At 40.1% G+C, this 122,370-nt stretch overlaps 11 protein-coding genes across 22 annotated transcripts in view; 7 read left to right on the top strand and 4 right to left on the bottom strand.

Annotated features, from left to right (window-relative positions):
* Nucleotides 1-6,456, top strand: part of RB195_017169 (uncharacterized protein) — a gene marked incomplete at both ends in the record, with an annotated part of 10,033 nt that extends 3,577 nt beyond the window's left edge. The window contains 10 exons of one of the 2 annotated variants that reach the window (XM_064184050.1): nucleotides 1,111-1,255; nucleotides 2,079-2,219; nucleotides 2,286-2,345; nucleotides 3,842-3,998; nucleotides 4,054-4,190; nucleotides 4,249-4,392; nucleotides 4,465-4,534; nucleotides 5,590-5,699; nucleotides 5,758-5,852; nucleotides 6,330-6,456. In XM_064184050.1, the coding sequence (XP_064039930.1) occupies nucleotides 1,111-1,255; nucleotides 2,079-2,219; nucleotides 2,286-2,345; nucleotides 3,842-3,998; nucleotides 4,054-4,190; nucleotides 4,249-4,392; nucleotides 4,465-4,534; nucleotides 5,590-5,699; nucleotides 5,758-5,852; nucleotides 6,330-6,456 (1,186 nt within the window). Of the gene's footprint in view, nucleotides 1-1,110; nucleotides 1,256-2,078; nucleotides 2,220-2,285; nucleotides 2,346-3,841; nucleotides 3,999-4,053; nucleotides 4,191-4,248; nucleotides 4,393-4,464; nucleotides 4,535-5,589; nucleotides 5,700-5,757; nucleotides 5,853-6,329 lie in introns of those variants that run through there. The other variant, XM_064184049.1, reaches the window with a different exon arrangement.
* Nucleotides 6,457-7,645: 1,189 nt separating this feature from the next.
* Nucleotides 7,646-9,842, bottom strand: RB195_017168 (uncharacterized protein; the record flags this gene model as incomplete). The annotated part of the gene is made up of 3 exons (XM_013440732.1): nucleotides 7,646-7,704; nucleotides 8,831-8,931; nucleotides 9,766-9,842. The coding sequence occupies 3 exons, from the start codon at nucleotides 9,840-9,842 to the stop codon at nucleotides 7,646-7,648; spliced, it is 237 nt and encodes a 78-aa protein (XP_013296186.1).
* A 21,536-nt stretch (nucleotides 9,843-31,378) lies between these two features.
* RB195_017166 (uncharacterized protein) lies at nucleotides 31,379-72,413 on the top strand (the record flags this gene model as incomplete). 4 transcript variants are annotated; one of them, XM_064184044.1, is made up of 16 exons in its annotated part: nucleotides 31,379-31,423; nucleotides 31,957-32,026; nucleotides 32,083-32,129; nucleotides 32,258-32,306; nucleotides 32,506-32,624; nucleotides 32,684-32,767; nucleotides 33,190-33,614; nucleotides 34,112-34,184; nucleotides 34,256-34,352; nucleotides 38,518-38,612; nucleotides 50,352-50,451; nucleotides 63,245-63,306; nucleotides 69,776-69,880; nucleotides 70,775-70,953; nucleotides 72,103-72,250; nucleotides 72,324-72,413. In XM_064184044.1, 16 exons carry the CDS (start codon nucleotides 31,379-31,381, stop codon nucleotides 72,411-72,413), a joined length of 1,788 nt encoding a protein of 595 aa, XP_064039925.1. The 4 variants fall into 4 exon arrangements, with proteins under 4 accessions (XP_064039925.1, XP_064039928.1, XP_064039926.1 ...); XM_064184047.1 differs by lacking the exons at nucleotides 63,245-63,306; nucleotides 69,776-69,880; nucleotides 70,775-70,953; nucleotides 72,103-72,250; nucleotides 72,324-72,413 and adding an exon at nucleotides 58,870-59,078; XM_064184046.1 differs by lacking the exons at nucleotides 31,379-31,423; nucleotides 31,957-32,026; nucleotides 32,083-32,129; ... (6 more) ...; nucleotides 38,518-38,612; nucleotides 50,352-50,451 and adding an exon at nucleotides 57,383-57,398.
* RB195_017167 (uncharacterized protein) lies at nucleotides 56,977-57,360 on the top strand (the record flags this gene model as incomplete). Its single annotated transcript, XM_064184048.1, has 1 exon — nucleotides 56,977-57,360. One exon carries the CDS (start codon nucleotides 56,977-56,979, stop codon nucleotides 57,358-57,360), a length of 384 nt encoding a protein of 127 aa, XP_064039929.1.
* A 5,984-nt stretch (nucleotides 72,414-78,397) lies between the features above and the next one.
* Nucleotides 78,398-82,822, bottom strand: RB195_017165 (uncharacterized protein; the record flags this gene model as incomplete). Its single annotated transcript, XM_064184043.1, has 4 exons — nucleotides 78,398-78,577; nucleotides 79,937-80,062; nucleotides 82,466-82,581; nucleotides 82,693-82,822. 4 exons carry the CDS (start codon nucleotides 82,820-82,822, stop codon nucleotides 78,398-78,400), a joined length of 552 nt encoding a protein of 183 aa, XP_064039924.1.
* On the top strand, nucleotides 78,431-86,719 carry RB195_017162 (uncharacterized protein; the record flags this gene model as incomplete). Of its 3 annotated transcripts, none has more annotated exons than XM_064184039.1 (6): nucleotides 78,431-78,446; nucleotides 84,997-85,061; nucleotides 85,121-85,228; nucleotides 85,948-86,126; nucleotides 86,418-86,565; nucleotides 86,624-86,719. In XM_064184039.1, 6 exons carry the CDS (start codon nucleotides 78,431-78,433, stop codon nucleotides 86,717-86,719), a joined length of 612 nt encoding a protein of 203 aa, XP_064039919.1. The 3 variants fall into 3 exon arrangements, with proteins under 3 accessions (XP_064039919.1, XP_064039920.1, XP_064039921.1); XM_064184038.1 differs by lacking the exon at nucleotides 78,431-78,446 and adding an exon at nucleotides 83,697-84,141; XM_064184040.1 differs by lacking the exons at nucleotides 78,431-78,446; nucleotides 84,997-85,061; nucleotides 85,121-85,228; ... (1 more) ...; nucleotides 86,418-86,565; nucleotides 86,624-86,719 and adding an exon at nucleotides 83,697-84,245.
* RB195_017164 (uncharacterized protein) lies at nucleotides 82,576-82,968 on the top strand (the record flags this gene model as incomplete). Its single annotated transcript, XM_064184042.1, has 1 exon — nucleotides 82,576-82,968. The coding sequence occupies one exon, from the start codon at nucleotides 82,576-82,578 to the stop codon at nucleotides 82,966-82,968; it is 393 nt and encodes a 130-aa protein (XP_064039923.1).
* Nucleotides 83,313-83,657, top strand: RB195_017163 (uncharacterized protein; the record flags this gene model as incomplete). The annotated part of the gene is made up of 1 exon (XM_064184041.1): nucleotides 83,313-83,657. The coding sequence occupies one exon, from the start codon at nucleotides 83,313-83,315 to the stop codon at nucleotides 83,655-83,657; it is 345 nt and encodes a 114-aa protein (XP_064039922.1).
* Nucleotides 86,720-87,777: 1,058 nt separating the features above from the next.
* On the bottom strand, nucleotides 87,778-99,529 carry RB195_017161 (uncharacterized protein; the record flags this gene model as incomplete). 4 transcript variants are annotated; one of them, XM_064184036.1, is made up of 19 exons in its annotated part: nucleotides 87,778-87,787; nucleotides 89,631-89,743; nucleotides 89,806-89,905; nucleotides 90,603-90,671; nucleotides 91,146-91,274; nucleotides 91,582-91,749; nucleotides 91,828-92,004; nucleotides 92,068-92,346; nucleotides 93,385-93,494; nucleotides 93,550-93,653; nucleotides 93,730-93,817; nucleotides 93,916-93,990; nucleotides 94,047-94,132; nucleotides 94,195-94,306; nucleotides 94,379-94,511; nucleotides 95,043-95,123; nucleotides 98,616-98,647; nucleotides 98,714-98,732; nucleotides 98,819-98,880. In XM_064184036.1, 19 exons carry the CDS (start codon nucleotides 98,878-98,880, stop codon nucleotides 87,778-87,780), a joined length of 1,947 nt encoding a protein of 648 aa, XP_064039916.1. The 4 variants fall into 4 exon arrangements, with proteins under 4 accessions (XP_064039916.1, XP_064039917.1, XP_064039918.1 ...); XM_064184035.1 differs by lacking the exon at nucleotides 87,778-87,787 and adding an exon at nucleotides 89,432-89,573; XM_064184034.1 differs by lacking the exons at nucleotides 87,778-87,787; nucleotides 98,616-98,647; nucleotides 98,714-98,732; nucleotides 98,819-98,880 and adding exons at nucleotides 97,273-97,348; nucleotides 99,325-99,529 and having other exon boundaries at nucleotides 89,621-89,743.
* A 901-nt stretch (nucleotides 99,530-100,430) lies between these two features.
* RB195_017160 (uncharacterized protein) lies at nucleotides 100,431-100,856 on the bottom strand (the record flags this gene model as incomplete). Its single annotated transcript, XM_064184033.1, has 1 exon — nucleotides 100,431-100,856. One exon carries the CDS (start codon nucleotides 100,854-100,856, stop codon nucleotides 100,431-100,433), a length of 426 nt encoding a protein of 141 aa, XP_064039914.1.
* A 2,886-nt stretch (nucleotides 100,857-103,742) lies between these two features.
* Nucleotides 103,743-117,252, top strand: RB195_017159 (uncharacterized protein; the record flags this gene model as incomplete). Of its 3 annotated transcripts, XM_064184030.1 has the most annotated exons (10): nucleotides 107,667-107,808; nucleotides 108,234-108,571; nucleotides 108,629-108,746; nucleotides 109,417-109,511; nucleotides 111,035-111,134; nucleotides 112,634-112,717; nucleotides 112,781-112,942; nucleotides 114,286-114,425; nucleotides 114,488-114,565; nucleotides 117,139-117,252. In XM_064184030.1, the coding sequence occupies 10 exons, from the start codon at nucleotides 107,667-107,669 to the stop codon at nucleotides 117,250-117,252; spliced, it is 1,371 nt and encodes a 456-aa protein (XP_064039912.1). The 3 variants fall into 3 exon arrangements, with proteins under 3 accessions (XP_064039911.1, XP_064039913.1, XP_064039912.1); XM_064184032.1 differs by lacking the exons at nucleotides 107,667-107,808; nucleotides 108,234-108,571; nucleotides 108,629-108,746 and adding exons at nucleotides 103,743-103,847; nucleotides 103,973-104,120; XM_064184031.1 differs by lacking the exons at nucleotides 107,667-107,808; nucleotides 108,234-108,571; nucleotides 108,629-108,746; ... (5 more) ...; nucleotides 114,488-114,565; nucleotides 117,139-117,252 and adding exons at nucleotides 103,743-103,847; nucleotides 103,973-104,120; nucleotides 104,184-104,218.
* Nucleotides 117,253-122,370: the final 5,118 nt, after the last annotated feature.

Here is a 122,370-nt window from a genome sequence, read left to right as displayed (position 1 = left end):
GTCCGTCTAAATGTTTTGCAGCGACAGGATTTCTATGCTTTCTGAACGTCGCAGTCGGAAAACGCTTCACTATTCACTGGCCAATCACAAATTCTTTAAAATAAAGCAGTTCAAGTTATTCGAATTTATTTGAATGTTATTATTATTATTATTTATTTATTTTTTATTATTAAGCCTTTCATCCCTCCGGAGTCGATAAATTGGTACCAGACTCGTCTGGGAGGAAAAAAAAACACTGACTTGACACATCAGCTAGCCACCGCAAGTCATTCTATAGGCCAGTTACACGTTCATAAAACCTCAAACGATTCTGAATTGAAGTGAATGTGGGGGCGCATCCCAAGCGGATTGATTAACGCCAGAAACTTTATCCTTTATCCTTTAATTATTTGTCCATTCGACAATATTCGAACTACCTCGAATTTCCAAATTTCGAAGCATTCCGAATATAATGAAAATTCTATAAATACCGCGACACTTCAAAAATTAGAAAAATGAATAAATAAATGAAAAATAAGAATAATGAATAAATAAATGAAATGAATAAAAATGAATGGAATATTTTCAGTAGCTTTTATATTGTCTTGTCTGAGTTTTTTTTTCCAAAAATTATTTTTCAGTGCGTAAATGAAGGATGATTATTACACGTATGATACTGTATTGTGTATGTTTGAAAAAAAAAATTTTTTTTTGAGAAAAAATGTGACTCTGAGGGAATCGTAGCTTGAAACTTGCTAGCAACTAGCAGCAGTAAAAAACAATTTGATGAAATGTAAAGTCATCAACGAAGATAATTTGGCTAAGAGTTAGTAAAGTTACGTAGGGAAATATATTTTACTACTTATTACATAAATTATCGGCATAAGTGTTATGTCAGTGAGAAAAAATTTACAATATTATAGAGCACTTCAGTTGAGTTTTGACGATGACAACGAGTTCCATTTACGTCGACAATGAATTTTCTTTTCTTTTTTGTTGCTTTCGATCTAGCTTTGTGCCTGGAGATAAATCCTCCATTTCTTTGACTTGCTCTTTTTTGTTTCTTTGTATTCATCGCAAATGTCCGCAAATGCACAACATCCTCCGATCGTAAACTCAGAGAACTTTTAGCATGCCGCTGAATGCGGATGAGCGTGCAGCAATCGAGCGAGTTCGAGCGGCAGCGGATGGTGTCGGACATCCGTACTGCGATCACGACTACAATATTCATCGTTGGATCACCGCCTATGGAGGAGATGAAGAGGAAGCGGCTAGGGTGAGAGTTGGCTAGGGTGATAATAGTAGGTGGTTGGAGGAGGCCAGTCTAATTCTTTCACTTTTTTTTTCTTAATTTTCGAGGCATCTAGGACTACCTCTGGGATTATTTCCCACACCAAGAGCGAATACGGTATCTATCCAGCATTTAGAGGCATCATCCTACGAATCTGAGATGGTACGGATTTCAGGTGGAGTATTTGTATACGGGATCGTAGATTATGGAGAGAAGGGTGATTCCGTCCATTTCTTCCTAATTGCCGCAGAGAACGTCTCGGACGATACGGCTTTGAGCGATCCGGCGCGCTATTCTCTACAACGATTGGAGCGCGCCAGCCTTGTGCATGCGCCGCATTTTCCAGAATCATCCCTTTTTTACGGCAATTAGGAAGAAGTGGACGGAATCACCCCCGTCTCCACAATTTACTATCCTATATAAGAATACTCCACCTGAAATCCGTACAACCTCAGATTCGCGGGTTGATGCTTATTAAAACCGTTTTAATCTTAATTTTAATTTCGTTCTTTTTTACTTCTCGATTTTATTTTAAATTTTTGTAAACTAATCCTCAGGATGATCCGAACTAGCCAAAGCTGCTTCAATGTGGCTAATCCAAGTATTTCTTTTTACGACAAATGCATTCAAATTCAAGTTTTACAACATGTTAGTGTCATATTCGTCCTCTTCATGTGAAATTACACCTCCCACGAAGACCTCATCGACCTCTCACCAGGGTTCCGTCTACCGTCTCTGGCCCCGACTACGTTAGCACTGAGTGAGAGATCAATATATCGATTTTCCGGCGGACGTTTCTACAATTCAGGTACTTAAACGACATTTGAATATACGTGAGATCATGTCAATAACGGAGCTGCCAAATTCGAACAGTGGTGAAATCGATGAAGAAGCTGAAAAATATGCTCCGCTTACAATTCTTGGACGCAATCGAATGGATGACAATAAGGTAAGAACATTAGAAATCAATAATGCGAAACGATTTGATTCTTCGGTTAAATGGAAACATTTGCAGGTTTTGTTGTTCGAACATAGCGGTAGGATTGATCTCAATGGCGTTGTCGATAATATTAGGGTAAGTCACATTTCTTATCTCCTTAGAATCGTAGGAAACACTTCCCGTAGTCGAGTCGAAATTACGTGAAACTCGGTGCAGTTGTGTAGGCGGCCTCACTCGAAGCGAAGCGGTGAAGCGACAGCTTGGAATCAATTGAAGATAAAAAGGAAATGAAAAAAGAAAAGAAAAAGGAAACCAATAAAATTCTTGCAGTTGGATAAATGCGCTCTAGTGGAAAAATGTACTTTCGTTGGATACACTGCTATCCAATAAAAATTTGTCCACGAAAAAACGCAGCGCGTGGCGGAACAACGTCTCCTCTCATTTTAATATTAGAAATGTCTGCTACGAACGGCTGGAAAACGCAGCGAAGTGCCATTGCACCGACTTTGCGTCAGGAAAACAACCAAATATTATTATTGGCTTTACTCGGGTAAGAACGACATGAAGCTTGGTGCGGTTGCGCAAGCGGTTGCGCTTGAAACAACGCGGTAACGTTAGCGTTTGGGATCTCTGGTGGGAACATCGGGAAACTGCAGCGATGAGTGGTGCTGTCGAAGATCCACCGCTGCGCTCTACCGCACTGCTTCGAGTGCAGCCGCTTACGCAGTTGCATCCAGCTTTTTGGGATTTTGACCCGACTATATCACCGTTAACTAACAATTGAAAGGAGAACGTTTCAAATATTCCCATGGAACCGTTGAGACTCTCTTTAGTAATGTAAAAAGCAACAATTTGCGTCAGGCAAGCTTTTCATGTAAGGACAAAAGCAGAGATGTAAAAAATAACGGTTCCTGTTTGACAGTCAATTGGCTAGCCGGCGGAAGCGACAAATTAATCATCGATGGACTATTTTGTTCACAGAGGAAATAGAGAGGGAGGGAATGAACCTCCGACCTATGAGGAATTCCTAGAAGTGCGCGATATAGTTCCCCGACCATTTGAACATGTCGGAGTCGAGGTATGTCTCAGGAAAAGCCATCAGTTGGTGATTGAGTGGACGTTAAAGGCGGCATACCACGAGACTGAGGATGTTGGGATTTCTCCAGGAACAGATCAGGATAGGGGTATAGATTACGAATATGAGTGTGATCACGCTCAATTCACTCTAGTCGTACCGAAGAACCGCATGGGAAACGGCTTTCCGTTGCGATTTTCCCTACGAGGCGCCGCACAACGCGCAGTCAGTGCTTCCACCACGCCTCGTTTGCCTGCTAGCGGACGACAATCAGTGAAGTTTCCCCAGCGGGCTATTCATGTAGGCTAGGTTAGATATTCTGTTGAGGGAACCTGTACGTGTACAAATGTGGTGTTTTAGGGTGCCTCGTAGGAAAATTCGTACAGACAGGACGTTTTCCATGGCTTTTTTCAGGACGACTACGGGGATTCGAGCGTGATCACTATCATATTCGTAATCTAGACCCCTAACATTATCTTTTCCTAGGAAAATACCAACACTTTCAATTGAAACCTTTAAATGAGTAGTATAGGCCTTGATTGTTGTCCTTTCACAGATCACGCGATTTCTTCGAATGAAATTTCGTACGATGGAACGTCTTCAGCAACGGGTTGAACAGGAAGAGCGACGATTAGACAAACAAAGCGGTGGTGTGCTGATAATGGATCTCGAAGGACTGAGTTTTAGTACAAACCTGCTATCGGTTTTAGCGGGTAGGCGATTTTTTTCCCCGATGACAACTTTCCCCAAAACAATCTCTTCTTTTAGGTCCATATCGTATACTTTGGGGCACATTATTCGAACAATATCCACAGCTTATTCAACAAATCATTATCGTTAATGCTCCAAAATTTGTGAATCTTCTCTATCAAACGTGTATTCCCTTTATACCACAAGACTATAAGGTAAAACGAAAAAAAAAAACAATTATCTCCTTGCTCAGCTCGTTCTGGACTTTTTCAGTCAAAAATCATTATTTGTTCCGGTATTCCTAAGGAGACATTATTGAAACATATCGATGAATGTTGCTTACCCGTTGAGCTCGGCGGCGGAGGATCATGCGAGATGACGTCATCTGGAGAGTTCGAGATTTATTCGCCTATTCAGGTGCTTCTCAAGCACATTTCATTTACGGTTGAAAAATCAGATGATTAGATTAAATTATAAATGAAAATTTAGCCACCGCTCGCTCCCTATCCAAAAGCTGCACCTCTTCAAATCCCTTTGGAACAGCTCACTATTCCAGCAGGTAGGTCCTACAAAGACTATGGACGTGTTCAATGAATAATATGGATGGACTCGCAGAGTTCCACCAGAACATGCAAAATGCGCTCATGTGTCCGGCAGTTCCGACGGGAATCAGCGAGTAATGGGACCTTTAACGGCATCAGCAACTGCATCTTCTTACTTACCGAGTTCACTCTATTCGTAACTTTCTGCTCCATCGTCCTCCGTTACGGCTCCAATGAACGGCTGCAAACTCATCGTTTAGCATAAGCCAATCCCCACCGATCGATATTCATCAAATAGGTACACACATAAGTGTGTTTTGCCAGCATCTGCTGGAACTTTTCGGACGATTTAATCCGTCTGAGAGGAGCGCTGGTGTTCTTTCTATACTTCTACTGTGGCGCCAGATTCTTCGAAGCATCGGTGCCGCGGACGCGACGTGTTAGCTGAGCGTATAGAAGAGTCAAAACGACATAAGACACGGTGCAGTTGCGCAAGCGGTTGCAATCGAAGCAACGCGGCGGGGCGTAGCGGTTACGATCGTGGTGGGACCGCTGCTGGCCCACCCTTCGCTGCACTTCGCGATGGTCCCACGTCGATTCCAACCGCTGTCTCCACCGTTTCGCTCCGAGCGCAGCCGCTTACGCAAGCAGCTACGCCGTGCTTTAACAGTGAACGGTGTTTTGACACGACTCCACGCGGAGACAACTGTGGAAGAATCTACCCAACTAAACAACAGTTCATGAGATTCCTCTACCTGTTCGTCATCTTGCGATTCAACCGAAATAGTATTCTCACAAGAGTCGTATTTTATTACAGGACAACAGTTTATATAGTCGAATTAAAACGACCTGAAGTTCGGTGCAGTTGCGTATACGGTGTGAATCGAAGCGGTTAGATCTGGGTGGGACTATAGCTCATTGCTATCACAACTAGCTTCACTCGAACCTCAGCGATAAGTGGTGTCAGTTAGAGTTCCCTCTCCATCCCAACCGCCACGTCCACCGCGTCGCTTACGCAAATACACAGAGCCTCAGGTCGTTTTGATTCGTCTCTGTAATCCACTTGATTAAGGTGCCTTCACTACACAACAGTACAAATGGAATGCCGGAAGTCGACTAGAATTCTATATGCAGCACGATCAAGAATTCACACTATTCTTTTTCCACGCCAATGATGATACGGTACAGTTTGGCAATTAGTGTGAGTTCAGTATGAGTACGGTGAAATGTCGGGATTTAGAAGGACACCACCACGTGGCGTGAAATCTACGCCGGTTGCGAGCGGCCAGCACTACCGCAGATCGATACATGGCAATGGACTGTGCCACATGATGGGTGCGTCAAAATATTCACATTGGCATTAAAGGCAGCATACCACGAATCTGGGGTAGTACGGATTTCAGGTGGAGTATACGTATACGGGGTCATAGATTATGGAAACCGGGGTGGTTTCGCTCATCTCTCCCTGAATCACTGCAAGCAGCCGCCTCCAGAATGCTGCTTTGCCTTCTATTGCAGCGCGCCACCCTTGCACGCGTAGCGTCCCTTACCTATCGGGGCAGTCCGAATTGATTTTCGACGAATCGCAGGGCGGAGGCGGCGCAAGGGATGGAGCTTTGCAATAGATGGCGTCGTACAAAACAGCATTCTGGAGGCGGCTGTTTCAAGTGATGCAGAGAGAGATGAGCGGAACTACCCCCGTCTCTATAATCTACGACCACGTATGCGGATACTCCACCTGAAATCCGCACCACCTCAGATTCGTGTTATGCTGCCTTTAAAGCAATATCTTCATCTAATCTAAACGTTTAGATACTACTACATCCGATACGGTAACGAAAAAGCGTGGTTATTTTCGGTGACCGTGCGACATCTGATTTACCAATTGAAGGAGTCGGAGAAGACTATTGTCATGCCAATTTCGACATTTGTTCATTAATATTAATTGTGAACTGAGTAGCGCGAAACGCTGTGAAATAAAAGGATAATAAAGATGGCTGAATCTATAGTTTGTTTTTTCCAAACAACCACAAAATGAGAGAATAGTGTGACAAAAGATGATGGAATGGAAAATCGAAATATCAAGAACACCAGAGCAGTTTGTGCAAAAACCAGCAAGGATGGAGCTTAGATTTGCCCATGTTCGACTGTCCTTGAATCTTGACATGTTGAATATGTAGGTTTTTATTGATTTGCTTTCTACTTTTATTGATTTGAGCTTAGATTGCTGACTTCGTATATTCTACTAAGAGGCAGCCATAAAGAATTCTCTACTATGTACATCTCAATTTGTACGACCGATTTCGGGGAACTCATACTTAAACTCCGTCTTTCTCTACACTAAAACATAGGTGCGATAAGGAGGAGCAGGACTCTCCTCAAGCGAAGGGGTCTAGCTCATGGGATGCAGCTCAAGTGATGAGGATCACTTTGCCAATCGTACGAAATCGTACCAGCTTCGAGTATCGCATCTATGCGCTAAAACCTCAAAAAACACAATCTACGCATTGTTAGAGTTAGAACTTACCATGTTTAGCGCTTAAATGAGAGCTCAAGTCCTGAGTCCTGAGTCTATAAAATCTGCAGGTGTAACTTCATAGTGTCGGCCTTCTTCTAATCGTTTTTAATTACAAGGTTTTGTCCCTAAAAAAGTTAAAAGTCCAAAGAAGTGAAAAAAAGAGTGAAGCAGTGCTTCAGTATTGTTGTGCACTGTACAATAGCCCTTAAGAAATATTTCGAACGAAATAAATGTTTGACGTCAAATACGAGGATTGTCATTCATTTGTAAGAAGATTTCCTATTCAAATCTTAATACTGTTCATGGTTTTTAGGTACAAAATGCTACTTCCGGTCTCCTACCCCTTACAAACTAATAACAATCACATTTCTGCTAGCTTCAAATCCACATCCAAATCCTTCCATATTCTACAAAACTTTTATTATCTCCAAAGGAACAAAAAAAAATTAAATCCGTGTATTTAGAACAGATCTTCCATGTAAAAACACGTATAAATATGTGAGTAGAGAAAAATATCAATGCGAAAAAGCGTAGAAATAATGTTACGGGAACTTATCACAGTGTACACGTACTGCTCGGACTGGTATAGTTTTAATGTCCATAGGAGCACTTAGCGGTCCTTCTTCGAGTCTTCCTCAGCTTTTGCACAAGGACAGCTTTGCGCACTTTCTGGAACAGAATGAGAATTAAGAAGTTTCACAAAAAGCAAAAAGATATGAGGAAAAAATTAAAAATTTTGATCTTCGTATCTGAAAAATCACATTTTGACATCATCAAGAAAGCAACGATGAAGGGGGAAATTGCAGTTGCGAAAGGGGAGCACTCAACCGCGCTCTTATTTCTGGACGCTCTAAGACTGATGCTTAGGTCTTAGGATCCCGACTGATTTAGTCAATTTACTCCCAGAAATAAGAACTCCTTTCCTCTTCCCCTTCACCAACTACACTTTACCTCGATGAAGCAGAAAAGACCCGCAATTTTGCTGTTTTATTATATTACAATATATTTGAAGAAGTACGTTCCGCTCACGTCATGAAACGCTTACAGCAAGCAGTAACCCGACAAAGAGAAATTGTAGAAAATAGAACAATTAAAGTAGTTGAAGGCAGCATTTCACGAAAATTTTGGGGATCTCTCATGGATATTATAAGATTCGGGGTATAAATTATGATCATGAGTGTGACAATGCTCAATATCTCCTAATCGTTCAAAGAAGAAAAAAAACTGGATTTTTCGGGACGAATAAGGGAGAGTTGAGGTAAAATGTAGCTTGGGGGGGGGGGGGGGGGGCTGGCGGGAGGGGTACTCAGTGGCACCCTTATTTAGCAAAGCAAATAATCAAATCAATCGGGGACCTAAGGCCTAAACATTAGTCTTAGAGGATCTATGACATGTAGGCCAAAATTACTATGAGAAAAAAGTTAAACCATCGAGAAATAAAGGGCCACTGAGTGCTCCTCGCCCCACCCAACTACATTTTTCTCGGAGAGTTGATCTCTTACTCGTAAACTACACCTTGAATAACAAGGGATCCAAAGATAGTCAATTTCGTGATGTGGTGGTTTTAAACAAACAGATGAGATAAAGCCGAGCCTGGGCTCCGTGGAAGAAGAAAAAAAACATCTTACTTTAACAACAATTACAAAACAACTATGATGTCACACTTGAACAAATCCAATTTGAATCATCACCTTCTTCTGTTGCATTGCCATAGAAAGGTAGTGAGAATTACAAAGCGATGACGATATACTGATATTTAACTTGGCACTTTAATGTCAACGGAAAAAGTGCAAACCTGATTCATTAGAATCTTGCTTAACTTGAGGTGGAGGCTTCGCCGGGCAAGTTGGGTATAGATATGGGTCTAGAAAAGTTACCCATCGTTCAGGTAGAAATCTGGAATTTCACCATCATCGAATATATGTAGTACAGAAGAAATTTAACCAACAACTAAACTGTTCTAATCACTAGTCTAAATTTTGAGGTACTGTAATGAAAATAAGCGCGAAAGTTCGACCTTCCTTGAAGGCGACGACGCCGAAACGTTAGACGTAATAAAGTTTGTTAAAAATCTTAGCTGTTGCATCAATCTGACTATCAACAAGTAACGAAAATAATAATTAAGATGTATGAAGGTAAAGGAATACCCACAAGAAGTAAACTATTCATGATTTCTGATCGTTTCCTCGCTGAGTATGCTTTAAGTGTTTATAATGCTATTAAAAAATGACCTTACAATGTTATCCTATCAGGGACAACTACACATATAAGGCTTTTTAAATCCGCGAAAATATCAGTATCTCTCCGTAAACTTAACTGCAGAAGCTAATGACAAATAAAAAACAAAGTTTATGATAAACTGTATAAGACTGATGCGCTGCTTCTATGTAGAAGGTTTGAATCCCAAATACAATAACTTTTGTGAAGAAAACGTTGGTTTGGTCCGAAAAAAACAGAAACTAAATTATGATTTAAATAATGACATCGTTAAAGCAAAAATAACCAATTAGAAGAAGAATAGACATACCGCAACACTAATCCAGATATATACCAACAGAATGTGAATATTACCCGTATAGAATATGCAGTACGCTAACCATACTCTTTTTGTACAGAAGTTCTATCAAAACTATTAATCTATCGTAAATGTACTAACAAATAAAACCAGGAAAAAATAAGGCATAACAACAAATTTAATTCGTTCCAACTGAAGCGAATATGAGCACTCACCTCAACACATAAGGTTGAATAAATTTCAAATAGATTGCTAAAAGAATAGGAAGGAATATACACGGAACACACACCATATCACTCAGGTAACGAAGAAAGTGATGATGCCCAATTCCCCCCGGTCCTCTGTTCTCAAGGCCGATGGTTGGGAGTGGAGCAGGAATTCGTAATGCTAGCGCGTTTTCTCACATCTACATCTTTCTCATAGTGTGTTCAGTCTTCGTGTTCTTGACAGAAAGTGCGAGAAGGAAAATAGAAGAGAGTGGGTGTACTAATTGGTAAGTACATGATAGTTGGATGAGAGAAATTGCGTGAAAAGATAGGGACGGGGTGTATGGATGTTTGTGTTTGCATTCGAATGTTTTTGTGGTTCATAAAAAATATCAAAACCTTGTATTTTTCCCATATTTATGAAGCTATTACATCATTTTCGAGAGAAAATGACATTTTTTTGTATGTTTGTATTATTTGTACGCTTGCATACACTATTTAAAGGCATCACCCCACAAATCTGAGGCGGTACGGATTTCAGGTGGAGTATTCGTATGTGGGATCGTAGATTATGGAGAGGGGGTGATTCCGTCCATTTCTTCTTAATTGCAATGAAAAACGGCCCAGAAGATGCGGGGCGTGCATAGGGCTGGCGCGCTCCAGTCGAACTCGTTGTAGAAAGTAGCATGCAGGAACGCTCGAAGCCGTATCGTGCGGGCCGTTTTTACGGCAATTAGGAAGAAATGGACGGAATCACGCTCCTCTCCATAATCAACGATCCTGTATAGGCGTATGACCCACCTGAAACCCGCACCATCCCAGATTCATGGGGTGATGCCTTTAAGTTCGGATGGATGTCTAAAATCCTAGGGAATCCGCTGGTCGAAACTACTGTGACCCCATGGATTTCGCTTAAGATTCGAACGAGAACACATGTGTCGTGGGGGTTTCCCGAACGGATGGGAAACATGAAAACAACCCGATTCTCCAATTTATCACACTCGCTTAAAGTCCTCGGATAAGAAGCCTGTACGACTTTTTCACACCGCGAATCACATTCAATATTACACTCGTTGGTGGTGGTGGTTTACCTCCCGGCCATCGTCCCATTCTGTCACCATTGCTCGAATCGAAGCAGCTGCTCCCCTATTTCTACTATTTACTTGCTTATTTCCTAGACGATAACTTGCGATGTTCTATCGATTTATTGATTTCTCAGATTCCTCCGGTAATCTTCATCATTTCTAATTTCATTTTTTTTATTTTTCTAGATCTTTATTTCACTGGCACGTCTTTCCCGTGCATGTACGTCTCCAAATCTGCCCAGCTTTAAATTGTTTTGGCTACTATTTCCATAGCATTTTGATGCCTTTTTTGTGTTTTCTTCGTTTTTTTTTTGTTTTTTTCTTCCGGTTCACTCGTTTCCAGTCCATCGCCTCGAAAGAAATAGGTTTTTTCTTGCTTTTTTTGCATTCCTTGTGATGCGTCACATAAGTAAATAAATAGATAAGCAAGTAAACAGGGGTATCTTAATGGCACACCTCCCCGGTACTCCTATTCTATTGATTATTCTGTGGGATCTCGATCAAATGGTGATCGTAGGAGATCATGAAAATAATCAATGAAACAGCGCAGTGGTCTGAGTCCCACCGGACTGCCCCTTCAGGTTTTCCTCAACTTTGTTCTACTTTCTTTTTTTTGTTCCCTTCCCTTTTCTTTCTTCCCCTCCACTGCCTTCTCTTTTTGACTCTGTTCATAGGTCCATACGTTCTTCTTTTTACTATCTTTTTTTATCTTTTTTATTTGTTCAGCTCCTTCCTTTCAATTTCTTCTTCATAGTTTTTTTCCTTTATGTACAGTGTGTTTGTTCCATTCCATTTATCTGTTTGTTCATTTATTTACTCATTCACCTTCGTGCCGATACATTTATTTATTTATTTATTTATTTATTTATTTATTTATTCACATACACCAATGGTGCACCAGAAAAGAAAGATAAAAAATGGAACACACTTTGTTTGAGTCAGAGAGTCTTACGAACAAAAAAACTTACAAACTTTACTAAAACCGGAACCCAATTTATTGTCAGAGAAGACTGGCGCTGTCTTTTTTTTGCGGCGGATTACAAGTCCAACATGCCAAACATGTAGTTCTCCTACTCCAGAAGGTGAAGAATCCTCTTGTGACATCTACCATCCCATCCAGAGTGCTTACGATTGATCCAATTATCGAAACATCACGGCTCGGACAGCCGAATTAGATCCAACGCACAAGGAGCACGTTTAAACTAGAGATGAATCTGATGGAGGAATAAGCAACTTTCACCAACTTTCGTGATCCTCAAACGACTGACCACCACAATCTAGACAAGCGGCAGTCAAGACCAAACCTGCCGAAAGATGCGGAACATAGGAAACATATACATGCATATTTACCAGTCTGAGCGTCCGGCTAAAACCGGACTCCAGACTTTCTGTGGTGTTAATTAAATAATATTAATATTAAAATTAATTACGAAAATTAATATTAGTGTAATTAGTTCTACGAAATTGGACTAGTGTATCTCCTACAATCTTTCTTCCTTTTTCATAGTATAACTAGGAGCGAAAGATTTCATAGTCTTCTTTCTAAACGCGTCAGTTCTACATTTGGAGAACAATCGAACTTCAGCTTCTAACACTCCTTATCAATATATTATAGACAAAATTTAAAAGTATCACGCAAATATGGGTTTTCCTCCTGTTTTCTATACACAGTTATCAAAGACTGATGTGTTGGCATAAAATGACATGAAAGACATCATCCTACTGATAAAGATAACGTTCTACGTCAGATCTCATAAACATCTTGCTACTATTTAAGCAGTCGTTTGCAACGAACGAAGAAGGAAATATCCGCATCCGGAGGAGTCATAAAGGTGAAAAGTAAAGCGCCCAGTGGCCACGGCTATGAAACGGCTGCAATCATCTATCTGAGTCATGCACACGAAGTCATTGCGCACAAATCCGACGCCGATGGACTCGTCGCAGTCCCTTCCACAGGTATCTGGCGCCGGCGCATCAATCTGACGCCGGTGGACCCGTCACAGGCAGGTGCTATGAGTATCTGGCCCCGGCGCGCCTATCCGACGCCGCGGGACCCGTCGCAACTCATTTTATAGCTATCTGACGCCGGATGGACCCGTCGCACCCCCTTTTTCGAATTTCGTGACAGACAAAAGCATATATATATATATATATATATATATATATATTTCCTGTGCATTTAGCGACAGGTGCGATCGAGGCGGGACATCGTTTGCTATCCTTTGACTGCAGAGATGAGAGTGTCCCAGCTCCGTCCACTTAAACGCGCCGTTTCGAGCGCAGCCGCTTACGCAACTTAGGTATTTGACCATCTCACTGTTTTTGCTCGACTCTATACTACTGCGCTGGATGTGGCGTCGCGGTTAGGATCGAGGTGGGACCTTCATCGCTACAGTGAATTGCATCACGAGTGAAGCTAACGACCATCCCAGCTTATTCCAACCGCAACACCTCACCGCGTCGCATCAAATCATCACGTTGGAAGTGGGCTCCGAAGTAGTTTCTAAGGGATCCACAGGCAGAGATTGTGGATAGCGATAGTTGGTTACATAGGTGCTGTAAGTTGGAACCGTGCTCTCATAAGGGAGGGGGTCTAGTCCATCTTGGACAGTCCAAGGTGAAGAGGATCGTCGACCAGGAAGCGAGAGGACCAATCTCTTGTCGAAATCATTTAAAGGCATCACCCCACGAATCTGAGGTGGTATGGATTTCAGGTGGAGTAATCTTATGCGGGATAGTAGATTATGAGGAGGGGGGTGATTCTGTCCATTTCCTCCCAAATTACCATAAAAAAGGCCCGGAAGATGCGTTGCGTACACAAGGCTGGCGCGCTCCAATCTAACTCGTTGTAGAAAATAGCGCGCCGGAGCGCTCGAAGCCGTATCTTCCGGGCCGTTTTTTACGGCAATTAGGAAGAATTGGATGAAATCACCTACTCTTCTTAATCTACGATTTCGTATACGAATACTTCACCTGAAATCCAGTACCACCTCAGATTCGTGGGATGATGGCTTTAAAGGTGGAATTGTTTTACCGAAGCAACCCAGCGATAAAAAAACAAAGCGAGAGGGGTGGTTCATGAAAAATAGACAAGCGAAACTAAATGCAGGCTGATATAAAGGGACAAAATTTTTTGACAAATAGTTGTAAACTAAAAGGTTATTCTAGAAGAACCAGTTTTAGTTGAAGAACCGCCTTCACGAACCTTTGCTTTTTTAGCTAATAGTTAAAAGTGTCTCTAAGTATTAGTTGCTGCATTTACTTTTAGTTTATGTACTTGTACGAGGTCTGACTAGCTAGTCCACGATCCAGATGAGAGTTAGTTTGTTTGTCTGTACATTCTTTTAGTTCAGTCATATCTACCTGCGAACTGCTACATCGGCGTGGATTCGTTACATTTCAGAGAAGAAAAAAAAAAAAAACGAAGCGCCGTCATACATTCCGTGTTGTTCTTCTTGGAATAACTCTGAATCATCCGCGATCGAAAAGTTCATTTTACGATGACATTGGCATGCCAACAGGAATTCGCTTGGCCGCCCAACGTACATTCTCATTGACGTACGACCATGTCGACGTTCCCTCATAACGTGAACGTGTGTGTGTGTGTGTGCTTGTGTGTGTATGTGGCCGCTTTACACTCTCACACATTGTTTTGTGGAATTTTCTGCTCATTTCCGTCATATGCTCACATTTTTAGCTCACTGAAGAATCTTTTCGCCTGCCTTTGTAGCAATTTCCAAGGAGGAAACTTTTTCAAATTAAAATTAAAAATTTAAAAAATTGAAAAATTTGAGAAAAATTAACTTTTTGAGAGTAATTTCTACACATTTCCATTTTCGCTTCCATTTCCATTACATTTCCATATTTTCCAGTATAGTTCTAGTATACTCTTCAAAGGATTCTTCAGAATTTAATTTTTTGAACGGCCGTAAATTTTTTTTCTAAGGTTGTTATTCTTTTCCCATGATAGTTTAAACTTTTTCTTTTTTATTTCTGAAAATAATTTTCTAAAAATTACTTTCTTAGAGACGATTTGAACATTTTTTGTATTCTCTTCATTGGATAGTTTTTCTAAAAACCTTTAGTGAATTAGTGGAAACAGTTTCCTAATAGCTTAGGAAAGTTTTGTGAGTTTTGTAAAACTATTTTGAGAATTAGTAGGAACTTCTTCCTAAAGGTCCGAGAACTGAAAGAAAACAAAATATATTTCAAATAGAAAGTAATTCTCAAACAGTAACAGAATAAAACTGCAAGGTTAATGGAAAATAAAACTAAGCTTGAATAATTCCAGTTATTTATCCATAGGGAAATTCTCTGTATTTCCTTCGTATACAGTTTCGGAGTTCAGGCGCCAATTCAAACGAATTCAATGAATTTTTGCAGCGTTAAACAAATATGTGTGGCCGATCAACGCTACTATCGTTGGTAATCCATGCATATTCAATGATTCCGAAAACCGTTGATTTAAGTCAGTGAAAAGTTCTGCATACTTTCTCGCAATTTTTGTTCTTTTTTCTGTTTTTGTGAAAATTTTCTCAGCTTGCTTTTCTGAAAGTAAGCAAAATGGTTCTTTTTTATTAGAATTTCAAACACGAAATATGAATGAAATGAAAATTTTTTTATATCTTTCAGAACTTTACATTTTTATCTGCATCCTATTCCTATTTCTATTACCCTTTTCTTCTGCTTAAACGTATAAAAGACGATATTCTTAGAATTTCAAGTACGAATTAAAAGTTGAAATAGAAATAGATAATGAAATATGATAAAAAAAATAGAATACTAGTAAGACTAAAAAAATGAAATAAAAAATGGAATAAAATAAAAGATAAAAATAAAAATACTTTCATTAAAAAATGGAGTAGAAATGGATAATGAAATGCGAATAAAATAAGAACATAAATACTAATAATAATAATAATAATAAAATGAATAGTATCGTGAATGAAATAGAAAAATCCATCCATCTTAAATTGTGGTGTTGAAGGGAGAAGTTTTTGGCTTTAAGAACTTTTTTCTTTTGTTTTTTTTTCTCCTTGAAGTTCTTATCTTTCGCGCAAAAAAAAGTGAGCTTTAAAACGTTTTTTTTTGTTTTATTTTCTCCTTGAAGTCCTTTTCTTTCGCGCAGAAAAAAGTGAGCCTTAAAAACTTTTTTTTGTTTTTTTTCTCTCATCGGAGTTCTTATCTTTCGCGCAAAAAAACTCAGCAACACACCAGCGGCGTTGAAAAATCAAAGCCGGGGCCGGGTCTAATCAGTCATTTATCACACGTGCCTCTCATCACACGAAAAACATATCTGTCATTCTGGATCATCATTGTGTGGTGTCCACTATTTTTTAGGTTTCGGCGTAAAATTCTATAGTTCTTCTCAATTACTATATATTCCACCGAAAATTTCTGGAAAAATGTTTTTTCCAGAAACTTTCGGTATCACAAGTGAAGGTGCATGGATGGTAAATAGGAGAAAAACAGAGCAATTATACGATTTATTTTCATTTCTGCCTTTTATGCTCCACACAGATGTTTTAACCTCAGAAAACACATATACACACAAATAGACATACACACACGTATATATACATACACACATACACGTGTATATACATACAGCTTGTAACTTATACATACACACATACACATATACACATCTACACATATACAAGCGCCACTCACACACAACAGCTGCATGTTTTTATTTGATTTGATTTGAGTTATTTTTATTTATTTTTTTCAGCGTTTTTTTTATTCCTCACAACTTCATCTGCGTAGTAGTCGCTCTCTCTTCAATTTCTATACGTTTGCGAGCGTTCAACCCACTTGACGATATCCATAATTTTATTTCTGCTCTTCGATATCACGGGTTATATCCTGAAAACCCAGGGAAGATGAAAACGAGGTTTTTAAAGCGAATATAGTGAAAGAATAGAAGAAAGTTCCCGAAAGAATTCAATAACATTCAGCGAAAATTTGCATGAATTTTCCAGAAAAAAATAATTAGACCAGCAATTTTTACCTACAGTTTATTGTTTACTATTTCTACCTTTTTACCTACTCTAAGCTATTGAATAAATGAATAAATTCAATAAACAAACTATGTAGAATAAATTACATTTACGTCTACACGTTTGCGCATATTCTTCGAGTGTATTTCCGGCGCAACGGTTTAAATTTCTTTACATTTTCACCGACTGAGCTCATCGCGTGAACGCCGGAGCGAAAAAACAGAACAAACCCTTCGTTTCTTCCTCTCTGTTATTGCTCCAGCTTCGTTGTTGGGCATCGTAGGAATGTTGCGGATCTGCAAAATTCCGGAGACGTAAAAGAGTCTGAGGTTATATTGACATCTGATAGACAATAATTTTCAAGTGAATTCCGGATATTTTTTTGTGCGAAAAATCTTACCATTAGAAATAGAAAAAATAGAATAGAAATAGAAATGATACCATAGCAATTTTCTCAAGCAAAATTTCCAAGGAGAGTAATGCTTTATTTTCTTAATTGTCATATAAAGGTGTAGATATTTCTGTCCTCCTTCTACTTTGAAAAATTAACTTTTTTTTGATTTTGTTTTAATTTTGAACATTCGAATATTAGATTTTGTATTTTTTAAACTAAATTCACTAATATCGTATATCCGTGCACAGTTTCAAAAAAAAATTCTGTTCATGCTGTTGAAACACTTTACAGTAATCAACATAAAATCTTGGGTTATCTACCGTCTATAGTTCGACTGTACAATAGGACAAATTTGAACTGAGCGGAATTTTGCGAGGGGAGCATAGAAAGCCTATCTGAAAAATAAAAAGAAAATTTTATGGAATGAAGGAGGATATATATTTAAAATTGAAAAGAAGTCCTGTTTATCTTAATTCTGAAAAATAAATTTGGTATATGTACAGTATCGTGCTTAATTTGTGGTAGAAATAACCGTAAACAAACAAAAAAAAACATAGTTTATTAATGGTAGGAATAATAATTATGGTCCCGGAACATTTTTGATAGAATTTGAATATGATCGTGGTTTTCTGGACTTTATGCGTTTTTTTTCTCCTTTTCTAAATGGGTTTCTTGTTTCTGGTGCTGCGTGAAATGATTTTTTTTTGAATTTCAAAGAACAAAAAAAAATTGCAGAAGGAACTCATAGTTAGCCTCACCCATCCTGAACCTTCGCGGTTTTTTAGTTGCAGAGGAGAGCAAGTAGGACACGTTAACTCGGACTTAAGGTACAAACCTTAGTTTTGGGAAATAAATCTAGTATACAGTATCGTACTTTATTTGTGGTAGAAATAAATACATAAAAACATAGTTTATTTGCGTAATTAATAATTATGGTAGAATTAGTAATTATGACACATTTTCACAACAATTTTGGTAAAATGTAAATGAACATAATATTTGGATATTTGAACTATTCGAAATTGAATTTATATTTATATATTTGAAATTTGAACTTATTTTATTTATATGATCGTGATTCTCTGGACGGTGGTATATGTGAGAGAAAAGCGAAACAGGGAAAGAAAAGAAAGGTGGGAGAAGTTTCCTCCCGAAGATGTCTCTTTTACCATCACACATTTCCTGATCCTCAAAACCTCGAGAACGGATTCTCGGGAACAGTAGGCGATATTTTCCCCTTAGCTGTCCTAAAGTCCATGTTTCTGCGAGCGTGGCGAGAGAGGCGCTCGCCCGCAATAACGGTCGTTCGTTAGGCACCCACCGTCTTCTCCTTTCTCATCTCCGCCACAGTCACCGACCGCATCACTCCTTTGAATTCGTCAACGAATTCGACGAATGTGACTCGTCTTTGCCTTTTTCGTCTTCGTTCATTGCTGTTTGAAGTTCTTCATTTTCAAAACGTATCTGAATAGAATCTAAGCGTTTTTTTCGTGGTTCTTTCTTTTAATTGCTTGTTGTTAAACTGGTTCCGGAATGTTACGAATCTCTTCTCAGTTGTATTTCTACGGGAAATGTCGGGAAAAAAGTCACTCTTTCCGTCCTTGAAAAATTAGCCGCAGATAGTGGAAGTAATTTAATTAAACGGAGATGTCTTCATCTCCAAGCTGCGGTATTCATTTTAAAATAAACGTAGATAATTAAACAGATAAATAAATCTACTAATAAAATGAATAAATAATATAAATAGACAGAAAAAATAATACCAAGTAAAATAAATATCCAGTTGATCCAGAAATATTCCTATTTATGGTGCAATATCGCGTAAGCGATGACGTACAACTTGAAGCGGTCCTCATTTGCTTCGGTTCTAGACCGGGCCGTGGGCGCATCGTCGTGGTCCAGTTAGTGGTTTAATTGAACTCCGAAACCAAAGTAGGTTTCCGCCACGCAGAAGCATACTGTAAGAGTGCGGGAAGGACAATGGAATGTAGCTCCGGGATCACCCGAGCTCTTTTTTTGACGAGCATTGCGTCAATAACAAAACTTGCAAAACTTCGGACTATCGTAAGATTTTGGGACCTTCCAAATGCTCGTTGCTGGGACCTATTCTCGATCCGTGACTAACTTTTGAATCATTCTTTTTTTTTGTAAAGGTGAATGAATTTTGATGTACGTGCTGGCAATGGTGGTACGTAGGTCCCACATGGATTTTAAATTCGGATTGTAAACAGTTTCTCGTTATGGATCAGCATATTTTGGAACTTTTTTTTTTAAATTCTAGACTTTTGACTTGTGAAAACCGAGAAATCTGTGCTATAAATCAATTTAAGAATCAGCAAAATTTACCAACGCTCCCTTCTTCAAACGATATGATTTGAAAGAAAACGCCAAATAAACTAAGACTCCCTTGACGACCAAAAAGACCAAGACTAGAACTTTCTTTAAGAGTGTGGGGGCGATGTATGAGTTAATAAAAGCAGTAAAAGTAAAAGTAAATAAGTAAAAGTTTTTTTGTGCTTCACTTTTTCTTAGTTTTTCTGTTAATTCAAATATAATTACTAAAAGCATTCATAGTCATCATAATTTTTATCTTTGGCAAAAAAAACTATTCGATGCAAGAATGTCAAGGCGCATTCCTTTTCCACGAATCTCCTTTCGGAAAAATGGACGAGTTTGCAGGATCGGCACGTATAAGATGGTCAGCATGAGTTGTGACCAGAAATCTAGGGATGCGCTCATGCGTCGGGCCGAAGAAAACTAAAAAAAAAACAAAAAAAAAGAAAAAAAGAAGAGAAAGAAAAGAAAAAAAAGAAAAAAGAAAACTGAAGATATTGGCTGGGCCTTCCAGAAAGATTGGGCTCCAGCCCACGCTGCAAAGATGACACGGAAGCGGTGTGAACACCAATCTTCTGGATTTGTGGACGAATGTTTTCAGCCGTCAAACTCGTCCAATCTCAATCCTTTGGATTTTGCTGTCTGATCGGTTCGAGGGCCTGCTCTTTCGAGTACTAGTACCACTGAATTCGCTGAAAAGACTCCTGGAGAAATGGGAAATGATCGCGCGTATCCGCAGAAATTTCCGGAAGAGATTGGATGTTTGTGCTGGAGCTAAAGGCAATAATTTTGAATTTGATGTACGAGATCTTATGTAGAATTTTGTGACTACTGTACAGAAAACAGTACTCCTTTTTTTTATTGATCGGTGCAAAGTTGTGGGTAGTGTTTTGCGTCACATTCCATGTGGGACCATCCCGAACAAGTGCATAGTTCTAAATGAGAAACACTTAGATACCTTGGATTCTTATTTCATTCCATTCCATACGTTTAATTAATCCTTTCAAATGCGCATTAGATCCTTTTTTTTCTAAATTGACAAAGTAATCAAATTTGCAGTTCCAGAAGTGCATAACCATGCTAAATAATTCGTAGAATCATGAGAAATAATTGAATCAGGGACATATGTAGATGTTTCTATGGAAGAATTTAGGAAAAAGGAGAATAAGATAAAATAAGATGATAAGTTTTATAAGATAGAAAGATAAGAGAGGATAGATAAAGATAGGAAGAAAGATCCCCGGACACCCGAAGACACCAGCGAATATTGAGCGTGTTTCGAGAAATGCGAACATTTTTCCAGAGAAAAAAACTGTCCAAGTGTACCAGTTGTTCAGGATTAGGCGCAAGTGCACAGCTATTTCTTTACGAACCGTAAATTCTAGACTAACTAATGAATAGGAATCCCTTCTCCAGTACTTTCATGGACTTTCCTCACTTTTTTCTTACTTTTTTCCCCCAACTTCTTATTTTCATTTGATGTATGCCAGGTTTAATGAGGCACTAGAGATAGATTACAGTGGAAGCACCATGATGTTTGTGATATTTCCCTCCTCTTCTGCTTAAAGCCCCCAGTAACCACCAAATTGACGATGTCGTCATCTTTCCATGGAAAAAATTGTAAAATAAGGTAGGTGTAGAATAAAAGTGTGAACGCTATCATTTTTCCCTATCTGCCCTAAAAAACGGCGTGGGAAACGGCCCTCTCGGTTGGATTTTTTCCAACGAGCCATCTAAGAACGTGCCACATATACGAACGTAGACATATGCGTATACGCGTATGCGAGAAAAGAACAAACAGTGGACTGTTGACGTTGTCTCTCGTTCCTCTCACTAGCGAACGCGGCGCGTATCCCTGTGTTCGCATACATAGCACGTTGTTAGGTGCTTCGTAGAAAAATTTGATCGATCAGGTCATTTCCTTAGCACTATGTTTTCATGCAGAGATTACACCATTGTCAATTTCGTGGTACGATGCTTTTATCCAACTCCTCGGACTCTTCCGCGCCTACGGATCCTTTTTTTGAACAACACTTTACATAATACTCTTGAATTTTTATTAAATCAAAAATTATCGATTGAGCTGTGCGATTTCTGTCGCACGAGAAATCGTGAGACGTTTCAGAGTCCTTTGTAGTGATGAAGAGGATTTTTTTTCTAAAGACTTTCCGAAATCTTCTAAATATCCTTGAGAGCACGGAAGGAGCTACAAAACCAAAGTTATCCGTCGGTCACGGACTGAAACGAATTGCTCCATGGACCGACATCGGGTGGGGCTTGGATTTTTTGTGCATAAAAATTCTCTCAATAGCCAACAAAAGATGTTTTTCCATAAAGAATTACGATTACAGAAGTGGGATTCCTATCAAGAAATTCTAGTATAATTGGCAAAAATGGGGAAAGTGAAGAAAAAACAAAAATATAGTAACGTTAAAAGATTATATGCAATAGTTGTTGCAAGAATTGAGTTTTTTGGCTGCAGTTCTAAAAAAAAATGTTGGGTATTCGGTTCATCTTTGCTTAGTTTCAGTCGAGATAAGTTGAAATCCATTCGTGTTGTTTCGTTGCTGTCTTTTCGTAGTGTTTGCAGTGTTTTTCCGGCTTTTTTTCTTCTTCCCCATCTCCATTACAAATGAACTCTTTCCGTCAGTATTTTTGAAGAGGTTTACATCTGTTGATTAATCAACAGGGCAGCTGTTTCTTAGTAACTTTACGACTCGTTCTCGTTAAAGAGTCGCTAAGAAATGTGAACATACATACAGCTCGGTTTCGTTCATTGATGTCAATAGAAAATTTGCTACTTCATCTTCAACTTAATATTGATATTCTTGATCAAATGTACAATCTTCTAATTCTACTGTAATTATTTGTTTATTTATTCTTTACATGTGGAACCCGTGTGTTCGAATCGAATGAAGTATGCAATGAACGAATAGCACAAATAACATCAGAATTTCCAAAAGGTCAGCGGATATGCCGTAAAATTTCACTGTACCTGTCATAACTCATTGTTTCCGTTGCCCCAATTTCCAATCACTATTTAGGTGACGACTTTAATTGAACTATACTTAAATTAGGTCGTATAATATGATACTATAACATTGGCTTGCCTATAAATGTGCTGTGGAATAACTGAGGTTCCATTCTGTTTCCAGGTCCGCACTGAATCCTTCGAATATTTTCTTTCATCGATTTCCATTGTTGTTGAGTTCGCTTATGCATTGTTTCTCATTCGCTACTTTCTCTTTCAAAATTCTCAAGTTCAGAATCTTAAAATCTTTAAAGGAAGGACATTAAAATTCTAATACAGCAAGCTGGGGGCAAAAAAATTGACAGAAATTAGTTGTATTCCGTTGTGTTGTAAATCATAAAAAGTAAAATATAAAAGTGGATTGTAAAAAAAAATAAAATCTTTACGCTAGTAGCTAAAAGCCAGAAAAATTTCTCCTTAATTTCGATGTTGTTGTTTGTTTCTGATTGAGTTTTAAAATGAGGCAAAGGACATTCGAATGAATTTTGAATTTCTACCAATTTTGATAGATAAAGGGATGAATTATAGTGATTTCTAAGAATAATATACTCTTTTCCGAAGAAATATCCGAGCGAATATCCTTCTTTCTATCGACTACATCCGAAATTTCCATTGTTTCCGCTCTCTTCATGCCCTACGTCAGAACTTTACACGTCCGACTAACCTCCGTCACTCGTTATGAACCAAGTGAGGTCACCCGTCTCAATTGTTCAATTGTCCTCTCCCGTCACCTCGGTTCCAGGACGGGTTTATCCATGCCGATCCTATTTGCTATTTGTAACTGCTCGCATTATATCTCGTTGCTGAGTTGATTCGCGCAACTATCCGCCGTGGTGGCGCTTTGTTGTCGAGACGGCGGCGACGACGACGACGACGGCGGCAACAATGATGCGGCGAGGCGAGCGAGCGAGCGAGCGGTGGAGGTGAAGAGAGGTGATGGGACGATATGGGTCGTCGCAGACGGCGGCGGGGAGTGAACGGTTCGCACCCACCCCGTTCCCACCCGCCATCCACCCGCCATAACCACCGTCTCTCGCCCCTTTCCACACTATCTCATGCTCATCTATTTATGACTCGTTGAAATGTCATCCACCGTTAGATTACATAGTTTCGTTGTTGTCGCCGTCGTCGTCGATTTGTCTACCCGATATATGATCCAAAACTACGGCTGAACTTACGCTCTCTCACTTCTGCCAACTGATCTACAAATTCCCAGCACCGATTGTTCCTAAACAAATCGAAAACGTTAGCTATAACCAAGAAATGTTTACTTAAATGTCTACAAAAGTCATTAAAACGAGGCCGTGCGCTTGCTTTCCGTTTCCTATAAAAGGAACGGTCTTCTGCACTTTGCCTCTCTCGTAAAACTCACAGAACTAGTCGCTGAGCCCTTCTTCTACACTGAAATATGGTGAAGAGTGCTATTTCAGCTCTACGTATCTCGGCTCCAGTAGCTCATCCTTCTCAATTCACATGTTACTCAGCTTATTGCTTTGTTTCTCTTAATAACAGCCTCATTCTTACTGTTTTGTATTCTGTTCGGCTACTAGCAGAATATTGCCCTCAGTAAACTTTTTGTACTTTTTAAAATAACCTACAAGTCACTTTCGGAGCCGATCTTACAAAGAAAAATTTGAAACATAAACTCAAAAAGTCATCCTTTTTGTTTTTGTTCCCTTTTCATTCGTTTTTACTCCTTACCCCTAAACACTTTTCACAATGACTGATACTTGAATTACTTTCTTTTATCTAACATATTTCGTGTTTCTGGTTAGATTTTCGACGAATCTTCTTCGAATTTTAAGGAAATCGCGCGGGGAACCCACAAAATTATCTCATTCATCCTTAACCCACGCGATTTTCCAGTTGGGTGGAGAACAAGTGCATTAACTCGGATTCAGGAGAGAACTGTAGGATAGATAGGACATTTTCTCACAAATTTTTCTTATTTGGTTTCTATTATTTTTCATAGTATTTTCAATGTTTTCCATTTCTCATCCGCTGTTTGACGAGCAAAAATCACCGATAGCGACGAAGGGGAATGCACTGGATCTCCAAACTAAACCTCAGGTTCTTGTCTGAACTACTACAGAAACATTTTTTTCTTAAAATGTTGATGATGTTCTTGTACGGCTACAAGCAGTCCACTGCAGTTGTTGAAAGGTCGTCCGTTACAAGAATACTGAACTAACCAAATCTGTGAAAATTATATAGAAGCATAAACGTATAAAGAGCGCTTAAAAGAGGTGTTTTGCTCTTTCAGAGTACTTTTTGTTATTTCTGTTCGGCTACTAGCGGTCACCACATCGTTTTGAGGGGAAAAACATTCTCAGAAGTGTTTCTTACGAGAAATCCACGTACGTATATGTTGCGCACATGTTTTTAGAAGGTAACAATCCGCGTCAATTTTGTGGATGACGTCATCTTCTCTCTTCTGCGTTAATTCTACCTGTTCTTACGACGTTTTCTTTCAACGCTGCACAGGTTTCTTTTTTTATCCTTTGCGATCGATAAGATCCGATAAAACATCCTTAATCCTTCGACCTTCATCAGGATGAATCGCTCAATTCATTTACTGTAATCACCTTGTATTTTTTTATGGCCTCCGCTAAAAAAAACTGATTATTGACCAGATTGATAAGACGTTTAGCGATGAGAGCGTAACTGTGTCAAAGCGCAGAAAAAATCCTCTGTTGACCGTAATTAGGGGCATTCGTTCTTACTGTTGAAATGATGGGAGATTTACTGTTGGGGAACAGTTGGGAGACGGTCATGTTACTCCAATAATACATTAATAACCATCATGTCCAAGTTCATCATTTATCTCGCTTATTCGAGAGTTTCTTGAAAAAAGCGATTTTTTTCCCATCAAAAAGGTTCAACAGATTTATACTAGCGGGAATTTTCATCTTGATTCAAAAATTTTCACTTAAAAGACGTTTGTAATTATTCAGGCAAAGAAATCCAGAAATTTAGATAAGAGTGACACTTGAGCTTTTTCTATGTTTGCGTTTTTTTTTTAGTTTTTTTGTTTTGTTTCTGGCATCCAGGAATTTGATAAACTGAAAATTTTCGTTTGAAACATCAGTCTCCAGTTGAGGAAAGCAGAGCGATCTAAGCGGGAAACGCTTGAGGCAGTGAAAATTTTGTTAAGAATATTGTTTAGAGCGTAATCCAATTAATTTTATATACATCCAATTGGTCGAGTTTTTCTTGCAAAAATACATTTTTCACATATTTCTTAGTAAGGAGCTGTGTGATAAACTATTATTCCTTCATTTTTCTTTTATTTCTTAGGTCCTACATGAATGTAGTAGGAAAAGATGTTTTTTTTTTTACCAAATTTTCGCTTGTTTTTTGGAAAAAAACTTTTTGGTGAAAAATCCCACACACCATTCTTTGACTTCGTTAGTGATCTGCCGAAATAATTCGGGTCCATGAGTAAATATATTACGGAGAGTGACCTCCTTCGCAGGGAACTCCTAAAAAAATTTCTAGCGTTAATCTAAGGAAATATGAAAGCTGATCTAAGGGATATCGTCCGTTAGGTCTGCTGAATGCTCTATTCCAAGAGGGGTTTTTTCCGAGGAACTTTGCCAGGACAACTCGTCCACAGCGCTTATCCTTTTATCTGCAAAGAATGTCCAGTAGATTTTCCCGTTCGTCGTTGGTGACCTCACGAAGCAATTAGGGCTAAGATTTTCAAAATTATGGAATCTATTTGGAAAAAAAACTCTAATAGACGTGTTCTGCTTTTATTTACGGCGGTTCAGGCATGCTTGAGTCTTTAGTGGTTATTTTAGCCTAAGCTCCGCCCACTTTATGAAATTAACCACTGTTACTCTATACTGTAGTTTCCATAAATTTCTCAAGCGAATTCCAGAGTACAGTTTTGTGTAAGAGGATCGATGTTATTATTAACTATTAAACCATGACACCATTATCGTAATTATAACGCTAGGGATTGGCATACTGTATACGTAGGTGTCAAACAAAGGTCCCACCGCGCACAAGTATACTGTAGGTCTGGAGGATATACATTGGAATGTTTCACCGAGATCACGGTTTTTCTTTTTGACACGGGCATTGTGGCGTAGGATAAATGACTATTAATGGTAAATATACCACCAACTATTGTAAAGGATTTTCTCGGCTTTTTTTCTCTCGAGAACTCAGCAAAATCGTTCCGGATCAATAGAAATATTTGTCGAAATTTTTGCCACTTGTCATATTTGTCTAGGCGATGAATCATCAGCACGCATTATTTACTCGTCGAATTTCTTCATGTCTCTTCATAGCTTTTATGTTGATTGTGGATTTTGGTGAGAGAATTCTCGAGAAGAATTTTCTCGTGAGATTTTTCCTTTTTTCTGCGGAATTTTTTCTCTTTCTGAAATGATTTACTGCTAACTAGCTGCAGTTATTTCCGTAGTTAGCTACCTTTCTCCACCTTACCCTTAGGTCTGCTAGGTTGCTGTTAGTCAGTCCCCGGCTTCCATTGTAAACATCCATAGTTCTTCCCTGTTACATCATTGTATCGGCATCATAAAAATGCATTTCATCACTCATATATTCTCGTCGGTCGTTCCTCTGATGAACGCGGCCAGCCGTTGGAATTCCTGTAATTCCTCCATCCATTTATCTACACCCACATAGGAGAATCTTCTAGATTTACACAAAAAAAATCGTTCAGAAGCTCCTCTCACGTGCATTTTCCTGTAATTTTATCCAATAGAACTGAAATCACAACATTCGAATTGTTCGAAATTCGACCCCCTCAATCGTGTTGAATTTCGTAAAATTCCAATCTAATAGTAATTAAAATAATGAATTCGAAAAAAGGAAAGTGACCAATTTAAATATAGCCTGTACAAAAAAAATCACTCTCTCGAAATCATTCGAAAATCGACTATTCGAAAAAAATTGAGGGTTCATTTTGGTGTTCAGCGATTTCTAGTTCCTGCTTCAACTCGTACCTTAATTTTTCCACATACAACATCCACATTTGTCCCGCAGGAGAAACTGGACATCTATCACAAGTCACTATGTGTAGGTAAACTACTGCTTCATATTTTATATTCTGGCGAGTTTTTTTTAGAATGAAAAATGGGATTTTTTTTGAAGATAACTGGACCTCACCTTCGGGACTTTTCTTTTCCCTCATGTCCTTTTCCCGTATTCATATCATATCTGGATGCATATTTTTATTTGGTTAGGTAGATGATTTTGTTTTCTAAAGAATTTTAGTTTATTAAAACTGCTCCGGAAGCTAAAGTCCTAAAATTCGTCCTTTGCGATTGAAGACGATCAGACTTTCCATGGTGTACTCGTAAATCTGCGAAATCCCAACAGAAAATGGAAGAATTGTGCCACAGAACGTGCACAGCCTGGAACAGTGGAGCAATATACGACTTTAGTTCAATAACTCTCCTCAATGTTCCAAGGAAAAGCCGCCGATCCGAAAATTTAACTAGCGCATTTGGAACGGGAAATCCTTAAACGATAACTAGGAAAGTGTTTCTTTTTGCCGACAACTCTCCTGCTAATAATTACCTATAATTATAAAATTATACATATACATATGGTGTAATTGTACTTATAATTATGAAATACCTGTAATTTCCCTTGTATTTGTATTTTTATTTTATTTCTAATGAATAAACTTCTGAAACTTCTGCTTTTTTTGCACAAGATGACCTCCTACTAGAACTGCTTGTAGAACCATTTGTTTATAATTTGAATTTCTGTAATTTGAACTATTTTTATTTCTTTTAAATAAATAACTTCTCAAAATACTATAGTTATTCATAATAATCCAAGAAACTCGAAATTTCGAAACGTTTAGTTCTTAGAGGTTAGGTTATTGAATAATTTCATTCATAAGGATTTTTATTTTTTTTAAAGACATTTTTTTCGCCGTCTACAGGCTGCGTTCAGGTGGGCGTGGCCTATTGATCCGAGAACATGACATTTTAAAAAGTGATGAATTCATGTTTGATTCACTGTTCCACGCTTTTGCTTCACGTTCTTTTTCTGCGAAGCTTCGCAAACAAAGAAGAATAAGCAGCACGTATCCTGTAGGTTCTTCCTTGTAGCCTGTGTCCGAGGATATAACACAGATTTTTCAGGATCTCTCAATTTTTATGCAGCTCCGAAACCTTTTTTTTTTGACGACTTCCCGGCTCCACAAAAATCAGAAGAGTGGCATGGGAGATTTCCATTGAGATTATTAATATATTACTTCAACAACAACTTCAGCATAATTACATTATTAAGATATTATTTTAACAATGAAAATTGATATAACCCTGACAGACCCATCCAGAATGTGAGGAGACCCTTTGCCATCCGCAAAAAAAATAGATCCTATTTCATAAACTGAGGTTAATAATTATTGATTAACAACTATTATTATTAATTATTAATTAATTATATAGTTGCATTTTAAAAAAATAGCTTAGCTTTTTCCTCTCAGCTACTTATACCTGTCGACAGAAATAAATGCAGTGCAACTCGTCCATATGTAAGGAAATCAGCACCTGAATTGACAACAACGATTTCCACTGTTTGAATTATTTTTATTTTTTCTAAATTAAATAACATCTCAAAATTCTGAAGTTATTCATAATAAGCCAAGAAATTTTGAAGTTTGAAACGTTATTTTTTCTCAAAAGTTGAATCATAAAATAGTTTTATTTATGAGAATTTTTATTTTTCTAAAGATATTTTTTCCGCCGTTTATAGGCTTATTGATGGGAAATGGCTTCTCGTAGTTTACTGTAGATTGTAAGGCACAGTGGAAGATTTTTTGCATGGAGACATTTTCTGCAGTCCCATATATGGTAACGGGTCCATGGACACGGGGAATAGGTTTGATCAGAAAGTGTAGGTGAGCTGTGTGCGAAGAGAAAGTATAAGAAGTTTGTTTCCAGAAGTTTAGTGCCTTCTCCAGTTTTTTTTTTCATCGATAACACCTGTCCACCTTTTAAGCGATGTTTTTATTGTTGACATCCGAGAATATAAGAAAATATCCGTGAATGTCGTCGTGAATCTATGTAACAGCTGTCAGCGCGTCCTTAACATTACGCACCCATTACGAAAATGGACGAGTTTTCGCACGTAGCGGTGAGCACGGGTGTTGGTTGCTAATAGGAGTACAACTGGAACACAAAAATTTTCTATCGTCCATTCCCTACGCGGATAATTCGTGGATATAATATGAGATTTGCGTCTGGAGGGCTAGGGAGGGAGGGAGGGAGGGCTGCTGTGTAGCTTCTGAGCAATTCCAGAAGAAATTTACTTTCTTCGGAGTTTTTATTTCCCTGCCGGTCCCTCATCGCTCAGAACACCTCGATGATCAGTGTTTCTCTTCGAGTCTCGGCTCATGATCGGATCCATACTATCCCCGACGTCGATCGGATGTCTTCCAGTGGGCGCAAAACATTAGCATTCCTCGTTTTCCGGACTAAAATTTGTAATCTCGACGAAATAGTGTGGAGTTGATGAGAGACGCAGAATGTGTGAAGGTATGGATAGTGTAAAAGCTGGCTGGCTCGCATCACCCATCCCACTCGGCAAGCCGACGGCCATGAGCTACCTCTCACCGCTGCCTCACTATCCTACACCAAGGTAATTTTGGCTTTTTATGGTTCTTATGGAGGTCTCGGAATCCCTGGCAAGAAAGCTGTCATGGAACCCCTGAAACCTCAAATTCTCGAATCATTTGCATGAGGTCCCATTATTCCAAAAAAAAAAACCTGTTAAACCAAACATTCATGAATAATTAGTGTGGCTAAATCGAAATAACTTTACCACACACACGTTTTATGGCTATCGATTAGTTCCCTCGATTGGGACAACGAGCTAAATTCTTTGCTCATTCTCTGCGTCCCACGCTCCCACGTCTCCTCCAACAATATCACGAAATGATCAGAGTGCATTCCAACTTGTGTTGATAGTGACATCGATTTATTGATTTTTAGTCGCCCTTACTACTTAGCTTAGGTTATGGCAACAACAAAAGAAAAATAATAATGCGAATAATAATTAGAAAACGAAAAGTGGAAGAAAGCTAAGAAAAATTCAGGATGCATTAGAAATTTGTCCTTGTTTTATCTACATGGGACCCACAATTCCTATTTTTTTATTTTATTTAGGAACAACCAGCGATTATCTATGATCGGACAAAAGCGAAATTATAACATTCACATTCAAATTTTTTTCGGTGTGAAGGGAAAGTTGCGAAAACTTTTACAGTACGCTACAGTAGCACATACTTACCTACACCACCATCCCTGGATCTAGGGATGATTAAGGAGGAATGTGATCAACTTTTCTTATATTCTCCTATCATTTCTCGATCGCCCGAGCATTTATTGATTAGTGAGTTTTACTGATTTTTTTTTCTCCCAAATTTAACATTCTAAGAACTGTGAATCCACAACTAACATCAAACAACGGCTGTAATCCATAGTAATATCCGAGCCATACGTCGGTTTTTTTAAATTTCTTTTTTACCCAGCACACTGCATCACCAGCCGTGTTCATTTTGTGGATATTGATTACTTAAGCGTCATCGTAGAGCTCATTTGTTAAACATCATTGCCGTCCGAGAAAACAGCTTTTCTGCTTTCACCGACTCTCAACGAATTTACTGATAACAAATGTGACTCGCATATCGATCGGTATTGATTGATCAGTTAACATCTCTTTGCAGACTTGGTCGTGCTCGATCATACGTGCACGTTCCGGCACCATTTCCTGGTGATTACGAACTATGGGACCCCCGCCCCCACCTCCTCCACCCCCTCCATGCTTACCCGTGAGTTTCAATTTTTTAAGGATTATTTTTCATTTTTAATATCGATTGGCTGACCTTATCCGGACTTGTTCATTTACCACGTTGAGAAGAAACACGAATTGTAGCACAGTGGACAGCGTCAATCTGAACTGTGCACCAACAATTTACGATCGATTTTATTGATTAACTAGCTAGTTGATTACAATGCCGTATACCTTCTTATCCGAAGTTTTGCGGATAAAGATGTGTGAACGTCTGCTAAAAGCATGGTCAGGATCAATATATAAGGCTATCGCCTTTTCAGCTTGTCTGGCTAAAAATCGACCCATCGATTAACGCCAAGATCCGTAACTTCTTTCTTCTATCCTTTTGCTAACAATTAGTAGTGATTCAAAAAATCACTTAAAAGAAAAGCTTACGAGATGCATTTTCTATCGAAGGAGATAAAAACAATAAAATGAACTGAACAAAATAAAATAAAATAAGACAAAATATTGAACTTGTTTATTTTGACTTGTATTGTACAAATATTGATTTTTTTATTTACTTTACAGGCAGCGATACTACCATCTGGCGGGTGGAAGACAACGCAGACACCACGACGTGACAACAATACCGTATCTGGTAAAAGTTTCCCCATTGAATCAATAGGAATTGATCGGGAATATCGATTATTTCAGCGGCGTCCAAGCAAGTCCGTCCAACAGTGGACTCTGCGGCACTACAGGTACATATAGAAACATGTTTGCGCATATGCTAAGAAAAATCGAGGATTCGATTTGATATCGATCGATTGCATCAGGAAACGGAGAAGTGTAAGAAGTAACCATTGATAAGGTAATATTTATTATTCAGCACGCTGCCGCTCGCCTGCGCAAGACCGGCTACCACGAACAGATACGAGGTTTGTGGGTCCCATTTTTGTAATGAAGGCCCCTTCTTAATCAATATTTGCGTTTACCAGTATGGTTAATTCATTACAAGGTTAAGAAAATTATCCAAATGATCATTGTCTAGATTATTAAATCCACTAACCCCTTAATGGATCGATATCAGCACGGCACGCTCTAAAAAATCGATATTGAGAACATCGATACCTACAGGTGACGTCTCGAATCTATCCGATGGACGAGTGGCAGGAGAGAATCAACGACTGCCTAACGGAAATCGGACGTACGGCTCGCAGTTCAATCAGCTGGGAAGCGATACGTCCAGAGAGCCGGTAATCAATAAATCGATGTTGATGACATTGAGAAATGGCTAGTGATTATGTTTATGTAGATACATGCTTCGCCCGCTTATTCCGTGCACGCTGATCCGGTCCGCGTCGTACGTGGATGTGCCAATCCGCGCATAAATATCCAAGTGAGCTTTGTTTAACTGGGATCACCTGACTGTCCCATAAATTTTGATCCAATCAATAATGTGTAGAAGTAATTTGCGGTGAAACTAGGTATTCTTAGCGATCTTGGGTGGTTTATGAGATGATCGCTGTGATCACGCATCTCATAACCTCTGTTTTGTAAATGCTAGAACCGAAATGAGCCAAAGAAATCCAAAAACTCATTGGCGAGAACTGGTCCCCGTGAACGGAATATCATACTCTGAGGTCCTCGTTCCTACGTTAATTGCATAAGTAGGATGAATGCGTCGAATACAAAGCATTTATTATTAGCGTTTCTTTTATCCATCTTCTTTTACGGTATAACATTATTGATTGGAGCGTTAATTATGGGACAATGGAAAAAACATTGTTGAAAGAAACATATAGTTTGTTAATTTTTCAGACAACTGCCACACCACAACCGCCCGCCGCCCATGACTTGACATCAAAAAATCCTTATCAAACAATCAACAAACCATTTTCTGAGTCCTATATAGAAAACAGATTTGAATCGTCCGATATAACTCGTACCAGAAGCCCTCTACCATTCACCAGCACTGCCCAAACACAGCCACACTACAGAAACGTCAGTCCCCCACAACCATACGCTCCACCACATTATGAAAATCAACCATATACTCCGTTTCGTAATGAAAATGATACTTACACGCTACGCACACGCAGTCCTCCACGCTCGCAACCGTTGTCGCAGTATAGCCCCTCCGACAACTACAACTACCGTACTTTTACTAAAGAGACATCTCGTAAGGAACAACACACTACAAGTCCACGAACAACTGAGCTCGAATGGACCACACCATATCATCCGTGAGTTTACACGATTATTTTCTGTTGTTTTCTTTTTTCCCCTAGCCAAAACTATTGTAAGGACTCGTAGGAACAAAATAAAACTGCCCTGAAGTTATGCGCACGAATAACAGCGCCGCATACTTTGTTAAAGCACCGCCCATTCGAAGAGATTATCTATGCAAGCAACGAACTCTGTTGTAATTCATATAATTGACTCATAATTAATTCTGCACTGAACTACTCGGTTAACTAGGTAAAGTTTTAGCGAATCTCAGGAGATTTAGATTCCACCTCCTAAATTCCCTTCATAATTACATTTGTTGCAATGGGACCCCATTTCTCAAGACTTTACTTTCACTTTCCTCCTCTCCTATTTTTTCCCGCTAAACAACATGTTTTCCCCTTATTTGTGCACTGAAAAACCATGCCGCAGTAAAGAAGGCTGGACAAGTTCAAGACTGCGGCATGTTTCCAACAGTTTTCCTTCATGTGACATCGACATTCTACTTTTGCAGACCGTCCGATCACTCACCGATTCTTGATCCACACGCTCGTATCCGTGACTATGCTACAAGCCATTACGTCGAAGTCAGTTCTTCTCCTTGTTGATACGCGGTCACAGCGATTTTCCAAACGATCAATTTATCGATTGTTTACAGGAAGAACCAGCAAGTCATGATTATACTCGTTCTGTACGACGAGAAACAAATACCCGTCCTGCTCCTCAGGATTTTGCCACATCGATTCGAGATCACGGTGAGAAGAAGTCATATTTTGAATCTGGATGTGCTTACATTCTGGGTTACTGTATAACGTCGTTTTGATCCACATTAGATAGTAAGTACCGCAAAAGAGGTCCCCAACAGAGGGAGAGACATGCAGGAAAGTGGAGGCCTCTGTTAAATGCACAAAAATGCAAAATTTCTACTTTTCGACTTCAAGGATTCTCATGGGACGTGAGCGTGAGCGACATACTTAAACTAACCCTCAATTTTAGGCGTAAATGGTCCTTTTACTAATCTAAGGCTCAGTATACAGTAATATTAATTGTAAGCGCTTGAGGTGAGACGAAATATGTCCCGTCCCTTTCCTATCATTGCACCGATTGATAGTTTGAAAAACTCCTGGCATTGCTATTTCCGACCTTCCATGTCCACAACCGCACATATTTATTTATTGAAAACACCGGCAGGTTTGTCATAAAACAAAAAAAAAGATGGAACAGAGCTCACTAGAATTTCGCCTGAATTTTACACAACAAGACTGACCCTTCAAAGTATAAGGGGTAGTGGGTTGGCAGGTCATTCTCCTGCTACAGAAGATGAAAAATCCTCACGCGAGATCCTTTTTCCAAATCCAGAACACTACGGTAGATTAACGGATACCAGGGTTTGCGTGACCATCTTAACCGCGAACGGAGGAGTCAATTAGGTACCCTGGGCGAACGGATTGGGAGACCTCAAAGGCAAGAGTTCACAACTTTTCTATCCGGCTAACCACCACTAGGAGAGAATAAGGGCCAATTGTAGGAGCGAATTTGAAAAAGAGCATCTCAAGGCAGAATTCCAGCTAGACAGTGTCATACTGAACCAACAGAAAAGAGAAACTAAAATTATGAGCTTAAAACACATATCGACCCAATGCTTATTGTGGTCGCTTGATGGAGTCTCAATGTCTCTGAAACAATAAAATTTTAGGCTTCGCTTATAAGTAGAATAGTAAGGACATTTAATTTGGATAGCCTGCTTCTGAATATCTTCGAGTTCGGACTAGAAATAACTTTAGCTGGAAGCAAATTAATCCAACGCACAATTCTGCAGAAAAAGGAGTTTAAGGCATCACTCCACGAATCTGGAGTGATACGGATTTCAGGTGGAAAACGGCCTGGAAGATACGGCGCGTGCACAAGGCTGGCGCGCTCCAGTCGAACTCTTTGTAGAAAATAGCGCCCCGGAACGCTCAAAGCCGCATCTTCCGGGCCGTTTTTTTACGGCGATTAGGAAGAAATGGACGGAATCACTTTCCTGCCCTTCATATACGATCCCGTTTAAGCATTGCCTACCTGAATCTAATACATGCTTGCCTTTTGCTTAACTTCCATTCATAAGATAAAAAAAACGAAAACTAAATCGTTGACTGCTCGTCTGTTCTTCAAGCTCTTTAATTTCAAAGAGTTAAGTCGAATTTCATAGGGAGGAATTGTTTCGAGGTAACTCGGGTCGAGAAAGCATCTATATTAAACCAGCCTAGTAAAAATTGGTTGTACTTTTTCTAACTTTTTGATATCCTTCTTCAAGAATGACAAAAAATATTACTGCGGATTTATTTCCAACTGAGTTCCCCATTGTTCCGAGAAATCCCGCACATCTCTTAGGCCATGCTCTTGAAATATCCGTTCCTTAATATTTACTCTTAAGCAAATGAACGTGCGTTAAGCACGAAACATTTCACTTTTTTTATTGACACAACTGTTACATTGGCGTGTTTACCTGCTGCGTAGCGCAGTCGAACGTAACCAGTTAAACTTCACGTACGTGACATGCGCCGCCGTTGTTTTGAAGTGTCGTATGAACTCAGTTCATAGAAAAAAAATCTGAACACCGGCTTACGTCATCTCCGCGTTTATTTAATTGTTCAAAGAAAAAGAGTTCAACTTTGCGTTGGTGCGATTTCTAATCGTACTGTCATACCAGTTGTAAACACACCATAGAAAATTAATCTACCCTCATAAGTGTCATTCCTAATTTTCTGATACATTTATTTTTACTTTAATCAACCACAAAAGTATTCCAATCAATAATGTAGCCAACAGAGTAGTCAATAAGCGTGGTCCATCTTCGATGTAATAGATTATTGATTTTTTCGTCCGAGGACTACGGTTGCTGTGAATCAGAGTGCTGGCGATCGTGAAAAGAAACTTATAGAACAAGCTAGTACATTCTGGACAAATTGCTTACTTGTTGAGGTTATGCTCCGGCCACTAGTCGATAATGTGCCATGTCTCATAGGTTGGTAGTCGCCTGCGTCCCGCAGGCATCATAATTGACACAGTTGATTGCTATTGTAACTGTTAGAATACTGATAGATGTAAAAGTGCATGTAAGAGAGTACAAGAACTTGAAGGAACGCGTAAAACCGCTCATCCACGTGGGACCACAGTGATCCCTTTACCAGGAAAGAAGGGTGGAACTAGTGGGAAGTCATGCCGTGGAAAATGGATCCAGCTACCGAGTAAAGTATTTATTTTATAACTAAATCTTGCAAATATTTTTATTGCGGTGCAATGAAAATTGAGGAATAGTGCTCTGTTACCGCGTACGAGATTCCATGAACATCGCAGTAATCATATACAGAGGGCGAAGAAATAAGAAAAGTAGTTGGTTTTGGCCTATCTGTGTGGGGATCAACGCGATTCGCGAATTCCGAATCGTTTGATGTGTCTAGTCTATACAATCGTTTGCCGAATTTCGAACTGTGGACCGTGTAGTCGCAGCGAAACCACCTACCACTACGCTAAACCCGTCCTTCAACGATAGATTAGGCTGGCTACTTTTTTTTACACAAGCCCACCCTTACATTTTCATTTTAATACATTTTACATTTTCATAGTTCCCACTATATGTAGTCATCCGTAAATGTATTCACTATAAAAGTCGATCAGTCGGTATTTCATCTTTCTGGGAGGGTTACAATTCCCTGAGACCAAAAGGTGGGAGACTGAGACTTGAAGGCATCAGCTCATGAATCTGGGGTGGTACGGGTTTCAGGTTCAGAGTTATGCCTATACGGTTATGGCTATGTGGAGAAAAAGGTGATTCCGTCCATTTTTTTCTAATTGCTGTAAAAAACGGCCTGGAAGATACGGCGCGTGCACAAGGCTGGCGCGCTCCAGTCAACTCCTTGTAGAAAATAGCTCCCCGGAACGCTCGAAGTCGCATCTTCCCGGAGGTTTTTTACGGCGACTAGGAAGAAATGAGCGGGATCCCACGCGTTTCTGCAATCTACGATCCCGTATAGTCTTTGACCATCCATATCACGTCAGATTCGTGGAGTGATGCATTTAAAGAGCAGCTCAATAGTGTAGATTTGAGGTCAGTGAAAAAATTGAGCAGTTTTCGCTTTAAGGAATGGTTAAACCCAAAAAAGTGGTACTCTGATGGGGTGACGTAAGAGAAATGGGTTGCAACGGAGTTCGATCTCAAACAACAACGCCTGAAGTTGGCGGCGAATGACTTTTGGTCCCAGGGAATTGGGACCTACCCAGAAGGATGGAATAGTGTCACAGACACTCATGGTGAATGCAACGAACGAATGGTCATCAAAATATGATTAGGAAACTATAGAATTGTAAAAGGTATGCGTGTGAAGGAAATAAGTAGCCAAAAAATAAGTTCAACCCGCCGGAATTCACAGTTTACAGCATCTCGGAATCTAAAATCTTTCCTGTTTTACAGTAGGCAGAGGCCCTCATACTATGAGCGTGTCCTACACGAGGATGAACCCCATTCCGGTCTGCATCTCATCATCTTTGAGTTTTCCTTCGTTAGAACCAAAAAAAGAGGTGGAATCACCTACGTATGATCTACAGTCGTCTTATTTGCTCCAGAGGAATTTATTCCTAACCCAATTTTGGGACCACAGCCGGTCATTGTGTCTCGTTGCGTTCTCAGTGGTCTCGATCCTGATTGTCCCATCGATGGGAGCACCGGGGCCATCGGTGGGGTATCACGTTATGCCGACACAACAACATCAAGTGTATTCTGAAGGCGTCAGAAAAAGCGCGGGGTTTTTACTCTAATTGATCAGAAAAAAATTAAAAAATGCGAATAAAAAATAAAAGAATGGATGTAAAATGAAATATTTTTGTTTGAAAAGTATCCAAGATTTGGTTGGGCGTCATCGTCAATCCTTCTACATTCAGGTCTTACCGTCACTCAACGTGAAGCAAACCGATACCAATCCAGCACCTTACGCTCACATGACGGGCTCCCATTCGACGCGAACCGAATCTATCAGGTTTGTTCCACTAAAATTGGATCCCAAGGCGAATTTGACTACGGTAGAGTGCGACCACATCTTCTAAACTCTAACTGAACAAAGTTTGCTAATGGTTCTGTGCAAGGCAAAGAAGAAAATCTATTCTACTTTTAATATATAGCCGAAATTTGTGAACATGGAGGTCTCATAGCAACCCTGTTTGTCCACATCTACAATTCTCTAAATATTTTACAGAGAAAGGATTAAGTAGAAGCAATTTGCTTGATGTATCTATTATGTCAAAATCAACCTCATAACTTACTAGCAAACGTTGAAGAAAGTTCTTTTTTTCTGAAATTTCCTCAAATAATTATTCAACTAAAAGCATGAATTCACCTTGATAAAGCGAAGTTGTTGCTGATGCAAAAGTTCAGTGCATTACAAAAAAGAAGTTGATGTTTGCAACATCCGTGATCTTGTTCTATGAAAAATCAATAATTCAATAACACCAAACACACCGTTCTTGTGAAGGGTTCGATCATCAATAAGCTTTATCACTCGAATCAATGGATAAATTTGTCGAGAGTATTCGATTGTTTAGTGTTTTTTTTTACCGAAATCTGGTTTTCAATATTCCAAGTACTTCTTTTTCTCGTTTTTAGAAATTTTTTAAAATTATTGTTTCGTATACGTATTTTAAAAGCCAAGATTTATTTATTTATTTATTTATTTATTTATTTATTCACATATACGAATTGTGCAACAGAAAGAAAAAAAAAGAAAACACGTCTGTCCAAGTCAGAAGATTTAAGAAAAAATCGAAAAAGTTATTGTCAGTCGCGCATGGCACAGTCGTTTTTGTGGCGATGTTGGGACTTAAAGTTTTTAAAGGCATCACCTCACGAATCTGAGGTGGTGCAGATTTCAAGTGGAGTATTCGTATAAAGGATGGGAGGCTACGGAGAGGGGGGTGATTCCGTCCATTTCTTCCTAATTGCCGTAAAAAACGGCCTGGAAGGTACGGCTTCAGGCGTTCTGGCGCACTATTTTGCACGGGGAGTTCGATTGGAGCGCGCCAGTCTTGTGCGGCGCCTCATCTTCCGGGCCGTTTTTTACGGCAATTAGCAAGAAATGGACGGAATCACCTCCCTCTCCGTAGTCTCCCATCCCGTATACGAATACTCCACCTGAAATCTGCACCACCTCAGATTCGTGGGGTGATGCCTTTAAACGAAAGCTGGTCCCAGGGTAGGAAAACAGGCAGATGACAACAAAGTCAAATCCATATATGAGGATGTTATTAAGAATACGGAGGTTATTGCCCGGCGACAAGAATTGACGTGTGGGATCAGTTCTCGTTTCAACTTTGTATCATGATCGCCTGAGGAAGTACACAGAAATGTTATCTGAAAACAATGTTTCCGAAAATAGCTTGCTTTTTTTGGAAGAAGTACTTTGCCTCGCGTCAGTAATTAAATTTGTAAAATGATTTTGAAATCAAGGTGGTTCGAAATCAATCAGTTGGTGACAAATGTGCTCTATAATGTAATATCTGCTCCAAGTGACCACAGGACCATCTTTTAAATTTTGGATTTTGTTTATGCAACATCGTCTACGCTTCTATTAGCAAACATCCTGAGCGCTCCTAAGCTTGCGTATGCGATTCTCATTTTAAGCAAATTTGTTGAGCTGTCTGGTCGAGCTGATAGAATTTTCTCCCCGAGGATACTCAAAAGGGAAAACAATCCTCGAAGAGAAAAGAAGCCCGTTCTCGTACTCATCTTCATCCTGCGCTCGTACCGCAATGGGCAATCGGTGCCCACATTCTGTTTCCTCGTTTTCTCTTATTTCAAGAAAAAAATGTCATTTTAGTTTAGTTAATAGTTAGTTTTAGTTTATTTAATTGTTTGTACCTAATTCTCTCATTTGAACTCGCAAATTTATGGTTTTTGGAGAAATCGGATGTGAAAAGGTGTTGTAGATTCGAGAAACAGTTCTACACACAACCGAATTATTCGATCATTCGATTATTCGATCATTCCCACAGTTCGCAAATATCCTTAACTCTTTGACGATAGACTTTTTTCTGGTCCATTGAAATGATTTTGCTCAGCGTTGGGCCGCAAACTTCTCAGTGGTTATTTTTCTTGGATTTCCAAATTTTAAAAATTTTTTGGTGCTTAATGAGTTCACATTACTATTTCTTACTATTATTTCGTTGTTCAAATATAGCTCCTAGACGTCGACGGGGTTAGATACGCAATGAAAACGAGATGAAGGAAGTCGTCAACGGGTTAAGGACGTCGTTGCTGCTCCCATCAGAGGAAAAGTGTAGTTTTCCTTCTCCGGAAAAGTTCTCCATTTGACTCGTTTTCCCCGCCTCTTTCCTAGACCTACCTTGTTCCATCTTAGATCGTCATTTGTGGTCTCTGTTACTATAGAGATACATACATTTTGAGCAGTTTATTCCATGCGTTCGGCTCGTAGACAAGCGTTTCCACATGCTCTCTTGTCAAGGATTGATGAACGGGTAAGTGAATCGTCCAGAAAGATACTCAAAGGAATATGATCTTATCTTTCCGATTCTTTCTAAGTAAAAAAAACAACTAAAAAACAAAACAACAACAAAAACAACAAACAAAAACAAAAAAACAACAAAAAACAAAAACTCTCACTTATTATTATTTGTTATTTAGCGGGAAAAATTCTAAAGATAAAAATTTCTTTACCTAGTAGATACATACAGGCATACATAGAAGCACAGGCGTGATTCACAGGTGCTTCGCTGAAAACAACCATCTACAAAGTAAAATCATAGAAGCAAGGAAAAAAATTAAATTTAGAAAAAAAAAGCTGAAAGTTAAATTTAGAAAAAAGAACTTTAGAAATTTGGAAAAGATAAGTATTATTAATATGAATTAAATAAGAATTGACCCACACTTTATTATTGAAACAAATTAAAAGAGTTGTAATCAAAATAAAAAATGAATCGTTCCTTTTCCTCTTCCTAGATGATTTCCCGTTCATAGATCAGGCCTGACCCCTGAGGCGAACATGCGGGATCGTCGCAGTTCGCCAAAAATCCACGAAAACACATCCAATTAAATTTTTTTTTGACTTTCTAGACGATACCAACATAATTGGAGTTTTTATAGATTTTTTCACTGCATTTTCCATACGTTGCATGCTTGAATCAAATATGTACAATTTTTCTTCTCCGGAGAATTTAATTACAACGATGATGTCATTCTTTCGCACCGGAATTGCACTGCAAGGAAAATTTTCATTGGTGTAGAAAAATCCGTAGCATGTACGGCGTTGATTTTCTCTTTCCATTGTTTTTTTAAACGAAATCCAGTAAAACCAAGCTAGGCATAAATGCTCCAAAACGACTGAAGTTTGGTTCTCAAAAATATTAAAATTAATTATTTATTTATTGATTTATGGCGATTTTTCGCCTTTTTTTGATTTCTTGGATTAATGGCGTTCGGATCTAATATATGATCTCGAAAAATTCCCCTTCATTCCGTTCCCCGCCATCCTCCGGTAGTTCCGAATCCATGATCTTCGATTTTTGAATAAAAGAGTTTATCTTTCTATCAATTCAAACTAACCCCAAATGTTCTCCGCTTTACTTTTTATTCTAGTGCTGCGGTAGTTCCGAAGCATCCATCACCACAGCATCGTATTCTTTGTAAGCTATTCACCTTGAAGAAATTTTAAATCTTTTTATTAGCATTTTTTACTGGCAATTATTAGCAATACGAAGATTTCTCCTCTGCATATTCTGCAATTGCGACTAATACTTCCAGCGAGTTCCGGTCCACTTCCGGTTTCCTTTGAATTGAGAGTCAAGTTATTCATTTCGTACAATTTTCTAACCTTTTACCCTCCAAACCAATCGATAACCATGTTTTCCTCGGTGATGTTGAAAATATGGCGTAGGCTCATTGAAAACAGCATTTTAATGAGGTGTTTTACGATTTGGGTAGGTTTCATCGCTTTGGATCAAAGATCACATTTTAATTTATATGAAATTTTAAACGCGTTAATTAAATCCCCTGTGCCTGTGGTTCATCAGGATTAAAGTGAATCTTTTTTTTCTGGCACGAGAAATTCACGTGAAAAATTCGGTCGACGAGTGGTGACGTCAAAATTTACGGGACGTATGCTGGCGTGTACTTCCGGCAGTCATTTCAGGCTCCAACCACCGATGCTATTTTCACATGCACCTCTACGGTGCACGATCAATAACGCGCGTTCACACTTCGTACTTGTACTTGTTCGGGAAAAATCCTGTAAAATTGTGATTTTTTCCTTATTCTGGGTCGCTAATAGCGTAGATTATGGTACGCGGACTTGAAATTGGCTTCTTTTCTTTCCTCTTCTCGTTTTTTTTTTCTCCTAAATTTATTTACGGAAAAGTCCTTAATTTAGTTCATTTCCTCAAATGCTTTGGAATCTCGGCAAACAATAAAACCACTTCAGGATAAAAATAAAACCAAGCACTCGGTGCACTAGTCGTCTGCGTCTCTCATTTCACTTTATCTCTCATTCACCCATCTCTCTCCAAGTACACTTTTTTTTTGCAGAAATTCATTTTGTAGCGTCGTATAAGTGAATGAATTTTTCCGGATCCAATTTTTTTGCGAAAGTTTCAAATTTAGTCCTTTACTCGTTTCATTCGCAACTCTCCTTTGTCTGAAGCGCTCAGTAAGTGAAAGTTTTCGAATGATTTTTGTAAAATACATTTTTTGTGGTTTTTTTTTTGGGAATTCCTCAGTAAAAATAAAAAAGAAATGGTCTTTCGACAAAGGAACACGTAAATAGAAAAGCACGTGTGTGCTGCGCTACTAGCGCTGAATTTACTCTTGTAATCAATTTAACACTAGAAAAACCACTAAGTTCCTCCTCTAATATAATTTAAATAATATTTGAACTTCAGATTCTCACTTCACTTCAAAATAAACTTAAAATAAAATAAGTTAAGCAAAATTTAACAGTGCAATTATTCAAATGACACATAATAATTACTCGTGGAATGCGAAAACCATAGAATCATTTAATTGCTCCTGGGAATAATTCTAATAACCAAACCAGACAACAAATTGAGAGTATCCAAAACGATTCGACAACTACATCCGATTTGCTCATTATAAAATGTACATATTACAGTATTATTATTATTACAGTACATGTTTTTGCGAAAAAAATAGAAGGAAAAACGTAAAGAGTAATCCCAAGAAATAAAAGAGCGAACTAAACCCAACAAGGAATTCAATGGATTTTCTGAAATACGGAAAAAGTGATTTTCTCTTTCTCTACCTTTCTTTTTTTCTTATCTTTCCATTTCTCCACATCATCGAAATTTACGGAAAAGTCTCATAGAATTGGAATTTTTGTCCGAATTACACGTAAATTCTCACGGTTTATGACCATTTCTTGTATTTACACAAATCATTACTCGTGGATTAAAGGATTTTGGTGGTGGTGGTCTGACCACATCGTCCAATATTTGCACTAGTTTGAGCTTCATGAACATAGTGATGTGCCTAGCTGGTATAGGTTGAAGCAACCATGAACATCAGCTGACATCAGCCGAACAATCATCAATATTACTGGATTTTTCGGGCCGTTGAGAAATTTCGCACATGTTTACATAGTTTTTGAGTGCTTATTAATCTTTTCCAGTTGTTCTGCATGCTTTTTGCGCTGGGGTTTTCTTTTTTGTCTTTTTTGAACAGCAATATTTTAGGTTTCGTTTCCTCGAACGATTAATTTAAGATATTTTATTGCTTTACAATGTGAAACGTTCAGCTGTACAGCTGACCCTTTCATAAATCCACACCTCAGCCACCGCAACGAAAACCAACCGGACTAATTCTGATCTGATCGTATAGATCGCATTGAACTAACGCAACTTATTATTAATTTTATTTTTTGTATCTTTTTGGAATCTTTCCTGATATTTTTTATTGTTCATTTCATTACTTATATCTTCTTTGATTTTTTTTGACATTTTTTAAATTATTTATTTCATTTGTATTTTTTCGAAGTATTTTTAAATGCATATTTTATTTTTTGCATATTCTATGTTATGCATTTATTTTATTCCTTTAAATTTTATATACATACTTAATCTTATCCCTCTTCCCAGGGTGCTATAAGTTGAAGTTTTCCACTAATTTTTGAAGCCTCATAACCGTGTATAAAACAAAAATATTTACGTCGTGCGAAAACTGGTCCCCGAAATATCGTTTAAGCCACTAAATGTTCTATGATCGGGAGCAGGACCTTTTTTTCGTCAGATATCGAGACAAATAGGAGGTACTGAGAGAAAAACAGAGAAGAACTAAGATAAAAATTAACAATTTCTGATCTCAACTTCTTGAGATTCTTCCTGTTGTTGACGTTCATGTTAAAAATCAGATTAATTTAAATCATTTTAAAAATCAAATTAAATCAAATCATATTAAAAAAGAACGTGTTCATTTGAATCGTACTCTACAGAGGGTACAACCGTATTGACTAAACGCTCCAGATACATATGACTTGCCCTTTTCATGTAAATTTACATCGATGTCATTGTCGAATCGCCGATGTTACGTGATGTGATGATTCGGAATAAACGATGATCCATAACTATTCACAGTTCTGATTCATTCGTTTCCCATTCATCTTATGAGCGAAAAACTCACATCTGTCCCATTCATTACGGTAGAAGGTCATAATTTTTGCGTTAATTAAATAGATGTTTTTATTTTCTTGAAAAGAAGTAATTTACTTTCTTTTACGAATCCTAAGTTATTTAACTTCAATACGACATGACATATACATATGTATAGTTCCTGGTATTAATGTTTACCGGAATGACCGCAACGCGTCCGAAACAATCCTTCCGCACTTTCTCCGTTGAGTGCACATGAACTTTTCTGCATTTTATTCTGATCTAACTGAAAATAACTTAATCGTTGTTTCAAAAGTGTATGATCTGCAGGATGGAGACCATCGATACCTAAAAATCTGGAAGATATGGATAATGCCTGTTCTGTTTTTCACACTATCTTCCTTTTTTCTCCAAAATTTCGCTTGTTAAGCTTATAATGAGCATTATATATATATATATATATATATATCAATAATATCAATCGTAGATCGAGCAGCACGAAAGCCAGCTCGCTCTTCGCGCGTTGTTTCTTCGCGATGCTTAATAAGTCGGTTCAGGATAGTCCGCTCCAAAACCTTGTAATAGTAATGTAATTAATATGTATTTATAATTCCCTGGACAATTTCTTAATTTATATTAATAATTAGTACAATTTTTTGATCAAAACCGTCATCTGCCTCGTTTATAATGTGGGATTTTTAGCTCTTTCTCCGACGTACACTATCATTCATCCTTTTTTCCTTCTTTACAACAAACATAGCTATCATTCGTCGTTTGAAACAATGAATGACAAATGAATAAATAATAAATAAAAAAAAATTGAGTGAAATAATAATAAGATAATAGGAAAAAAGGGTAAAATAAAATAGTGAATAATAAAAATAAATGAATGATTTCTAATCGCCAGCATCCTTTCGACTCCCATTATTTCGTGATGCTTAAGACTTCCCCATGTATGAGTTGTACCGCCAAAAAACTCATAATGGTAGATGAGAATTTTCGTTTCCAGGATAACTTCCGACGTTCTGCAATTTTACCCCGGAAATATATTTTAAGCACTTCTTTCTGCATTTTTTCTGGTGTTGTGATAGATTTATTTCATCCAGAGTTTTTATTGCTTTTTCTAGCTCAACTTTCTGCTCAAATTTGTCGAAACTTGCAGAATTTGCTATTTTAATTTGATTCCCATCGAAGAACACAAAGCGCTAGACGAAAACAAACCAAACCAAACCATTTTTCTCAAGGATTTGGTGTGTTTCTGCCGGGTTTATGGCCTTTTTATATATGCTGGCTTTCCTCATGCGCTGTTCATTGATCATCTACTCCTTCGTTCGCCGAAATGGCGATATTAATTTTCTGCATTGCCGCAACGAGGACGAGTTTTCCTCTGCTGTGGAATATTTGTCGCTCTGAAACTTATTTATTTGGTCGCATTTATGTTCGGAACTAATGCATTATCTTAGTTTAAAAAAAAGTTTGAAGAGCTTATCGCTAAGCAACCTGGCTTCGCCTTGTTACTTCAAGCAGAACAGAGGTTTTTATTATACTCAGGAATATCCTGGAATAACAGTTCACAAACCTGCACGAGAACCGCTCAGAAGCGCTCTATATAATTAATTATATAATTTATATAATATATATATAATAATTTCCAAATAATTTAGTTCTAAATGTATGTAATGCTCTATATAATTCATTTATTTTTACTAATTATGATTAAATTATTATTAGATAGACCCTTCTAATTCCTCCATACATTTCTACTCTGTATTCGGAAAGAATGTCGCAATGAATGGTTCAATCGCTAATGATAAAATACCTGACGAGATCTGGTCCCCGACAGTGTTACTAAAAAATCGTTTCCCACTTGTTGCGTGGTTGCTGTTTCAAATAGTACAGAATCTGGGATATTGCAGTAGAAAAAGAACTAAGCTGACTTTTGAATATCTTCATTGTGTAGCAAGGGAAAAATATCTTCCTGTGGGCCAAAAAAAAAGCAAAAAAAAATTTAAGCGAGTTTATTTTTTCTTGTTGTGCCAATCATGTTTTTGGTGGAACTTTATTTCTGGCTTGACGTTTTGACAATCTCGTCTTTACGACGAGCCTGAAAACGGTGATTTTTTTTTGTGGATTTAGTGCTCCTCGGTCCAAGAGATCCGTGCAAATGGCAGAGTTTGAGAGTATCGCGTTTCTTAAAACGAAGAAAAAAGCGAAGAAGAAAAAATACGCGTAGTTGGGAGATGATCTCGTTCTAGCGATGCGACCATTTCAAGCACGTAAAAGCCATGTTGTTGACCCATTTCGCCATATGTGTAATGAGGTTCTAATGAGGTCTTTTTTTATGAGCGTTTTCCACAATAATGCACACCAGCTTAGTTGATTTTCTCTCTTTTGCGCATGTCCTTCTTTTGTCATGAATTCTCCTCTAAATAAAAAAAATTATTGCGTCATTTTTTTTTCTCTCTCTTTTCTCACAAATTCTCTTTGAATTATTGCAAAGAAGAACATGAATGAGAAAGAATTAAAAAAGAAATTAGAATGAAAAATCAAAATAATATTAGAATAAAATTAATATTCAGTAAGAGTAAGAAGAACATTATGAGTCAACCAAAATTAATTTTAAAAAAATTAAAATTGAGAAATTAAAATTAAAACTAAAAATTAAAATTAGTAGCTATATTCTGCGAACCACAAATTCTTGGATATTGGTTTAAGTGGTGAATAAAAGTGCAAATCTAAAGCATTGTGGTTGTTCTATGCTCTTTTATTCATTTACTTGTTTATTTGTTGTATTCTCATTGAAATTATACGAATATCAACATAATATTCACATGTAAAATTGCTCGTCACTCAACTTGCGGTTTAGTCGCAGCACAACATTGAATTGACAATAATTTTCATGGCTTTTCCGTAGAAACCGCAATTTCTATGTGAAGAGAAGTTCCTATAATACGCATTGGGCTTGGCTGAGGAAGTTTTGAAACTCAGCCCTTATGTTCAAATAAGTTTCTACAGTTTTTTCTTTGTAGATTCTCAAAAATTCCTGAGAATCACCAAAATTGACGTGGAATCCTGGAGAATGGAATTCTTTTGATGCAATCTTTCGAGCAATATCATTTCTTTTAGCGTTTAATTTGCAAATTACTGGAAAATAGGAATATTACTCCTACACGTGGATATCATCCATATTCAGAGAAACTCACTTAAAAGCATCACCCCACGAATCTGAGGTGATACGGATTTCAGGTGGAATATTCGTATACGGGATCGTAGATTACGGGGTGATTCCGTCTATTTCTCCCTAGTTGCTGTGAAAAACGGCCCGAAAGATACGGCTTCAGGCGTTATGGCGCACTATTTTCTACAGGGAGTTCGACTGGAGCGCGCCAGCCTTGTACGGCGCCGCATCTTCCGGGCCGTTTTATATGGCAATTAGGAAGAAATGGCCGGAATCACCCCTCTCTCCATAGTCTCCCATCCCGTATACGAATACTCCACCTGAAATCCGTACCACCTCAGATTCGTGGGGTGATGCCTTTAATTGCTTTACTTGCGTGAATTATGATTGAAAGGGAAGTCCTAGCGATTTCCATTACGACGCTTTTCATTTTTCGCATTATTGATTATTTTATTCATGATTTTTCATTAATAAACTGTTTAATTAATTAATTATTCTATGAAACGCATAATTTCGCCTCCCCTCGTTTGTGTCGGCCCGGCACAATTTTTGCAATTCGCCGACTGATCCAATGCATTTGACGGATTTTTTCGTTGAAAACAGTTCGTCAATTACACGGATATCCCAACATCAGTACCGGATTTCAATTCACACTAAATTTCAACACATTTATTAATCGTCTGCACGTCCGATTACAATTTTTTCGTTGATTTTTAGACCAAAATTATTCATTGCATTCATCTCGAAATATATCGATTTTAATTGCACATCTGACGATACCGGTTTTTCGAGTGCAAGCGCAATTTCGTTTTATTTTTGATGACATCTTTAGATAGGCCTATTTTCGTCATGTATAGCTCAGTTTGGCTGCCATTTGAATATCGCATAGCATTTTTTCCCCTGACGCTTTTTTTCTGCTTTTCGTTTAGAAATAAGACATTCCGTGTTTTTCTTCACTTTTTACTTTGGGAAGAGAATCTTGTGTTCCTTGCTCGGCCCTTTTTTCCACTGTTCCTTTCGCTTCCTTTTTTCTCGGGAAATAAATTAAAAACACCTTTAAAATTTGTTCGTTCATTTAAAATTCAAATTAGACGAAGTAGGGAGCACACAACGTAGCCGATCCTCTCTCCTACACTTCTGCCTGACTCGATCCTGATTTCGCGGAACCGAGTGGACCTTTCTAAGTCTTTTTTCTTTGTAGTTCTCAGTTTCTTCTTGTGACAGTATGAAATCGGTACGAGCACAAGGAAGGAAATCGCTGGAACACAAGGAAAAACCTAGGAAAGGGAAATATTTTGTGTTATCACATCAACACATCGGAAAGACTTTGCAGACTTTTTTATCCATGACATCCAATTTAATGACAGTAGACTCGTAAAACGACGGCGATGAGTCGAATGATTCGAAGGAGAAACGAAAAAATGAAAAGGAAATAGGAAATGAAGAATAGAATAGAAGAATAACTTTCGAGTAAAACTACGTAGCACTTCCCTGGACCTACTCATTTCCTTGTTAGCAAAAAAATAGTCTTGGTATGGTTCTAAACTCTGGATGGAATTTATCCAAAGTGAAGCAAAGCCGATAGAAAACTGGATGCCGATCGTTTCTTTCACCACGGTCTTGCACCATTTGGGCATTTCTTCGTAAACAATTGAGTTAATCCTGGAAAATCTTATCAATTACATTTTATCTATTTTAATATGAGGCTGGCTATTGATTCTAATTTTGATTTTAATTCTAATTTTGACTTTTAACGCTTTTCTAATGCAGTTATTTGTTTTCTACGCTTTATAGCATTGATTTAAACGCCTAAAACCTCAACATTTAGTCTTTTTACTTCTCTGCTACTTCGACCTCAAAAAAAAAAACACTAATCCCATTGCAAGAAACGGCCAAATTGATCCGAATGTAGATCGATTATTGATCTTTCCAGCAATCCTATTCCGGTGACGAAGTCGATCGTCTTGTTACAAACATGCAAACTGAGATGCACGTCACTCGATCACCATCGGGACCAGCCGCATCCAGAACAGGTGAGAAGTGTGTGACACCCATCTATGTTTAGTGGATTTAATAAAATTTTCCAGAAAATATCAAAAAAATTCTCGTCCCCATTCACATTCCGAGTGGGCCAATTTTGTCAGATTTGCCAATATATCCCTAAAAATCGTTAACAACCTCGGATCTATGCTTCCAAATGCCAAAATATAACAACTGTATGGGAATGTTGTCAACATCGGAAAAACTATGAATCCAACCGTGGATGAATTTCAATTTTTGGATATTTGATCAGAACAGGAAGCAAAGGGCGCTGCGAAAACATTTTTAGAGTTGTTAAGTCGGACAGCGACATAGTACGTATTTGTTTACTCACATCATATGCACGAGATTCGACGCAAAAGTGCAGAATTTTGACGGGAACACAATTCCAAAGCAGTTCTCTTTACATAACGACATACGAAAGGATAAAGTCACTGGCGTATGGATCCAGTTGGGATGCGCCAACGCGTTTTACTGTAATTCGTGCTCGTTGCGGTTTTTAAACGCGTGTTGGCCGATAGAATGACTTGCGGGGGCCAGCCGATGTGTCAAGTCAATATTTTTATTCTCTCAGACAGGTGTGGTATCAATTTATCGACCCCGGAGGGCATCCGGGTCGTAGTTGGCGCTAGGGCTGTTTCTAACGATCGACCATGCGGTTACAGCGGAACTCTTACCGACTCCGCTAAATCGCCCCATAACTGCGATATAATTGCGTCAAAATAACCTCAAAGCTGCGATGACCTGAAAATATCTGAGTGTAATCCTAAAGAAGTGGGCGTGATCAAACTATAAACACTAATCTGTGAGAAATTTTGAGTTTTTCTGACCTATTCGAACCTGTGCATTAACCTTTTGAGCTATGATGACAGACTACAGAGATGTTTCTGGATTTATCGTAGAAATGAGGGCTGAGCTATGTACACTTTTCAAACACTCGTGGAACTCTCCATTATGACCTAATGAATGTGAATAACATTTGGAAATTATTGTGGAACGCGGAATTCATTGTCCAGAGCGGGAATTAGCGGGAATTGTAGCCAGAATGGATCGTTCTGTCCATAGGATCATTTCCAGAAGTTGGATTTCTCTTTTGAAAGTAGGAGTAGAAAAATATGTTTGCTAAATTAGGTGAAAATACTTAAGAGCTGATTAATTGATTAGTTCTGCAGATAGTTGATGAAACTTGAGCTGAGTGTGAAGACTATAAAAAATAAAACGGTTGGTAGGGATAAATAAAATGGGAAGTAAAACCCTGTAAGAACATTTCAAGAAAAAAGTAAATGTTCTCTAGTAAAATGTCAAAGTCGGTTTTTCTGCTCCTTCCTTCTTGCTCTTTTATCGCACTCCCTTTCATTCTACTTTTTTTATAGGGTCCCATAAAAAAACAACCATATATACGGATCAGTGGTACTACGACAATTGAATTTTTCTGGAAGGAGAGCTAAAGGAATTTGGTGCTAAAGAGCAATTTCCAGAAAAAAAAACTGAATAGCTATTTTTTATCGTAAAAATTCGCACGAAATTTGGCTGAGAGTTTCTGAAACTCTATTTCCACGCTGGAATTCGTTGTCGCGTGTCCGCATTACACGTGCCTACCGTATATTTAACCTTGTCCTAACTTGTTTTCTTTGTCCAGAAGGAAACACGCGCGGTAAAGTACATTCAGGCTAAAACACGTGTTATCACGAAAAGACATGTTTGGTCACGAAAACTCGTCTGTTAACGCGTCAACTTCAGGTTTCTCACCCTCAAATTTTCCCAGCGTTTCTTTCGCATCGTATTCACGCAATATTGCACAATAAACCAACATTTTTGGAAGGAACATGAAAAATTGGCCTTTATCATGTGCAAACCTTTTCGTTCAAAACCAGAGTATTAATAATAGAAATTACAATAAATTTAATGAAAAAATGAAAATAAAAACAAAAATAAATAAAAATAATGTAATATAATAAATAAAATACTCCTTTAAATGTTCGTCAAATAAACGCGGCTTCAGAGAAGTTACTGAATGTCATAGCTAACTTTAATGCTTGTCAAATGTAAATTGCATGTGAGAAAGCGAAAAAAAAATCGAAACGTTGCCCTGCACCGCAAAATTCTCCATTCATTACGAAATGCATGTCGTCTCTAGAGCATCCACAACTGAGAACTTTCCCATCAACCGCATGACGAGTACATCCATATTATAGGTTCGTGGATAACGTCACCGCATCTTCAAAACCGTGCTCGTGACGTAAGTAGGTGAAAAAAGACTGCACAAATAAAGCTAGCTGAATGGTCTTATAGGGGAAAAACACTATAAATGTCTGGATTGAAGCTGCCGATGCCTCTGTTAGACGAACGAGAAGTTCACGAAAATTTCTGAGAAAATCCGCAGTAGGTTCAGAGGTGTTCTCCATGCTCAAAATTAATTAAGATTCAAATTTGCATGTATAACATGTGTAACTTTGCAGTAATCATTTTTGAAAAAAAAACAAAAGTCTGGTTGTTGAGGACTTGCTGTTGCACTTTTGTGTACATATACTTCGATGAAGTGTTTCGTGGAATTATTTGTCACTTCCACACAAACAGAAACGGCTTGTGTTCCAATTTTTTTCCCCTACGAACCCGTACATTTGTTTCCGGTCGTTTTTTTTATTTTCACTATTTGTCCTAGCACTTCCAAAGTGTAATATTGCCCTTGATATTCCGTAGAGATACGGATTTTTATAAAATACAAAAAAAAAATTGCCCCCTTTTCTTTGGCGAATTTTTCTGGCATTTAATTAATGTCGGTTCTGATCACTCGATGTAACGCATAGATATCGATCCTTTAGCCTCTTTGTATCTCTAATAAATTATCTCTGGAAGGAGATAGCAATTCGTTTTCTTTTAATTCTGTTTTATTCGTATACAGAAATGTTAAAATTGAGTTTTCCACATCGAAACATGTGCAATTATCCAGAAATTTAGTGGTTATGAAAAAAAAGTGGAGAAAATTCATTGCTCGTATCGAAACCGGCTCTTGAAATTCAAAAAATCAAAAGTATTCGGTAGAACTAATGTTTTAATAAATATGATCATTCGATCAAATTTTAAACCTGATCTGTTTCGTTTTTTCCCAGGATGGCTCTAGGATGGTTTAGAAAGGAATGAAATCTAAAAGGATTCCAAATTATTAGCATCTCTGCTCTGGATTTCAGAAGGAAAACTCATAATAGCTGGCTCATATCCATACATATAGTCTCTGTAATGATGGCCATCCATAATCTTCACATTTCATAATGGCTTTAGGAGACAGGAGAAGAAAAAATCCATTATCCTTATTATTGCTCTTAATCCTGAAGATTCAGGAAAAAAACCGTCAAAGATCAAGGATTTAGCGACCAGAGCCGAAAACTTGTTCACATTTTCTATGGAGGGGGGAAGAGGAGGACCTCTTCTTAAATGATTTGGTGGTATCAACACCTTGAGCACAGTGGCACGGTTAGTTGCGGGGTCCCGCCCGGAAATCAAACATGCGTCATCCGAAACGCTTATCTTCACCGCTGTACTCGAACAATTTCAACGACATAATGTTGATCTTTCTGCTCTGCTTCTCTGCGCTCTCCTCCCTCTCCATCATCTCACACTATTCGCACCCTCTTGAGTGCGATTTCCTGCAAGCGATTCTCGGCTAAAAATAACCGTCACCGTTCTTTTCGCCAGTGAGAAATCCCCGAAAAAATTGTGCTAACGGCAAAATTCGAAAAAAACTGTTTTTGAGTTTTTTCTTCGGGTCAAAATTTCCTTCCAGTAAAAACGTGGGAAAAATTTGTACATGGTTTTTTTCCTTGCTAAATTTCTGCGAACTCCCTGAGGTACTGTACTAACGCCAAAATTTAAAATTCGTTTGCACCAAAGCTTGGACAAACTTAGCAAAGAAAAAAATCAATTTCTTCCCGTTGTTTATGGAAGGAAATTTTGACTCGAAGAAAAAACCCAGAAGTCACTTTTTGTTTTTATTTTCACTTTTGCACCAACAAATATTTATCTTTAAAAAAACATTTTTTTCTTACAGAATATTTTGCATTCACAATAAATGTGTATGAAAACAATTTATAATAATATTCCAGAAGTCAATTTTTGTTTTTATCTTCGCTTTTGCACCAACAAACATTTATCTTTAACAAACAAACAAACATTAGGATACTACTAGGCTAGAAATCCACAATTTTGGGAACACGGAAAACTTTGGAAGCTCACAGTTCTGTAATTACACAGGTTTGGAGTCAAACGCTTGGAATGCAACGTTTCTGTTTCTGCAACAACAGATGTTCTTCGCTAGTTGTCTGCCTGTCTGTTAATCTGTGTAATTACAGAATTTTGTAGTTTCCAAATTTGTGTAATTACAAAATTTTTAATTTCTATCTTTTTTATGGTGAAAATTAAGTTGAGAAAAAATTGAACTCTGCTTGAGAATAAAAATTCGAACCATCAAAATCTTGAGATGCAGGTATGTTACCAGAAAATAAATGGTGTTTACCTTCGAATTTTGCAATTTGGCTTGCCTACAATAGAAATCTATTAATTCAGTGGACGTGACAAAATAAATTTTTTGTATTATTATTAAAGCCAAATATTAAGATATGAAATCAGTTATACCTGAAAAAAACTAGGTTTCAACTCATTCAGTGTAATTCTACGGACCTACATATTCATTCAACCTTTTTATTGGCGACTGCCTCAGTTTTTTTCTTGCCTTGGCCGGTACTTCCGCAGAATACCTGAGATAAATTTTAAAAAAATCTAGCTATCACCCTTGTTTGCTTCTTCTTTTTCACCTTTCATTCAAAAAATTAACATTCCATTGAAGAGGTTGTGTATTGCAAATATTTTATTATTATTATTATTTATTATTATTATTTTCTGTTAAGGGCGTTGATACACATGACAACATGGAAAAATCCATGTTAGTAGACTGCAAAAAAGTAAGAAAACCCTTCAGTGTCCTTCCTTCAACACCTGAAGTCCCACCAATTTTTTTTTCGTGTAGTCATTTCTCATTGCTTAATCAATATAATATTAATTACTTTTTATTAATTATTATTTATCATTATTTATTATTATTATTAATTATTTAATTGTCACATATTTTTTGAAGTTTCAAAAATAATGGTGTGATGCGATGATAATTTACAATGATAATAATTCTATTAATTTCTAAATTTTTAAAATAACAATATAATGTAATATAACAGTAATTTTTGACAATTTTCAATTTTTTAAACAACAGTATGAAATAATAATAATTCGAGGTGACAATAATTTTTAATTTTTTTTCTTTACGCGAAGCCTATCTACATAAAACATAGTTAGAACCCATAACCAAACCTTTTTGACAAGCTTTAGTCATCCTTTTGTTCTTCCATGGCTTAGGAATGTCCAAGCTGTTCAAACAAAGGAAGGATGAGAGTTTTTTTTTCTTTTTCGAATATGTTTGGCCCGTCATAAATTATAGGCAACGGATCCGAAGAGAACTGTGTGAATTTTTAATTTTTTTTCTTCTTGCAGCGCGATGAACCAGACAATAAATTTTAAATTTTAACGGTTCTTTCCGTCAGAATTTATGCGTATACATTCACTATTCATAAAATGATAAATGAGGAAAAAAGAAACAAAAAAAAGAATAGCTGATGGATGAAATTTAACTCAAATTTTTCTTAATGGCATACTTTAAAAAAAGAAATAAGTTCGTGAGTAGGAATGTACACGGAACAGTGTTGTTGATGTTTTGAGAAGTTTTTGAAAGGAGAAAAGCACAAAGAGAACCTGGAGATCCGTGCTGAGGTCAGATTAGTGGTCTTGACTGGTGATAAATGCTAAATAGAAGGATTTCTTTGTGGAGTAAAAGCGCATGAGCGTCTATTGTTCACCAGGAATTCCTGCAAGGAAAAATCTTCGTCTTCGTCCTAGATCCGGGTGGAACCACACCCTCAATCATCAAGCAGCCCGCAGTCTCGTTTTTCTCTCAAACAACAATCTTCGTACTTCATTAAAACACACATCTGGTTTGACGCATTTAAGTACTATATGTACAGCAACATTTGTGTCAACATTAAGCTGAGGTTAAGGTCCCGGCGCGAAAAAAAAAACGGTTGTCGACGATTCACTTTCGCCACCATGAAGTACTTGGACAAACTTCGTTACCGCATGATGATCAGAGAACCATCAATGTTCATTTTTACTCCCAGCAGTACATCAACACATTTGTTCTCATTTGTTATAAATTGCACGATGCTTCGATTCGTCTGTCAATCGAAGTTTCTTTTCTGACTGACAAGCGAAACTTCATCTCAATCATTGTCATTCTTCGTGGGGAGGTTTTTTCCCAGGCCTAACATTCAGTTGAACATGGATGAGTTATAGTGCTTTTCGTTTTTCGTTTGATCTATCTTCACACACACACACACACATACACACACGAAAATATAAATAGTATTCTCCGTTTTCTCTCCTCTCTATCGCATCCACACGCTATTTCGTGAAGATGAATGTGTCGTCAAGTGATAGTCTCAGTCAGTCAGTCAGTCAGTCAGTTGGTTGGTTGGTTGGTTTTCCGGGGCGAGGAGGGGGCGGACGAGGAGGGAGGAGCGTGGGTCCACGCTGGCCCCATCGCTGCGCTTAGCCTGCCTGCCTGCCTTGCTGCTGCTGCTGCTGCTACTGCTGCGCTCTTCAATCGCACTCGGCCACGCCCTTTCTCGACTACTCGGACACCCGTGCTCGGATCCCCTCCCCCGTCTTCTCCTCCTCCCCCCTTGCTGCTCTTGTTCCCGTTGCTGCTCTTCCCCTCTTCAACTCGTCTCGTCCGTCCCTTCCCTATCTCTCTCTCCCTCTACGCCTCTCATCCATACATCTTCCGGGATCACATTCGCTAGATCGCTGCTCGATTGAAGCACAATGGGTGACGATGAAGGTAAACGTATACTTTATGCTTTTTCAAGAATCAGAGACATCATTTGAAAAGTTTGTTGAAGATATCGTGCTCTATCACTGAAAAGCACATCCATTCCCTTCTTTTTTCCCGAATTCATACATTGAATCTCGCTTATTCCAGAAAAATTCTGCCGATATTAGTTCTTATACTTATTCTCCACCTCTCTTTCTAATAGCTCTTAGTTTTGTTGAATAGAATCCTTCAATTCCATGGAACACTCATGCCAAGCCTCATTCATTCATTCATTCATTCACCCTTTCGAACAAAAAAGTACGTACATATGCCCTCTTCGCCTGCTTTGTTCCCTCCAGCTACTCCATTCGACCGATTCTAGGATAATTTAGGGATCTCATGAATTTTACAGTTGGTTCGCATGAAAAATGTCACATTGCAACGCAGGAAACATCACACCCGATGGTGAAAGAAAATAAAATTCTCTATTTACATGGAAAATTTAAGGAGGAAAAACTCCGATAGTATCCATGGACGGAGAGCGTCGATGTTTCTGGGGATTTCATCAGTTAAGGTCATTACATCGGTTTATGTGTCCAGATGGCTGTTCTGATGCGCTGCTTCGAACCTATTCATTGACACATAACCGCTAAAACAATCATAACGAATTAGCTGTCAGAGGGGAAACGTTCGGCTGAGACGTTGACATGACAAAGAGTTCAGAGTACTTAAAAATGCTTCAAAAACTCTCGGAAAACGTGAACAGGTGTGCCGAACCGAGTTGCGTCTACCTCGTTAAAATGCGGCCGCTATAGAGCCACTTCTTCCGCATCGCATGAATTTGGCGTCACCGTTGGGGCGGCATAAACTTGAGTTCGAGCCGACCAGGCTTTACGGGCCCGAAGGCGTTCATCCATGCGCTCGATTAGCTTTTTTTTTTTTTTTTTGGGGGGGGGGGGTCGGGACCTTTCGCAAAACGTCTCCATTCATAATGATGAGCGCTACTAGTAGCAGCAGTTGAATTCGTGAAGATCACAGTTTCCCTTGGTTCCGCGACGTTTTCGAAAAGATTCGTGGATTTAGTGAAATTTTACCAGCGGTGATGAAGCGATGACTCCACCGAAGGCGATCCCTTTCCACTTGCGTGGCGCGGCATGTTGGAAAAAGCCTAAACGACCGACAAAACAACAAACGCATGCAACACATTTGTTATCTCGGCTCACATCTCGCATAACACACATATGCACACACACATCTGTGTGTGTATGTGTGTGTGTCTGTATGTATGTATGTGTGTGCGTGTGTGTGTGCGTGTGGTTCGGCGAGATTTAGTCATGCGCCTGTGTCATGCCGCCGCTTTGTTACAAATACACTGATGATCAGCTGTTTATCACACCGATCAATTAGTGCTCGTCGTCTTGTTTACGTCTGGATCTATTCCCACAACATCACTCAACATCTATTTTACGTTCGATATCCGGTTCAAAACAAGCTCTAGTCCCGGAAATAGCACTATCATTACTACAACTACAATTATTATTATTATTATTATTATTATTATTATTATTATTATTATTGTTATTATTATTATTATTATTATTATTATTATTATTATTATTATTATTATTATTATTATTATTATTATTACTATTGATATTCTTACTGAGACTGGATCCAGTGCTGGGATTAAAGGCAACACCGAAATAGAGCATGAAAATTACAACAAAACTGCAGAAGCTTGGAGTTTTCATCATTAAAATCTCCCCTTTATTTATTTGTTTACTATTAATTATTATAGACAGAATAATCAACAATAATTGTAAGTCCAGACAACAGCACTTATGTTTACATGAAGAACAGCGATGCGCATTCAACACGGGCAGCACAGAGAGCACGTGCGCACGCGCGTTCGATGCGAAAAAAGCGAGTGAATTGTTGCAGATGCGTCACGGTTGTTCGGGTGAACATAAGCCCACTTCACCCTTAGTGTGTATGCATGATTTTATTTGGTTGTATTAACATTACTGAGAAGTACTATCATAACATTATATTATATATTATTTCCAATATTTTACTTAGTACATTAGTATTTACAATTATATCTAAGTGATACATCGTGCATTTCTTAAATGGTGTTGGTTGAGAATCAACAGCAATTTTTTCTCTGACGAAAATTCACAAGAAAGGACCAGTTTTCGCTTGTAACAGCAAAAAAAACTTTGACCTTGGTTCTCAGTGTAAAGATTCCAAAAACATGCGTTGCTAAGAAATAATGGAGTTTTAGGAATAACTTTTAGATAAGAAGTAAAACGAAACGAAACCGACTCGATAAAGGCTAAAGAAACAATCTAGTAACATTTAGAAAATATTTCTCTGCACTGTTCGTATAAAACATTTGAAATTTTCTCAACACAAGGATAATGATACTTCAATTTCAAATCTTTTTTTTTTGTTGTATGAAAATTTTTATAAATGTTGTTCGATGTTAATTAGTGTTTTAGCGCTCCATTTCAATCTTTAATGGATTCTTTGTGTGTTCGCATCGAGTAAACTCGCCCCATACGCCATCGACCAGTAATTGCTCCGTTTTTCTTCCTGCATCTCATATTAATTGACTGCGTGGGATTTTGCCCACTCAATTTAAAAAGATAAACTTTAGGGAGCGAAATTTTTAGAAAATAAAGTTTTATTTATCAAATATATAGTCTCCAGTGTTCTTCAGAATCGTCAACGTCCAGTAAATTTAAATCCTTTAATTTTCTTCCACTGAGGTACTCACAATATCGCCATCAATGTCAGACTTCCTTCTAGACTTCTTTCGAAATGAAATTTTCATTTTAATTTTCCGAACCACTCTTAAATTGTCCAGGGATTATGGGCACGATTCCAAAAAATATGAAAGAAATATTTTCTTGTGCGAATAATTGCAATATTTTCTTCCCCAAAACTCACGCCTTTCCGAAATTCGTGTGACGACCTTACATGCTGCAAATGTACTTTTTCGCTTCCCGTTTGGAAGAGGAAATCCCCTCAAACGAAAAATTAGACTCATTTGAACGATAGTTGATAATACAACAAAAATTATACAAGGAACTACAAACTTTTCAGTGGATGTAAAAAAAAGCAATAGCAAAAATACAAAGCAAAAAAAAGTGTCGGCGTTTAATCACCGCATCACAATTTAATGTCATCTATGAGGATCAGGCACCGCACGAGGTTGCGGAATCATCCAGCACAATCTACAGCGCAGATCAGCTGATCACACAAGGAAACATATATGAGTCAACATGGGAAATATGCGCGGCAAATGTATCATCGGGGTGAACTTTGACGTGATTCCGAAACACCACCGCGCCTCTGACAAATCTCTTTGGAATCCTCGAACCAGCTGGCTGCGCAATTCATTTCGACGCTCATCTCACGCTGTGCTCATTTGAATTTCATGAAAACGCACAACCGATGGGCTTTTATAAGTTATGCGTTTGTTTCGTTCGCAACTACGTACTAAACAACACCCTCTAGGGTTTTTGTCCATTTCTTCGTTCCGATCCGATTATATTTATACTAGAATATATTTATATTGTTACATTTGTGTTATTATATATTTATACTGTTATATGACCATGTTATCACATTAATATTATTTATATTTATATTATTATGTATTGTTTGTTGCTACTATATATATATATATATATATATATATTATATTTATATTATGTTATATTTGTATTTATACTTATTTGTTTAAACTATTTTATATATTTATATTATTATTTCGATACGTTATTCATACAAGAAAAATTTCTCAAGAAGGAAGTCCTAAATTTGCTTTGCTTCAAGATTTTCATTGCTAATCAGGCCGTGAAATTGCTTTCTTCGATAAATTTCTGAAAAATTTTGTTAGCAAAAATAATGGCCTATTTATTTTTTAAACAAACAATGTGTTATAGTAAAATTATGCGCATTTGAACACTAGCATCCAAAAAACATGAAAAAAATTAATAAAATAACAAAAATAAAGGAAAACAGAGTCAGTGAAATTAATAAATCAAACATTATTGTTTGGAGAAGTTTTCAAGTTTGGACAAAGCGGTTTTGTTTTCATTTTCTTTATTCGACCACTTCAATATTTTTTTATAAATTAGAAAAATTATCCGGTTACTATCTTCGATGGGTTTGAAGGATTTTCGGGACTGAATTACGTGGTGGTACTGCAACGCCCATAATAATAATGTTGTAGTTAAGGTAAATTAAACCAATATATCGTGTAAAGTTAGTTTGAGGAGCTTATTTCTCCCAACGGATTCACTGCTTTATTGGAGAAAATGCGCTAATTGATTTTATGAATTGGTGCAAAACTCGTCCAAAGAGAGATGAGTGGAAATTGCGTAGTGGACGAGTTTCCCAACAGATTTTAAGGCGTTACTAGTCGTAAAATCGAAAGGTCGTTCCTTAGACACCTATTTTGAAATGGTTTTGCAAAAGACATCTACATAGATTATTAGATTACAGTATCTCAGGGTCTCAGGGCTGCTCACCGTAATTCACAGCATTTAAATCCCCATCGCTATCATGGATCGTGCTTATCCTTGTAAATATTTACGTGTCAATGAGTTCGTATGAAGTGAGACTACTTTTCATTGTATTCTTTGTCCGTGCAATAAGTGGTACTCTTTCGCTTCCATTGCTATGGCTAAAGGTCAGTGATCGACTTTGCAGCGAACTGAACAGATCCCCTGGTCCGGGACCAGATCTCGCATTACTAACGAGCCTAATGTGTAGAGCTACCTAAACCAATTGCAGCATTGTTTGATGTAGGCACCCACGTTGTGCTCCGGGGGGAACTGTTCGTGGATCAATCAAGCACGAACTCTTTCGAACTTCCACGCACGTTTGTTTCATACGACGCTGTGTGACAGTGCTGAAATGCTTCGGTCCTACCGACACCTATACTCCGACTATCGCCAAGCAGTTATGCGATCTTTAAGCGATCTGCGATTACAACTACCTTGACTTCAAGAAGCATCGGCTTCCAAGCTTACGCGTATGATAAGCGCACTCTTAAATCCACATATTTGGTGTAGAGGATTGAAGATTCCACTGAGAGACGCCTACAGTAACCCTGTCACCAGATTTAATCACCGAACTCTGCACTCAAAAGTCACTAGGGAGAAAACTAGATCAGAACTACGGTAACTCGCACTTTTCAGCTGATTCCATGGATAGCTAACCGCGCGCATCGAACGCATCCGAGGAAATAACAACTTCGTTATCAGACCGACCGATAACAATCCCCTTATCCCTTCGTGTGCACCATTTCTAAGGCTGAGCGGGTAAAATCGGTTGTTTATAGTCGGGTGCTTGCTAAAGCGGCGATCAATCACATTCCGTTGTCGTTTCGGGCTCAGCTTTATCTGTTTTGTTCGCCTACAGTAAGATCGTCCTCTTGGTAAGGTGGTAGGGGCAAAACAGATACAAATATAGAAATAAATCATTCTCGACGAAAAATCCCAATTTATCACGTTAGTTCTGGTACGGTAATCGCGTCTCACAAATGCCGTTAATCATTTGGCATCATTCCACCAAGCCATTGCCTTTAGAGACTCATACGTCCTCCATTCGACCACATAATTTAACTTTTTCACCTCTGTTTTTATCTGGGAAGAAGATCTCTTGAAAATCTTCTCATTCTTCTCATTTATACACTCTCATACGCTTCCCAAAAGACCTATAAATTATCTGTGGCCCTTCTGGATTTTACTGCCATAAGAATAATGTAGAAAAACAAATGAAATTCTCCTAATCAGTAACGGAAACAGAAAATTTTGAAAATCTACTTCTCGTTCATAGCTATCGTTTCCTTTTTACAGTCTGCGTTTCGTGCAAATCTGAAATCACCCCCGAAAAGCCTGGATGCACGGCGTTGGATCAGGTTAGTTGTCGTTATGAAAATAAACAACAAAATAAATAACCTGGAAATTTTGTGTTGCTGTCCGGAATCGCTGCTTTGAATACGCATGCAACTCGTGTTCATAACAATATCAGGACTCCTATCAGTACCATTTCTAAACCATTGACTTACGGTAGCTCCAAAGTGTCTTCGAATGATAGCAATATAATTTTGGAGCGGTTACAAGAATAAGTTACCGTATAACGGGACGTCACGTTCGTCCAGCGACTTCGCACCATCCAATCCCAGTCCAACTACCTCATAGTTCCCCAAATCCAAGCATAAACGCATCTTCATCTTATGAAATACCACCTACAATCGTACGATAACCCTTAAGGTTCCAAAAAAACCTGGAAAAGCTGCAATTTTCTCGAACATCGCGAGCTCAGTAGACTTGTGTCGTCGTATTGAAACAGTGGTCTGTGATACCTCGAACATTACAATTTAGTTCACGCCTCGAATTACTGTATCAGGCTCAATGGCTAACTAACTATGACAGAGCGGGATTGAAGCGGTTAAATGGAAAATGGAACTGTGGAATCAGTGAACGATGAAAGATCAAATTGATAATAAGTGATCCAGCTGAGAAGATGATCGCAGTCCGCGGAACATAAAGTTAAAGGATAAAGTATCTGCCGCTAATCAATCCGCTTGGGATGCGCAACCACGTTCACTTATATGTACGGAATATGCGCGCAGATTCTCTTCCGAGGAAGTGCTGAGCGTAGAAGTCAGCAATGTGAGGATATCGATTAGTATCGATCACCTTTCCATGTGGTTCTCCGCTAGGATAGTGGGAGCTAAATAAATCCATTAAATAAGGATCCCGAATAAACATAATTTGGTCACTTCAAATTCCTCATGCTCTGCGCTCAATACGTATCGTTCGCATTACGTACGTCATGATTGCGCTGAGATAGATGTAACTGCAATAAAGAAGTAGTAAACTACGCACGAAATAGTCCCATAACAAAAATACGTCGGTTGGTAGTCGAGAAAATCTATGATCTTTCTTTTGATGGACATCTCCATCCATGAAATCCTCTCCTCTACGAGAACTTTCAGAACCGCTGCCTCTTAAAGGGGAACTCCATGAAAGCACCTCTATTTCCAGAGCATTTTCGCTTTTCCTGCTCGCCATAATCCCTGACACCCGTCACATCAGCAAAAAGTTATTCTCGCCTCACAAGGGAGAATCAGCCTTCGTTCTTCTGTCGCTCATACATCATCATCAGTTCTCAAATGGGCATTTCATCCTTTATGATGTAAATGTTAGGAAAGATGTATTTGTTTCTCATTCCCGATTGCAAACGTCAATTTTTTTTCGACGCAATTTCGAAATGGAAGAAAACACAACAAAACTAAGAAGACAGATCGTACAGGAAGGAGTTTAGCTTAGGTTTATAAGCTTAAATATTCATTCCTGTCTCTACCTATTTTCAACCAGTCACAATTGAGATGATGTGATTGGTGGAAAACCAAACGGCTGGGAGGGACTGAGTCTTGATGATTGGTGGAAAAAAGGCAACAGATGGAATTGAATAGGTTTTGAGAGGAATTTCCCAAAACAACCTCAAACTTTCAACAACGACTTAGACAAACTACTGTAAAAACAGTTTCGAGGAGATTCTCATGTGGTGATATTAAACTAGGAAGACCTCCGCGATGACTAGAAACCAGTCTCAATGTTCGTTGACGCCCTACCAATCGATACGTACGCGATCCTTGCTAGATCAGTCTTATCGTGTTCAGTCGCTAAAGAAGCCTTTGCGATTTACGTCGGCTATCCTATCCGGATTTCATTTCGAATTTCTCGATCAGTCGAACAACTCGAATTTTAACCGTTCTCCAATCGCTTACATTTCAGATTGACCTCAAACTCGTCTTAAACAGAGCTAAACAGCTACTACAGTTCTTCCTAAATTTTAGGGGCTCCGTAACGGAGCTCGTCTTACAGTCACGCGTACGTCCATCTTAAAAACTGTGGACGAGCGGAACTCTGACATCATTTGCCAAAGAACCTACACATTCTACTTCACAAAAAACAAATAAATAAAATCCACAGCCCTCATCTTAACCTCCTGAACTCAGATTTCTGAAGTCCACTCACTCTTACTTCTTTTTTCCAGCCTTCTCCTTCATTTCATCGTGTTTCAAAAATTTCTTCTAACTTCCTGAAAAATTGTGGAAAGTTCAAATTTGTCACAATGTTTCACATGTGGCATTTCCTACTGTTGGATATTCAGAGGTTCTAAGATAAGTCCAAATAGATGAAAATAAGATGTGAAACCAGAAAATCTTATCATTCGTAATTCTACTTCCAACCACATTTATGTCTTTTTATGCTGTAGTCAAAAAGCAACCATGTACTGAAAGAACCAACCGTGGTTCTTTGAGTAATGGTTGTTAATCGACCAATTATACCCTTAGGACACGTACTTGTATGATTTCAAAATATAGAACTCCCACTGGAAACTCGGCGAGGATCTTTTTGGAATTCGTAACGTTCGTCAGACGGAGAATTATGAGCTTACATAATTCTTTGTCTGACGTTCTTTGTTCGCAGTTGGGACACGTTTAAAATCGTCGTTTTTCTGCTTTTTAATGTGATGTAGAAACCAGTTACTAATAAGACGCCCTTTATTTCCGTATGGGTGTAGAAATATTCAAGGGGAAGGTAGTTGTCAGAGGTTGGTTCTGTCCATGTCGTAAATCTTATTGTACATTAACTTTTATTGTTGAACAATAGTGTTTCGAAAAAACTTCCCTGACATTGTCAGCCACCTGAGCAAACAACATAATTTCTTCCAGAGTTTTGTGGTTTCGAACACAAACACAGAAACACTTGTTGAGAGAGGGAGGAAGAGAATATTCTTGATTTTTCTGGGCAGAATTTACCTTTAGTAGGGTGCTTCACCGTCAGTTTTCACCTCTTTTCGGCAAACATCCAAAAACGATCCAAAGCATTATTTTACGGCCGAAACTGAAACTGTGCTAGTTGACCTGTAGCCGCTTAATTTGGGTGCATGACAATTCCCGGATTGGTTTTATGCTCTCAAAAGAAAGATAGTCCCCGAACAAAGAAGGAACAAAGTTCCCAATGAAATCGGGATGAGAAGGAACCTAATCTGGAGGGAAGGGGCAACGGAGCACAATCAACCAGGCTTCGGGTATTCCTCGCCTACTTCTCACTCGACTATCGGTTTTTTTGTTGTGATTTTTCTACATCAGTCTTTGCAAGAGCATAAAAATCCCATCATCTATTCCAAGGTCATGGCTATATTTCCCGTGTGGAGGTTAGGGATTATAGCGACTTTCCTTCGTCTGCGTGCGGCTCCGTATTTTTGAAGATTATTATTTCTTGGCGCCAATGAAATGAAGTTCAGAGACATGGCGCACCGATCACGAATTTAAGGGTCCCAATCGTAACGTTTCACAAAACGCTGGCCACATAGTAATCATATCGACCAGTCATGTGGGACAGAATACGAAATCGATTTTCTGAGCTGTAGAAGTGTCAAAATTATCTTAATGCTATTTAGATGCACAGTTAATTCGACTGCACGTGTCCATTGATTTGTCGTTCACTGTTTCTGTTTAGTTATTATATAGGAGCCCATAGGGGAACGGGAAAGAGGCTCCCACTGTCCACGACTTGGGGTAGGGTTCGCTTCAGGATCGATGGGACCATTCACCGCCACATTTTGTGGCCTCTATGCGAAGGTCCCGTTATGAAGTTTGCCTCCATCTTCATACATTCCCCACCATAGCACCTGAGCCTCCATTTAAAAAAAGCTAAAAAAAAACAGCTATATAATATCGGGTCATTTCAATTACTTCTAGTTGGGTAGACGAATCGGCTTCCGGTCCACTGAATTGTAAAAGACAAATAAAAATTACTTTAAAAAAAAACCGTTCTCCGTGCTCTTTTCCACATCTACTTGGTCTTGTGAAATTTCCGCTGACCTTTTTGTTTAGAAATTATTCCTTGAACCAGTCTTGGCAAATATATTCGCCAGATGAACAAAGGTTAATTTTCGAGAACCTTTTTTTTTCTTTCAGTGCGAGGTTACCGCCAAAAAAGGTTAAAAGCGGCCTCTCAAAGTGGATCGTACGTGTCTTTGATCCTCTGTGTCCCGTGTCAACGCCACTTAATCAACTAATCCACGCTAACGTACACATCGGAAGAATCGTCTAAACATTGTCGTAAATCCTCCACAACGGGGCTACGGGAACAACACATTAAGGGAGCTGATTCGATTATTATGAATACGAGGCGAGCGACACGGCAGCGCACACCGCCAGCTGTGCTGCGGTGGTGGAAAAAATGTTTCCACGACAAAAGCACAGCCGTTTTATTATAGAAAAAAAAGAAAAAAAACATTGCGGTTCGATACATTGCTACAATTTTTATTATTGATCTATTAATCAATAAAATAATTTATGTAGTTGGAGAAGAAATTTTGGACCCGTGAAACCTTGGTTTTTGCATCTGAGAGAGTTAGGAAGCCTTGGACACCAACGTGGCAGTATTTATTGCCGAGTTTACTCTGGGTTAGGTCCCGTTAAAGATTATGGGTCCCATTAGTCGGTGGACCTAAACCTACTGCCTACGCAAATAATCAATTGGAACACAGGTTCTGGCGCAAATTAACCAGAGAATTTCTTCTGTGCGGGTTCTACGAACCCATCCGTGTTTAGCAATCCATACCATGGCCAGATCCGGCGACTTACCCTGCTAAATAAGTTTCTGATAAGTCTCTCTCTCTCGCGCTGTGACGTCTTCCATACAATTCTTGGATTAGGTTGCCTGTCTGTCTAAGCAATGACATGTGTACATGTGGAAAGTTTTCAATTCAAATGGGTCAGCTAACCCTTCTATTCAAATTAGCGAAAAAAAATCCACGCGAGAACCACGGTTAGAAAGGAAATTTTCTTGGAACCCTTGGGATTTCTCTTGGAATTTTGTCTCTCTACGATTTCATACCCATTCGTGCTTCATCATTCCCTATTTTCATATTCATTCTGTTGTCATTTTCATTCTCTCTTTGAGTCTTCTCGTCCATTTTTCGCGCTTCGCTAATTGAGGAACACAGCAGCTTTATCTACAAAGAGCGGTTACTCAAATTCTGCCAGTGCCTCAACCATGAAATTTGTAGAAAATTCCAGCAAATCGCGGAAAATGTTTGCTTCACTTATTTCTTACATGCCTTTGAACTCTTCGAGGACGAGAGCATAATAGGATTTGGGCCCGTTACCCATCGGTTAGTCGTGGTTCACACGAAGATGACAAATTTTCGGGAAACGCACGCTTCAATTCCAACATCCATCCTGCCAGTGGATGAGGTGTCATTTTGTGATGCGATTGCTCTCAGTTCGTCCCTGAACGACTAAGAAATTTTCCAGGATTGAAATATCTCCGGGAAAATATTGCTGGAGCAATATTTTTATTTCCATAGCGAAGTAATCCATTACATAAGAGGTGCATTATATAAGAGCATGGATGACATCGTAGTTGCTTCGTGAGTATTTGTTGCAGTTCCCAAGAGATACTCTCGAAGCGGCTACGGAAAATTCTCCAAGAGAAAACACATTAAGAAGTTTTCACTTTTTTTTTCTAAACCACACAAAATCCGTCTATCCCTTCACATCTCACGGCGCACAAATAGTAGTCGTTGGCTATTTTTTTTATCCTGCTCTGAGCAGGTGCATCAACGTTTCGCCGTCTGCATCAAATTATCCTCCACATGCTGCAAATCCACGAAAGCAACCAAGCGTCTTCAGGTTTTCAGGAAAAGACAACTATTCTTGATGGGACCTTTCTGCGTGCGAACATCCTTTTCTTGACTGCTACTGAGAAATTTCACTAAAATACCAGCTGGATCTGTCTGGATTTAAGAAGTCGGGTCAAGGCGGCCTGAAATCTAACGCGATTCCATAGGCGGTGGTGCTCGAAACGACGCGGTGAAGGTTGCGGTTGCGATCGAGGTGGGAGCATCGCCACCTCCACTCGGACAGCAGCTGTGGGGCAGGGCTAGCAAGGGTCCCACATTCATCGCAACCGCTTGCTCCACTGCACCGCATCGAACGCAGCCGCTTACGCAACTGCGCCTGGCTTGACACCTGGGTTTGGCTTTTTTTCTGTTTTTGACCCGACTACGACTGAAGCTCTACAAAGTAGTATCGGTTGAACGTCGGTTGAACCGCAGTCGTCAATCGATTTCGACCCAGAGTAGCAGTGAATTTGGTATTTAAGTTCGAGCATCCAAAGAGAACTTCTCACCATCATCAAAATGATCAATCAGGATCATTGAGTCATTACGCGAAAAGAAATAGGCCAGAACTAACTCAATCTCACTGAGCTTGCTCTTTGTTGCTCAAAAAACCTTTCAGATCTTTTTTTTTTGAAAAATTCCATATAAATAATCCAATAATTCACAAATCTTTTCAGATATTCCACGTAGCCTGCTTCAAATGCAAAAAATGCGATACAAGACTTGCTGGTGCCTCATTTTACAATATCGAAAATGATCCGATTTGTGAAAAATGCTATGTGGTGAGTAAAGCGCTCCTCTACCGAGTCATATCCATTGGTTTTTTGAATTTCAAATTCCAGAAGTAATTTCCGAGAGCCTTCTAGTTAGAGTGTCTATTCTAGTGTGCTGCATATGTAAATTTATGGAATTCTTGTTTTTGCGATTTGCGTTGCGATTTTGACGCCGTGACATCCAACGATGCGATGCCGCCATGCATTTGTGTGTCTACTACGGAGCACTAATGTTGAGTCGTGTCCGCAATCCTCGTGGGAGCAGCTAATCACAAAACGCCCGAGCCGAGCAGGCTAACAATCGGAACGACGCGCCAGCAGAAGTACATCATTTTGAAATGTTGGGATGTGGTTTTTTTTGTCTGCGGAAAGCATCACTGAACGAACTGAGCTCTTCCACCACATCTCCATCCACCTTTTTCGGCTCATCTATCAAGCTCTCGTGCAACGTTCAACTGCTGCTGAGCATCATGAAAAGCTGCTTGAAGACCTCTATATGCACATATGTAACTTGCGCATAAATAAACAGAAGAACATGCCCTGAGGGGATCAAGCACTCAAGCGCCTGTTTGTCTACGACAATGGCACTTGCATGCATCTATAAACACTTGGTGGCGCACATACATTCCGATGTTTGAAGACGTGAACTTGAATCGGGTCGTCGCCAAGGCTCACGGGGGCGGCAAACCGCGAATGTCGTTGATGGATGCGAAAATGTAGCAAAAGTCCGGCACTGGCACTTTGCTGAGCCCTTTTGGATAATTTCAGCAATTTAGAAGGATGAGAAATCAGAGTGGCACTTGTTAGGAAGCGCTGATACGGCGCTGTGAAAAAAAAAGCCATGCTAACTACATACTTTTTTTCTTCGTGGAAATTTGAGAAATCCCATACTTCTCGTTTTAGGACTCGTTAGAGAAATGTTCGAAATGTTGCAAGCCAATCTCGGATCGACTATTACGCGCCGTTGGTGGAACATACCATGTCGATTGCTTCACATGTACGAATTGCAGTAGGACATTGGATGGTGTTCCGTTTACTACCGATGCGCAAAACAACGTACATTGTGTGCCCTGTTTCCATGAGTGAGTGATCAAATTAAAGCACACGTTTTTTTCTCGTTACGAAAATATTTACAAAATCATTCTACGCAAATCCTGAGCGCTAACATTTAGCAAACACTTATATTCGACCGTCTTCAAAAACAGATGAATTGGATGACATTTTTTCTGTTCCCACTATGAAAAGTTCCTTAACATTTTTGATCGTTTCCCGAAAACCGCGACGGAAAACGAAATTATTGGGACATCTCGACAATTATTCAACAGGGATTTACTCCAGTTTCAGCGAACGTGCGCATCCTGACAAGTCCTCAACATCATATGCGTCCATACATAAAATCGATGTGTGACATTTCAGCTACCATCCTTAAATGTTCCTGCACTTTTCCTTCTCATTTTGTTTCTTGTTATGTTGCTATTCGGGGGAAACTGCAACATTTGTCATTTTTCTAAGATTATGTCTCGCTTTTTACATTTTACAGAGCTTGATGTATTGGCGAATTCATCTTTTGACATTCTTAGGGTCTTCTCAATGTTGAAAGTCAGAATTGAATTGTTCCAGAAACATGAACCCGTGAATCCGGAAATTTCCCAGTATTAACTGTGACTCCGCAGCAGTTCATTAGTCCAGTTGATCTGACGATCCATTCATATTCTTCCTCTCGGTTGTTGGTCTCTGCGAAGACAATCCTAAAACGAATCACTTTATGTTGCCAATCCCATGAAAACGCCAAAAACTGCACGAGAGACATCTTTATGAGATATCTAAGAAGTTCGTAGGAGACAGAAAACAACCATGTGATTAGAATCCGAACAAGCGAGAACTGGTCTCTGTTAGCTCTAACTCTAGCTGCTCCATCGTTCCATTCACCATCTTAGCTAGCAAAAGATGAAAGTTCAGAGTTCTTGAGTTGGTAAACGCCGGAGAGTAAGACTTACTCCTCCTTTCGTCAGTAATTTTGAGAAGAAGACCAGTTCTCGTGCATTTGCAACTCCTTTATGAGTTCCAAAACAAAACTTGGATACGGCAATCAATCCGAAAGAATGTTCTAAAAAATGCCCAAAGCATTTCTGCTAGAGTCCTTGCCAAAATTTTGTTTTACTCTGAATTACACGTTTAATTCCCGAAGGAAGACATGAAAAAAAAGTCGACTTGATAGCTTTTTTCTTTAGGAAATTCGCTCCTCGTTGTGCCGTCTGTCAGAAAGGAATCGTTCCGCAAGAGGGTGAAAAAGAATCCGTGCGAGTCGTTGCCATGGATAAATCCTTCCATCCGAGCTGTTACAAATGTGAAGATTGCGGACTTCTCTTGTCCAGTAAGGTACTGTTGTTACTGTGCCCGTACTATTGCGCCACTGCCACACGATCATGTGATCATCATTTTTCGTTTTTAGGTCGAAGGAGCTGGTTGCTATCCTCTCGACTCCCATCTGTACTGCAAGACGTGTAACATGAATCGGCTGCGTATGCAGGCTACTGCATAATTCTAAACAAAACTGCAAACGCACACCTGCACTAATCAATTTCTCATCCAAATCAACTGACCTACACTACAACTCTTCTTCTACTGATTGAGTGATGCTCGCTGCCGATGATTCCAAAATTTCCACCATCATAGAGTACTGTAGTACATAATTACGAGAGATCATCTTTGCGCTGAATTTGCTGATGTTGTGCGTTTATAGTGGGCGCCGAGTGTGTTTACTCATACACACCTCCGCGCATCTTTTTTGTACATCATATTCGGGGACTGACGTTTCTGTGTTCACATCAGCATTGTATATTTGAAGTGTGTGCCAATATGTATGTAAGCAGTAGATATGAAACTAATCATAACATACTTGCATACAACCATTTTGTTCCTTCGAATGAGCATTTGCGAATCATATTCACCAAAGATACTGATACATAAATTGTATTCGCAAATTGTATCATATATACAATCTATGCGCATATTTCTACTGATAAATATTGGGGCTTGACGAGTTATTATTATGTACAGAGGATAATGAGATGAAAGGATGAACAGAAAATGCAAGAGCGCAAGTTATCGCCTCTAGTATACAGTGTTGCGTCCAGTAGACGCGACGCGTTCGTTGCAATTCCGGAGGCGGCAGCGGCGTGACTCGGCAAGCCTAAATTCTGTCACTGTAACACGCTACAAAAGAAGAGCAAATACAAGTACTTACCACAGAACTCAATCTTTCTAAGTGCAAAGCATTTTTCTAGGTTTACCTTCCTTTACTCCCATCGATCGTGCAGGAAGTGGAACCCTTAAGCAGGTGTATCGTAGCGGTTAGGAGTCCCGCTTCTTGCACGATCTATCGGAGGTTCAAATCCGCCGCAGTGCTCACTAAACCCCTCATCCATCCGGAGTCGATAAATTGGTACCGGACTTGTCTGTGAGGATAAAAGCATTGACTTGACACAGCGGCTAGCCACCGCAAGTCATTGTATAGGCCAGCTACACGTTCCTAAACCTCAACCGATCCTGATTTGAAGTGATCGGCGGATTAATTAACTCCAGCAACTTTATCATTTATCTTTACCATCCCTTTAGTTCATTGTTTATTATTGTTTATTGTCTAGTGTTTATTGGAACAAAGTGCTACATTTCCCGGTACAAATATGCCTGCGTGTGTCTCTTCGAGCACGTTATAAATTTCATTCAACTCCTTCATGTGTCAATCAATGATCGAGACGGTGGTTTGAGGTCAGAAAAATGAGATACAGCCCAACGAGGTCAGTCTCAATGTAACTGGAACAGCAACGTAACACCACTTGATTTGGTAATTTTCGTATTTTTTAATTTACGTAGGCGGGACCAACAAACAATCAAAGTTTTAGGAGCGTAAGTTGTAAGAATACAGCAACCTTAGAATTGTGCGCTGGCGCCATGAAATAGGATTTAAGCAATGATTTTTCCTATTTCTTCTGGAAACTACGCATAGTTGCAATCGCGGCATTGAACACGTTTTCGTCCTCGATGAAGCTGAGTGCTGATTCGTCTCCGCAGAACACGACGAGCTCCTCAGTGCTTTTTTTCTTTTTCACAGCTTTCACTCTTTTGTGCAATTTTGCTTTAAAAGGATAACATAGTCTCATCAAAGTCCTCTCCATTAATTTTATAGTTTATCCTGCCTCTAGGATGCCTTTAAGATTTTAGTTTATAGGGAAGGGATTCCTCTGACATTTTCTCGCATGATTGTGCACAACTAGCGCCTTTCGTAGCCGCAATCCTAGGGAAATTTTTCTCGCTTGTTGGATAGTTTCTCCTGCTTTTGCGGGGTCTTCTGATCTATTCAAGGACTTTCCAGATATTCTTCGAACGGATAATCACCATAAAATCCATAAGTGTATTATCCAAGAATCCACAAGAACCATCGTATTTCTTCTGAATCTTTAGGAGATAATCATTTCTATATGTCGTATCCACGCATTGCTGGGTCTCAGATGGTACAATTGACTAGCAAATCCTAATGAAACTAAAAACAACTGCATGTTTTTAGTTATTTCCGGATACGAGAGGAAATTTGTTACATCAATGGACAAAACACATTCCTGGATCTTTCGGCCAGTAGAATAGGTAAAAATATAAACCTAAGTCGAAGGTGTGTAGATAATATAGTGAAAATGTAAAGTAAAATAAAGTCACTGGCGTATCAATCCACTTAGGATGCACCAACGCGATTTACTGGAATTTGTGCTCGTTGAGGTTTTGCACGCATATTCCCCTATACCATGAGTTGCGGGGGCTAGTCGATGATCAAATCAGTGTTTTTTCCTCCCAGACAAGTCTGGTACCAATTTGTCAACCCACGGAGGGATGAAGGGTTTGATTCGCGCTAGGGCGGTTTCGAACCGTCAACCGTCCAGCCACAGCGGGATCTCTTACCAACTGTGCTACACTCGCTCCTCATTCAAAATGTGCAAGTAATAAATATGTCTCCTAGAACGGCATCGAAAAAATCGTATGAAGGGTTCCCTACTTCTATTAAGTTTCTGCTTTGCTTTGAATTCTCTACTCGTGTTGTGTCACTAGTTAAATATTTCAATTTACTCTCAGTAAACTGATTTAAGGACGATATTCTTGTTATGAAAGCATTCAGTTCGAATTCGATTTGTACGAGTTGCGATGTGCCCTAGATGAAACTCTCGTTTAGATGAGTATCGTTAAAAAAAATGCAGAAAATATTATAATCCCTTTCATTACGATTTAGCGTCATCGCTACAAACGCAGCGTATAACGAGACTAAAGTTGTAGTTAGGAAACTTGTGGGAAAATATAGAATTCGGGGTGTGGATTACAAGTATGAGGTAAAGTATCACTCTATCCCCACAAATCATCCTGAAAAACCTCATGGGAACGGGGTTTATTCCTACGACACATGTTAGAACGTGCTATCCTTGAACATGCCCTTCACTCCCGTCTTCAGCTTATTCATTGGTTACACTTGAATAGGCTGATGAGGAAACCTCATTGATCTTCGACCGCTCGCTTCTGGATGCGGTGGGTGAACAAGGTTGGAGTGTTTTCACAAACCTCGTAGGGATAAATGCAGTTTCCCACGCGGTTTTTCCAGATGATTAGAGGGAATTGAGCAGAACCACGCTCGCGTTCCTTATCTACACCCGGAAATCTATATTTTGCCTCAGATTTCCCAATTACATCATTTTCGTGATCCACTACCTTTGAAATAATTCCTGCAGGATACTCGGGCGTATTTGTTTGTATTTTACATTCACAAACGATAGGACGAGTAGCGCTGTCGCTCAACTTCTAATCTTTGACTGGAAGTAACAACCCATCTATCTCTCTCGCATTAGAAAAAAAGCCCCAGGGATGAATTCTGCACGGAAATAAGCGTGCGAAACAACATAGCTAAGGTGACAAAAAAAAGAAAGAAAAGGAAAATTAAACAACAAATCTCAACCTTTTCGGATATTTTCCGGAAGCAAAAAAAAAAACCGGAAATCTGGACAACACATGATAGCGGGATCTTTTTACTTCTTAACGTCAAAGTTCCCGTTTTTACCTGTATCATATTCCACCATTTGACGAACAACTGCGACCGACGTGCAGAATTTGTCAACAGCATTTGTTTATAGTAAAAGAAATGGAGAAGAAAGCAGTTGAATAGCTTGCTTTTTAAAATCACCTGGTGATGTTTTTCTTCCTCAACGGAGTTTTTTGGAGCTGAGTTTTGGGGCTGAAATGTGCGCCGAACGAAAGATATTCGACGTAGAAGCAAGCGATTTTTCCTGAACATGGCAACTTATTTAAGAGAAAAAAGCAAATCCGTTCAATATTCCTCGCAAAATCACATTCTATCCGCATGATGAGAACTAATTTACTGCAATTGCAAAGTATTCAGCGATTCACGGTGGAAAAATAAAAAGAAATACAGTACGCCCTTAACAACTGCTAATTAGCGTCGGAACCACGTGTAAAAATGCCTGTCACACGCATCATCACTCTTCATCCAAAAATATCCCGAACTACGTATTCGGATGCGGTTTGAATTGAATAAATGATCTGTTGCTGTTGCAGTTATCTGCCCGGATGGGGATCTGTAAAATCCTCGGAAATATTTTTAAAAAATGAGTAGATCCAGTCACTAATTAAGAAATTTCAAATTTCTATGAGAATTTGCAGTAAAGTTTCAATGTCTGTTACTAAGCTTCTATATACGTTTTTTCTCCTCGACCTAATTTCTTTCCACGACCTTCATTGAGGAGAAGATATCTTATTTATATTTTGAAATATCTTAAGTATCTTCTTCACATAGTCAAATCCACAAATTCGAATTAAAATTTTGCCGTCGCATGAAAAATTACGTGTTTTTTCTTTGTTCGTGCTCAAAGTTGCTATAGATTTAGCTTTGTCCTTAAATGAAGGGATTTTTCTCGTCCTCCATTTTTTCTTCACTCACCGCCCTCTTTGAGCAATCCTTGCAGATTTCAGGAAGGAAACAAAGGAATCGCGACAGCACATGAGCGCGGCCGTGCGTGATTGAATACAGCTCATCGGAAGCACGAGTTATCCCACGACAACGCGCTCGAATTAACTCGAGACGAGGGACGCGCAGCATTAGTGGAAGATAAGACGATTGTTCTCACTTATTTACTTACTTATCCCTGATTGAAATCATCCCTACTCAAGAAGAAATTAAATAAATGAGTAATAAATTACCAATAATTGCAATCAAAAAGTTGTCTGTGAGCTTGAAGAAGTCTAACCACTTCATTTCACCTTCGAACTTTCGCTTCATAATAGACATTTACTTTTTTAAGCCGATTTTTAAGCCTCCTTCACCAATAATCAGCAACGGAACTCAATGAAACAAAGATGTATGTAACAAGAACTCATCAAACATATAATAACGGGCTTATTTTGTCACGTGTGTGCATGTATTTGTGACGAAATTCCAGAACGAGAATGAGGCGTTTCCGACAGCGTTTGATAGGTGCACTGGCGCTGCAATACGATGAAACGAAGTGAGATGGGTCCCACGGTTTCGAATTCGTACGCCAGGGCTAGAAAGCTATAAAATGAGGTGATACGGGTACTACGGCGAATCGAATTGATGTCCGGGTGCCAGAAAATGGGGTGAATTGGGGTGACACGGGTCCGTCGGCGTCGGATTTGTATGTGTGCCGGTGACTTTATGCTTTGGCTTCTAATAACCACACAGAGATGTGGCATGCAGGTATGATTTCAAGAAAGAGTTCTCTGAAGTTGCAGCGACGAGGAAAAAAACCTGAATCTTAGATTTTATACTGCATATATACTGCACAGTGCGTAGATCTCATTCGCCTTGGGTGGCATGACATAAAAACGCGATGCTTCACTAGTCCTGCCAGTCGGTGTGACTGGTCAGTTTGTTGTTCTGTTTGGAGTTTTCGGTGATGTACTTGAAACGATATCGAGATTTGGTAAAGACATAAAAGAAATTTAATGGGACATGTGCATAATAGGCCGTAAGCTGCTGGAATCAAGGTGGGACCGTCGCGAACATTAGCCATGAATGGTGTTGGCAGGGGGCCTTCTTCGATTTCAACCGCTACGCTCCACACACCGCTTCAGGCGCAACCGCTTACGTGACCGTACCGTACTTCACGCCGTTTTGACCGTACTATAGAAATATTGAACCATTTTCAGGCCTTTGAAAAAGATGAGATTTTCGAAAAGCCAGGCAAAAGATAAAATCTCGCATAGGTCTCGTCTGGCAAAACAAAGAAACATAAATACAACTCTTTAGGAAGTAATGTACTGTAATTTCAAGCCAGCTTATGCTGGCTGTTCTTTGCTGTCATTGTTGGTGACGTCTAGCACTAACAATGTCGGCTTCATTTTTACGTGGGTATTGATTACGGACGGGTTGATGGTTTTGTTCGCTGTTACAGCATTTGCATCATATCCTATTATTTTTTGATTAGCTGCGGTCATGTCATTTCATCTTGTGCGTCAGACTTCAAGCGGTGTGCTCACTTCATCCACATGACAAACGGAACACGTACGATCGCTTCTGACGTCTTCTTTCTTTCGACCTTTGGTTTCTGAGGAAGCGTCTGTATAAGTCAAACGGCACAACTCGCAGAATTCTTCTTTCTTGTATTCATAACCCCAGTGATAGACTAGGATGTCCTGGATGATTTTTTTAGGACAAAAATATCTTGATTGCTACGCACTATTTCTGACGCAATCATAATTGACCAAAGATTTAGACGATTCCGCTTCATCTGCTCTCGTTATACACTTCTTGTCCTATCACGCCCAGCTGAAGTGTTCGGGAAACCTTCCTCGAACCCTCTCCTTAGAGAGAGAGATATTGCTTACATATACTGGTTCTCTTGAACGCTTATCTGGTCCCAAGAACTCCAAAGAACAGGATAATGTACCATAGAACTAAACAAAGTTTTTCGGTAAAATCAAACACCTCAAAAACCTATAAAGTCAAAGAAGATTCGGATCCTGTTCTTCTTTTAAAGTTCAAAACACGTTATAAGTTGACAGGCGACAATTGTTGTAGGTAACAAAAAGTTGGTCCAAAATAATTGCACCAAGTTTCATACTTTTTTCAAACAATTATAACTTCATTGTCCATAGATATCAATCAACAAAATAGTGACCATCATGATCCACTACGTATAGTCGGATCAAAACGACATGAGACACGGAGTAGCTACAAGAGCGGTCGAGCTGCACGGTTTTCGACCTGTCGCAAACCGCCCGCTAGCGGTTTGCTCGGCAAGTTGCAAAATTTGCGTGTTTCCAACAGTGGATCGATATTGACCGCAATTTTTGCTTGTTTTCATCCTTTCTGCTTTTGTTTCTGGATTTTTGTCTTTTATACTCTTTTTTCCTGTTTCTTCTTATGTTTGCTGTTCTTGCTTTTATTCTAGAGTTTCTGTTCTATGTTGTATTGGTTGGTGCAAAAGAAATGCAGGTTTTCCTACCTAAAATCTAAATTAATATAACTCAGATCTAACAAAATTTATTTAATCAAAGTAATTTCCATTACAATTAACACACTTTTACCAACGAGAAACGAGCTTTTTAATGCCAATGTTATAAAAGTCTGAGGTTCTGGAAGCGATGAACTCATCGAAGGCAGTTTCAGCATCGTCTTGGTTTCTAGTGTTTCTCCCGCAAGAAGTTATCAAGGTGCTTGAAAAAGTGAAAGTCAGTAGGCGAAAGGTCTGGCGAGTATGGTGGATGATCCCTAGTTTCATAGTTCAACTCATGCAGCTTTTGCCGTGTGATCAATGAGACGTGAGGTCTAGCGTTGTCATGAAGTAGGATTGCTCCTTTTCTATTGATCAATGCCGAGCATAAACTTCGCAGTTTCTGGTGCATTTCGTCGATTTTCTGGCAGTACTTTTCTGCTGTAATTGTTTCACCCGGGTTCAGAAAGGTTCAGAAAAGTTATCAACTATTGATGGTCGGCTGCCATGTGGTTCGTCTTCGAGGCTGGTGTTGCCGGCCGAAACTTTTGGAACCAACGTTGACTATGCATTCGTTGATACTTCCCTGGCCCCATACTTCGTTGACATTTCGAGCGGTTTGAGCGGCAGTCCGGCTTAGTTTGAACTCGTAGAAGTAAATTTGACGAAAATTGCGATTAGACATCTGAAAATAAAAACCAAATTGTTTTTATAATAAACGACTTGAATTAAATTCCATATACATATTTAGAAAACTCATATAATAAGCTTTCCAACAATGTATAATACCTCGTAAAAAATCCTTAGTTTATTCAAAGTCATTTAGTTCATCCTCAGTTTATTCCTTCAATCAAAAAAATAGTGTGAAACTAATAAAACAAAAAAACCTGCATTTCTTCTGCACCAACCTGATATCTGTATTGGTCCCAGGTTATTGAATTGATTTTTTTTCATAATTTGCTGTTTGCGAGGGAAGGAAGAAGAAACAAAAAAGAACATTGACATGAAAATAAGTACAATTTTAAACCATATTCCATAATCAAAACATGAACAGAAGCAATACAATAACTTAGGGACAATACAAATACAACATAGATCTGTATAACAAAACCAGATGCAGGAAACATAACAAAAACAGGAAAAAAAAGAAGCATAAAAGACGAAAAACCCAGAAACAAAAGGAAACATACAGAAAATTACGGCCAGTATCGATATGCTGGTGGCACTCAGGAAATCTTAGGAAATTGAAAAGCAAACCACTCGCAGGCCGCTTGGTGGCGGTCGAAAACTGCTCCAACGTGATCGTTCATGCAACTACATGGTGATGCATGTCGTTTTGACCCGACTATGTATACATACAACGCATCACTAGATTATCGATTCCAAAAGTCCAGAACTCTGGCGATTATGAGTCGAATAAGCGCAGAACCCCATTTTCCAGCTATTTGTAATAAACGAACTTTTTCTCTCGTAGATGCAACTTCAACGCACGAAATAAATGGTTGTCAGACTGCGCCAAATTAGGAGAATGAGCCGGATAGAGTAGAACCTCCAAAGCACGCTCGGAAATTTTCGGGCGGGTACGCTTTGCCAAGTGAGCCCGGGCATTGCCATCGAAGTTCACTTGCCAGAAAATTCCCGAGCATGGATGGGAAGTTCTACCCTATCCGCTCATTACCTTGTTTGTTATCGCGACTTAGGGCGGTCTGACTGCCATTTGTTTCAGGCACTGAAGCTGCGTCTACGCTAGGAAAATTGGATGACCAGAAAAAACTGAAGAAAGATTTCTGCGCTTCTTCGACGCGCAGCCGCCTGAGTTCTGGACTTCTGAAATTTACAGTCTAGTAGGGCGTTGTACATATATAGTAGTCACCTTTGTTGATTGAAATCTATGGACAATGAAGTTATAATTGTTTGAAATCTTGTGCGACTTTCAGACCAACTTAATAACAAAATTTGCAACGCATTTCGTCTAACAACAACAGCTACGATGTTACGGTGGGTCGAGAAGTGTGTGAAGAATTTTGTGAATCTCGGTGACAGTACTACACTGTTCATTTCCGAGCTTCCTCCGGCGTCTGCAAAACTTTACGAACAACCACTGTATTACAGATTTGTTATAGTTGAGTCAAAATGTAGCTCGCGGTGCAGTCGCGTAACCTGTGATCGGACACTAACGCTGGAGCGAGTGGAGGATTCGGGAGAATACCCTATCAAATCCAAATGAAGCTATTAGTCCGGCCTCTCCCTCGCCCGCGGTGTTTCGTGTGTGGCCGCTTCATGCGCGGCCGCTACAGGTCGTTTCCACCCAACTATATCGATCCTTCCATGGACCTCCCTCATTAGAGGGAACACAGCTGGTTAGTCTCGAGGCTACGTGGCACGTCCCCAAGGATCATCGCGGACCAAAAGCGACCTTGCACCTGCAGTCCATCCTCTGAATCCACTTGCCCTGAGACCCAGATGGATCCAGGGAATGGACACCCTTGTTTCTGCCGTGCCAGAATCAGTTCATAATGCTACCGTATCCCGCACGTCGGTCGGCAAACAAAAGCCTGCAAACAAGTGACTGGGAGATGCAAAGGAGGCAGTTTGGAGTCACCTCCAACAAATGAGCTCCACCTGTCCGCTCCGGGAGACAGGAGTCGCAAGTCCCATGAGATTTGGGAGAGCGCAACGCTCTCCCAAATCTCGTGGAACTTGCAACCTGCCCACGGGTTTTGAATTTTTGTGCAAAACGCAGAAATGGAAAAGCGTCTACTGATTCCGGAGGAAAGGCTGCTACGGTAGCGCCAGGAAAGACGGGGTTGCATTAATGTAGGCTACAGAGACGAAAAAGGACTAGGATGACGATCTCTACTTATAAGGCCCGAACGCTTGCAATCGAACGCAACCACTGAAGATCTGATGATGCAAGCCAGGAAGTTTAAGAACCACGTCATCGGACTGACTGAGTGGTAGCGACGCCACCTACTGAACGCCGTGTATGACAATGGAGAACAACTGTCCTTAGGAACATACGACAGTAGAGGAGTTGTCCTCGTCAATTGATTGTGGCAAAGAACAGGGACTCTTTCGAACAACTTACGACCCGAATCGGACGTCGGCGGATGAGAAGATGTGGTTCAATGCTAGGTTTAACTATCTTCACACACTCCAACATCAAGCTACGGAAAAGAAGAAGTTGAAGCTTTCTGTATGGACCTGGACAAGTTCTACAGAGAAGACCATACCTTCTACAAGGTCATAATTGGTGATTTCAGCGCCAAAATTGTCCCCAGAAGAACCCCTGAGGAACTTCGCATTGAGACCCACGGCCTACAGTGGAATGAACAGGGATGTCACCCAGTGGAATGTACAGTAATGAAACCACATCATCGTCAGCAAAAGGTTCTGGTTGACGGATGTCGCTGTTGTGCCAAAGTTCTATACGGGATCGGACCATCGACACCTCGGGGAAGATTTTCGTTCACCCGGAGAGAAGAGAAAGGCGCTAGGTTCAGAAAGCGAAGTCCCAGAACTGTCATTGACTGCGATCTCTTTGGTTACGTTAGCCTGCTTTTGGGAAGATTCCCCATTGAACAACATTGACGAGGAAAACGACCAACTCGTTGAACACCTGCACGACTACACGAAGAAAACTGACGGTTTCGATACCATTAAGGGACGCCTTTCCCTCGAACTCTTGAGGTAATACGCCAACGTGTAGCAACACAAGCCGCAAGCAACCAAGAACCCACGTCTCAGCTCGGAAGGTTTCGCATAGGGGCGATAGAGAAAGACCTCAAAGAGAGAAGAATAGAATTGCTGGCTAAAGTTGCAGAGCCGTGAAAAAACATCCGCTATGTCCGCTGAGTCTCCGCCGATCGCAAGACGAAGATGACTGCTCTCCCGAACGTAAAAGGAACAGGAAGTGCGTCGCGTCGAGAAGGGGAATGGAGAAAGCAAGCCATGTCCACTTGCGTCCTCACCATCTGAGGGAAGATGGAAATATCAGTCCAGAGGCTCTCTCCTGCAAAGTACGACATGCTATCACGTCGGTAGGAAATCGAACGGCACCCGATCTCGAGAGGATAAGAGCAGAGTTCCTGAAGAACTTTCCGCCACTACTCATCAACACTCTTGCGAGGCTCTTTACACGTTACCTGTCGAAATGCAAGGTTCCTAAACAGTGGAAGACCAGCAAGCGTTGTTGTATAAAAAGGGAGATCCACATAACATTGGCAAATATCGCCGACTCTGATTACTGTCCGTCATCTACAAGCTCTTTACAAAAGTGATCGCTAATAGGTTGAAAAAGTTTAAGATAAAGGACAGCCATGCGAGCAAGCAGCACGATTGACAACATTCACACTGTTTCGAAATTCATCGAGGTGTCACGAAAGTACAAGATGCCGCTCTGTCTCACCTTCATCGACTTAGAGCCCCTCGACTTAGTTGAGATGGAAGCAGTCATAGAAACCTTGGTCCTTACTCGGTTCATAAAGGTACTTCGAGGGTTGAGTAACTTCACAACCAGAATTTCGCCATTATACAAAAATGTCATCATTGACGTGAAAAGAGGGGTTCGACAGGGAGATACAATCTCACCTCCTGTATTCACGGTCACCCTCAAAAACGCAATGCGAAAGCTAGAATGGGACGACATGGGAGTGAAGGTTGATGGTCGGCAGCTACATCATTTACGACTTGCTGACGACATCGTTCTGATAACATCTAGCATCAGTCAGGCGGAAAGAATGCTGACCGAATTCGACGGAACACGTGGGTGCATCGGTCCTCAGCTGAATCTGCAAATCTGCGATGTTCATGCGCAACGGATTAGTCTCGGATGCTCCGTTTGCGCTCAACGGAACGAACATATGTGAGTACACTACCTAAGTTTACCTGGGAAACGAAGATGAAGAACGACCTGACTGCTGAGCTGCGCAGGGGGAGAAGAGCTGCTGGGAAAGTGTTTGAGAGCATCGAGGATGTAGTGAGGAAACCGAGAACGCCCGGCTTCGTCCTCACCTCTTCAACGGCAGCGTACTTCTTGCTTTGACCTATGCTTCGGAAAAGTGGGAATTTCGCAAGGCGGAAGAAAACGCGGTGAGCGTCACTGAACGCGCAATTGAGAGAGTGATGCTAGGAGTATCCTGCTTCACGTAAGTGAGGGAGGGGATTCGAAGTTCTCTTCTACGTCAGCGATCGAAGATTAGAGACGCCACCGCGTTTGCCAAAGAAAGTAAAATGAGGTGGGCCGGACACGTGCGTTTTAACGACAACCGTTGGACCAGAGCCGTGAGCGACTGGGTTCCACGCGATATTAAGCGCACTACAGGAGGACCGCCGACCCGATGATCAGATTTCTGCACGAAGTCTTTCAAACAAAATTATGATGCTCTTCGTGTCCCACTTGAAAAGAGGGCTGTGATCCTTCTAGTGAATGAGATCCGTGGAGAAGCAAAGTGTTGACTGAAAAATGTAACTTAAAATGATATATGAACTGAAATTATACGAGGATTTTTCCCTGTATGAAAATTCAGAAAAGTCTCAAGAAAAAAGAATTCGATTTTTTCCTGCTCCAACCTAACGGTATTTCTTCTTTTCTTGTCAATTAAACTTTTTTTTTCGAAGGTACATGCGCAGCTTGCAACTCGAACATCACTCAAGAAACGACGGAATGTAAAGCAATGGGAAAGGTGAGAGAAAAAAACTTCAGAAAATCTTCGCAATCTGAACGAAGTCGATATAATTTGAGATATTTCACGTGAATTGCTTCAAATGCAAGAAATGCGGCATAAAACTCGCCAGTTTCTCCTCATACTATAGAGTTGACGACTATCCTTTATGCGAATCTTGCTATCAGGTCAGTGACTATATTAAACGCTGACTACTCTTGCTGAAACAACCTTACATGAAATGAGCTCATAAGGTATAAGACGGATACTCGAGTGGAAGTGAACGAACACGATCACGGTCAATCCTCTAATTGTTCCGAAAAACCGTGCGGGAAATGGTCTGGTCAGTCGAATTTTCCGACGAGACACCTAATAACGTGTTGCGTATGCAAACGAGGGGACAATTAATGGGCTGCTGACGCTGCCCCCGCCCGCTGGCAGATGCGGCGCCTGTGCCTGCACTCATGTAGGTAATCTACAACTTCAGGGCCAAGTTTTAGCGGAGGAATGCCAATATCGTCAATTTCGTGGTATGTTGGCTTCAGAATGATCTGAACCCTAGTGTGATTGATTGTGAGCAATTATGCCAAAGCTGGGCTCCTCACTAGCGGGATGTGGCACTGGAGGATCAGTACTCACGTTCACAGTCTAGTCTTGAAGCTAGCAAGGGAACATTTCGAGCGTAAAACAAAGGAAAATTTCAATGCATTGAATTGGGAGTAACCGAAAGCTGTCGCAGCAACGTTGGAAGGGGAAAGAAGAGTAAGAGGTGGGGGACCGGTTGGAGGAGGTCGTATTCGAGAGGGTAGTGTCTCATTGTCACGCTTGACCCACAGTCAAGTCCTCAATAAATACCTATCAAAAACGAAGCCACCGTATAAGCATATCTGTATCATGATTGCTTAAGGATACCATGGACAAATGTAATAAATGCCAGAAGCCAATTACGGATACCATACTTCGTGCTAGATGTGGAACGTTTCACCCCAAATGTTTTGTGTGCGCAAATTGTCAAAAGTCGCTCGAAGACGCACGTTACACCACAGATCTAGACGGTTATCCCCACTGTATGCCTTGTTTTCACGAGTGAGCGGATTAAATATACTGTATCAATATAAATTAAACACAAAATACACTAGGATCAAAACTACATGAAGCACGGTCCAGTCGCGTAAGCAGATAGCTTAAAGCGGCGCGGTGAAGAAAACAGTAAGAATCGAGGAGGAACCACCACGAAATACAGGGAAGAATGGTGCTAACAATGACCCGATCTCGATCCAAACCGCTACGCTCTTTGAGCGCAGCTGCTTGCGCGACTACACCATGCTTCGTGTCGTTTTGGCCCTACTACAAGCCGATTCTGAAATTTCGTTTCAGACGATTTGGTATACGATGCGTAGCCTGCAAGAAATGTATTGTTCCTGAAGAAGGGAGCAATAAACGAGTGAGGGTATTTGCATTGAACCAAAACTATCATCCGAGTTGCTTCAAGTGTGAGAGCTGTGGAATCAATCTATGCAGAACGGTTGGCGGAATTAATCGCTACGTCATACATTTCTCATGTGATCGTAATCTTTTTCTAGGAGAAAGGAGGCGGTTGCATTCCGTTTGACGTGCAGCTTTACTGCAAAAAATGCTATTTCAAGTGTGCCACTTTTGGCGGTGGTATAACCTATTAAATCAATGGGAACAGAAGAGCGACAATATTACATTGACCATAAATCATCATCATCATCTTCACTGCATAATTACATTCACATATCTATTGGTTTACAATCGAAATTTAAAATATAATTTTAAGTCATTAATACTACATTTTCTTTCAAGTGGAATAAAGATCGATGATGACGAACATGGGAGCTAATTCCACTAAGCTAAAATATCCTTCCCAATCAACACGTGATCTGAACCCCCATGAATTCAGTAAGCAAAACACTGACTGTTGCTCCTTCTGGGCATACCATCACAGGGACCGTTCCCAATTTCAAATCAGAACTAATTCTTTTTTGCTGCATTTCTGATACGAATTCAGCACTCAGAACTTGGTTCCAACATTTCTCAGGGGTTGAATAACTCGGTGTTTGCTTAGATGTGCGACAAATACAGTCGCGTTTATAGTCGGATCAACGGGACCTGAAGCTCAATGCAGTAGCCGAAGCCGTTGCGCTCGAAATGGCGCAGAGGCGTGAGCGGTTGATACCATCACTAACTGCTCTCGAAGTGCATAGCTGTATGGAAACAACGGAGGCCTAACTTCGATCCCAGTCGCTAGCTCTACCCCACCGCTTCAAGCCCAAGCGCCTATGCAACTGGACCGAGCAACCGAGTCGTTTCGAAGCGATCATAATCACAAAACTGCTGAATATTCTTCCATTGTATTTTGATATGATAGACAACATAAGCAGTTAATAAAAACATTGTTCATTATTAAGAAAATACACTAAACACGAGAATCACACGGTAAAACAGAATCTACCGGTTACAATACACTCTACATTCCTTTGGGGTCGGAACGGAAAAAGTACAATATATGCTTATCTTTAAAAAATATATTGTAAAATGAGGACCATAACATTTCTACGTTCAGACGGTCACCATAACAACACGTGTAACATGTGATAAAGCGATATTTGTGATTAAAGAGATTCCATTGGGAACTGTATGAACGGAATCATGTGAGACAACATCATGTGAAAAAAGATTTTAGGACTGACTGATGGGAATGTAAATCAAGGGGTCATTGACGCCTAAAACGAAACATGAATAAAAAAGGGGAGCATCCCACGTACAAATAAAAAGCGATAGTTGTAATAAGACGGATAACATCCTGACAGTTGTGAATGCTGAAGAAAAACACTTATGAATGGATGTGGGCGAAATATTGCGCAATTTAGCGTTGCTTGAGCGTAATAGGACGAAAGTTGTGGGATCAGACAACGTCAATTAATAATGTGAAAGAATGGTTTCGCAAATTGGATCGTACAATAGAACAGACTCATAAAACACAGAAGACTTAGCTTAAAATCGACAGTGTATTTGTAATACACTATTAGCCAAGATTTTTTCTACTTAACAATTAATATTAAAGCATTGGTTTTCTACAGCAATCTAAAAGGTAAGGCAACAGAGGTAAACGAAAAAAAAAAGATATATGAGAAATAACCTGCCTAATGAAAACTTCTGACATCAACATCAAAGGATTTCGGGGAAAATTACTGACTTTTCTGCAAACAAATTCTTGCTGGAGAAGTTAGGGACAGCCGGTCAAGGTTATTCGATTTCCAGAGGTAACTAATTTAATCACAACGCAAACTGCGTAAGAAAACCGTGAAAACGTAATGAATGCTACGTTTAAGACGTAACTAGTTAACTAGGGAACGCAAATAACTATAAACAAAAGAAAAGGCAATGCAGGGCAACCATCGACCATATGGTTGGAGGTGGTGGACAGCAACAGAATTTTTTTGCCACAAGAACAACAAAAACTCCATAGAATATGGGGGATTCAGGTAATATACGGAACTATGTACAAAAGAATAAAGTGCAGGGATGCAGGCGCGGGTAACTATCTTTGCACGAAGGTCGCAATGCGCGTTCGAACGGAATAGGGATGAAAAAAGAGAGTGTATAAATAACACAGAGCTAATCCACTACTGTATACGCGTCGTGGTTTTCCGTGGAAATATAGTTACCGATTACAATAGCAAGCACCACAGCAAGGCCAGGTGCCGAGTTTATAGAACCGAAGATGTTACGCGATCGCTTCACTACTAATTGATGGTTGTCAAACGGAGGCTTCTCACAACTCTTGATCGATAGTCACCAATTGGTATAGTCAAGTCAGAACGACATGAAACTCGGTGCAATTGCGTAAATGGGTTGCACTCGAAGGGCTGCGGAGGAGTGTAGCGTTTAGGATCGAGAGGATCATTGCTAGAACCGCTCATCGCTGAGGTTCTAGAGGGTACCACCTCAACCCCAGCTGCTAGCCGATACCTTCAAAGGGATCCGCTTACGCATGCGCACCGAGTTTCGTGTCGTTTTCCCCGACTATAGTGAAGTGAACGCGTGACACCATTGCGTCTGCAAACTGCGAACAGTCCAAGACGTAGAGAATAATGGTGTAATAGAGATGCAAAACTACATCAAGCACAGGACTTGGAGAAAATGCTACAAAGAAAGGAAAAGAAACAAGGAAAAGAAGAGGACAGAGTGCACATACGAAACAACCTATTAAGCCATTTTGCATGCAGATGATAAATTATTTGAGCTGATTTCTTCACCTTAATAGTGTATCTGAGAGCGAGACACTGTAATACCGACACACCACCGAAGAATGACAAATAACCTCTCGGAAAAATTCAAGAGCTTAGATTCTGAGGGGCACTTCGTTACAATGCTAAACATGCACTATAAGTTGGTGTGGGAAGAGATGAGAGAAGATGAAGTCGTTGTGAAAAAAGCATAGTGACCGCCGAAGAGATGTTAAATGAGAAAAAACGCAGTAAAGAAAGAAAAGATGCGACACAAAACCTTAAAAAAAGGGATTATGCGTCGAAACGCAATATGTGAAGAGAACATCAAACTAACACTCGCGGATCATTTAAAAAGCGTGTAATCGACTCTACAAGTTCAACAGCTGCGGCTGAGCTTTTGTTCATCATCATCTGAAGACCACTTGACAAAGCTGGCGGCGCAAACTTCTATAAAAGTACCAATAAACTGATGTGAAAAATGACTAACACAAGTGTGTAGGTCTTTGCACCAAATCTTGATAAGCTGGATCAGACGTTATGAAGTAATACAGAGATGTTGACAGCTCGACGAGTTCTTTGAAGCTGTCCAGGTCCGTTTTTTCGCATAACCTGAATTTCAGGCCGTAGAAAAGATTAAGCAAATCTGCATCTTATAAAAATTAACAAATAACTAGCGTAATCATTTTATTAGCTTTTACCAGAATAGACCGCCACAAGATTAAAGGCAGGTATCACGACGCGACGACGTCGGGGTCTCTGGCGAAAAATATGTTCCGTAGTTTAACACAGTCCGCCTCCCTCAGCAGCCTATTCATTGGTTTTAATTGAAAAAGCTGCTGAGGAGACCCCCATTGATTCTCGATTGCTCTCTTGCATGCATGAGCAAGTGTGGCGCGTTCTCACGTATCTCGTAGGAACAAATCCGGTTTCAAGACGATTAAAAAAATTGAGCGGGACCACGCTCACCTCCCAGTCTGCACCCCAAACTCTATGTTTCCCCGTAGAGACCATAACATCGTCAATTTCGTGATACGCTGTCTTTAAAGCAGCGCCGGCAGAATTCGCATATACAAATCTTACTGGGAAACCTTAGCTAACACTGAGAATGAACGAAGGAAAACAACGAAACCAAATACACTGGAAAAACAGTTTAACAGTACTTCACATCGCCATAATACTCAACAATACTCATGTTAATGTTAGTCTGGTGTGACAGGATCGAAATCCTCTAAGAACGCACCCATAGAAAACTACAAGGTTTTGCTGAAAAAGCGCAAACAAGTAAGTAAAGCATCAAGAAACCTACCTAGCCGCACACTTCCACAAACCTCTGATATCTGCTCGAACCTTCTCCGAGGAAAGACCTCGTTCAATCCTTAAAATTAAACAAATTAAATGTACCTGAAATGTGAACTCAAAAAGGTATTCCTTAACAGAAAAAGTTATGTAATATGTAGAATCACTACAAAAAGCAATATAAGACCTCAATGAAAGACATAGTCGAGTCAGAACGCCCTTACCTATGGTAGACTGAAAACGACATAAAGCACGGTGCAGTGCGTAAGCGGCTGCGCTCGAAGCGGCGCGGAGGAGACAGCGGTTGGAATCGAGGTGGGACAGTCGCGAACTGTAACAATGAACGGTGGTAGTAAGGGTCCTCGCTCGATTTCAATAGCTATGCTCCTCCGCACCGCTTCGAGCGTAACCGTTTATGTAACTGCACCGTGTTTCATGTCGTTTTGACATGCTGTAGGTAAGGGCAAGTTAAAAACAAATCGAAAACTGTCTAAATGAAACAAGGAACTAAAAGTGTGTGTAAGAAAAAAAAGTGGAATGGAAGAGAACCAACTTGTCAACAAATTTCTCAGTTAGCCCATTCCAGATGCTCAAAAATTTCTTTAGTACATACTCAGGAGTTGAAATAAATGAGTTCGAAACGTCTCGAGCAGCGCTAGTCTGTTTGCGTGAGTTCTGGGCTCTGTAATTAAACCCATATTATTGCAATCAGACTTTATCGAAAATATTTGGCAGAACAGTGATGTACTGCACATTTCTGTTTGAGTCTTGCCCTCGAGTACTCGGATGCTCAACTTTCCATGCTTTTCAATTTATTCGAACAGTCGAGTAGGCTTACCATTGTTCGGATCATTCAAATACTGGAGGAGCCGGATCTTTCGAAGATCCGAATGATCCGACTATCCGAGTGGCAAGAATCTCGGGATGTGGGATGGAGATTTGTACGGGACTACGGTTAAAATAAATATAATAGGTTCATATATAAATACCTCACAACTGCAACACCTTGGTATGGCTGGTTCACGATGGACAACCTTCCCATCCTCTCGGTAGGCGTACGAATGCTCCTACTTTCATAATGTTCGTATCGCTTCGGATATCCTCGACACTGTCCATCTTGATACTTAGATCGTGGAATTTCTCGATCCATGTGGAATCTGTAGGATTTCTGTATTGTAGAGCGATCTTCTTGAACTTGGTACGGTATGTTTACTTTACTTTTATCAGCGGCGCACCTTTCGGTACGGAATTGTTGCGTGTTTGCAACAGGTTCCGACAAACTCTTAAAACAGCGCGGTGTAGTACTCAAGGACCTTTCGGTAGAGTAACGTCGTTGCGGTGCTGTCGGTCGATGGAAGCCAGATTGCACACTGAGATAAGAAGAATCGCGATAAGTTCTCCTACTATCTTTCCTGGAATCCCATTGGTGTATCGAAGGTATCTGAGAAACATCCTCATCTACTCTGCATTTGAACCTTTCTGTGATATTGGAGACAGATTCAGCCACATAATTACCACGAATTTCACCACCCTCATTCGTTGAACCAGCAGTAGCATCGTGATTTTTGGCATATGATGGTTCACAGCGAGTTTTCTTTTCTACTCCACGGCTCTGAAGATAATCGTCATGTTTCTTCGGCTTTCGTTTCTTACGACTACTTCGCTTATGGATTTGGAGGTTTATCGGTCTGCTCATTAGATCTTCGGAATAAAGTTGGTTCCTCTTGGTATCGCTTTTGCCACTTGATTTAACACTGAAAGAGTGACAATTGAATGAAACAAAAAAGCTCAATTACAGTATATAGTCAGGTCTGAAAGACCCGAAGCACGGCGCAGTTTGCGTAGGAGGCTGCGCTTGAAGCTTCCCGGGAGATCGCGGTTGTTGGAATCAAGCAATCATCACTCATCGCTGTAGTCTGAGTGAAACTAGCCACGTCCCATCGCGATCTCAACCGCCAGCTCCACCGCACTGCTAATGCAACCGGAACAAGCTTTAGGTCCTCGTCTTTGACCCCACCTTAGCATGAAAATGAAGATGTTAAGATCCCTTCAAGAAGAGCGAAATAAGAGAACACTTCAGCAGCCCAGTGATTATTCGCGCATTCGCAAACGCGCTCGTATGCCTGCGTTACATGTTATTAGGTGCACATTGTAGGTAAATTCGATCGAAGAAGCTGTTTTCTGCAACGAATAATCTTAAGAATATTTTTCGAATAAGTACAATGAATTTTTAGCGTGAATGCGTTTATGCTCGTGATCTAACCACTAACTCTATCTTTTCGTGGAAGGATCTCAACAAGGTCAATTTCGTGGTATTCTGCTTTTAAACTGTAAGTAGAATGAACAGAATGTTTTAAAAGGAACGGTAATAGTAAAACAAAGTGTCACTGAATAATCTAAGGACAAACAGGCAGTTTTTCCTCGACATAGGAGATGATTCTGAAGGAAGCATGAAAAAAAAAAGTTTTAGAACAGTGATTCTCTTAAACACTCATTACTGTTGCAACCGGTGTCATTTCAGTCATATTTGACCGAACTCAAAGTTTAAGACCTAGAGTCACCTAACAGATAATTTATGTAAATATTGCTCCCGGATGTCATCTCGAGGAATTTCATTGTGCTTTTAGTTCCAATTTCCGATGAAAAGGAAATGATGAGACATTTCCACAAACAAAAAGGAAAACTGTTCGAACTGATCTATACTTGGGGTCTATATCAGATATGACCAATAAAGAAAGGATTTTTACACATTTTTCAGCTTCTCTACACTGTTATTACAATAGAAAACTTACTTAAGGTGTTTAGACGATACCGATTGGGGTATCGGATCAACCTCCATTGGCTCTTCTTCAGCACAGGTTGTACGGAGGAGCCCTAACCTCCGGAGTGAAGTGAAGTAGTCCTAAAACCGAAAAATACGTAAAATTGAATACAAAAGGTTGCACAAACGATCGTACTTGGGTTGTGAAGTTTAAGACACCGTGAGCGGTCGCTTTCAAGGAAAGATTGGAGTCATTGGTGACAAAATAAATTCGGTTCACCAGAGGGCAAGTTTCCGGCACTGAAGTTCAAAAAGTCAAGATGAATATTTGTTGAAGGAAGAAAAAGAAAACTGATGGATAAGTGAGAATACTTACGTCCCGTTTGGATACGATACGCGCACTTCAAAATAAGATCGTCGTTATCATTGGGTGCAGCCACAAAACCACTGACTTTCTCTTGTGACTATAACATAATATGTAATTTGTATTTGTGACTTTTGTTCCGGCGCTTGTATGAAGAAAACTTGAACAAGTGTCATGACAAAAATCACAGCCCTGTACCTCAGATGAAGACTCCATAAAAACGTATGGATTCGAAACCCACTTCCTCAAGCATTGCATTGCAAACTGAGCTCTCTAAAAGGAAATGAAAACTTGCAATGATGGTATCAAAAAAAAAATGAAATCACAACCTTCCTTAGACCAGGACTCCTACTGTGTTTGTGCAGTTTATCCAGTTCTTTTAACACGGGGAAAGGAACCATAACAAAAATTTTATCTGAAAATAGTGTGGAGATGAAATGTACATTCTATACATAATTAATGTTGCTGTAATTCTACTTGTAGCACTGGTTTCGATAAGTTCTGGATCTCCCACAACGGCACACGTATCCACTATGACGCAGCCATTGATTTCGGATGAATGAATAGGTCTTTTATACATGCACAGCTCCTAAACCACGACATCTACTCAAATATACTGAAGTAACCAGTAAAGACTTTTAGTTGTGATGAACTGCACTACCTGAGGTAGGTCCTTTCCATCAAGTTTTGATGAACGGAGCTCGCGAATCTCTTCGTAATCTTCTGTAGTTGGTTGCGACAAAGCTGTTTCCGATTGACAGTCATCTTTAACGGTTACCAGATCCATGCTGGTACTAAAAAGAAGGTTAAATAAACTGGAAGAGCAGTTGGGCCACATAAAACAAAAAACAAAGGAAGGAGCAAAAGTATTAGATCCACTACAGTCTTTTGCAGACGGCACATCTTCATTTTTGTCAAAATAGTATTAAAAAATAGATTAACATTGCCGTTTCTTTCGGTACTGACAGACGATTGATTGTAATTAACTTTCGTAATGCTCTTTGAGAGAAATTCCAAGGTAAATAACATCAAAATATACAAACAGAAAGGTTTTGTTTTTAGTTTTTAAACAGAACGCCATCAAAAATATTTAGTTGGAAAAGAAGAATTTTCAATTGGTACAAGTTTTCTACATAATAACAAATTCTACAAATATGTATCTTAAACTTTTCACAACAATTCTCATTTTTTTCCCATGAATCACTAGCTATAGAAACGCATTTGAACTATGATAAGGAGAACTATGCCCCAATTTTTACATGCGTATTTTCCAGTGTTTATCAATATGGTTTCTGAAACGCTGTGAAGCTGACACAACAACCAACCAGTACTCGTCGATACAGTAGAATGTTTCACCACGCATTTTAGTATGATACTGTTGCCAGGCACTCGATGATTGATTAGTCCTGTAAAAACTTAGAACTCGCACAACTACTGAGAATATCTCTTTAAGTTGCTCGAAAGTCTACGACGTTGATATCTGACAAAAATACAATCATAGTTCGAGAAAAGGGTGGTTGGGAGTCGGCCACTCAACCAACCCTCAACTCTTATTTATGGAAGCTCTTTCTTCTTTTTTTCTCATAGCTGCATTATCTTACATGTCGTAGAGCCTATAAGACTAATGCTCAGGTTTTAGGACTCAGATTGACTTAGTTATTTCCAGAAACAGGAGCGCGGTTGAGTGCTTCTCCCAACTACACTTCACTCTTAGAGTTCGTCTTTTAAATGCGTCATGTACAACAATTTTCGCAACTTTTGATAAGGCTCAGATGAAGCACCTCAAGATCTTTTCTTTTGTTCTTTTTTATTTTACATGATAGAGTGAAAAAGACCCAAAGCCGGATGCAGTTTTGTAGGAGGCGGGAGGTGGGACTCTTACTAGCACCTACAGTCAGAATGAAGCGGGGGAATGTTCCACATTGATTTCAGCCATCTGAACAACTGCATCAGGTTTTGTGTCGTTCTGACCTACTATATTTTGTGGAACCCTTGCTGGCACCACCCGTCGTTGTTGTTCGCGATGGTCCCAACTCCTTTTTTCAACTGCACCGTGCTTCATATCGTTTTGACCTTACTATACATAGCTTCGCGGACTTCAATTCGCTTACAATACCGCTACTAACTTGTGTCCCAAAATCCGTCGCCGACGGATTAATCCGTCGCAAACCGTCGGAATTCTTGGAAGTGGTCAAAATTAAATTTTGAAAGTACCATTCGAAAGTAAATGAGCTGCTGATTTCAAATATACTTCGAGAATTTACTTTTGACAAATGTGTGGCCTGAAAACGGGCAAAGTTTCCTCAAGCCCCGTTAATTACTTTCACACCTCCGCAATCCTTCCATTGGCATATCCCGCGGATACATCTCCATGGAAGGAAGGGGTGTTCATAGGATTTCCGCTTATTTCTCGAAATTGGACAAAATGTTCATTACATCCGTAATCAGGAGGTTATTTAGAGCATTTTGGTACCCCACATCATATGTTGGTCCGAAATTTCCATTCTCTTCAGAAATTCACGAAAGTGCTCCATCGAAGATTAATAAAACGTCACACTTTCAAAGCTGTAAAAAATCTTCTCGGAAATTTTTCAGCAAACAACTTGTACTTGACAATAGTTCATATTGTAAGCTTCTAGCTTTGAAAATGTCTAGTTTTTCCAGTGTCAAACTTACAACATTACTCTATTTCGTTATTTGGTCCAATTTTTGAACAGCTGTCAACAGCTTAGAATGAACGCTTAAGTCTCGCGATTCGGTACTTGCCTAGAACTTTCCTTCCTTTACGAGAATTGAATTAGGCGCTAACATCGGATGAGAGCTAGACATGGTTTTCGAGTGACCAAATTGAGGAAATTTTCGTCTGTTTTCACAAAACAGAAATTTTTGCAGCCTCTATGAATTTTTTCAGTACCTCAAATACCCAGTTCTTCTCACAAAAAGACGCTCTTTCGAATGATGTTGAATTCACTTTTATTTACAAACTTCAAAATTTCAACACTGACTCCGCCCTCTTATAGGGCAGGCGATATTCTATAGCTGGAATGGTTATCGCGGCCCAGGCACGGTCTGCCAGGCATCTCACACCTTCGATAGGTGACTCCTCTGGCGATTCGGCGTCACAGAGAGACAATAATGTTTGAACATAAATGAACGGTGACGAGAATTCTACACAGTTCTTAGTCATCGGAACCATACAGCTACTTCAATTTCACAAGCTTTCAGAAAGAAATAGAAACAAACGAAACAAACCTCCTGAAAAAGACAGACATGTAACAAATTAACACGTATTAAGGAAGAAAAAATCGAAATTTTTTAAATTTTTGAATTTTTCGTGTATTGCAGTTCAATTCGAATAATATTCACTTCTTCCTTTTCTTCCCTCTCCTTTTCTTTTTGTTTCTTGGTTTAGTTTCGTCAGTCATTTTCCTTCCTAGCCGTTTCAAATTATCACTGCTGTTTTTACAAATAAGAACTCTTTAGAATTCTCGTCACCGTTCATTTATGTTCAAACATTATTGTCTCTCTGTGACGCCGAATCGCCAGAGGAGTCACCTATCGAAGGTGTGAGATGCCTGGCAGACCGTGCCTGGGCCGCGATAACCATTCCAGCTATAGAATATCGCCTGCCCTATAAGAGGGCGGAGTCAGTGTTGAAATTTTGAAGTTTGTAAATAAAAGTGAATTCAACATCATTCGAAAGAGCGTCTTTTTGTGAGAAGAACTGGGTATTTGAGGTACTGAAAAAATCCATAGAGGCTGCAAAAATTTCTGTTTTGTGAAAACAGACGAAAATTTCCTCAATTTGGTCACTCGAAAACCATGTCTAGCTCTCATCCGATGTTAGCGCCTAATTCAATTCTCGTAAAGGAAGGAAAGTTCTAGGCAAGTACCGAATCGCGAGACTTAAGCGTTCATTCTAAGCTGTTGACAGCTGTTCAAAAATTGGACCAAATAACGAAATAGAGTAATGTTGTAAGTTTGACACTGGAAAAACTAGACATTTTCAAAGCTAGAAGCTTACAAAATATGAACTATTGTCAAGTACAAGTTGTTTACTGAAAAATTTCCGAGAAGATTTTTTACAGCTTCGAAAGTGTGACGTTTTATTAATCTTCGATGGAGCACTTTCGTGAATTTCTGAAGAGAACGGAAATTTCGGACCAACATATGATGTGGGGTACCAAAATGCTCTAAATAACCTCCTGATTACGGATGTAATGAACATTTTGTCCAATTTCGAGAAATAAGCGGAAATCCTATGAACACCCCTTCCTTCCATGGAGATGTATCCGCGGGATATGCCAATGGAAGGATTGCGGAGGTGTGAAAGTAATTAACGGGGCTTGAGGAAACTTTGCCCGTTTTCAGGCCACACATTTGTCAAAAGTAAATTCTCGAAGTATATTTGAAATCAGCAGCTCATTTACTTTCGAATGGTACTTTCAAAATTTAATTTTGACCACTTCCAAGAATTCCGACGGTTTGCGACGGATTAATCCGTCGGCGTAAATGTTTGACCTCTTTTCGCTGTGTAGAAATTATAGCTTCCATCGAAAATATGGTGCCAACATAAGTATGTTGGCAAAGGATTAATTATTATTATCTATGGATTATTGTCCATAGATAGGCATTTTACGATAGTTACCAATCAATATCAGAGAACCAAATTAAAGAATCCATGATTCCTTATGTGCAGTCTTGGGCATTCGACTTAAATGTAAATCGATCAATATGACCATCGTACGGTTCTAATACCAGTTAAAAAAAGGAAATGTTATTTGATTTTTCGTCGCATATGCAGAGAACCTTAGTTTCGTACTGGTAAATATCTGCACGACTGCAGCTAGAAACACATATTTATGTTGTCTTTAACAAATACTGTAACTGCACTGTACCGTATCTGAAGATTTAGTGCACGTGCTCGAGCCTAGGATTTACATAAAGGATTCAGAAGTTTGAAAGCGCAACAGGCCTAACAAGTGAAGAATTCAACCATTCCACCATAAGGAAACCTAAGATAAATCTCTGGTAGATTTTGCTTTGAAATAAAGGGGAAGGTTTGCAGGTAGTAACTAATTATTGGGACGAATGTGAATACCAAGTCCAGTTCGAATAATCTTGCACATTCATCTGCTTGACGAATCCAGTGAAAAACACCATGCCAACTAAATTACAATAGTCAATTAATTAATTCAATTACAATTATTACAAACTATTCCTGGAGGAGAGCACATTAAATTGAGTTGTCAAGAATATCAATCAGGAAGTCAAAATCAGGAAAAAAGAATCAGGAAATGAAATACCGTACATCCAAGCGGGGATGGCGTGGATTTCGTAAAATGCGCCAGCGCAGTCACGTGATCTCGCTGATCAAGAGACGTCTAGTCAATGATGACGCTTTCCATTCTCTACCCACGATAGACTTCGCTTAGGCACCGCGCAGCTTTATATTGATGTTCGAATATATTACTACAGGACAGTAACCATAAAGACAGCGTATAGTAGAGTCAAAACGGCATGAAGTATGGACAGTTGCGTAAGCGGTTGCGCTCGAAGCGGCGTGGTGGAGCGTAGCAACTGATATCGTGTAGGGATCCCCGCTACCGCCACCCATCTCTGCTGTTCGCCATTGTCCAACCTCGATTCCAACCGCTTTCTCCACCGCACCGCTTCGAACGCAGGCGCTCACGCAACTGCATTGTGCTTCATGTCGCTCTGACCCGAATATATCACGATTTTGATGCGGAACCCATAGCGAAAGCGGTGAGTTCGGATAGTAAATTGCCGAGCTGAGCGTGGTTCCGTTCATCTTTCCTTATTCGTCGTAAGAAATACCGTGGAAAGACCGTTTCTTACGACTTAGGTACCAACGCGCTACACTTGTGGACGCACCGCATCAAAGTGCGGGCGGTCGAAGATCAGTAATGTTTTACCACCCTTTCCAAGTGAAACTAGTAAACCACTGAATAGGCTGCTGAGGGGACTGGAGGCATTCTGACGTACCTCGTAGGACTAAAGCGGTACGCCGCCGTTTTTGCGAGCGACGATTAGGAAAAGAAAACTGCAATAAAACCAAAACGGCATGAACTACGGTGCAGTTGCGCAAGCGGTTGTGTCGAAATGGTGCGAGCGGCGTAGTGGTTTGGATCGAGTGAAGACACCTTCTACCATCTTTCATTGTTGAAGTTCGCGATGCTTCGACCTTGATTCCAACCGCTACTCTACCGCACCGCTTCGAGCGCAGCTGCTTACGCAACAGCGCTGTGCTTTTGACCCAAATCGTTCGCACCGTGTCGCATGTCGTTTGGGCCTTACCATGCTACTCGAACTCTACGCTTTTGCTATGGGCTCCGCCCAAGTCGAAATAGTGATACACTGCCTTTAACGCTCGCCTTCGTCATGGTAATTTGAGCCACCAAAGATATGCTTACTGATCGTTTTGCTGAGATTCGGTAAGGTGAAGATCTGTTAGGGCTTCGAGCATTCGAGCACCTTTCGGTCGACTGAAGTTGGGACGACCATTTTTTTTTGAAATGCCCTTCGTATGCATGGTGGAGCAGCTTTGCTGGAAGGATTCAGTGACGATCTTAGGTTGCTCGTAATGGTTACGCATACGTGTGCCCAGAGGGTAGCAGTAATATTAGGGTGTTCGGAAAGTATCTGCCGAAATACGGCAAAATTTCAGAACAACACAACTTTTTAACATTTTATTATTCGACGAAATAATCTCCATCAACATCGACAACCTTCTGCCAACGTCTCACAAGATCACGGATTCCTTTGGCGTAGAACTCCGGCGACTTGGAGGCAAAGAAAGCCCGAAGGTAATTTTTGAGGTGGTCACGATCATCGTAGCGCTTCTCTTCCAGGTGATGCTGAAGCGTTCGGAAGAGGTGGTAGTCGATCTGGGCCAGGACCGGGCTGTACGGTTGGTGCGGTAGAATTTTCCATCCAAACTCCGGAATTTTCTGGGAAGTCTTCTTCGCGATGTGAGGGCGCGCTTTATCGTGCAGCAGGCGAACGTTGCGAGCTTCGGGTGCTCCTTGCGGATCTTGCCGGCCTTTGCAGTTGAGAGCAGTAGACTTCGGCAGTAACTGTCGTGTTGTCCGGCAGCAGTTCGAAACGGTAGATTCCATGAACTCCCCACCAGACGCACACTTTCATATCGATGCTGCTCCGCCATATTCTTCAGTTCGTCGAACGATATTGCAGTCGATCGACCAGAGCGAGGCTTATCTTCGAGTTTCTTGTTTCCGGCTTTGAAGTGCTGGAACCAGGCGCGCACAGACCGCTCAGAAGGGGCTTCAGTGCCGAATTCTTGACTTAATTTTCGATGGGGTTCAGCAGCGGGATGGGCAGATTCGAACTCGTAAAGGAGTACGTATAGAATATGGGTACAATGTTCGGCCATTATAGAATGAAATAGGCAAGGAAGAGGGAGTTAGATATGTTATGTGTATACGATCTGTAGTGTCCTTATATAATACCAGTCTGAATGTCCGGCTAAAGCTGGACAAGATAACGTTCCACGTCAGATCACATAAACATCTTGCTACTATTTAAGCAGCCATTTGCATGCATGTTTCCACTTTCTGAGCATCCTACAAAATTGAGGGGAAAGAAGAAGGAAATAGGCACGCAGAGGAGTCATAAAGGTGAAGAGCAAAGCGCCAAGTGGTTACGGCTATGAAACGGCTCCAACCATTTATCTTTTGCGTCATTCACACTAAGTTATTGCGCTCCAATGACCGGGTCCAGCGACGCCGGTGGATTCGTCGCACCCCATATTATAGAAATCTGGCGCCGGTGGACCAATCTGACACCGTTGGACCCGTTAACCCCTCCCATAGGTATCTGGCGCCGGTAGACCTGTCCCACTCCCTTCTATAGATATCTGGCGCCGGCACGCTAGTGCAACGCCGGCAGACCCGTCCCACCCCCTTCTATAGGTATCTGACGCGGTGGACCCGTCGCACCCTCTTCTATAGGTATCTGGCGCCGTTGGACCCGTCGCACCCCCTCCTATAGGTATCTGGCGCCGGTGGACCCGTCGCAACCCATTCTATAGCTATCTGATCCCAGCGTACCAATCCGACGCCGGGTGGACCCGTCGCACCCCCTTTTTCGAATTTCGTGACACACAGACAAACAAACAAACAAACACAGACACACACACGGAATATGCTCGTTATTATATATCATGATCATGATATTTAAAACGGAAACTTCCAGAACATCTCGAAAAATCTGCGCTACAGCGAAATTTTCGGCAGATAATTTCCGAACACCCCAATCATGTGTGTGTGTGTGTGTGTGTGTGACACACACACACACACACACACACACACACACACACACACACACACACACACACACACACACACACACACACACACACACACACACACACACACACACACACACACACACACACACACACACACACACACACACACACACACACACACACACACACACACACACACACACACACACACACACACACACACACACACACACACACACACACACACACACACACACACACACACACACACACACACACACACACACACACACACACACACACACACACACACACACACACACACACACACACACACACACACACACACACACACAACACAACACACACACACACACACACACACACACACACACACACACACACACACACACACGGACTAAGCTCGTTATTATATATCATGATCATGATATTTAAAACGGGAACTTCCAGAACATCTCGAAAAATCTGCGCTACAGCGAAATTCTCGGCAGATACTTTCCGAACACCCCGATCATGATGTATAATAACGAGCTTAGTCCGTGTGTGTGTGTGTGTGTGTGTGTGTGTGTGTGTGTGTGTGTGTGTGTGTGTGTGTGTGTGTGTGTGTGTGTGTGTGTGTGTGTGCGTGTGTGTGTGTGTGTGTGGTGTGTGTGTGTGTGTGCTGTGTGTGTGTGTGTGTGTGTGTTGTGTGTGTGTGTGTGTGTGTGTGTGTGTGTGTGTGTGTGGTGTGTGTGTGTGTGTGTGTGGTGTGTGTGTGTGTGTGTGTGTGTGGTGTGTGTGTGTGTGTGTGTGTGTGTGTGTGTGTGTGTGTGTGTGTGTGTGTGTGTGTGTGTGTGTGTATATGTATGTATGTATGTGTGTGTGTGTCACGAAATTCGAAAAAGGGGGTGCGACGGGTCCACTGGCGCCAGATAGCCATAATACGGGGTGCGACGGGTCCACCGGCGCCAGGTAGCTACAAAATGGACTGAGACGGGTCAGGGGCATGGAAATGGTACGCAGTAACTTCGTGTGCATCTCGCAAAAAGTAGATGGCATGTTTCACAGCCGTGGCCACAGGGCGCATTGCCTTCCACCTTTATGAGACCTCCGCTTGTCTATTTCCCTCTTCGTTCGCCTCAAGTTGGTAGCATGCCGCTCTGCAAAGCATGCAAATGGCTGCTTAAATAGTGGCAAGATGTTTATGTGATCTGACGTGGAACATTGTCTTTATCAGTAAGATGATGTCTTTCACATCATTTTGTGCCAAAACATAATTCGTTGATAACTGTCTGGGGAAAACAATAGGAAAACCCATATTTCGAGTGATATTTTTAAATTTTGTCTATAATGTATTGCTAAGGAGTGTTTGAAGCTGAAGTTCGAATGTTCTCCAAATGTAGAACTTACGAGTTTAGAAAGAAAACTGTGAAATTTTTCCCTTTTAGTTATAATATAAAGAAGGAAGAAAGACTGTTGTAGATACAGAATTCCATTTTCATAGAAAATGGCACTAATATTAATTTTCGTTGATCAGTGAAGGTGAGCGAAGCAAACACCACAGAAAGTCTGATGTCCGTCTTTAGCCGGACGTTCAGACTGGTATTTTCATAAGAACCAAACTGGATATCGGTAAGTTATTGGAATGACGTTCCCCCTTTGAATGAACATACTTGCTGCTTTGCTGTATTCCGCAAATAGAAGTCAGAAATACTGCGGCAATCGTAACCTGTTGATGTTGTCGTGTTTCTACTATTCTGCCGTTGCTCTGGAGGTTCATTCCCATCTTTACAGTATTTGGGAGCTGAGCGACTCCACATCATCCATGATTACAAAGCTAGTGGGTGTTTTAAACCTTTTTTTGAACGTTAGGACAGTGGTTCTTTGGGAGAAAAGTAGAATTCTGGAACTTTTCATGAATCGAGCTTTTTCATTGTGGTTTGCTGTCTTTATTTACGATTTCAGTTGGCATCCAGCGCATTTGTTGTTTCGGTTACAACAAAAATTCTCTTTGCCGTCCAGATCACTTCGAAGGAGTGGTCATGTGGATTCAATCGAGAGCAAGCAAAAGATACGTTTGATCTTTTTGCTGAAAGCTGCCAAAACTACGCAGGCGAGCAGCTTTATTTGAGATCGAATACTAATTAACAACCTATGTGCTACATTCTACTCTTAGGTCCTATATGTTTTATACGATCAGTACGTCTCTGATCACAACGTTGTCTTTTTTTTTTTTGTTATTTCTGGTTGTTTTTGGACAGGGGCAGTTAAGTGTCCTCTAGTTGAACTGTATTAGAGCTGCATCTACATGATACATTTTGGCTACTTACTACCAGTAACCTTGTTTGGAAAGTTTGGTGAAGTTAAAGCAGTAGGAGTTCCAGCTCTATCTTCCTTTCGTCTCTTGGTAGCTTTAGCGAACGTGTCATAGATCCTCTAAGATTAATGCTTAGATTTTAGGGCTCTCACTGACTCAACCATCCACTTCCATGAATGAGTTGTCGATTGATGAACTATCGCCTTCTCAAATAGGAAGCCATTTGTCACTTAAGAATCGTATTTGTGCTCAACGAACGCTTTTGCGCTCAAAAGTACTGTTCAATTACAGCAATTCTGTGGGTCCCTTCCCCTCCCCACCAATTAAACTTTGCTCCTCAATTGATAGCAGCACCACTTATTCCTTTTCTTTTCGTCTTCTAGACGTTTCAAATCTGAATTTTTTGCTCACTGTAATAAAATGAGGCAGATGATGTTCTCACAGTAGCCTATCCTCTTTCCCCTTTTTTGAATGGGTAGTCTTTAAAGGTTAGAAATGCTTCGAAAATGGAGCTTTGGATGATTTCGAATCACCACAGACACAAGTGCTTTCCACCTCGCAGACATTCTTCACTTTTTAAACGCAGCATATCACGAAACTGACGTAATTGGGAAACCTGTGGAGAAATGTAAAGTTTGGGGTATAGATTATGAATATGTGCGTGACCTCGCGCAATTTTCCGTCATCCTCCTGAAAACAGTGCGAGAAATGCCCTGATTTCTACGTAGTATATTAGAACGCACAACTCTTGTACATGTTCCCGTTCCTTCAGCGGCCTATTCATTGGTTTTACTCGATTATATGCTGAGGAGTACTCACTGATACTTCACCGCTCGTTCGTAGATACGGTGCCGTTATAGAAACAACCGTCCTTTTCCACACCTTTTTCAGGACGATTAAGGGAAATTGAACGGGAACATGCTCATACTCGTTCTCCACAAACTCTTAATCTCTCAACATTATTGATCTTCGACCACTCGTACGTGGATGCGGCGCGTGGAAAAGGGTGGCGCACTCTCATCGTACTTCGTATTAACAAACGCCGTTTCTAACACCATTTTTCATGATGATTAGGGAGAAATGAACGGGGACATGCTCACACTTGTAATCATCACTAACAGCTCTGTATTTCCCCAGAGGTTTCAACTACGTCGGTTTTGTGACACTTACTTGCTTTGATACTTAGATGGCCCGTCTTCACTGAACGTGAGGGGTCCATCATCTTTTTCAGTCATTTCGTTCCCTCGCCATCCTATTCCAAGATAATCGCAACTTTCGTGAGTGGCGTTGACGAGGTCCTTGTACCGTATCAAGCAGAGCTCTCAGCTAGTCTATCCGAACACGTCGCCCAGTCTCGTTGGCGGCTTCCCTCGAGGGCGTTTAGCATATCTTGGGATCCACTCTAGCGTTCTGTTAGTCCATCTATCGTCGATTTTTCTCATAGTGTGACCAGCCATTCTCTGCTTAGCTTTCGAGAAATGTATATTAGATATATATATATATATATCCGCTGGGTCGCGAAAACGTGAGATTCTCTCAAGTAGGGGAGACCGGCTCTATGCTGCGTGCACCGGTTGGACTTCAGAAGACATCCTTCAAGGGCTGGGGTAGTAGCTTCCTAGACGTGACTGCGGTGTCTGCCCATAACAGAGACGCTGGAAGAATTGTAGAGTCGAGCATATGGGTACGGAAATGTTTTTCTGTCAGTTGATCTGTAGTTTCCCTGACGGGTTCGAATGCTGCCCATGTTGCTCTCATCTTTCTATTAATTTCTTCCTTTAAGTCGTTCTCCATATTCATGAACGTCCGAGGTATACGCATGACGTTTCCACAATTTAAGAGCCTTCAAGTTGCTAAATTCTCGCAGTAGACGTTCTTCATGAAATGCTTTTCGAAAGGAGAACGATGTAGTCCCCAAAGCGAAGGTTTGAAAGTTCTATGTGCCCTTTCATTCCCATGGAAGTGATTTCATTGTGTATTGTAATGCAACCGTGAACAGCTTTGGCAGTATAGTATCACTTTTCGGAGGAACGGTGAAGAGGGTCCCGGCGGATTCTTCGCGAATGTCTCCGAGGCATAACGTGCCCAGTGGATATGCCGGCGGATACGCGAACATACCTCGACGAGGTCACGCTCCAGTCGTTCATGAAGACTGTCGAAATTACCGAATAAGTCAAAAAATAATAGGGTTAGACAGAAGTACATGGGATTTGTGTGGTGTTCTAATAAAGAAAGGGAGTGAGTTTTTCTTTCAGAAAGTCTAGAAATCTTACCAAATTTGAACCCTTTTTCTTCCTGTAAGTTCCCAGAAGTCAGAGATACAGAAGGTCCCTCTGTCCAGAAATAAAGTAGGCTACAAAAAAGCTTGGGAGTTACAGGATAACGATAATTCTCATTACTGTTGAGTTACTTTTGAGAGCTGGAATGTTCCGCTTTAACGAAAATTTCTATGCACGTACTTTGAAGCTATTAGATACATCCTCATCTCATACTTCAGAGGATTTCTCTTGCTTCTGGTACGATTACTAAATTGAGATCACTCCACGTTACAAAATTGCAGTGACTGTGTCTGATTCTCCAGAACAATTCAACAGATAGTGAATTATATCCTAGCCGGTGATGCAGCGTATGATTAGCGGTAGGTAAGCAGAGTCAGCTATTTAGGTGCCAACGAAAGTGAATCTCTTTAGGACTCACACCATCGCTAATTGCTCTGACGAGGCATGACCAGGGCATGCTGGAAATTCCGCCGGGACCCGCTTTACACGCACCCCGCTTGTCGTACCCCTTTTTACTGGGTATGGTGAGGGGACGGTGGAAAAGCTGTATTGTAGTGGTGCATCGATCGTAGCTAATGCATTGGCATTGGCTATTGTTCTCACATGAGACGTTTCTACACCTTGATTGCCTAGCACTGACACCATTGCATTTGTTTCCACGCTACCGAAGCGTTTTCTCATAGTCGACGAAAGATAGCAGAAGCAGAAGGTATTATTCCCGGCGTGCTTCTATGACCCATGACGGTCATTCATGTGGTCCATCCAGCTGAACTTCTGACGGAATTCTATTTGTTCTTGATGCACTTCATTCAGAGTGCTAGATGTGCGCATGATGATGATCTTCGTGAACACTTTGTATAACACGCTCAGCAAGTTTATCGGACGGTAGTTTCGCAGTTCCTTTCGATCGTCATGGTCAAGAACGGTTTCCGAGGTCTCGGATCGTTTTTTAAAAATGAAGATAGGACGTCATGTACGCCGCTAGCATCACATGAAGCAGATGGGCACCAACCCGAAGAAGGTGTTGTGCAATAAAATCAGGTCTAGAGCTGTGCCAGGTTTCATGGTCTTGATCGCGACTGGCGGTTTCGAAAGGAGAATCGGTGGTCGGTCTTCACCAGTGGAGATGATCGATCTTGACAGAGGAGCAGAAACGGAAAAGGTAGAAGCTATTCGTGAAGATTTGCTTCACGCGACAAGAAGAGGTGCGAATCCCGTTTTTGCTCAGCAAGGCTGTTGGCGGAATATTATTGTTCGCGGAGATCGCTGTGGCACTTCTTTGGGATTGTACTTCTTTGTGCTGGTTCTAGAATCTTCTTTTGGGTGTATTTTAGAAGATTTCCTGCAAGGCCTTTTTGCAGCTAATGTTTGCTAGTAACAGCCCCATCTACGATGCATTCGGATCAAGCCTCAAAGTCCTTCTTCTTTCCTGCAATTCCTTGGTGGTCTTCGACATTTGAGCCAAGTTTTTCCTGCGCGGCTTCGAGGCACGTTCAGCACATGCTCGCTGTCCACTGAGCAGCGGGTCGTAGTCCACGTTTGTGTCCTCCTCGATGTACCAGTCATCTTGGGACGGGGAATCCTCGAGTATGCAATTGTCGTATACTACTTATTTCTTCCCTCGTTCCAGACGTAGCAGATATTCTTTTCCATTGTGTGGCAAACTCGTATTTTCGCACGAAGGAGACGGTGACCAGAACCAGTACAAAAAGATGGCACTACCGAGACATTAAGAAGACACCACTTCCGGTTGGTGAGTATGCGGTCGATCTCTGCTCTAGTCGTGCCATTGGGCGATTCGCATATCCACCGATGATGGTTTTTCTTCATGAAAAGAAGATTCCGATAAAAGAGGCGAATGGCGGACAACAGCCAGATGAGGCGATTGCCGTTTTCATTCCGGACACCCAGTCCAAATCTTCCGATCCTGCATTTCTCTTCTGTGACCTTTTCTTATTTTGCGTTGAGGTTTCTGACAACAAATTTGTAAAAGGACTTCTCGTTACGGATCACAGGAAATGACAGGATTTCGTGAGAATCGACAGAATAGACGACAGATGGGTGCACAACAAAGCCAACATCGCCTACATTGGCGACGAAAATTTCTCCCCGCAAGTGACGAGTGTGCCGTCATTCATTTGTCGTAAGTTGCGCCTTCTGCTCCTGGTCTTGCAGAGGAATCACGTGGAATTTTATGTGCACTGCATCTCCGAGAAGGGCATGTAGGTCAACGTCTGTGGGCACTGTACTGACGTTGTAAGTACAAAGTCTGGGACAGACTCCTTGGTGAGTCGTGCATGTCGGTCTGGTCGAGAATCGAAACGTCCTAAACAACCTGGGATTGGATCGCCTTTCACCGGTTGCCATTCCGTTCCAACGTCTGAGACGTGCGTCCTCAGTGTGCGGAATGCTGAGGCAGTGTGGATGCTGAAATGGAAAGCGGAGGCTTTCCCACAAGTAGCTCTCCCGTGGCGAGCTTAGCTTTCACCACACGTCGTCGCCACCTTATATGGATCAGGGAGCCACCTTGTGTCATTTTACAAGGTGGTGGTGAATCTTGGCAGTGGTTTGCTCTTAGCTAGACTTCCTATTCCGAGACGTCGGAATGTTGAAGCCGTCGGAGTCCTTCTCAGTTTGGAAGGCTCTGCCACTGGACGTACCTCCGCTGTGCATCGCAGTTCGACGCCCAGAGTCACCTCTACATCAAATGAGGCGGTAAACCATTGTTTCCTGATACTTTGCCTTTAATTCTTAATTTTCGTTGCACTACCTCAAATTAAGCTCGAAAATACCGTTACAATTGATGTTTTCAGCATCGGTGAATCTTTGCTGTGCACGCCACAAAGATTGTTATAGTTCGCGTAAAGGATATCAACCTTGTAACGTTCAACTATGTTTGTGCTTGCAGGTGAGTGAAATCTTCTTCTACAACTCAATTTAAAAAATAGAGGCTTCACTGAAGTCCTTTCATTAACACACTGAGGACCTCCCGTGTTTGCAATAGTTTAGTATACGTGACGTTGTTTTTTCCGTCTTTTGTGTGCGCCTCACGGGCACGTCCTATTGACATAACGGGTAGTAGTTTTCCAATTGGTTCGTCCTTAGTTGTGCTTATTTGCTTCTCATCTTCTATGCAAAATAGTTAGAAACTATGCGACGCATTGGTAATTCGTATTGTCCTATGTGCAGAAATTTGACCCAGCTAGTTTCTTTTATTGCTCTCATGGTATTAAAGGCAGCATATCTCGGACTTGACGACGTGAGTCTTCTGTGGGACTAGAGTTCAGAATGTAGATTACGAGTAGCAGCGTGGCCAAACTCACCTTCACCTCATTGTCCTCAAAAATGGCGTGGGAAACGGCCTTAGTTAATACGAAGTACTTTGCAACGGGTAACCCTTGTACACGCGCCGCTTCCACAAGTATGGGGAAGGAATTCAATGAGGCCTTCTCAGCTGCCTATTCAAGTAAAACCAGTGAATTATACAAACTAAGACGGTTCCCACATAGTTTTTTCAGGACGATTAGGGGAGTTGAGCCTGACCACGTAGTTGTCGTAATTTACGCGGTGCGGAGAAAGTATTGATAGTAAAATCAACTTCTACTACAATGTCATAGATACAATATTACAATAGTTTTTATTGAATACGATTAATAACTAAGTAGCAATTGGTGTTCTATAGTTCATTTTTGATTCGGTCTCCTTTTGCCTTGATATACTCGCGGAGACGGCGCGGGAAGGCATCTACGGTACGCCGCGGGTCGGAGCAACCGCATCAAGATTGTTCCATTCACCGGTCAGAGCAGCTTTTAAAGAAGCGGTTTTTTTGTAGCTCTTAATGTGCAGCTTCTCATGGTCAATACTTCGAACTGATCGTTCAGCAATTCCGATTTCTTTAGCTTTCTTTCTCATTGACCACTGTGGGTTCCTTCGAATGCGTTTTCGGACCTTTACGATGTTTCTTCTCGTAACAGCTTCGATCGACGTTGCTTCATTCCGGTAGAAAGATACACAGTTGTAACAGCTGTATGAAGACGAGCACAATCAACTGTGCCTCTAGTAGTTTCGAAAAGTTTGATCGATACACCGTTGTATGTGGAAGTGCAAGTGTTCGGACAATCGACTTTGCTTCACTCCGGTATGGAGACAATTGAACTGTGCTTTGAATTACCAGTAACTACTATTACCTATAACTCAAAAAATACTTATTGATAGAACAATGTTTAGACCACAAAAGGCAAATATACACAAAAACATCCACACCATAAAAAAACGCACAAAAACATTAAGAAAGAAGTTATCAATACTTCTTCCGCACCCCGTATAACCTGATCTCAATATTGTCTCACAAAGACCCCAGCATCGTCAGTTTTGTGATATGCTGGTCTTAGAGGGATATGCATTTGCACATATAATGACTAACTTTCCTAGAGACTTATTACTAACAATGATGATATTTGTGGGCACAGAATATATAGAAGCTGCACGATCGCACGAATGTTTGGACCGACAGTATACACAAATCGGCCTGGTAGTTTTTTTTTTTGTTTGTTTGTTAACTGTATCCGATCTATTGACTATTTTCTAAACAAATGCTGTTAATCGCAAGCTACGCTAGCTAGCTAATTTTGTTCAGAAATAGTCAGTAGGTCTGATGACAATTGTCATTTGTCATTTAACCAAAGACACAATTTTCAGACAATAACAACGAAATCCATTGAGCTTACGGGATTTCTCATTATATAATACTACCAGTCTGAACGTCCGGCTAAAGCCGGACTTCAGACTTTCTGTGGTGTTCGCTCCGCTCGCCATTACTGATTAATGAAAATAAACTAATAATACTGACATTTTCTGTAAAATCAGAATCGTGTTTTTCTAACAACGTTTTCTTCTTTTTTTTTCTTTTTCCTAAAGAAACTTTAGGCTAAAGATTCCATAATTTCCATGGTTTTCTTTGTAAACGCGTCAGTTTTACATTTGGAGAACATTCAAACTTCACCTTTAAGCACTCCTTCGATACCAATCTAAAGTAGACACGACTTGGAATCATTACTCAAAGTATAGGTTTCCCTCTTGTTTCCCCCAACAGTTATCACAGAATGACGCTTCACATAAATTGAAGTGAACGACATCATCGTACTGATAAAGATAGCATTTTACATCAAATCATGTAAACAGTTAGCTGCTATTTAAGCAGCAGTTAGCATTCGTGTTTCCACTTTCTGAAGAACGGAAGAACGAAGTCGTAGAGGTGAAAAGGAACACGGAAAATGGGTATATATATATATATATATATATATACACACACACACACATACATACACACACACACACACACACACACACACACACACACACACACACACACACACACACACACACACACACACACACACACACACACACACACACACACACACACACACACACACACGCGTGGCAGAATAAGCCCTTTATTATGTATTATTATATTATATTCAGCTTCGTTGATTGTTATAGTGGTGTCAAAACGACCTGAAAGCCGGTGCAATTTCGTGTAACTGGCTGCAGCTGGTAAAGTCAGCGGTCATGATCGAGCGGAGACCCTCCCTTTTTGCGAATTGACTGCAAAGTAAGGGTAAGGTTTCACCCCGATCGCTGCCGCTAGCTATATTGCGCCACATTGAGCGCAGTCGCCGACGCTGCCCCCAGAGCTTCATTAGCAAGGTTAAAATGCTCCTATGTGTCTTGAAGTTGGGACAAAAATATCCGAGTATCGCAGTCTCTATCAAATTCGACAGCTCTACGGTGTCGCCACACGGTATACTTGGACAAGTGCAAACTCGTCATTTTGCGTACGATGCCAAGTCGTCCTTCAATATTCATAGACGCATGCGAATACGCGCTAGATTTACCGTCGTTGATGGAGCTCTGCGGACTCCCTACGCAACTGCATCACACTTCAGGCCGTTTTGACCTAAACTTATTTATGGAAGTGGAAAACGTTTGGTATCAAAGTTCTCAATGACCGAAATCAATTGCTTTTAGAACTTAGCTCCAAACCCGTTTATCCTGAAAGGCTCCAGAAAGGAATTGTCGATCATTTTTACGAAGAGTGTGGTCAGCTATCCCGTGCGTTAGAAGCTGATGAAAGTATTTTGATCGACTTCTTTGCTCAGATAACATACATTCTAGATACGCAGAACGTATGCGCTACATATTACAATGATTGCTTGAAGAAAGAAGACGTTACATATTGCGAAAACTATCTGAAGGACTGCTCCAATCGATGTGTTGCAACAATAAATACCACCAAGGCTTGCAGCATTGCACTGGAATCGATGTTGAACAAACTAGGTAGTGAATTTTAACTCAGATGCCGCTTAGATAGTTGCCTCAAAGAAACCTGCTGTGGTATTTGAATATTCTTATTCTAAAAGTGATCCTTAACATTTCGGTACATCCCTGAACTGCTGACGAGGTGATTTGGTATTTTTCAGGAGAAGAAAGAGCACGTACTTTTAGATCATCGTGCGCTCAATCAGTAGAACATATCTTAGGCTGAATAGAGGTTGATATGAGAGTGATTTTAGTTTACAGGAGCATCTAACCGCATTTTCAGTAAGATTTTAGTTCGAGAGAACAATGATTCCAGAGTTCACGTCTAGAGATCAAGACGGATCCTGACTTCTGTTTTGTAATGCACTCGAATACTTCTTGTCTTCCATTTCCAAATGATAAAGGGTAAAGTATGAAGTGTCTGGCGTTAATCAATCCACATGGGATGTGCCACCACGTTCACTTCGATTGAGAATCGTTTGAGGTTTACGAACGTGTAACTGGCCTATATAATGACGTGAAGCTAGCCGAAATATCAAGTCAGTGTTTTATCCTTCCGGACAAGTCTGGTGCCAATTTATCGATCCCGGAGGGATGAAAGACTTGCTGAGCACTAGGGCGGATTCGAACCTACGATCGATCGTGCAGGCAGCGCAACCTCTTACCGACTGCGTTACACCCGCCCTGCCCGGAACTTGATTCCAAGTAATAGAGTTTGGGAATCACTTAGACTTTCTGTATTCACAAGGGATTAGAACACAGAAGCCACGAGTGATATTTTAAGTGTTGGTAGCAAACACAGCACTTTTTTTCTGCGCCGTGGTTCAGATGCGCTACAATGCCATAATTGCCATACTGTGGTTGCCTTACCTCTCAATATCTCAGTACTAACTAATTATCTAACTGGATTATTTGAGATGCAGTCATTGAGGTCGCAATATCACTTTGTAAAGTTTCAGCTTTTTCACTTGTGACCAGAGCTCTTCTAGAAGTTCTGTACTAAGGTCCAACACTGAAACTAAGCTGACATCCTCCAGCAGTTGCTGTGTTGATGCTGCCCAATGTTGCATCAAAATGATTGCTCTCAGCATATGAACTTGATTTTGCTAGGAAACGCCAAACTGTAGCTCAAGTGAGTCTTAAGTGTAGAATTGAAGCAATCTTAGAGAACAGTACATCGCATACTTGGTTCAGTTACTATCTCACTGGATAACCGTTACGGGGAAGAAATTTTTGCATGATCTTAGTGTGTAAAATGTGGAGCAGTGTCTTTTTATCATTTGTTTCTATACTTTTCATCATTTTTGAAATTGTTCTGTCTCGCGTTATTTTTTGCTGACGCAGTTGCTAGTTGCTTTCAGGAGTTCCGATTGGAGCCAGTGCTGAGGAACCCGTGGAAGTTTTTTCAACGAAACAATTTCTGTCCACACCACATACGCATGAGTTTTCACATGACGCAACGCTTTTACACAATGCCGTTCTTTATGGAATTATTTTTGTGGTGAAAAGGATAATTTTTTCTTGTCGATTCTCACTGATAATTCATTTAATTTTGAATTTCAGCTCTGCGGTGTTGTGTTGATTCAATGTATTTTTCTATTTCTAGTACACAATCGAATTGGAGCTTTCAAACGAGAAATTGTGAGTTTTTTTTTTTCGAAGTGAATTTACGTATAAAATGTTTCTAGTCCCAGTTTTGAGTCTGCTACATCGAAACCGAAGGCAAGCCAACTTGATCACCTTGACTACCTTTTTTCATTGAATTTTCTTTGATCAAGCGGGCGCCAGTACTTCTCCATTTGCTTCAACCGGAAACAAGAGTTGCCCAGTGGTTTCTCCTTCCGCGAGGGACACAAAAATCATAAAACTTCGTTTTAAAGGACCTCGTAAAGAAGTCTTACAGTCGGGTAACCAGTTTTCCTGTAAGGCGTTTTGTATCTTGTGGAACCCAACCTTTACTTTCCTCGGGAAAGGCGGCGCCGTATGTAATCTTCGATCGCTGGTGTAGGACAGAGTTTCGGAGCTTCTCTCTCAATTCAGTGAAACGGCATACTCCTAGCATAACCATTTCGATTGAGCTTTCAATGACGATGAGCGAATTTTTTCCTGCTTGCTAAGTGCGCTTCTTAAAGGCATCACTGCACGAATCTGAGGTGGTACGGATTTCAGGTGAATTGCCGTAAAAAACGGCCCGGAAGATACGGCTTTGGGCGTTCTGGCGCACTGTTTTCTTCAAAAATTTCGACTGAAGCGCGCCAGCCTTGTGCGCCGACGCATCTTCCGGGCTGTTTTCACAGCAATTAAGAAGAAATGGACGGAATCACCCTCCTCTCTACAATCTACTATCCCTTATAAGAATACTCCACCTGAAATCTGCACCACCTCAGATTCGTGGGGTGATGCCTTTAAGGGTAGATCAAAACAGGAAGGCCGATAGTGTTAGAGGGGTGAGCTCAAATCACATCAGTGCTGAAGTGATTTGACTAACCATAACGAAATGCGCTATGAAAGCCAATACAGTTTCTAGTCTTAAAGATAAGTCTAGTCGAAAAAAAAATTGTGGTGAAGATAAGGCAACGAAAAATGCGCATTATTTTTGCACCAACCTATTACATGTTGATTTCGGAGGGAAATTAAAGAGCTAGGAAAATTAAGGCATGGAAATACATCCACAGCTGCCGCTTTGATGGCCGTAGCATCGAGTCTGCTGCATCGAAATCGAAGAAAAGTATAGCAAAAATTAAGACGTTATAGTATTGATAGGAAATTGAAGAGACTAGAGGCTTCATAATAGAAGGAGGAATATGAGTAAAATTGGCCAGAAAATTAATAAAGCTAAAATTTCATAAAGTTATACTCCAATCATACACATCACTTGGATGTTCCTTAGTTGTGATTTCATGAAGAGTAATGAGGATCACTTATTGCGTCATATTGCCTCTTAAAGGCATCACCCCACGAATCTGAGGTGGTGCAGATTTCAGGTGGAGTATTCGTATACGGGATGGGAGACTATGGAGAGGGGGGTGATTCCGTCCAATTCTTCCTAATTGCCGTAAAAAACGGCCCGCAAGATGCTGCGCCGCACAAGGCTGGCGCGCTGCAGTCGAACTCCCTGTGCAAAATAGTGCGCCAAAACGCCTGAAGCCGTATCTTCCGGGCCGTTTTTTATGGTAATTAGGAAGAAATGGACGGAATCACCCCCCTCTCCGTAGTCTCCTATCCTGTATACGAATACTCCACCTGAAATCCGTACCACCTCAGATTCGTGGGGTGATGCCTTTAAAGGTATCACCACACGAATCTGTGGCGGTACGGGTTTCAGGTGGGTTATGCCTATACGAGGTCGTAGGCTGTGGGGAAGAGGGTGATTCCGTTCACCTCTTCCCAGTTGCCGTAGAAAACGGAGGATGAGGCTTCGAGCATTTTGTGGCGCTCTTTACGAAGAGTTGTATTGGAGCACGCCAGCCTTGTGCACGCGCCGCATTTTCAGGGCCGTTTTTTAAGGCGATTAGGAAGAGATGAACGTAGTCTCCCTCTTCCTCACAATCTACGACTCCGTAAAGGCACAACCCATCTGAAACCCGTACCACCCTAAATTGGTGGGGTGATGCTTTGAAACCAGTTGTCGCTGAGAGAGATGCTAGCGATCAAGGTGGGATTGCTCTAGAATGTGGTGGTGCAATTGAATGTTGAAATATCACATCTTTCTCTCTTCACTATGTTTTCGCATTCGAATATCTTTGTTGGTAACCATCTTTTCCATCTTATCGACAGTTGTTACTTGCGTCTCCGAAATTTTCGTAGTAATTTTGGAATGTCGTAGCAATTTCAAAATGTCGCCTAAAGTATAATTTGGAATGATTCACAGCTATGCTGTAGCACGCTCTCAAATACCTATTGAAACCATAGAAATCCAAATTTTGCACATTTTGTGCAGCAGTTCAATATTCTATATTTTCAATAGGTAAGCTGGAAGAACGTAAAAATTATAGCATTCTCTTAAAAATGTTTCATTTGTACCACTAATGAGTCGTAAGTTTAATGATAATCGATATCACTTCTGGTTTTTCTTTCGCGACTGTGCGGTTTATACTGATCTTCGGATATTTTGGTGGACTTAAATATTTGCAATTTTTCTACAGTTGATATGATTTCATTCCTTCTCATACATGTAGTTTTTATTGAACCATACTATTACATTTTGGTTTCAGGTAGAAAGTAAAGAACCAGGAGTAATACGTAGGAAGTCGTCTACAGCTGCTTCTGCTCAAAGCAGCAGCTTGACTGCTGCGTCGAAATCGAAGGAAAATGTAGAGAAGAAGTAAACTTGAACTGCGTTTTGTTCTTGAGAGAGTGAGACAAAACTTATATGCAAAGTCTCTACGTAATTCAACTTCTAATTTGTTTAATATTATGCAAGCAGATCTGTGTTTAACTTAATTGTCAGATAATAAAATGTGAATGCTGTGTGAAGGAGGACATATCGACACCTTTTATTCGATCTTTCAAACGATTCGGTCCTATTCACTAACGATCGTTTGGAAAAGTAGGGTTTTTGTTATGTGATCTGAAATAGTCCTGATTTCGAACTTATAAGAACTTGTAGAGTTGTAAGATTATGAAAATCGATCTTTCCAGCTCTAGAAATTTTCGTAACAGTGTTTGGGATAAGGCTGCTTTAACATGCAACATTTTATCTGGAAAAGATATAAATAGATTTAGCTTCTCTCAGCTTGTGCTGTCAGAAAATAACTTGACAACTGTCATTAGGTAATTCATGGACGTTCTTTATATAGCGACGCTACAATAAGCTACAATAGCAAAAAAAGGTAAGGAAATATCTTTCTATCTTAGCCAATTATTTCTCAACAATTTACTATGTTGTAAAACTTTTCATGATTTGTTTAGAAGATCTAGCAATATGTTGGCATTCTACATCTCTTGCGACGAACATGTTTACGTCGTACGGATGACTGGACGGATGGCTTCTAGGGCTTCTAACGATTCAAGAGATTCAAACGTTTCAAGCGCTTCGAACTCCACTGCCTTCGCGCCTCATCTTTGCCCATCACGATTGGCTTTACTGACCGACAATAAATAGACTCTTCTTCAACAAATGACTGGACTCCTTCATTTTCCCTCGTCGTTCAATAGTTCTGGTGCATCCGGAATATTCAATAGTTTAGAAGAATTCAATAGAGAAAATAAAGGAGCGACTGGCAGATTTATTCTGTAATATTCTAATATTCTCAATAAATTTTTATTATTTGTTAGTGCAGTTTCTTATAACTACAATCCGCATGACCATCTAAACAAGGAAATACTAATGTGTGTTATCGAATGAAGCAGCTGCTGATCTAGTCCTTGGTCCTCATTGATTTAACCCTATAATTAAGATTGGGAGAACTTTACAGATTCAAAATGAAATAAAATAGTGATTTCTTTGATATTGGTCATATTATATAATTTGTTTCAAAAATTTTTGTTATCGACTACTTCATCGATTCATTCAGATGACACCAAGGTCTACGGTTACGATGGCACAACCCTATTCGCTTTCCCTGAAGCGAACTCCGCCTAGGAATGGATGAAATTAAGCCGTCTGACCTTAGCCGGACCACGAACCGCTGTTCCCTCGGAGCTGCAGCCGAACGAGTGAAGTTGACGAGATTTTGGAGAAGAAAACTTCCAAACTTCCCAAGTCAGATGTTTCGGGAATATTTTATTAGAGACTACGGATTGGAATTTATATTTCGAATCACTCCTTGTTGATCATCCTTACATTTTTTTCGAGTAATATAAATGCACATTCTTGGCTGCGATTGCATGTTTCGCTCGTTTTATTACGCCAGAAACCTTTGAGATAAAGTGTATTGTGAACATTCCTTTTTTCAAATGTCATTCTTCTTTTTCAAGTCGTTTACATGGTTTGTGTTCTATGAAAGTCACTGCTTCACCTATCAAACACTCCTATCATGAGACTGTTGTCTTAACAGTAAGAGAAAGCTGCAATAAAGTCATACAGATAAGCGAGCTATCTTTTCTCATTATTGGATCTCAAAAACTTTCCGGCAATCATGTTTGGGATTGTGGCAACGAAAAAAAAAATCACGCCGTGTTTCTACGCTGGGTAACGTAACAACAGCTTTTTCAAGGTTCCCATGTCTTTAGCTCTCACGTGGGGCAAACAATGTTCTCTAAATTGATAATTCTTCTCATGATAACGATCTTAAAGCGGTTTTACAACACTCACCTTAATTTTTCGGTAGTATAGTGAGGCAATGGTAGAGCTCTTCAAGCACTGTGATGAAAGCTCGAATATTCTATTTACATAGACTACGAATCACTAGAAATTAAGTTCGAAGAAAGCTGCTATTTATCGATTTGTTCATAAGCTTAGAAAATGTGGTCACCCGCACTTTTGTCTATCTGGGCGACCGTGACGCGTCCGAAGCAACTCGCAGACTGTTTTGTCGTGAACACGCCCCCTCTGCTCTCCGTACTGTAATCAAAATGCGCCCGTCGGGACAAAAATAAATAGCGGTACTCCGGGATATTTTGTAACTTCCGAGTGAAAGCAAGTTATAAAGTTCCTTAGGACTTATCAGCGAGACATCGAGAAAATCTACTTCTAGTAGCATTTTCATTGCACACTTCCCTCCTCTTGATTTTATCTGTATTTTGATGATATACTAAATGTTGACGTTTAATTCGAGGTAAATATTCACATTGTTCATTGCACAAGTATTCGAAGCATTTCGACCGTTCGAATGCTCGAATATTCCAGTACACCTCCGCTCTGCTTGAATTTTCTTATTTTTGATCAACGGATAAAAAAACAGTATTCGAGTATGCTCAAAATCAGTATTGCACTGGGGATTACTATGCGTTCGGATTTCAGTTTTCACTGAATGTTTGAAAAAATTCCATTTTTAAAATAAGAACAGTGAATTTTTTGACCTCAGCTTGAATATGCGGGATCGATAGTTTCAAAATTTAGAAGCTGAATATTATTCATTTGTTCGAATATGTTTTCTTGTACAACACTGGTAGTAATGTATTCGGAAGTTCGATGTCTTTGCAGTAGGTGTTGGGTGGTGTTAGGTGTCTTTGAAGTATTGAGCAATCATATCCTAAGATACTATGTATTATCGATTGGTCGCTTCTACCGTGAGATTCATAGAAATGTTTTGCATTCCTGAGCATTTTATTATTCCTGTGTGTTGTCTTTGTTGATTAGAGAACAATGCCAGCTTATGGCTTGTGTTTTATGTCAGTTTTTTTCTTAAACCAACACGTGGTTTCCTATCAACGCCTCTATGATGTCGTTATTTTTTTGTGAAAGGTTGTCCGTTCATTTCCATTGCTAGGGTTTGTTCAGATTGAAGAACGTTCAGAGTAGCAGTGTGCGAAATTCCTGATCTTTCGATTCATAAACTTATGTTTTTTTGGAATTTGAACTAGAAAATTGGAAATGTTGTGGGGGAAAAGAAGTTTAAAATGAAAATGAAAAAAGATACCTGACAGATTGGGGTAGTCAAAATAGTTACTATCACTTTTTTTCTGGTAATTTCTCAGGGTCTCAGCAGGGAAAAATACATAATAAAAAAAAGATAAAGTCACTGGCGTATCAATGCACTTGGGATGCACCAACGCGTTGTACTGGAATTCGTAATCGATGAGGTTTTGGAACATGATGATCAACCGATGATCAAGTCAGTGTTTTTATCTTCCCAGACAAGTCTGATACCAATTTGTCGACCCTGGTGGGATGAAAGGCTTGGTTTGCACTAGGGCGGTTTCGAACCCTCGACCGTGGAGCTACAACGGACCTCGAACCGACTGCGCCACGTCCGCCCCTAATACATAATATTTTATCTAAATTACCCCTGAAAATATTTCACTGTATTTCTTTAAATTTTTTAAAGATTCATAATTTTTTAAATTTTTAATGTAGTTTTAATTCGTTTTTTTAAAGGATTTACATTTTAATTCTTTTTTTTAAAGAAGTAAATGAATAATGCATTCTATTCTATTCAGATGTATGAATTTTCTCAAAATAACCATGGAACAGAACGCTTGGAATCAGGTGGCTGTTACTTTTGAAGCACATCTACTAGTAATAGTTAAGGTATTTGAACGCTTGCCCAGATTTTCAAAATCATTCAGCACATCATATTTGCTTGTGGATACGGGTAGTGTAAGGTATCGATCACATTTTTCTGATGAAATGTAAGTTTGATTCGTATCTTTCAGCGGTTTCCAGCCGATGCATTTTTGTTTCATATTTTGATAGTTTGGTATGCTTTTTTTTTATGTTCTTTGAGAGTGTTTTATTGTTTACGTTATCAATCACTATCTTTACGGCCACATGACAGATATTGTTCAAAGTACGCTCCAAGCATTTCATTTCCTGTAAAACGAAGGTGTATTCACTTAATTGTTATCGCTCCGTGGGCACAGCGTAACACGGAGTCTGATCCTGGGAGTGCCCAACTCCCTCCGGTGTGCGCTGGTCTTGGAAAGTTGATCCGTCCCTTCGTACGCTTCCTGAGTGTCACTCACGAAATCTTGATCCCCCAGCGACAATAGCAGGATAGCATTCTATCCTACTATCAGCTTTCTGGAGTGTTTTCCGCGTAACATCACTGCACGGGCATGCAGTCCAGTGCCGTACGCAAAGGGCCCTTCCAGAGCTAGAACTCCCGTGCAAATTCCGCCAAGCATTCTTTATTGCTTCCTTTTTAAAAGTCATTAAATTTACTGAATACGGAATGGTTTTTCGAAAAGGAATGAGAAGTTTCTGGCCCCTATCCTCTCCCCCAACTCTTCCACCTCTAGATTCTTTCATTCCTATCTTGTTATCAGTGAAATTTTGTATGTAATACTTTATAGGTTCGGGTACACCGATGTATCCAAGCCCTTGAGGAATTTTTTTATGCAGTACCTCCTACTTCGCAGAGTGTACTCAGTTTCTAGTTACCATTTGTATCCAGATCGGAGAATATCGCGACGAGGTCGATATTTATCAAGTTGTTCTGTGTAAAATTCCAGGAGCTTTTGCAAGCAAACTGCTATCGATTTTCATCGGAGCAGATATAAAGTTCCGAACTATGATCGTTTCTCCTTTCAAGCAATTTTCAAACATTAGGTTGAAGTGATTTAGCAACGGTTGACGTGCTTTGCCGCTTCGACCGGTCCCCATTTTGCTGAATGTTGCTGGCTTCGGTCCGAGCTGTACACCTCACAACTCGGCTTCGTTAAACTAAAGTTTTCCCCATGTGCTGTCCTTGCACATCCCTGTCCTTGTTGTTTCGTGTTTGGATAAGATGAGAATTTAGTGGATTTAATGGCATGTGGTAGAACGTACAACTTGATAGGGCTGTGTTTTTTCGTAGGAATTGATGCGATGATAGCCCTGCATGGAAACAACTGCATTCTAA

The sequence above is a fragment of the Necator americanus genome, chromosome II (genome assembly GCF_031761385.1).
Source record: "Necator americanus strain Aroian chromosome II, whole genome shotgun sequence".
NCBI lineage: Eukaryota > Metazoa > Nematoda > Chromadorea > Rhabditida > Ancylostomatidae > Necator > Necator americanus.
This window is presented reverse-complemented; position numbering and strand designations above follow the sequence as displayed.